This window comes from Camelina sativa, chromosome 20 (genome assembly GCF_030686135.1).
Source record: "Camelina sativa cultivar CO46 ecotype springtype chromosome 20, ASM3068613v1".
NCBI classification, from domain to species: Eukaryota; Viridiplantae; Streptophyta; class Magnoliopsida; order Brassicales; family Brassicaceae; genus Camelina; species Camelina sativa.
Window position 1 is genome coordinate 33,166,032 of NC_141899.1, and position 103,488 is coordinate 33,269,519.

The following is a 103,488-nucleotide window of genomic DNA, read 5'->3' on the forward strand; positions in this document are numbered from 1 at the left end:
ATTTGCTTATTGATGGAGATTATATTCAATGATCTGCTCTGAAAATTTTTGAGTTTAAAAACTCTCAATGATCTGCTTATTGATGGAGATATATTCAATGATCTGCTTATTAATGGAGATATATTTAATGATCTGCTATGAAAATTTTTGAGTATAATACTTTTAATGATCAGCTTAATGATGGAGATTATATTCAATGATCTGCTTAATGATGGAGATTATATTCAATGATCTGCTTAATGATGGAGATATATTCAATTATCTGCTATAAAAAATTTTGAGTTTAAAAACTCTCAATGATCTGCTTATTGATGGAGGTATATTCAATGATCTGCTTATTGATAGAGATATATTCAATGATCTGCTATGAAAATTTTTGAGTTTTTAACTCTCAATGATCTGCTTATTGATGAAGATATATTCAATGATCTGCTATGAAAAATTTTGAGTTTAAAAACTCTCAATGATCTGCTTATTGATTGATATATATTTAATGATCTGCTTATTAATGGAGATATACTCAATGATCTGCTTATTGATGGAGATATATTCAATGATCTGCTTATTAATGGTGATATATTCAATGATCTGCTATGAAATTTTTTCAGTATAATACTTTAATGATCTGCTTATTGATGGAGATATATTCAATGATCTGCTTATTAATGGAGATATATTCAATGATCTGCTATGAAAAATTTTGAGTTTAAAAACACTCAATGATCTGCTTATTGATGGAGATATATTCAATGATCTGCTCATTAATGAAGATATATTCAATGATCTGCTATGAAAAATTTTGAGTTCAAAAATTCTCAGTGATCTGCTTATTGATAGAGATATATTCAATGATCTGCTTATTAATGTAGATATATTTAATGATCTGCTATGAAAAATTTTGAGTTTAAAAACTCTCAATGATCTGCTTATTGATGGATATATATTTAATGATCTGCTTATTAATGGAGATATACTCAATGATCTGCTTATTGATGAAGATATATTAAATGATCTGCTTATTGATGGAGATATATTCAGTGATCTGCTATGAAAAATTTTGAGTTTAAAAACTCTCAATGATCTACTTATTGATGGAGATATATTCAATGATCTGCTTATTAATGGAGATATATTCAATGATTTGCTATGAAAAATGTTGAGTTTAAAAACTCTCAATGATCTGCTTATTGATGGAGATATATTCAATGATCTGCTTATTAATGTAGATATATTCAATGATCTGCTATGAAAATTTTTGAGTTTTAAACTCTCAATGATCTGCTTATTGATGGAGATATATTCAATGATCTGCTATGAAAAATTTTGAGTTTAAAAACTCTCAATGATCTGCTTATTGATGGAGATATATTCAATGATCTGCTTATTGATGGAGATATATTCAGTGATCTGCTATGAAAAATTTTGAGTTTAAAAACTCTCAATGATCTACTTATTGATGGAGATATATTCAATGATCTGCTTATGAATGGAGATATATTCAATGATTTGCTATGAAAAATGTTGAGTTTAAAAACTCTCAATGATCTGCTTATTGATGGAGATATATACAATGATCTGCTTATTAATGTAGATATATTCAATGATCTGCTATGAAAATTTTTGAGTTTTAAACTCTCAATGATCTGCTTATTGATGGAGATATATTCAATGATCTGCTATGAAAAATTTTGAGTTTAAAAACTCTCAATGATCTGCTTATTGATGGAGATATATTCAATGATCTGCTTATTAGTGGAGATATACTCAATGATCTGCTTATTGATGAAGATATATTCAATGATCTGCTTATTGATGGAGATATATTCAGTGATCTGCTATGAAAAATTTTGAGTTTAAAAACTCTCAATGATCTACTTATTGATGGAGATATATTCAATGATCTACTTATTAATGGAGATATATTCAATGATTTGCTATGAAAAATGTTGAGTTTAAAAACTCTCAATGATCTGCTTATTTATGGAGATATATTCAATGATCTGCTTATTAATGTAGATATATTCAATGATCTGCTATGAAAATTTTTGAGTTTTAAACTCTCAATGATCTGCTTATTGATGGAGATGTATTCAATGATCTGCTATGAAAAATTTTGAGTTTAAAAACTCTCAATGATCTGCTTATTGATGGAGATATATTCAATGATCTACTTATTGATGGAGATTATATTCAATGATCTGCTATGAAAATTTTTGAGTTTAAAAACTCTCAATGATCTGCTTATTGATGGAGATATATTCAATGATCTGCTATTAAAAATTTTGAGTTTAAATACTCTCAATGATCTGCTTATTGATGGAGATATATTCAATGATCTGCTTATTAATGGAGATATATTCAATGATCTGCTATGAAAAATTTTGAGTATAATACTTTCAATGATCAGCTTAATGATGGAGATTATATTCAATGATCTGCTTAATGATGGAGATATATTCAATGATCTGCTATAAAAAATTTTGAGTTTAAAAACTCTCAATGATCTGCTTATTGATGGAGATATATTCAGTGATCTGCTTATTGATAGAGATATATTCAATGATCTGCTATGAAAATTTTTGAGTTTTAAACTCTCAATGATCTGCTTATTGATGAAGATATATTCAATGATCTGCTATGAAAAATTTTGAGTTTAAAAACTCTCAATGATCTGCTTATTGATGGATATATATTTAATGATCTGCTTATTAATGGAGATATACTCAATGATCTGCTTATTGATGGAGATATATTCAATGATCTGCTTATTAATGTTGATATATTCAATGATCTGCTATGAAATTTTTTCAGTATAATACTCTCAATGATCTGCTTATTGATGGAGATATATTCAATGATCTGCTTATTAATGGAGATATATTCAATGATCTGCTATGAAAAATTTTGAGTTTAAAATCTCTCAATGATCTGCTTATTGATGGAGATATATTCAATGATCTGCTCATTAATGAAGATATATTCAATGATCTGCTATGAAAAATTTTGAGTTCAAAAACTCTCAGTGATCTGCTTATTGATAGAGATATATTCAATGATCTGCTTATTAATGTAGATATATTCAATGATCTGCTATGAAAATTTTTGAGTTTTAAACTCTCAATGATCTGCTTATTGATGGAGATATATTCAATGATCTGCTATGAAAAATTTTGAGTTTAAAAACTCTCAATGATCTGCTTCTTGATGGAGATATATTCAGTGATCTGCTTATTGATAGAGATATATTCAATGATCTGCTATGAAAATTTTTGAGTTTTAAACTCTCAATGATCTGCTTATTGATGAAGATATATTCAATGATCTGCTATGAAAAATTTTGAGTTTAAAAACTCTCAATGATCTGCTTATTGATGGATATATATTTAATGATCTGCTTATTAATGGAGATATACTCAATGATCTGCTTATTGATGGAGATATATTCAATGATTTGCTTATTGATGGAGATATATTCAATGATCTGCTATGAAAAATTTTGCGTTTAAAAACTCTCAATGATCTGCTTATAGATGGAGATATATTCAATGATCTGCTTATTGATGGAGATTATATTCACTGATCTGCTATAAAAATTTTTGAGTTTAAAAACTCTCAGTGATCTGCTTATTGATGGAGATATATTCAATGATCTGCTTATTGATAGAGATATATTCAATGATCTGCTATGAAAATTTTTGAGTTTTAAACTCTCAATGATCTGCTTATTGATGAAGATATATTCAATGATCTGCTATGAAAAATTTTGAGTTTAAAAACTCTCAATGATCTGCTTATTGATGGATATATATTTAATGATCTGCTTATTAATGGAGATATACTCAATGATCTGCTTATTGATGAAGATATATTAAATGATCTGCTTATTGATGGAGATATATTCAGTGATCTGCTATGAAAAATTTTGAGTTTAAAAACTCTCAATGATCTACTTATTGATGGAGATATATTCAATGATCTGCTTATTAATGGAGATATATTCAATGATTTGCTATGAAAAATGTTGAGTTTAAAAACTCTCAATGATCTGCTTATTGATGGAGATATATTCAATGATCTGCTTATTAATGTAGATATATTCAATGATCTGCTATGAAAATTTTTGAGTTTTAAACTCTCAATGATCTGCTTATTGATGGAGATATATTCAATGATCTGCTATGAAAAATTTTGAGTTTAAAAACTCTCAATGATCTGCTTATTGATGGAGATATATTCAATGATCTGCTTATTAGTGGAGATATACTCAATGATCTGCTTATTGATGAAGATATATTCAATGATCTGTTTATTGATGGAGATATATTCAGTGATCTGCTATGAAAAATTTTGAGTTTAAAAACTCTCAATGATCTGCTTATTGATGGAGATATATTCAATGATCTGCTTATTGATAGAGATATATTCAATGATCTGCTATGAAAATTTTTGAGTTTTAAACTCTCAATGATCTGCTTATTGATGAAGATATATTCAATGATCTGCTATGAATAATTTTGAGTTTAAAAACTCTCAATGATCTGCTTATTGATGGAGATATATTCAATGATCTGCTTATTAGTGGAGATATACTCAATGATCTGCTTATTGATGAAGATATATTCAATGATCTGTTTATTGATGGAGATATATTCAGTGATCTGCTATGAAAAATTTTGAGTTTAAAAACTCTCAATGATCTGCTTATTGATGGAGATATATTCAATGATCTGCTTATTGATAGAGATATATTCAATGATCTGCTATGAAAATTTTTGAGTTTTAAACTCTCAATGATCTGCTTATTGATGAAGATATATTCAATGATCTGCTATGAAAAATTTTGAGTTTAAAAACTCTCAATGATCTGCTTATTGATGGATATATATTTAATGATCTGCTTATTAATGGAGATATACTCAATGATCTGCTTATTGATGAAGATATATTAAATGATCTGCTTATTGATGGAGATATATTCAGTGATCTGCTATGAAAAATTTTGAGTTTAAAAACTCTCAATGATCTACTTATTGATGGAGATATATTCAATGATCTGCTTATTAATGGAGATATATTCAATGATTTGCTATGAAAAATGTTGAGTTTAAAAACTCTCAATGATCTGCTTATTGATGGAGATATATTCAATGATCTGCTTATTAATGTAGATATATTCAATGATCTGCTATGAAAATTTTTGAGTTTTAAACTCTCAATGATCTGCTTATTGATGGAGATATATTCAATGATCTGCTATGAAAAATTTTGAGTTTAAAAACTCTCAATGATCTGCTTATTGATGGAGATATATTCAATGATCTGCTTATTGATGGAGATATATTCAGTGATCTGCTATGAAAAATTTTGAGTTTAAAAACTCTCAATGATCTACTTATTGATGGAGATATATTCAATGATCTGCTTATGAATGGAGATATATTCAATGATTTGCTATGAAAAATGTTGAGTTTAAAAACTCTCAATGATCTGCTTATTGATGGAGATATATTCAATGATCTGCTTATTAATGTAGATATATTCAATGATCTGCTATGAAAATTTTTGAGTTTTAAACTCTCAATGATCTGCTTATTGATGGAGATATATTCAATGATCTGCTATGAAAAATTTTGAGTTTAAAAACTCTCAATGATCTGCTTATTGATGGAGATATATTCAATGATCTGCTTATTAGTGGAGATATACTCAATGATCTGCTTATTGATGAAGATATATTCAATGATCTGCTTATTGATGGAGATATATTCAGTGATCTGCTATGAAAAATTTTGAGTTTAAAAACTCTCAATGATCTACTTATTGATGGAGATATATTCAATGATCTACTTATTAATGGAGATATATTCAATGATTTGCTATGAAAAATGTTGAGTTTAAAAACTCTCAATGATCTGCTTATTTATGGAGATATATTCAATGATCTGCTTATTAATGTAGATATATTCAATGATCTGCTATGAAAATTTTTGAGTTTTAAACTCTCAATGATCTGCTTATTGATGGAGATGTATTCAATGATCTGCTATGAAAAATTTTGAGTTTAAAAACTCTCAATGATCTGCTTATTGATGGAGATATATTCAATGATCTACTTATTGATGGAGATTATATTCAATGATCTGCTATGAAAATTTTTGAGTTTAAAAACTCTCAATGATCTGCTTATTGATGGAGATATATTCAATGATCTGCTATTAAAAATTTTGAGTTTAAATACTCTCAATGATCTGCTTATTGATGGAGATATATTCAATGATCTGCTTATTAATGGAGATATATTCAATGATCTGCTATGAAAAATTTTGAGTATAATACTTTCAATGATCAGCTTAATGATGGAGATTATATTCAATGATCTGCTTAATGATGGAGATATATTCAATGATCTGCTATAAAAAATTTTGAGTTTAAAAACTCTCAATGATCTGCTTATTGATGGAGATATATTCAGTGATCTGCTTATTGATAGAGATATATTCAATGATCTGCTATGAAAATTTTTGAGTTTTAAACTCTCAATGATCTGCTTATTGATGAAGATATATTCAATGATCTGCTATGAAAAATTTTGAGTTTAAAAACTCTCAATGATCTGCTTATTGATGGATATATATTTAATGATCTGCTTATTAATGGAGATATACTCAATGATCTGCTTATTGATGGAGATATATTCAATGATCTGCTTATTAATGTTGATATATTCAATGATCTGCTATGAAATTTTTTCAGTATAATACTCTCAATGATCTGCTTATTGATGGAGATATATTCAATGATATGCTTATTAATGGAGATATATTCAATGATCTGCTATGAAAAATTTTGAGTTTAAAATCTCTCAATGATCTGCTTATTGATGGAGATATATTCAATGATCTGCTCATTAATGAAGATATATTCAATGATCTGCTATGAAAAATTTTGAGTTCAAAAACTCTCAGTGATCTGCTTATTGATAGAGATATATTCAATGATCTGCTTATTAATGTAGATATATTCAATGATCTGCTATGAAATTTTTTGAGTTTTAAACTCTCAATGATCTGCTTATTGATGGAGATATATTCAATGATCTGCTATGAAAAATTTTGAGTTTAAAAACTCTCAATGATCTGCTTCTTGATGGAGATATATTCAATGATCTGCTTATTGATGGAAATTATATTCAATGATCTGCTATGAAAAATTTTGAGTTTAAAAACTCTCAATGATCTGCTTATTGATGGAGATATATTCAATGATCTGCTTATTAGTGGAGATATACTCAATGATCTGCTTATTGATGGAGATATATTCAGTGATCTGCTATGAAAAATTTTGAGTTTAAAAACTCTCAATGATCTACTTATTGATGGAGATATATTCAATGATCTGCTTATTAATGGAGATATATTCAATGATTTGCTATGAAAAATGTTGAGTTTAAAAACTCTCAATGATCTGCTTATTGATGGAGATATATTCAATGATCTGCTTATTAATGTAGATATATTCAATGATCTGCTATGAAAATTTTTGAGTTTTAAACTCTCAATGATCTGCTTATTGATGGAGATATATTCAATGATCTGCTATGAAAAATTTTGAGTTTAAAAACTCTCAATGATCTGCTTATTGATGGAGATATATTCAATGATCTGCTTATTAATGGAGACATATTCAATGATCTGCTATGAAAAATTTTGAGTTTAAAAACTCTCAATGATCTGCTTATTGATGAAGATATATTCAATGATCTGCTTATTGATGGAGATATATTCAATGATCTGCTATGAAATTTTTGAGTTTAAAACTCTCAATGATCTGCTTATTGATGTAGATATATTCAATGATCTGCTTATTAATGGAGACATATTCAATGATCTGCTATGAAAAATTTTGAGTTTAAAAACTCTCAATAATCTGCTTATTGATGAAGATATATTCAATGATCTGCTTATTGATGGAGATATATTCAATGATTTGCTATGAAAAATTTTGAGTTTAAAAACTCTCAGTGATCTGTTTATTGATGGAGATTATGTTCAATGATCTGCTTATTGATGGAGATTATGTTCAATGATCAGCTTAATGATGGAGATTATGTACAATGATCAGCTTAATGATGGAGATTATATTCAATGATCAGCTTAATGATGGAGTTTACATTCAATGATCTGCTTATTGATGGAGATTACATTCAATGATCTACTTATTGATGGAGATTACATTCAGTGATCTGCTTATTGATGGAGATTACATTCATTGATCTGCTTATTGATGGAGATTACATTCAGTGATCTGCTTATTGATGGAGATTACATTCAGTGATCTGCTTATTGTTGGAGATTACATTTAGCGATCTACTTATTGTTGGAGATTACATTCAGCGATCTGCTAATTGATGGAGATTACATTCAGCGATCTGCTTATTGATGGAGATTACATTCAGCGATCTGCTTATTGATGGAGATTACATTCAGCGATCTGCTTATTGATGGAGATTACATTCAGCGATCTGCTTATTGATGGAGATTACATTCAGCGATCTGCTTATTGATGGAGATTACATTCAGCGATCTGCTTATTGATGGAGATTACATTCAGCGATCTGCTTATTGATGGAGATTACATTCAGCGATCTGCTTATTGATGGAGATTACATTCAGCGATCTGCTTATTGATGGAGATTACATTCAATGATCTGCTTATTGATGGAGATTACATTCAGTGATCTGCTTATTGATGGAGATTACATTCAGTGATCTGCTTATTGATGGAGATTACATTTAGTGATCTGCTTATTGTTGGAGATTATATTCAGTGATCTGCTTATTGATGGAGATTATATTCAATGATCTGCTTATTGATGGAGATTATATTCTATGATCTGCTTATCGATGGAGATTATATTCAATGATCTGCTATGAAAATTTTTGAGTTTAAATACTCTTAGGGGAGTGTATTCAAATCATGATTTTGGAGGATTGTGGGTTTTTGTTCAAATCAACTGTTATTCAAATTGAGATTTTAAATTCTCAATTCTTTTCCCAAATCCCTTGTTATTGAAACTGATATTTATGCAAAATCATTTAAAGTCACCTACAATCCTGTGTTATTCAATCAAGTAATTTTAAAAATCATATTAAATCCCCTGTTATTCAAACCAAACAGTGATTTTTAAAAAAATCTTAGACTGTGGATTCTGTGAGATTTTTGTTAAATTTCTAGTCGATAAACAAGGTGAGAAAATCACACCTATAATGCTGGGATTTGAAACAAAATTTTATAAACAAAAAGAATTGCAAAAATAATCATCTCATCAATTTTCTTCTTCTTCTTCTCAAAAGAAAAAGTTGAAAACGAAAAAATTACGCTCATGGTTATCAAACTGTAGTTTCTCTCTTCTTGAATTGTATTATGCAGACTTCGTTTTTTTGCAGATTTGGGAATTTTAGGTTTAGATTTTTTTTTTTTTTTTTTTTGTAAATGCATGTGGGTAGCGATCATGAAATTGTCTTCATAAGATGCTAATTCGATCACAGGATCATTATTTTGTTTAGCAAGAGAAACCAGTTTAGGGTTTGTTCATTGCATCAATACATGTACTTTTCAATTTCAATATTTGCGTTATACTGTTCGGATTGATTATAATATATAGAGAGATGAAGCATTGTTTTTGACTATTACGTACAGGGGTGACTTTTGTGTTTAACAAGTTGAATGTATCTTTGTGTGAGAATCTCTTCAAATCGTCCAAAGTATTTTTAAAATCTCATCAAATTTCATCAAATCACAAAACAAATCCACCAAAATACCTTAAAAACTCACTTAAATCTCCTAAAATCTAAAATATCATAAATCCCACTAAATTCTCCAAAATCATGGTTTGAATACACCCCCCCCCCCCTTAGAGATCTGCTTAATGATGGAGATATAATCAATGATCTGCTTATTAATGAAGATTATATTCAATGTTCTGCTATGAAAAAAATTTGAGTTTAAAAACTCTCAATGATCTACATATTAATGGAGATATATTCAATGATCTGCTTATTGACGGAGGTATATTCAATGATCTGCTATGAAAAATTTTGAGTTTAAAAACTCTCGATGATCTGCTTATTGATGGAGATAATAATGGAGATAAATTCAATGATCTGCTTATTGATGGAGATTATCATTGCCAGGTACGAAGCACTCATCGCTGGGCTCAAACTTGCTAGCGGGATACAAATTAAGCGGATCCGAGCTTTCTGTGACTCTCAACTCGTCGCCAACCACTTTAGTGGAGAATATGATGCTGAAAGCGAACCAATGGCTGCCTACCTCGACGTAGTCAGGGTCCTATTCAAGCGTTTTGACGTGTTTGAACTCATCAAGATCCCCATAGGAGATAACGCTCAAGCCGATGCTCTAGCAGCACTCGCTTCAACATCAGACCCTGATCTTCAACGAGTTATTCCAGTCGAAAGCATCGATACACCAAGTATCAAAGAAGCTCCAGCGGCGATCTGTAATCAGAACCACCTGGAAAACTACGACATCAAGACAGCAGTTCGAACCTCCTTCAGATGATGATAAGAGAGATTGGCTAGTCTAAACGACGGTTGAAAACGAAAGCTGTCCACTATACCTTGATGAAGGAGCACTTACTCTGGTGGACTGCATTGGGAGCCTTGCTATTGTGTCTACACGGCGTCGACACGGAACGAGTCATGATGGAAACTCATGAGGGAGCCGGAGGTAACCATTCCGGAGGATGAGCCTTGGCACTACGAATCAAAGAGCACGGTCACTACTGGCCGACAATGTTTTCCAAATGTGAGAAGTTCGTCGTCAAATTCGAGAAGTGCCAGCGCCAAGCCCCCATCATCCATCAACCAACCGAACTACTACGAGCCACCGTAGCTTTATATCCTTCATGCGTTGGGTGATGGACATTATCGGCCCGCTATCCGCATCAAGACATAAGCGCTACATCCTTGTCCTCACCGACTATTTCACAAAGTGGGTCGAAGCTGAGTCTTATGCCAACATCAAAGCCAAGGGCGTGCAACTATTCGTTTGGAAATTCATCATCTGCCGACATGGGTTACCATACGAAATAATCACCAATCACGGCTAACAGTTCATCTCCCTCCAGTTCGAAGACTTTTGTGCTAAGTGAAGGATGAAACTAAGGATCTCAACGCCGAAATACCCGCAGGGGAATGGACAAGCATAATCAACGAACAAAACCATACTTGACGGCCTGAAGAAGAGAATGGATGCCAAAAAGGCGTGTGGGCCGACGAGCTTGATGGAGTGCTCTGGTCCTACCATACGACCCCACGGCAGGCAACGAACCATACCCTATTTTCCCTAGCCTACGGAATGGAAGCAACGGCTCCCACTGAGGTCGGCAGTTCCAGCCTCCGGCGAAAAATGCTCGTCCAAGACATAACACTCAACATCCAGATGATCATGGATCAACTAGACAAATTGGAAGAATAACGCGAGAAGACACTTCTACGAATTCAGAACTACGACTTGCCGCGGCCAAGTACTACAAAAAGAAGGTTCATAACCGACACTTTGACAGAGGAGACCTCGTCCTCCGGAAAGTCTTCGAAAATACTACCGAGCCAAACGCAGGAAAAATATGAGCTAACTGGGAAAGTCCATATAAGGTGTCCAAGGTCGTCCACCCCAGCGTGTACGAGCTGCTAACAATGAGCGGCGAGCCAGCTCCTTGATCCTGGAATTCATTACTATTCCGATCAACCATGTAATGTGAACTACGAGCGCCTTGATCCTTCCTAATCAGAGAGTACATAGGCAGTCCCGTTTACGGGACACAGTTGCCAGTAATACAATTTTTTTTTGTTATCATCTCAAACTCGGAAAAGAAATACGAACAATTCGTTGTCGTTATCCTGGCCCGATAACGACTTGACTTTCCGACATTTTATCTAAGCCGAGTCGCTACTCGCAGATCAGGGAAAAACAGATCGTCACAAGTCGTACCTAATTAAAAAGAGACATTAGCCGAGTCGCTACTCGAAGTTCAATGATAAGCCGGCTATCACACGTCGCACCTGATTAAACCTGAAAATTCAGCCGAGTAGTAAGGATAAGCCAACCATCACGCGTTGCACCTGAATAGCTGACAGACAAAGGCATAATCAAGAGAAATTGTGTTGAAATTTAACAAGGGTGCAGACCCCTAGTCCGACAATAGTTTGTAAACGTGAGCCGTCCCCATTACGGCACATAGAAAAACTTAACAAAACAAGCAAGCACCGCGGGTAGGACAAATTCAGCCTTCGACCCTTAGGTCAGCATCGGAGGGTTCATCGAACTATAGTATGCCGAGCTTCACCTGCCAGAATTGGCACTCTCTCCGCAACCCTTCCAGCGTGTCCGTCGGAACCTCCGCACCCCTAGCGGCCATCTTCTCGAGATACGAGCAGATTTCTTCGACACGGCTACTCTCACAGAACATATGGTCTATACTTTCCAGCTGAATAATGTAACGACGCATCCTTTCGATACAAGCCCGGCGAGCTGCGATCTCCGCGTGGTCTTCGAAGGGTCTTCTTGTAGGAGGTTCAAGATCACACTCTTTGTGACCAGGAATCTCCGCCTCGGCTAGTAATGCCTCGCTGCAAAAACGCTCTTCCAGCAGCCGATCCTTTCTCCACTTCGAAACAAAGAGCCCATTGCCGATCATATGTTCTAGATAGTCCACGGTCCCGTCTATATGCCAGAATTGGAAATGACGCTCGAACTGGCGGCACGTAGCTATGATATAGGCCCTCAGCCTCTGGATCCACGCATCATACGATCAAATCTCCGCACGAATTACATCATCATCAAAGACGACCTCCTCGACTCGATTTTTGGGAAACCAAAAGTACCTCGCAGCAAGCTGCCCTCAGGCCCTCCTTAGCCACGCCAGCCTCGTTGTTACAGGCATAGGAACGACCTCACCTGTCTAACAAATGAGCTACTCTCTTGAAAGAAAAGAAAGGAGTGAAGTGATGAGATATGAGTAGTTTGGAGGGCTAATTTATAGAATAAAAGGTGCAAATTCCCAGGGCGAGACTGACCAATCAAAGTGACCTTGGAAACCACACCCGTTGAATGATCAACACAAGTTACAAAACCAAGGTATAAAGATAAATCAAGTCTGCTAAAAGACAAAAAAAATATATAACATCTAAACGGCTCAACATCCGCTACAAAACAAAAATTAAAACAAAGGGAGCCGACCCCAGTACGGCACAAGACAGATAACATGGGAACCGACCCAATTTTGGTACAAGATGGATAACATGAGAGCTGACCCCAAAACGGCACAAGATAGATAAACAAGGGAGCTAACCCGGTACAGCAACAGGCAAATCTACGACCCTTGGACAAGACCCGCGACCGGGGAACTTGGTTCGGTAGCCAAACCACCGACTTGCTCAACCCGCTCGTCCCCGTCACCTGTTGCGGTGTTCTCTCGGTCTTTAACCCCATCATCCGCACCAGCGTTCTCCCCCTGCTATCCCTCCTCTTTCCTCCCGACCCAGGGATTCGACCCAACCTACCTCTGGGAGAGGCTTCGCAAAGCAACTGGAGATGTCAAAATCTGCTTCAACGATATAAGGAATAAAAACCTGCTCCACTTCGTCTTTGAGTTGAGCCACCATATTCGAGACACCATCCACCACACCGTTAACCAAGAACAAGATCTCACCATCGACAGCAAGAGTCTAGAGCATACGGACATTCCCCACGACTTGGTTATACTCCAGGAATTTCTGACAGAAGCTTCTGCGCACGAGTCGAGAGTAGGCGATATGCGTTGATCTTACACTAGTAGCCGTACTTGTCCCGACGATCCCTCAACCTACTCGTCTCGGCCTCCAACAAAAGCTTTAACTCGACCGTGCGGATTTAGACTCTTCCAACTTCAAGCGAAGGTCATCCCTTTTGGTAAGCAACCCACTCCGATGGTGCTCGAGCTTGGCAACTTTGTCACTCAATTTCCGATTCGATCGGAGAGCCTCTTCGAGCTGCCCCTCAAGTTGCTTAACGCTATTGACAGACGGGTCCAAACGGGCAGCAGACGCAGCCTCCAGATCATGTACACGATGTTCATTACGAGAGGTCGTACGATTTATCAGCGCTATGAGCTGCACGAACACAAAGCCAACAATAAGACAAAATCACCAATAAGTAGTATATAGCCGAGACCTTCGGTACAAAAAAAACAAACCTCGAAGGAAGCCCTCGCAACGTCAAACATCGCATCCCTTTCCTTCATATGGTCGATCGGGGGGAGGCGTCCCATCCCTTAGTGAATCTTTCGGAACATGTCGGAACAAGCAAGGGAATTGGTAGGCAGAGCACGTGCCGTAGAAGAATGACTGAAGTCATAGCGGAAATCCGCAGTTTTCTGTTTCTTCGCCGAGCTGGGACACGACGAACTTCCGCCATCTTTTCTCTTCTGAGGAATGTTAGCAGTAACAGGAGTACCACTCTTCTTCCCCTCGGGCAGCGTCTCCACCGGACCAATAAGCCGGTTCGGAAGTAGAGATGAAGGCACCACAACTTTTTTTCCCTCACGAGCATCAGCAAGACGAGCATCACCAGGCGCGTCAAAGATTTCTTGGACGAGCCAACCTCTGGAGGCAGCTCGTCTGAACCTTTGCGAGGACGAGGTGGGTCCAACTTCGGAGTCGACGAGGTACCAGCTACCCGGCGGTAGCGAGCAGAAACGTCCGGAATCTCTAGCTCGTCCCCCTCCTTATTGACGAGTTCCTGTTCGACGAGGAGTTGCCTTTCTGCTTGAGGGAGTTTTGCTCTTCTTCGGCTTTGTTCCCGGCCAAATAAAAGGGACTCACAGCTTGTATCGCGTCGATCTCAACTCGAAAGGTGGAAGGATAGGGAAGAAGGCACCTTGGGACAACAGCTGCAAAAAAAGAGTGGAATGAGATCAAGGCAATGTCCAAGAAATCAAAACAAGTTGTATAACAGGATTGGCTAGCACGTCGTATAAAAAGGGGATTGTAGGATCCTCGACAACCCGCATAACCACTTTTAAGAAGAAGTAGGATCCCTCCCAGTTATAAGTCTTTCCTTTTGCCCCTTCGACGAGGAGAGGTTTTCGCGAGCTGACATAGTGAATGTCGTGTTTCTTCTTTCTATCAGTTGCCATCAAGCGAGTGAGCTCTTCGAAATGGTCGACCGTCAGTTGAACACCCCCTTCTTAGCCAAAATCGAAAGACCAACCACATTCCTAAACGTAGCTGGAGCAAATTGGGAAATCGCCGCCTTGCGGTTAGCAAAGTACGTCATCATGAAAGAGGGAAGGGGAAAGGTAACCCGCACTCGGTAAAGATTTTCTCTGAGAGACAGGTAAAACCATCAATAGCATCCCAAGGACAGTGGTTCCATTTAAGAGCAATGATGGCGGGCTGAGCAGAGAGATTTCCAAGTCTCACCGCCCTCAAAGCCGACTCGAGTTAAGAAGAAGATTTGGGAACTTAAGAAAAAAGATGTCTTTTTGCTCCCGGAAGGTCGGCGATTAATGGGAGGGACCCACATTTGATAATCCGGTCCGTCAGAACATCGACATCCTCCAAATCTTCATCGGCGAGGGATGGAACCCTACAGGGGTGACCAGACGAGCTAGGAGTAGTCATGCTGGAAGATACAATTCAATATCGACCTAAGAGCTTAAAACAATTCAATATCCAGACGTAGCATCGATATCTAAGATACAATTCAATATCCAGTTGCATCGACCCAATAGTTGCATCGACCGATGCAACCACAACATCGATCGATGCAACTAAACCTAAAATCGCGATTTAAGCTTCCCGACTTCGTCTTCTTTGCCACTCTCATCAGAAATCGAAACCGAGAGAACACAAGCTTCAATCGACCGTTTCTCACTCGACTCTCGATCAAATCCGACGATTCCAATCCCTAACCTGCTCGATTTTCTCTCCGTTACTTGATCCCATACTCAGTTTTGTGATTCGAGGCAATGGTGAACCCCCGAACGACGAAGAGACCTCGCCGCTCCACTATCGCTGCCGCTCAGCCGAACCTCCACGACTCTCCACCGCCGGCGATCCCTCCTCCAATTCCACTGAGGCCATACCAACCACTTCCAGCTCCTAATGCACCTCTTCAAGCCACATGTCAAGCTCCATGGCCAAGAAGAGAAGGACACCGGATTCCGTCACAGCATGCTTGGGCTGGGCGACCAACTGACGAAGTTAAGAAGCTTGATTACATCAACCGACCGCTACTTGATACTTGGGGAGAGTATGAGACTCTGTTTTACAACGCTTGGCTGAAGGTTGATATCAAGCCAACTCGGTTAGTTAATCCTGCTACTATGCAGAGGCTTGGGATTCATGATGAGGTACTGATACTTCTAAAGAAGATTGGATTAAGGACGATGTGCACTCACTACTATGACTGTTTTCCGGAGCTGGTCCGACAATTTATGGCTTCAGTCCGCCTTCTATTCCAGAACGAGCAGGTCCCGAAAGCTAGTGAAGGAAGGCTGCTTTTCTTCATTAGAGTAGTTTGGTATGAGATTTCTTTACCTGATCTTTGTGACATTTACGGTTTTAGCAGAGAGCCAGAGGAAGTTTCATTTCCAGGACAGTTTGTAGATGTCTCACATCTCTGGTCTTACTTGGTACTGGCGACTATGATTCCCGACGTTCCACTATGACTGATGTGAGGCATCCAATGATCAGGTACATTTTTAGAGCCATAGTGAACACTATTTTGTGTAAGACGGAGTCTACTAAGATGAGAGTGACTGAGTTGTACATGATGGCATATGGGGTTTATGATTTGATTGCTGAGGATGATAGCTGGGTGGATCCTGAGAAGGTCAACTATGGTGCAGTGGTTGCTACCCACTTGATCTCTTTGAAGGTCAAGGCGGGCGTGGGAAGAGAGAGTATGTTGGGAGTTTGCTTACTCCTATTTTTCAGAGACTGCGTATTGCTACTGATACTGTCACCATTTGTACCGAAAGGAGCGTTATCAGTGAGGAGCATTTGAGGAATTCCACTTGGATGAAGAGGGAATAGCTATGGAGCTTTTGTGATGTCGGGAAGGAGGAAGATTAGATTACCACGACCAGACCTCACCACTATTGGAGAGGATGCAGAGCAGTTGCGTTTTCTTCCTGATCCCGCTGATTTTGTTACACCACCGTCTTCCCGACATCAGAGCACTGCTGCTACTGCTGAGCCACCTGCTAACGGTTTTGCTGATGATCACCCTGCTGGGGGTTTTGAGTTTGGTTCTTCATCTGGCACTGCAGCGTTTGATTTTCTTGAGCCACCACAGCCTTCTGCTACTATGAGTCAGGGAGCCTACCAGGAACCAGACATCCACCATGCGTGCCTTCTGGAACTCAGTTTCTCGATTGTCTCGCTGCCATTGCTTTCGTCCCACTAGGCGCAGATCACATTCTCCTCCCTTTGGTGCAGCAAGCGATAGCGATGCTGATGGTGATGCGGATCCTGAGGCTTGATCCTACTTCTGTTTACGGTTTCTTTTATCCTTTTTCTTTTTCACTTTGAGTCATTTTTCTTTTTCCTTGAATCAGTTTGTCATTTGTTTCAGATTTTACTTGTATTGCATTATGAACCATTATCTATCATGTTGCATTTAATGTTTGTGTTTGAGTGATTCTTAACATAGCTGACATCCATGAGAGAAACTCAACTAACATGCAACTAACAGGATTCACCATCGGACTCTACCCGATTTAGCTGTGCATCGATCAATGCAACCTTTGCATCGGTCGACACAGAGGCTAACAATTGGTAACACGAATCTGGTTCTTTAGTTCACTACTTTTTCAATTTGATTTTTCTTTCTTAGTCAATCTCAGGCTTGATGACACTGGGGACAGTGTTGTTTAAGTCTAGGGGAGGCTAGTTACTAACTAATTACTTTTTCTTTCTTAGTTTCAGTTGTGTCAGTCAAAACCATATTTTTGAGTCAAATTTTTCAAAATTTTTCTTTTTGGAATTAGGATCTCTAACAAATGGTTTCTGTTCTTTGGATAATACTCTTATGAATCTTGATTATGCTTGATCTCAAAACTGAAGTTTGGAAAACCTATGTAGCCGCATAATTACTTTTTCTTTCTTAGTTTCAATTGCGTCAGTCAAAACCATATTTTTGAGTCAAATTTTTCAAAATTTTTCTTTTTGGAATTAGGATCTCTAACTAATGGTTCTGTTCTTTGGATAATACTCTTATGAATCTTGATTATGCTTGATCTCAAAACTGAAGTTTGGAAAACCTATGAGCTGTATCAACAATCCCGAAAGCCCTTATTCAAAAGATATCTGATTAAACTAACATTGTCTCAACTTTTATCATGAGTTTAACCGGACTTAATCTCTTACTTTGGGGTTGGAAATCAGGAGACTAGACTTCTTCTTCGGGCCATACAAGACTATGAAATTTCTCAAAGTATGTCTCCCCTAGCCTTGGGCATTCGGGTGACCTGATCGGGTTCGGGTCGGGTATTTCAGATTTTCGGGTATTTCAGATTAAGGGGTCCTAGACCCATTCGGGTATTTCTATTATTCGGGTCAGATTTCGGATAAACACCCATCGGGTTCGGTTCGGATCGGGTATCCGATCTCAATAAACCGATCAATAACCATAAACAGAAAGAGACCAATGTTCAAAATTCAAACCATAATCTCGTTCAAACAACCAAATAACAAGATTGTTAAACAAACATCAAACATCAAAGACCACCATCGATCACACAAACAAGACCACCATTGATCACACAAACAAAATCCATCGATCACAAAAACAAAACCCATCGATCACACATGAAACATGAAGCTAAACTAAAACAGAACCCAATCAAATGATCAAACTAAAACAATACAAGACATGAAGCTAAACTAAAACAGAACCCAATCAAATGATCAAACTAAAACAATACAAGACATTGAAGCGCAAACACAAACAAAACTCATCGATCACAAAAACAAAACCCATCAATCACACATGAAACATGAAGCTAAACTAAAACAGAACCCAATCAACTGATCAAACTAAAACAATACAAGACATTGAAGCTCAAACACAAACAAAACCCATCGATCACAAAAACAAAACCCAGCGATCACACATGAAACATGAAGCTGAACTAAAACAGAACCCAATCAAATGATCAAACTAAAACAATACAAGACATGAAGCTAAACTAAAACATAACCCAATCAAATGATCAAACTAAAACAATACAAGACATGAAGCTAAACTAAAACAGAACCCAATCATGCTTTACTCAACAATACAAGACAAAAACACATAGAATTTCAAATAAATCATGAAGCTAAAACCAATTATGGGTGCAGAACACAGTTCGGATTCAAATGGGAAGAAGGAACAACATTGAGAAAAATTTTATATGCTTAATTTGGAGATTTGCAAATCAATCAATCGAACAAACAAATCCAAGAACCCACAGAAATTGATACAAGATACAACAGAAATTGAAACAGAGTAGAACTCGCAAACAAAAATTATACACGATACAACAAAAACAATCACCTGTGAATGTCTCTGTGAAGTCTCATACGAAGGAGATAAGTAGCAGTTTAGGTTTTCCAGCTTGAAGAATGGGGATTTAATCCGAATAAATAGTGTTTATAGATCGAGTAACGGGAAAACGAACCGGTGGTGAGAGGTAAAAGCAACAAACAAAAGGGTTAGAGAGATAGAGATAATAGGCTATGATCATAGGGTTATATCTGTGGGTTCGTATATCATTGGGTTTTGATCGGATTTATTTTGGATTTCGGATAAAACCCGATCGAGTTTGGGTATCCGAATTTCAGAAATCCTAAATCCATTCGGGTTTTTTCTTCTTTCGGATACGGGTTCGGTTTGGGTTTTTCGGATCGGGTTTGAGGTTTGGGTTTTGGGTCCAGGTATTTTGCCCAGGGCTAGTCTCCCCTCTCTCTTCCCTTCAGTACTTCAAAAAAAAAGATCAGAAAAAAAAAAGAGAAGAGAGGAGAGTAAAAGATGAAATGATTTTGATCAGTTTAGAGGGGTAGGTAATTACCTGTGACCTCATTATTCTACTCTTGAGTCAAATGATCACACAAAGCTTGGAAGCGAGGGTTAGGTAAATTACCGATGACCCCAATATTCGCTTACACCTTTGATTAATAAAAAATATTAATAATAATTTGGGAGAAATCAACTCCTTGGAAGTGAGAAAAGGGAGAGGAAAAGAGATGTATGAAGAATGTCTTGGCCTGAAAAGAGTCCATATGCCATTGATCGATATACCAAGGTAAGAACTCACATGTACTTTCTTTAATTTATGTAATGAGATGACAATGGTGAGACTAGAGATTCCAGAGGATTGTGGGATTTGAGTAAGGAATGTTGATGCTTTTCAATTGACAAAGTATATGAAATAAGTTCTGAGAGTCAAGAACAACCTAAGAAGAATTAATATGAAAAACAACCTAAAAATAATAGATCTAAATGTATATTCTCATATCAATTTATCAGGAAAATCAATTATATTCTCATATCAATTTCTTTTCCTAAGTTATTAATTCTAGGTGATCAATCAAGAATTAATACAAAATAGAAAATAAGCACCAAGTTATATCATGCGGTATTTGAGACCGAACCATGCAACAAATTTAAGCCATGCGGTATTTGAGACCGAACCATGCCAATCACTTAGGGCCATGCGGTATTTGAGACTGAACCATGTCATCTTATTACACTCAAATTTCGTGGTTTTAATATGCATGAAGACAACAATCCTAGAGAGATTTTTTATTATAGTATGAACACATAATCTTAATGTTTTAGAAATTTTCCTTTTGCTAGATAGAATTTCCTTTTATTAACTTTTCCTTTTCTAATTAGGATTAACACAAAAATTTAGGAAATATTTTCTTGTTATAAACCACTTAAGGATGGACTCCATAACCAAGCCCATACACGGTCTAGGTCCTTGAAGCTCATCGGCCATGAGTCTTAGACTAGGTCGGTTTATCATTATGTATTTCCTATTCTGTTTTGGCTTAAGTCCTACACTATATATGTAACCTCAAGTCGTTTATGAATAATAAGAACAAGAGAATTACACCTTCGGATTCTCTAGTTTACAACATGTTATCAGCACGAATTGTTCCAGAGTTCCAGCTGAGTAAAACCCTAAAAACCCTAAACCGCCGCCTCTCTTCTTTTGTTCTTTCTCGAACCCTACTTCCCATACTAGCTCACGATCAACCCCTGTTCGTGACTAGTTCTTGTTCGAGATCAGTTTAAGCAGCCTGTGCTTGTGATCAAAGTTCTATCCAAAAGCAGTTCGAGGTTCGTGGTCCTGTACGTGAATGGTTCAGTTTCTGTTCGTGAGAAGGGCGCCGTTCGTGATCCTGTTCGTGATCGGTTCGTTGTCCAGTACCAGATCGAGGTTTGTGGTTCGTGATCAAGGGAAAATCTGAGGTCTTTAGCTCCCAAATCAAAACCGGTTAACCCCTATTGGTGTTAAGGTAAAATCGGATCCCTTGGACCATATAATCGAACCTAATCCTAAAACTATTGAGCCCTAAAATCTGAAATTGCACAAACCTAACAAAACATTAAAATCTATAATCTCCAAGACCCTAAAATCAGATTTGCTTGATAAGGATTGATTGTTTATTATTGCTTGGTTGTTTGTTGTGTTGCATACATCTTGAGTATTAAAAATCGGATCATGTTAAAGGTGTTTAGAGAATCAATTATTGCATAAATTGTCTCTGCATATTTCGGCTGCATGAATCCTAAAATCGAATTGGATAGACTTATTTTTGGATTGTTAAAATCGAACCTTACATAGAAACAATATTGAATCGATTGTAGCATAAATTATCTCTGTAATTTTTCGGATGCATGAACCATAAACTCGAACACATAGACTTGTTCTAGGTTGTTAAAATTGTTAGGATAACTTCCAAATAATTTTTAGTAATTATCCTAAAACTTAAAAAAATATTTCCTAAAACTTTTCCTAATTAGAATAGAAAATTCAACCTAAGAAAAAGAAACACTTAATAAAAGGAAATTGTCGCATGCTAATATCTATCTAGGTTTGTTGTCTTGCATGCATGATTAAGCCACAAAATTTGAGTGAAAGTGTTGGGCATGGATCAGTCTCATAACTGCATGACCCTATGTGTTTGGCATGGTTTGGTCTCATTACCGCATGTCCTATTAAGTGATTGCATGGATCGGTCTCATAATACCGCATGCTAATGAACGGTTGTATGTTCTGTATTTTGCAGATGGCAAAACTCAACAACCTGTCCTATGTTGCCCTTACTGTCTCTGGAGACAACTACTTACAGTAGGCTTTGGATACTAAGATCTATATGAAATCAAAGGACTTGTGCGAGTGCATTGAGGAAAATTCTGATTGTTCTGAAAAGAGCAAGTACAAGGCGATTATGCATATACGCCATCACCTTGCTGAGAGTCTCAAGAATCAGTACCTCACCATAGAAGATCCTCTTGACCTTTGGACAGAGCTGAAACGCATATACTAACACCAACAGACCGTGCTTCCTACCAAAGGCTCAATTTGATTGAAAATTCCTAAGGATCCAGGACTACAAATCCGTGGATGAGTATAACTCAGAGCTTTTTAGGATTGTCTCACTCCTTAGGTTGTGTGGTACTGAGGTGACCGAGAAAGAGCTGCTAGAGAAGACATTCTCTACTTTTCACTCTAACAACATACTGCTTCAGCAACAGTACCGTGAAAAGGGGTTTAAAACCTATGCAGACCTAATCTCGTGTTTACTGCTAGCTGAGCAAAAAATTGAGCTATTGATGATGAATAGTGCAATGAGACCTCCTGGTACAGCTCCATTACCAGAAGCTCACAAGGTTGACTTAGCAAAAAAAAATCCTCAAGAGCCTAAAGAGCCAAAGGAGACCAAGGAGTCTAACTATGTCCATAGGGACAAGAGTGGCCGTGGCCGTGGAGGAAGTGGACGTGGTGGTCCTTGTCGTGGGACTTACCAAGGTCACAAGTTTGGTGGTCAAGGCCGTGGTAATCGATCAGGTTTCGGCCGTGTTCGAGGTAGGGGCCGCGGGACATTTAAGCCGCAACATAAGACCAAGTCCACTTGCCATAGATGTGGTTTGGAGAACCATTGGATAAAGACTTGCAGAACTCCTAAGCACTTTGTTGACCTCTATCAAGAGAGCTTGAAGAAAATCCAGAGGCTAACCTGGTTCATCTTGATGGTGAAGATTATTTTGACCATGAGAAGGATGATCTATTTGATCATGAGACCTCTGATTGTCTAGGAGAGGATATTTGAACTCAAATGATGTTTTTGGTTTAATTTCTATGTTTTATGTTTTACACTTTGATTGGATTATTTTGTTGGATAATTATTTGGTTTAAATTCAAATGATTTTATTTCTTTCAATTATATATTTGCTTGTTTTAATAAAGTTTAAAACAAAATTATTATCATTATCGAAATGGCTGAGGAAAAGAGTGAACTTGTGGTGGATAGTGGATCCAGCCACACAATCTTGAAGGATAAGAGATACTTTATTAATCTCATAATGAAAAATGCCAATGTTAGTACAATTGCGGGTATAGCAAGCCTTATAGAGGGCTACGGCCAGGCTCATATACTATTACCTAATGGCACACATCTTGAACTAAGTGATGCCTTATATTCACCCAGCTCTAAGAGAAGCTTATTGAGATTTAAGGACATTCGATTGAATGGTTATCATGTTGAAACAAAGGGTGAAGGAAACAAAGAGTTTCTGTATATTATAGAAACTGTTCAACGACATAAGAGGGTCCTAGAAACTATATCTGCACTAGCCACTGGTCTTTACCACGCTAAGATTAACATGATAGAAGCAAACTTGGCAAAGAATAAAATGTTCAATGAACAGTTCACTCTATGGCATGATCGGCTTGGCCATCCGGGTTCTAACATGATGCGTAAGCTTATTATGAATTCAAATGGACACACTCTTAAAGAGAGAAAAGTTATCCCTAATAATCTCACGTGTGTAGCATGTACACAAGGGAAACTCATTATAAGGCCATCACCAATAAATGTAACTAAAGAGATTTTCCACTTAAGACTATATGTCTAGATAGTGCTGGTGAATTTCAATCCCAAGCATTTATTAATTATGGTATGTCCATGGGGGGAAGTGTGGAACACATGTACATACAGAGAATGGATTAGATAAATCCTTCATTAAACGTATTCAATTAATAGCTTGACCATTACTCATGAGGTCGAAGCTTCTTGTGTCGGCTTGGGGACACGCAGTATTACATGCAGTAGAGCTTATACGCGTCAGGCCATCTAGTGAGCATAAATATTCACCATCCCAAGTAGTAACGGGTCATGAGTCAGACATATCCCATCTAAAGATATTCGGGTGTGTCGTTTATGTACCTATTGCTCCACCACAGAGAACTAATATGGGACCTCAGAGGAGGATGGGAATATATGTTGGATATGAGTCTCCCACCATTATTAAGTATCTTGAGCCAACCACAGGAGATTTATTTAAGGCTAGATACGCGGACTGTCAATTTACAGAATCTGAATTTCCTATGTTGGGTGGAGAGACAAGCAAGCTGGTTAAAGAATTAACATGGAATCAAACATCCTTAAATTGGCAAGATCCTCGAACTCTAGCATGTGATGCAGAGGTTCAAAAGATCATTCATTTACAGAAGCTAGCTAATCAATTGCCAGATTCCTTTGCTGACCCAAGGAGAGTAACTAAATCGTACATACCAGCTTGTAATGCACCAGTACGTATTGATGTTCAAAAGGAACACAATAATCAAGTTGCTACAGAGTCTAAGGCACATTTGAAACGTGGTAGACCATTAGGTTCCAAAGATAAGAACCCTCGGAAATCTAAGAAAGGTGCAAAACAGTCCGAGGTTAAGGAAATTACAGACATGGCCGCGGCAAATCCTAAAGTACCGAATGAGGTTTGGGACGCTGAACCTCAAGGACCTGAAGGTATTGATAATGATGAGATCTCAATCAATTATTTCATGTTTGGAATACAATGGAACCGTAAGAATGTCAACATTGATGAAGTATTTGCACTCCCGTCTATGAACCCACATCTATATTAGAGTGCACTCAAAGTAAAGATTGGCTAAAGTGGAAAGAAGCCATTGACGTGGAGTTAAACTCTTTAAAGAAGAGGAATGTGTTTGGTCCGATCTGAAGGACACCATTCGATATAAAGCCAGTTGGACATAAGTGGGTCTTTGTAAGGAAGAAAAATGTGAGTAATAAAATTGTGAGATATAAGGCACGGCTTGTAGCACAAGGAATCTCTCAAAGACCAGGAATAGATTATGAAGAGACATACCCCTGTGATGGATGCAACGATTTTTAGATATCTAATAAGTCTGGCTATAAGAGAAAAACTGGATTTGCGGTTAATGGATGTTGTAACGGCATATTTATAAAGTCCACTGGATAATGAAATTTATATGAGATTACCATAGGGTATTGAGCTCAAAGATAAGAGTGGTTCTCGAGAACAGTACTGCATTAGGCTGAACAAATCCCTTTATGGACTGAAACAAAGTGGTCGAATGTGGTATAATAGATTAAGTGAGTATTTAGCTAAAGAAGGCTATAAGAATGACCCAATCAGTCCATGTATTTTTATAAAGAAGTTTGCAAACAAAGGGTTTGTTATTATAGCAGTGTATGTGGATGATTTAAACATCCTTGGGACCTCTGGTGAAATCGCCCAAACAGTAGAGTATTTAAAGAAAGAATTCGAAATGAAAGACCTAGGTAAAACTAAGTTCTGTTTGGGATTGCAGCTTGAGTACATAAATGATGGAATCCTAGTGCATCAAATGACATATACAGAAAAGGTACTCAAGAGGTTTAATATGGACCAGACTCACCCATTGACCAGCCCAATGGTTGTGAGAAGTCTTGATTTGGATAAAGATCCATTAGGTCCAAAGAAGGACAATGAAGAAGTTCTTGGTCCTGAAGTGTCATACCTCAGTGCTATAGGAGCGTTAATGTTCTTGGCTAGCCACACTAGACCAGACATTTGTTTTGCCGTGAACCTCCTAGCAAGATTTAGTTCTTGTCCGACCCAAAGGCACTGGAACGGTATCAAATATGTGTTGTGTTACCTACGAGGAACATTAGATTTGGGTTTCTATTATAATAACTATAACAAAGAAGGTTTTAGTTGGTTTTGCTGATGCAGGTTATAACAAAGAAAGTTTAGTGTGTTTTGTTGAGGTCGATGACTCAACATATCAGGACGTATTGCGGTATGGTCGAAGACAAGGAGCCAACTGTTATATACGAAGACAATACGGCTTGCATCGCACAACTCAAGGAAGGATACAACAATGGAGATCGGACGAAGCACATCTTACCAAAGTTCTTCTTCACACATGAACTACAAAAGGCCGGAGAAGTTCAAGTGGTACAAGTTCAATCATGCGACAACTCAGCCGATCTCTTCACCAAATCATTGCCGACGACAACATTCAAGAAGCTCACGCACCAGATTGGAATATGGATGCTTGGAACAGGAGAGTAATGTGTGCTGTACTCTTTTTCCTTCACCATGGTTTTGTCCCACTGGGTTTTCCTCGTAAGGTTTTAATGAGGCAGCATCCCCAAGCACATTGTATCGATCCCTTAGCATCGGCATGGTTATGTCATCCAAGGGGGAGTGTTATAAACCACTTAAGGATGGACTCCATAACCAAGCCCATATACGGTCCAGGTCCATGAAGCTCATCGGCCATGAGTCTTAGACTAGGTCGGTTTATCATTATGTATTTCCTATTCTGTTTTGGCTTAAGTCCTACACTATATATATGTAACCTCAAGTCGTTTATGAATAATAAGAACAAGAGAATTACACCTTCGGATTCTCTAGTTTACAACATTACTAGGTTTTTAGGATAATGACTGTAATTAATTTAGAAGTTATCCTAATTTGTGTTTTGATTTTTCATGCAAAACAATTCCGATTTTAAGAGTTCATTATAGGGTTTTGATTTTTAAACAATTGATCAAAGATAATCGGATTTAAAGCTTAGAACAAACAGATTAATATTTTCTTATGGATTTCGAATTTAGATTTTAGTTCTAAGGTTCTCATGCACCAAGCAAACAATCAAATACAACCGAATTTTAATCATATCATAAACAGTTTAATTGCAAGCAATCTAAACAACCCTAAGCATCATAACAACCGGTTTTAAAGTTTTAAAGTTCTGGGGTTTTAGGATTTCAAAGTTCATGAACTTGTTTGTTGATTATTTACTTGTAGTTTTAGGGGTTCTTATAGGATTAATGATCAGATTCGGTACATAGGTTCTAGTAGGTTCGATTGTGATACCTTCCACCGTTTGGGGTTTGACTAGTATTGATCCGGGAGCTAAAGACCTCGGATTTCTCTTTGAACTTGACCACGAACCTCGGACTAGTCTCAGACAAAAGCTTGATCACGAACAGACCACGAACTAGAACCAATCGTCGATCTTAAACAACCACGAACTTGTCACGAACAGGAACCGATCGCCGAGAGTTTAAACGAACAAAGGTTGTGCGGCGGCGGTTTAGGGTTTTAGGGTTTTCTTAGTTGGACTTTAGAACAAGTCGTGCTGATAACGTGTTGTAAACTAGAGAAACTCGAAGGAGGTTTTCTCTTATTCTTATTTCTTATTAACTCAATCGAATGTTACATATATATAGAGATAGATAAACCCTTAGTACAAAACCGACTAGGAATAGGAAAAGATAATGGGTCATCGGCCATAGGCCTTACACACTAAAACATGTAACGGGCCGGTTATGGAAGTCCACTCCAAGTGTTTTACAATATATTTGTGTTTATCATTGTTTTTAAGTTAAATTTCTCGATGTCTTTTCCATTTTTTCCGCGAAATCAGGAGGTTTAAAAATTAAAACCCAAATTAGTCGTTAAGAAAATGTGAGTGTGAACTTGGTTTGAAGTAATCTTGGTAAATTGAAAGCCTAACTGAGATGCAATACGAGGACTAATTGTAGAACTAGCCTAGAGCATGGATAAGCTGAGATGTAGGGTTTCTCAAACCAAGAGCATTTGCACAAGAACAATACTAGGGATGAACTTCTCCATTCACCTTCTTATAAAATAAAAAAAGAAAATCTGTATATATTATTATAAATTTAAAAATTTAAACTGCTTTTTATAAACCCAAACCGGCATATAATTTCATTCTAATTGTAAAATCTAAACTCTAACCATTTCATTTGTAAATCCAAACCGACATATAATTTCGTTCTAATTGTAAAATCTAAATTCTAACCATCTCATTTGTAAACCCAAACCACAACATATAATTTCATTCTAATTGTAAAATCTAAACCCTAACCATCTCATTTGTAAACCCAAACCGACATATAATTTCATTCTAATTTTAAATTCTAAACCCTAACCATATCATTTGTAAACCAAAACCGACATATAATTTCGTTCTAATTATAACATCTAAACCCTAACCACCACACCAACATATAATTTCGTTTTAATTATAAAATCTAAACCCTAACCATATCATTTCTAAACCCAAACCGACATATAATTTTGTTTTAATTGTAAAATCTAAACTATAATCATCCCTACTATTAATCGTAAAGACGTTTATAAAATAAACCTTTGTTTTGTAAGAAATTACAAGGGTATGCCATTGAAAATACAAACAAACAAAATTCGCCAAGGTTAATTTCGTTTATTTAACTACTTAAATTCGGAGACTGTAAGTAAAAGGTGGGGAAAATAGTCATGATTTCTCTCTGCCCTCGTTAGGCGACGTTTCCACATCTCTAGACCTCCGGCAAAAAAAAATTTCTAACTGTTTGTCGGCCGGCGTCGACTTTATTGACGCTGATCGGTGTTCCCCTTTGTTTGTAGTTTCAATTCTCTGTTTTAGTTTATAAAATCCTCAATAATTTGGCCAATGATTTCTCCAAATTCATTGGCTCTTTTGTTTCGATTCTTCATAATTTTCCTCTCCTTTGGGATGAGATTCACTCCGACCATAATCCAACGACGAGTTCTTCGGTGGTGTGTCGATGCCTTTCCGCTGAAGGTTTCTTCATGTGCTTTCCCTTGTTCGTTGATTGAAATTGATCTTCATCGGTATTGCATTTGCTTCGGCATGAAATGCTTTTCGAAAGATGATTCTCAATCCCGGATCTGGGATCCCGGCGACCCAAATGTTGGATTAGATGATGGCGATGATCGATCAAATCTTAGTGGTAAACAACTTCTCCGTCTCTGTTCAGCGGGTATGGGAATCTTACTCTCACTCCTAAAGGTGGGGTCAATGTTCGATGTTGATGGTTTTTCATATTGGTGCTCAACAAACTTTGCTCTATTGATTGGTCTATGTGGATGTGGTGACGTTTTCTTTGGATCCAATGATAGAGTATGGTTCATGTATGATGGAATATGGTTTTTGTGGTCTTGTTTTTTCATCTTGCCAAGATGGATTATTCATCAGATTGCTCAAATCGGAGAAAAACTATTCTGTCTCATGTGCTTAGTGTGTCTGTTGGTGATTTATCGTTATATATGGTGGAACATACTTTTAAGTACGTTTCGGTGGTTTTGGAGATTGAAGTTATCTACAGTAACCATTCATATATGGCCATTGAAGAATATCAACAAAGGAATCAAGATTATGGATCTATCATGGGTGATATTTGCAACCAAAATAACACCATCTCCTAACACAGGAGATGGAAATATTTGTGTGGCTTGCGATGTAACTGATGGATCGCAACCCTTTGATTTTCATAAAAAGGTTTAGTGCTACATAAAAGGAAAGATAGCCTAACAAGAAGATCATAATAGACTGACGAAGACGATGAAAGAAAATAACATATTGATTAATTTGTTAGCGTGTAAGGCTTATCATTGACAGAAGGCAACATATTTTTTCACTCTCTCGTTTATTTCGTTACACTTAAATTTTGGTAGTATAGTATGCGAAGCTTCATTTTGTACGCTCATTGATACATTTGTATTCTCGGTTTCTAATTAATAAAGAATGAAGATGTTAAAAAAAAAAACTACTTAAATTGGGATAAACACGCGGATCCTTTTTATCCAGTTATCTACCCGGTTTCAGTTTTTAATCTCAGCTGTTCAATATTTTCTTGAGCATAAATCTCAACCGTTCATTAGCTACTGGAGAAGGATGCTGATTTTTGTTCTTCGCGCATCAAAAAAAAAAGAAGGTGAAGACGAGAAAGACCACGATAGTATTAGTAGGAGCGATAGTGATTTTGATTTTGGCATAAACAGCGAGTGGACTTAGTATAGTTACGTGTCGGAAATTGAACCAGAGTGGGATTTCAAGAGTAAGGTATGTATTGTTTGTTTGTTTAATCATTGTTATATAGATCTGTCTAACTCACCACTTCGCTTACCGGTCTCAATCACTTCAAAATCCATCTGCTATGGTGAAGCAATTTCATTCGCTTACAACAATAGATTTGTTGGCCTTAATTTGTTGTTTGCTTTATATTTTTCAGATTTAAAACATACAGTTCCCACTTGCAACAATAGATGATAAAATCAGTCTCATAAATCGTCAATGACTCAACCTCAAAAATATGTTTGATTCATGTCCCGATAATTTCTTTATTCTTTTCCAATCTGAATCGATTTGTGTAAGATACTCTTCTGGTGGGTTCTCTGGTTTTTAATGTGTTTTTTCTCTTGGGTTCGTGACAGATAAGAAATCCAATTGAACAATGGGATTCTCACAGAGAACAAACATATTTTTGCCATGTAAGTTAATCGATTTTCCCATTCCTATATTGATTTGAGACTGCACTCTAATACTCTGAAATAGCAACAGCATTTGGATTTGATGTGACAAGTTATAAGGGAAACAGAGAAGATTCATAATTCTCTCACAAGTCTTGGTGATTTTTTCATTGGCCTTGAGTGATTAAGACTATCGGATCCATTGGAAAGTCAAATACGGAGAGGCAATGAAGAAGGATGCTACAGCAGCTGTCAATGTGAGTCCTCTTTAGGTTTATTAGTTATTGGTTTTTGGTTGTGCCTTATATCATCATGAAAATAGACTGTTTAATTCCTGTTGTGTATATACAGGTCCGCTATTTTAAAGATGAGACAAGACAACGCCTACAAAACTTTGCGGTGTATGTGTTCTTGGTAGAGAAAGATATCCTTCTGTTGAGTTGTATTGAGGTGTGTTTCCCTTTTTTCACGTGGCTCATTGCAAATCTTTCTTCTGCAAACTGCTACAAGGTTGAATAATGAGAGCAACAATGTTGCATATTTTGGTGTCAATTCCTAAGAAAAGCTCCATACGATTTAGCCTATTTATAAACGAAAAATACTTAGGTTCACCCCTAGGGATGAACCTTTGTATTCACCCCCTCCCTTCTCAACCAAACACAATGTTCTATTTAATATTTTATTTAAAAATAAATCAAAATTAATATTTAAAAGCAAAACAAATTAAGAAAACAAATTCTGTATACTTTTATTTAAGGAAAGTTAAATATTGACTTGGTTTAGATTTTACAATTAGAACAAAATTATATGTCGGTTTGGGTTTACAAATGAAATGGTTAGGGTTTAGATTTTACAATTAGAACGAAATTATATGTTGGTTTGGGTTTACAAATTAGATGGTTAGGGTTTAGATTTTACAATTAGAATGACATTATATGTCGGTTTGGGTTTACAAATTAGATGGTTAGGGTTTATATTTTACAATTAGAACGAAATTATGTCGGTTTGGGTTTACAAATGAGATGGTTAGGGTTTAGATTTTACAATTAGAACGAAATTATATGTCGGTTTGGGTTTACAAATTAGATGGTTAGGGTTTAGATTTTACAATTAGAACGAAATTATATGTCGGTTTGGGTTTACAAATTAGATGGTTAGTGTTTAGATTTTACAATTAGAATGAAATTATATAACGGTTTGGGTTTACAAATGTGATGGTTAGGGTTTAGATTTTATAATTAGAATGAAATTATATATTGGTTTGGGTTTATAAAAGAGTGGTTTAAGTTTTTAATTTTATGATAATGTACACAGATTTTATTTCCTTATATGATAATGGGGTGAATGAAGAGGTTTACCCCTAGGGGTGAACCCAAGTATTGTCCTTTATAAACTATTGTTATGCTAGTGCTACCACCAATTTCCCTATAATTACTTTCTTAGTCCTCTTCTGATTTTATCCGTTTGTGGTTAATTTATACAACAAACGGTAACTCTTTACTAATCCATTCTAATGCTTTTTAGATTACCAGTTACTCAAAAGAATTGGATGAAATTAAGCACATGACCAAGCAAGAGTTCATTGCCTCCTCAGAATGTAAGTCCAAAAGCAAGAACTTTTCATAATCTAATATTCTAATTAATTGTCTAAATATGTTTCTTTGATAGTAACTAGAGGTCAAAAACCAATATAATACATGAAGAGTAGCGGTATCTCTAAAAGAGCTTCTATATATATCGATGTGTGACAAGGTATCATCAACAAGAACCTTGGCAAGCAAGGATTGGCCGTGTTGCCGAGAATAAAGATCTTTACCTTGAAATCTTTGGTAAGTAAATCATCAAAACTTGGTCTAAAAGATAAGTTAATAACAATGGTTTTTTAACGTTAATTTTGGATTTGATTCCCGTTATGATTTATTGGAATCAGTATCGAGATCAGGAAAGCATACTAGATGTTTCAAAAGCAAATCGAGGCTTCAGGTATGTTAATCAACATGATTTTGTTTGATTTCTTGCCTTTTCTATAAATTGAAATAACAGTATTGAATTTGAGTCTAAACTTTCCAATCTAAACACCAATTTAGGGGTTATATCTAGCAACAGAGTTACAACAACTGTAAGAAAAAAAAATTAGAAACTATAGTATCCATTGAAACTTTACAACCAGTCTCATGCTAATAATCTTTTATCCTTATGTTTCAGGTTCTAGACTTATAATCCTTTGGGTCAAATAATACGAGACGTACCAGCATATGTAAGTTATCTGACCTAATTGAACTTGGTTTTCTTAGTTTCAAATATACTGTTTGTTTTATTTCTAGGTTTTTATATAAACTGAAATTTTTACACCAGTGAAAATGTGGCTGAACTTTCCAATCTACACAATATTAGGATGATGTCAATGGTAGGGTGGAGTCTGAAGGAGAAGACAAGCTTAGATTGAAGTTCACAAAGAGGCCAAAGCTAAGAAACCTTATAGGAAAAACAGTGATGTAGAACTAGAACTTGATTATGTTGTAAATGAGTGTGAGAGGGAGGTATTGTGGGGTTGATGTTGTTAAACACACACACAAAAAAATTTAAGCAAAAGATATTGATAACAAGGACGACGAACATGTGGGGAGAGTAGCCACAAACAGGTATAGAGTGGATATGTGGGGAGAGTAGCCACAAACAGGTATAGAGTGGATAAGAGAGGTGAAAAGTATTATGAGAGTGTATTGTGCTAAGGATTTTATATTACAAAAATTGTATATAATGAGAAGAAAGATGAGAGTAAAGTAGAAGTTCTCACCATTAGCATATTAAAAATTGTAACATCTGTATTTACTAGCTATTATGTTTATACATGTAATTAGGCTAGGTGGATTGCTCGAGTAAACTCCAACCACGAAGATGAACCTAATAGGTGCTTTTAAACTTCAACCACACAGTTATTTTTAAAGTCAAAATAGATCTTAAAAATAAGAATTTAGAAAGAAAAAATAACTGAAAACATTATATAACATTCATACTATTTTCTAAATATTTTTTTACATTTACAGTTACGGTTACAGTGATCGTATGTTACGTTTAAAGTTCAAACCATATTTTGGATAATGTTATTTATAAGTCACGTGGAGATAGTTTTTACCCGTAAAGATCGGATTAGATAAAGGTACCAAAAATTTAAGAGTACACTGTATCCATCCCTTAACAGACGAGTTTGACACGTTTGCCAATTTTATTTGGATCATTTGGTTCAAGAAGTTTTTATTTTTTCGCGGCTTTTTATCTTATTCGATAATTCAAGTTTTTAACGATCGCTAATTCGGTTGACATTCGATCCAGATTTTTCATCATATCAATCCAAAGCTCATGGTAAGACGATTATTAGTTTAAAACATTCATAAACTAATATAGGTTTGTATTATAAATGTTATACCAAATAAATAAATTTATAAATATAATCCCGCATGTACGTATGGATCCATGGTCAATAATTTTCACAACTTAAAATAAAATTCTTCTAAACCATATTTTTTTTTTAAAATTCAGCCCAAATGGAATTATAACTATAAATATGTTGTCTAAATTTCTTAGCAAAAATTTATTAATAACATTATTATATGAGTAATTCTTTAAAAGGAAATGGTAATGGGACATAAAATTTATAACAGGATAGATCGGGACGAGACGGAATGGGATGCGACGGGACGAGATTTAACACCCAGTAACAAAATTACTTTAACATTTTTAACAAACACTGATTGTGCTTGGTTATTATAGATGGATTGCAAAAAATGTATATTTTCCAGCTGATGAAGATGATGATCATATTTATTTTTGCTACGGGTTACAGTATTCTACATATACACCAAAATATTGACAAAACACCATAAAAGAGTGGCAACCTAATTTTTATGGAATATATTGATATTATACAATTAAAATTTACAACCTAAAAATGTTTATTATTTGACTGAATGTATGTTTTATCAGTGTTTTTAAGTAATTTATTTTACTAATTAAGTACATATACTGAAATAGTATAAGTAAACTGAAACGGGTAATTCAAATATTGAAGAACAATATATTGATCAATTTTTTTAAAAAAAAGAGAGACATAAATTTTAGATAAAAGTACAAATCAGAAAATATAGGTAGATAAATTCAATTGTCAAGTTTTCACTAATTTAGATAATGATTGACTATGTGACAGGTAATTAATCATTTTGGAATTGCCACTTTGAAAAATTTGCTATTTTTGAAAATTATAATTTTTGGATACTTTCAACTAACTAAAAAAAAAATATTCAACGGAGAATTCTGCTATCCCGTCTAAATTTCTTACCCAAAATTTTTTAGTAAACATTGTCTACCGAGTAATTATATAAAAGAGAAAAAACATCAGATAAAAACTAATGGATACGGAAAAAGACGAGACTGGATGAGACGAGACAAAATGAAACGGATGAGACAGAACAAGAGGGATGGGTTGGGACGTGAGAGGATGGACAAGATAGGACGTATTTCCCGTTCCAAACTAAACATGACTATGTTTTTTTAATTTACATGAAAATAACGTTTATAAAAAATATTTGTCACGTGTTGTGGCATGGGTTACTACCTAGTCTTATTTGTAAATCTAAACCAACACATAATTTTGTTCTAATTGTAAAATCTAAACCAAACCAATATTTTACTTTCCTTAATTAAAAGTATACATAATTTGTTTCCTTAATTAGTTTTGTTTTTTTAATTTAATTTTGATTTATTTTTAAAATAAAATATTGTATACAAGATTTTGATTGGTTGAAAATGAGGAGGTGAACAAATAGATTCACCCCAATCTAAGTATTTTTATTTGCACAAATAACTCATTTCTTGTGTGTTCTTCACTTGAGGTTCCTAGTGTGAGGTTCCTAGTGAAAGTCGCAACTCTTAATTATCTCGAGCATTCAATTCATCAAAACTGATGAAAAACCAATTCATAGATCTCGATATAGTTTTACTCTTCACAAATTTAAGTTTACGCGACATATACACAAGCTAAAAATTCCTAACACAAAATTAGGTTCCTATTGTGAAAGATGCAAGTTGCAGTTCAGAGGGGAAGTGAATTCAAAGGAGCTGCTTTGACATAAAATAAAACAATAATTCTCTCCAAGGTTCTTGGAAGATTTAGATTCTACCAAACTCATGTCAAAAAAGGTTTTACTACAACAAGAAATTCTTTAAAATCCAACGCTGATAACTTAAAAACAAGCTAGAATCAACAAAACCCTTTAACGATCGATCAAAACACTTTTCTTAACCAGTGATGTTCTGAGACTTGTTGAGAATTACTCCTTCATACTTGACCTGGAACCATTTCATGGCATCATCCTTGGTTACTCTGTGTTGAATACCAACGCGAGCCTTGCATCTTCGGCGACGAGCAACACGGTATCCTGGGCGTTCAAGGACAACGTAAAAGTCCATTCCGTAGATACCGGTGGAAGGATCGTACCTATATACACAAAATTAAACAGATGAGAATAATAGAAACTGGTAAACAGTTCAACTTGTATCAAACCCACACCTAACATTCCACAGAAACCAGTAAAGGGTTAAGTTTTAATCAGATTCAAATCAAAACGAGTAAAACATTCATCTTTTACTAAATCCAAATCTTACATTTAAAGACTAACAATAACTCTTCACTATCAACTTCAAACATACATTTCTACAGAAAGACACATAACGGGCACATTAGTATCCATTCCAAACTTACCATTCCACAAAGGCCAGAGTAAATCAAAGATAAAAACATTCAACAAAAACAAATGAAGTCTTCACCTTACATCATTTGAAACCTATCAATCTGACTAAACTGCACCGAAACCCTAAGTTTGGAGACTAGTTATTCGATGCAACTGAAATACTCATCTACATATAGTACCAAAATCAAATTCAAGGAAACTTTTTACTTTTCCAAAATGAAGAGAAAACTTACTTGATTCCAAGATCAATGTGCTCTTGGATACCGAATCCGAAGCAACCAGTGTCACTGAAGTTCCTCCTAAGAAGCTCATACTCCTTAACCTTTAAACCACTCTCAAGAAGCTGCATAGCCTTCTCCCCTCTGACAGTCACATAGCACGCAATCTTCTCATTACGCCTAATACCAAAAGACCTAACAGTGTACCTTGCTGTTTCACAAAAACCACAACATACATCAGATTCAATAGATAAAACAAATCACAGAAACTTAAATCAGAGAGACTTAGCATTGAACATACCCTTGGAGAAGACAGGGGTTTGACCACTGAGCTGTTCCAACACCTAAACAAAAATGACCAAAACAAACATTTCATAACTTAACTTTACACATTTCCTCACTTGTGTCTAAGACAGTGTAATCAACACTCCATTGATTTAGACCCCATTACAGAGATATGAAATCGTAAAGTATAGATCTTTTTCAATTGGTATTTAGAACGCATTACCTTAGAGGCACGGGTGAGACGATCACCACTCTCACCAACAGAGATGTTGAGAACAAGTTTCTGAACCTTAATGTCCCTCATAGGGTTCGAGAGCTTCTTCTCCGACGCCTGAGAAACAAAAATAAAACCCAAACATAAACACAGTAAACAAAAAAACACATTTTCATTGAATTAATCTACAGAGAATAACGAAAGGAGTTAAAAAAAATACCATTTTTAAGGAGATCAAGGTCGAGCTAAGAGATGAAGCAATGGAAGAGTTGCGGAAACGAAACTGCGTTGAGTGCGAAGTGAGAGGACTTATATGGGTCGGCTACTTAGGGTTTCTTATACTCAGAAATGACGATAATATCCTTTTGAATTTTTCAAAATGATTTAATAAAGGCCAAACTTATAAAGCCCACGATAATAACATAATCTTCAAGCCCCAAGTTATAAGGGTAAACAAACACATTCATTCTCAATTTTCTTTCCCCTTTTCTAACCGGTCTCGAAGATTAACCAACATTTTTTATTTTTGTCAATGAATTCAAGTTTAACAATTTTTATGAAAAAAACTACATTGTGTAAATTGAATTATCGAATTACTTCCTCAAATCTTCTTCAATTTTTAGGAAAAAAAAAAAAAAAGAAAAATTATAAAAAAGAAAAATCTTCAAAACCAGAAAGAAAAAGAAAAAACAATATACAGTTTGATGACATTGACAACAAAACCAGTTTAATACACATTTTGGAGTCTCAACGTGGTCCAGAGAGCTCAATAGCTTCAATAATAAAAGAATGATCTTCATGACCATTACTGTAATTCCTTGAGACGCTTGGACCTCTGGCTTCATACCCTCCTTCACACTGTTCCACTAAACCTTCTAGAACCTTTAACACTTGAGACATCCTTGGTCTTAGATTCGGATGTGGTTGTGTGCAAAGCAGAGCCAATTCCACAACTTCCTCCAACACCAAATCGTCAAACTCTCCCTTTAAATCTCTGTCCACCATCTCTGCAAATCTCTTCTCTGCTTTCAACGTCCTTACCTGAACCAACACACATATCAATACATTTGATTTAAGTTTGGTCCAAATGGGTTCTGTCTATATCAAGGAAAGTTTCTTGCTTTATGAAAATGACTCAATAGGATATAACAGAAAGACTAAATCTTATTTACTTACCCAACTCAATATCATTCCTTTTCGAATTTGACCATTGCCTTGATCAATCATCTTATGACCTGTTATGAGTTCAAGAATTAATACTCCAAATCCAAAGACATCACTTTTCTCTGAGGACTGTCCAGTGGAAAGGTACTCAGGAGCAATGTGTCCAATGGTTCCTCGGACTGCAGTTGTGACATGTGAATCTCTCTGGTCTAAAAGCTTTGCCAGACCAAAATCGCCAACAATTGCTTCAAAGCTCTCATCAAGTAGAATATTTGCAGCTTTGACGTCTCTATGAATAATCTTTGGATTGCATTGCTCATGCAAGTAAACAAGTCCTCGAGCTGCACCGAGTGCAATGCTTATCCTCAGATTCCAATCCAAAGACGGCTTTTCTACATAATTGTCTGAAACATGTCATCTTTTAAGGAACTTTTACGCGTTATACATACCGAAACAATAACAAAACAAGGAATGTTTAAAAATTGAAAACCTCTGAGGCGATCAGCTACACTTCCATTTGGCATGTACGGATACACCAGCATTCTCTCTTCCGGGGTCATACAGAAACCAAAGAGACGTAAAAGGTTACGATGAACAGCTAAGCCAATCATCTCCACTTCGGTTTGAAACTGAACTTCTCCTGTATAGTTAGGATCTTTCAATCTTTTAACCGCCACCACAGTTCCATTTGGGAGATACCCTTTATACACCATCCCGAATCCTCCTTGTCCCAAAATGTTCTTTGGACTAAAATTGCTTGTTGCAGTTTGTATTTCACGAAAACTGAACCTTTTCAGATGCCCGATTTCAAATTCGTAATCTTGCTGCACTAAGAAATCCATAAAAAGGTAATGCAGATTTCAGCAACGTCTACACATTTGTTGTTGTAAATATTAGACTTTGAGAGACTATAGTTATGTGTACCATATGATCTTGAGAGACGTGATCGATGCCAAAGCACCCAGAAGTAGAGAATCATTAGAGAGACGATAAAGGCAACAACAATGCCAAATGCAAATGAAAGCACTAAGCTGTGATGTTTGCTATTATCCTTTGTTGACAAACCGGTCACTGCAGATTAAAAAAAGCTCATGTTAAAAAAATCCACGTTCTACATAAAACAAGCTTATTTTCGCAGAGAATTTTGCAGTTCAACATACCATTCCTCACAGGTGTAGCATCTGAGCAAAGCTCTTGGGAAGCTGGACCACAAAGGAATGCATTTCCTACAATCCTACAACAGAAAACTTTATCAAGAAGCTTTCACATACATTGCAATGGCTAATAATCATGCATCTTTTGCATATCTTACCTATAATCTTTAGCTAATATATTTGGAGTTGGTCCACTTAGATTGTTGAACGATAGATCCCTATTCAGAAACAATAGTGTAAGAAGCTTTATACAAATCAGTAAAATCTCGATAAACTGTAATGTTAGGTAGAGGCCGTGAAGCAAAGACATACAAGAAAGAAAGACCTGAGAGGCCAGCGACTAGGTGAGGGACTTGCCCGGATAAAAGATTCCTGCTAAGCCGCCTATAAGACTTAAAAGGAGACTTGTAAGATGATAAATAACAGTTACAACATTTAACTACTAAACCAAGAATCATTAAAATCAAACTCACAAGTAGTTTAAGTGAGTTAAGAACCCTAACGTAACTGGGATCTCTCCACTAAACCGGTTTCCAGATAGATCAAGCGTTTTAAGCTCAGAGAGCTGGCCTAACTGAGATGGAATTGGACCGGTTAACTGATTATTCTGCAGTAGCCTACAAAAATTACAAGCAAACCATTAGATACAAGTTACAACAACACATTCTTGAATTCCAAGATTGACAAACAAAAATGTTTAAACTCACAATGTATGAAGATGAGTTAATTCCCCAATACTAGTTGATATTGTCCCAGATAACCCTTTACTAGCCATCTCTCTGCATTACAAGATTTCAATAAAACAAATCCAAAATTTGCAACAACAAAAACGTTTCTAAGAGACCTTTCGTAGAACAAGAGATGTGCAATGATTGATACTCACAGGGAAACAACAAAACCTTCAGAGGAGCTGCAACCAACCATGTTCCAAGTACAAGGATCAACCGAGTTTATATCCCAACCAGACAAAACCTCTTTCTCATCTTTCATCTTGTTCTTCACTGACATTAACGCAGCAACTACAAAAAAAAAATTGGAAAAAGTTAAAAACCTTTCATCACAAATCACAATAAAAGAAAGATCTTTGATTCAACCTTCATAGTTAACACCCTTTGGAGATAAAAGACTATCCATGGCAGAAACAGAATCAAGAACAGAGAAGTGATAAACACAGATTCCTAAAAACAGAAACTTTATCACAATCTCCATTTAAGAGTTAAAGTAAAAGAAATCTCAAGGCTTCAATGTTTATCTCTTTCCCCGCAATTAAAATTGTCTGTTTTTTGCCCTTTCGTATAGGGCAGACCATTAAAAATACATTAAAGAACAAGTTTTTTGCATTAATTGAATCGGGAATGAAGACAAATAACTAAAAAAAAAAAAATTGAAGATTTTAGCAAATGGAAGCGGGAAAATCTCGAAGTTGTCAAACGATTGTTCCCTTGTCTTCTGCTCTTAAAGACTTTTTTTGTTTGTTTTAAGTCTGACTTTGACAGTGTCAGTGAGACTTGATCCGCTGTAATCAAACCTATGATAGCAATGGTACAACCGCACACTTGAACCTCATCTGATCAATCAACGGCTTACCATAATAGTACATGTAAGCTTTTTACTCATCAAAACACAACACAAGTCATCCATCATTCTATGACCCTTCACTTATAATTAAACTAGAGATCCATGGTGGTATCACAAAATATAATTGAGATATTTCCACCTAACAATGATTTAGGAAACACAATAAACAAAAAAGGAACTACTAATTACTTAACCTCCAAGAACTAATAAGTACCAAGGAACTGACTACAGAATAACAAGGAAGGGACTAGATTCAGCTTCGAGTGAGACAAAAGGCAAGTATGATTCAATGACCAAGTCCCTTTCTTTTTTGGGGAAGATGAGATCGTAGTATTGAACTTTTGATGATCTTCCTCCTGTGTTCCTATCGATTTGGCGAGTACGGAGGATCCATCTGATCTTGATTCCCCTGAAAGTGTCAAGGAATGCATCGTTCTCTAGCAACAGTAATCCAGTTACTCCATTACGTTTGACTACGCTGAGCCTGTTGGAAGTGGAAAGAGTGATCCTGGTGGCCATATACGCTTGTGCATCATGGAACATCTTGTTAGGTAAGCCTCCTGAACGTTCGTTTATGACAATGGTCGTCATATCGGTTGAAAAAGGTGTGATTGCTTTCTGAACAAGACCCCATATGTAATCATTTAGCTTTTCTTTTGGTAAGAATGAGTTAGCAAGCATAGCACCGCAACAACCAGCCATCACAGCCGTGGCTGCACCCATGAAAAGAGATGACCTTTTCATCTTCACTTCCTGCGCCGCAAAGAACAAGGAAGACAGTGTCGCCGTCACTGTCAAATTAGAACCACAAACCAAACCCCTTAGCAAAGACAGATTAAAAAAATTTCATTTTTATTAGGTTACGTGTGAACTTAATGGGAGAAGAATCTAGTAATTAGGCTAACTACACATCAGAATCAAAGGAAAAAAAGCTGAAAACTTTTAGAGTTCAAGACTTCTTAAAGCTCAAGACTTTGAAAGAATCGAGTGATTAGGCTAATTACCGTTTCGAACCGAGAGCACAGAGGAATTTGAGAAAGGAGGGACTGAGACTGAGATGAGAAGATGGGATGAAACAAGAATCACCTCTCTCGTCGTCTAGCGGCTAGAGCTAGAACACATTTTTACTAGAGACTTGAGAGTGAGAGAGTACTGACTCAGTTCTCTCGTCGTCTCCTTCGGAGAGCCTGTAAAATTCTTTGTTCAGGTGCGGTTCAGATTCGAAAATTTCATATATTGTACCGGGTATGCTTCCATTCGAATTCGTGTTTTCCATAAACACTTTGGTTCGGTTCAATAAGCAAACCGTTCGGTTCGTTAAATTTTTGGCTCAATCCTAAGACGAACTTGGTTTGTTGTTTGTTCTTTGTCCCTCTCCGCCGCTCTCTTGGCCTTGGAGAAATGGTGATCGATATTCATGTTTGAAAAGGTGTTTCCTTTTTCCCTAAATTCACAGTGAAAAGATATGAATTCTCTAAAATCTTTGAGGTACAGTAGTATCAGAGAAGCTTTAACTCAACAAAACCCAATAAAGTCTTCATCTTTATGTCCCTTTTACTTGTATAATCAGAGAAGATGGTTAAAGCCTGTAGATTCAGCGCAGACTAGGTTAGAGAATCGAACGAGAGATCATAGGTTAGACAAACTTGTTGCTCAGATTAGGAAACTGAGCATCGTTCTCGAGATTTCTAAACTCATGTCTTGCAAAAAGCGTGGTCCTTTCGTGTCTTTGCAGCTAATGTCTCGTTGGAAGAATCTGGTTGGTTTGAATGTAAATGTTGGAGCTTTTGTTGGTAAGTATCCTCACGCTTTTGAGATCTTTACACATCCTTTTAGGAAGAATCTGTGTTGTAAAGTTACTGAGAAGTTGAAGGTATTGATTGATGAGGAAGAGGATGTGATTAGAGAGTGTGAGGTTGATGCTGTGAAGAGGATTAAGAAGTTGTTGTTGTTGTCTAGAAACGGTGTCCTTCGTGTACATGCTTTGAGGTTGATTAGAAAGGAATTAGGATTGCCTGAGGATTTTCGTGATTCGATTTTGGCTAAGTATACTTCAGATTTCAGGTTAGTTGATTTGGAGACTTTGGAGTTAGTTGATGGAGATGGAGATGATGAGAAGAGTTTGTGTGTGGCAAAAGTTGAGGAGTGGAGAGAAGTTGAATACAGAGAGAAATGGTTGAGTGAGTTTGAGACTAATTACGCGTTTCCTATTAATCTTCCAACAGGATTCAAGATTGAGAAAGGATTCAGAGAAGAGTTAAAATATTGGCAAAGGGTTCCTTATGTGAAGCCTTACGAGAGAAAAGAGATTTCTCGAGGGTTGGAGAGATTCGAGAAGCGGGTGGTTGCAGTTATCCATGAGCTTCTGAGCTTAACGGTAGAGAAAATGGTTGAAGTCGAAAGATTAGCTCATTTCCGGAAGGATCTTGGTATTGAAGTAAACGTGAGGGAAGTAATCTTGAAGCATCCCGGTGTTTTCTATGTATCCACGAAAGGAAGTACGCAGACTTTGTTTCTAAGAGAAGCTTATAGCAAAGGCTGTTTGATCGAGCCAAATCCTATATACAATGTGCGGAGGAAAATGCTGGATCTTGTCTTGTTGAAGACACGTCATTCGAGGAAGTTGTTGCGAACGGAAGATGAAGCTCGTGAAGAAGAGAAGAGAGATGTTTTGATTGGCTCTTATGAAGATTGGGAAGGAGAGAGAGATGGAGATTGGGTCTTACCAATTCTGGGGAAATGAAGTTTGTGCAAAAGTCTCATTGAGTTCCCAAACTGTATAAGATTGATGTGGTTTGTGAATTAGATAATTTAAGGGAATGTGTAGGAATGGGATGTTTTGATGATGCCTTAAGCTTTTTCAGTGACACGAAGGTGAAGGCTCATAGGCCTAACAGGCTGGTTTACATTGCTGAATACGATGTGCGGTCGTGGTGGGGAATGCGTAGGTGCAGCTAATTACTTGGTTGAGATGACAGAGATGGGTTTGGTTCCAATATCACGGTGCTTGGATATGGCGACTGATGGTTGAAGAAATAGCGGGAAGCATGATTTTGCTATGCGAATAGAGCCGTCGGTAGTCCAGCTTAGAGGAGTTTGATAGGCTAATCTGCGAAAGGCTTTTGAGGTATATCCCAAGCTTTGATACTTGGGATTCTGTACAAATTCAGCTTCCATTGATCTAACCTGGTTCGGTTTGGTTTGGTAATGATAGCCGAATCGTATATTGTAATCAGAAGCTTGTCTAACTGTTGGTTAGGTTATACTTGGGATTGGGGGTTTAGGGTTTAGTTGGTCTCCAGACTAGTTACTTGCTATAAAGATATTACATTTTGCTGTCTCTTGTTATTAGATCAATCTGTCAGATCATTATTAGGTATTGTTCTCTTCGGACAGATAACTATAGATGAATCTACAGAGCTCACACTACCAAATAAACAGTGAAACACTTCAGACAACACAATCTTCTGTATAATATACATTGATTCGTTTGTTCCACATATTACACATTTCACTTTCACCACCACGCTCACTTACGTTTCGTATCATAACATTTCAACAGGCAAATTTTAATCTTCTCACTTCTTAATTAGAGTCCACATAGAAAACACATGGCCAATGACATCGGACACAATGACTAGATAAGGGCACAAAGTAAATGATGAAACTACTCTGCAATTAGCAAAAGATTTTGGCCACGTTGAGAAACAACCATGTATGAAGATCCACCTTTTGCATGGTTATTACTTATTAGTCAGCTTCAAGGAAGTTTTGAGATAGGGATACCTACCTGAAGAGGAAGAAAAAGTTACATTGAATGAAGTGTGTTCCTAAAAGGATCTACAAGACTTAACAATGGTGATATATACATAAAGGATCAGTATATATATCAAAGGTCAAAGGTCAGTAATGTGGTTGTCTTTAACTACCAGCAGGAAGTTGTGGCGTCTTCAAGTCCTACTCTGTTAAAAGAGAACCTGCATCAATAAGATCACAACGTGTCCTTTCCAAGCTGTTTCATAATAGTTAGAACAGAGGTAACAGGCACCACCACATCATCCGTCAAAGCAGAAACCGTCTTCTTCTGATTCTCCATCTAATCCTAATCCCCAACATTATTAAAAGACGAAACTTTGAAAAACAAAACTCCACAGTCCATGAGAAGCTACAAACACCAAAGCTAAAAAAAATCATAAAAGATGGATTAAAAATGTCAATTACATTAGACGGACGTTAATTTGGAATTTGGTTAAACTGATAAATCAATCCGGTTTTCAGTTAAGTTAAACTAGATTTGGATTAAAACCAAATCACAACATATTTCCCATTTATTATTCTAACCAAATCTCAACTTTTCCGGTTTTTTATTTATTTATTATTTTCAATAAATTTCTGGATCATCACATGTTGAATCACAACATATTTCCCATTTATTATACACCACCTTTAATCCATTTCTTATTTCTAAACCGAGCCGAGGCATTTGCATAAGTTACACGGGACTGATAACTTCATGCACCAACATCTACCCATTTCTTATTCATAAACTCAGCATAAGAAGGGTCTTAAACCGAGCCGAGGCATTTGAGAAGACAACACGGGACATAATTTCCCACTCATGCATGCACCACGATCAATCTATTTCTTTCTGATTTAGAGAGACTCATCATTATAAGAGTCCAGTGACTTGATCATGCCCACCATGTTACTACATCAGTCATCTCCTGTAACTAAACTCTAATGTTTAGCCTAATTCACAAAGACTAACAGAATATTATTAGTTTATTATTTGTCTGAGATGCAAAAATTTATCCAAATAGCTAAATTTCTAATCAGGCAATGGATTTTTTTCCAGTGATTGCAAATTCGTTGAGTTACAGAATGAGACTTTGCAGCTTCTAAAGCAAAGCTCTTGTATCATCGACTCCAACCAATTTGGGTGAATTGATAATCATGGAGGATAGAAGAGTATGCGTCAACGGCTATATATATTGCGATCAGGCCTCAAACAAAAACTCCAAGGAAATGTTTTGAACGACTTAAAAAACCCAATAAGGCCCATGAAACTAAGAATAGTATTAAGTTATTAAGTTAAGAATAGTATCACTAAAACTGTACTATTCTCTTGTACTTTTATGATATGCAAGTGTAGTTGCAAATAGCAATAGATATTAAAGTGTTCTTGAACGTTACAACCAGTCCAGTAAAACTAAGAAAGAAAAGTAAAGAGATCAAATAAAATGTTTTGTTTTATTATATTGAAAAGTGGCAAATTTTAACCAAAACAAAGGAAGAAAAGTGAAAAAAGAAGAAAGTCAAGAAGAGAATGAAAGGATGTGAAGATATAGACGTGACGAAACTGCTAAGGATTAAGTACTTTGGTGAATGATAACTGATAAGAATAACATCCACATCGAAATTTGATTTTCTTATAAAGAAGATTATATAAAAATAAAAAGAATATTGAAAGCGGAATAAAGTGGAATCCATAACAAAACAAATAGAAAAATATGAAAGAAAAAATTATGGATCAGAGTCATCGGACAAAACAAAGTGAAGGCAGCCAAGAGAGTTTTGAGGCATAAATATCAGGAGAGTATATAATATATAGTGTTTGACGTATAGTTTGTATTACTATCGTAACTCTGATTTTAATTTAGTACGTAGTGTGAAATATATCATAGACTTGGCAAAAAAAAAACATTTTAAATTGCAGTTATAATATAAATGATTCTTTAAAAAAAATAAAGTCTAAATAAACAAAATTACACCATATTATCATCGAGTGAGTCTTATTCGCTAAATCTTCTGATTATAATTATTCGAATACAATACTTGGACTAAAATTTGGTATGCATATCGTAGAAAAGACAAGCAAAAACAACCAATAAGTTCTCACCAGCTTCTCAGCATTATCTTCTTACCAATACTTTCCCACCTTACCCACTTTGTTTTGTCTTCCCTTATATAACATTTTTCTCCTCAATATTCTATCACGTGGTGTACGGCTCAAACTTAACAAATCATTGAATAGAATGTCTAGACAAATCGATAACATATACTTCTATAAATGTTAGTTCTTGAATACGAGATTTAGATATTAGCTTGGATAATTTGTTTTTGGTAATGGCAAGAATATTATTGTATCTCAAGCTCTGATTTGATTCGGAATATATGACTAACGTGTCAACGCTAAACTCTAATTTCATTGAGATGACAACTAACGTGTCAATGCCAAACTCTAAAGATATTACAAGGCTTTGTTGAATCAAACATTATAAGACTAGATATAACGACAACCTCCAAAATGTTCATGTAAATTTGGATGTGATCAAATATAAATTTCAGTTAACCTTTTTTATCAAATAAAAATTGTATTAGGTAACAAAATTTTGCCAAATTTTGAAAATATTTTTCTATAATTTCAAAAAAAGAAAAAAAATACAAAGTACCTTGACACAAGCGCATGTATCTTAATCTCACACACCTCACACCTCACACCCGAATCTAATACTCACATGATTTATCTTAAACCCAACTTTTTTTTTTCCTAATTCAACGCGAAACAGTACGTATGTCTTTAAGAAGACCCAAGACTTGTTGCATTGTTGGTCGCTTCCCCGGTGAGTCTGCCGTGCAAAAGTAACCAATCCGAAGACTCTCGACCATTTCATTAACCGATTCTCCAACCGCTAACCGCAATCTCGAGTCAAGAGCTTCTTCTCCTCTTCTCTCCTTAACCAAACGTCTAACTGATTTAACATTCTCATCCCTCCCTTGCTTCCCGGTTAACAGCTCAAACAAGATCACCCCGAAACTATACACATCGAGTTCTACGTTGTTGTTACTATGATCATCGCCCGTTTTGGCGATGTTGTTGATACCAAAATCCGAGATTCGCGGCTCTAGGGTTTCGGTTAAGAGGATGTTGGTAGCGACCAAGTGTCCATGAGTAGTACCAACGTGATGAAGATAGGCTAAACCACGTGCAACTCCAATGGCGATACGGTGACGTATTAGCCAGTTTGTTTTCTCCGGGGATGAATCTCCAACGTGACTCTCCCATGTATCGGCGCTCCAATCTTCCACGTTGGTTTCTCCCGCTGGGAGCTCGTGAAGCCATCGGTGAAGATCTCCGTTAGCCATAAACTCATATAATATAAGCTTCTCTTTTCCTAAAAATATTAAACCACAATTTTAGGTACGAACAGATAAACTTAATACTGAAACAATAATAATATTTTTCTAACAGAAATTGAAAAATTAATGTTGCATTTTCAAGTTTAACCATACTAACAAAATTCGATAAAAATGTAAATTCTAGCTAGTTAAATTAACAAAGTGGTGCTAGACGTGTTAATGCAAATAACAGTTTAATTCACCATTTAAAACAGAGTAAATACTTAATACTATTGCAAAACAAACATATTATGGTGGTGATTGGTGAACATAGTAAATAAGGTCAGAAAGAGAACATATTTAGCTTATAGGAGAAAAGATTATGTTGAAACCCGACAAGCTATATATATAAACCTCTACGAGTCCCAAAGCAAGGATGTGACTTGTCTGCACACTTTTTAAAGTCAGTCCACTAACAAAAACACCAAATGAAACAACCCTAAAAACAAGTCATTGGAAGAATCTATCAGACTATCACATACACACATTACTTTCTTTTTTTTTGCTCTGGAGAAACTTTTTGGAGTAATTATACATTTTTACGCTAAGGTCACGAAAATTCATAAAATCTAGTAATCATGGCACAAAAAACATATTAGATTTTTTTGTACGTGACGTAACATCATTACACACACAACTGACATTTTTTCGTCTGTACAATATACTACTGTACCTGCTACTAATGAATACGACACCGTTCAGCATTTATTGCCTCATTAATGTGTTTATCCAAAAACCCGTGAAAGTAGAGACAAAAATTCATTAAATGACGTCTACGCCTCGATCTTTTATAATAATAATTTTAATTTAATCCACGAAAAAATGTTTATAGAATAAAATAGTCAAAACCTAGTTTTCACTCTCAATATATTTGGTTCTAAATGAGCTTATTCCACTAATTAAATTAGCGAAATATTACCTGATTTATTGTTTATCTTTTTATTTTGGACAGTAAAAGTCAGCTACTTCATATTTTTTTCCTTGAAATATATTTTATTTGTGAGATTTCTTAGCGTTAATTACTTTGTTTAGTAACATAGATTTTTTTTTTAATAAGGAAAAATACTAGAGTGAATAACTCAATATACTAACATAGTTAAAAAAGGGAAATACTTTGTTACATTACATATACAGTAAATACTAAATACTATATATATACTATCCAAAATTCCAAAGTTATACTGCATTTGTGAGATTTCTTAGCGTTAATAGCTTTATTTTAGTTACACAGTTTTTTTTTTAATAAGGAAAAATACTAGAGTGAATAACTCAATATACTTACATAGTTAAAAAAGGGAAATACTTTGTTACATTACATATACAGTAAATACGATATACTATATAGTATATACTATCCAAAGTTATACTGCATGTATTTGCTACTTGGTCGAATCAAAACATGTCCTATATATATCAGGGTTTTAAAGTTAATTTCTAAACCTTATGTCACAAATTAATAAGAAACTAAAAATATCAAGAAAGATTAGTTTAGTACCTGCGATGCAATAACCGGAGAGTGTCAACAGATTTGGATGCTTAAGCCGAGTAAGAGCTTCAAACGCAGTAACGGCGTCGTTTTGGTCAACGTCTCGGATCTTTTCAAGCACTTTGATTGCCACGTGGAGATCTCCTGGTAAAACGGCACGGTAAAGTGGACCACAAGTGCCGTCAGATATCACGGACTCCGTTCCGAAATGTGACGTGGCAACAATCAGATCCTTGAAAGTCAGATTCATCAACGGCTTAGATGCCATCACAACCGGAGCCGCCGTTGGTTCTTTTATATCAGCGACCCAAGACGAACCGGACTCCGTTCCGAATTCGAACGGTCCAGATTTCTCCATCTTGTAATCCAACTGTGCTGGATTCGAAATCGCCCATCTCGATTTCGTACTCGCCGATTTTAATCTACGGCGGATTAAAATTATAGCCACCGCGAATATTAGGATTACCAAAGCTCCTAACGAAGACGACAAGCCGATCAGCAAAGGCGTGTGCTTATGAAAACGGTGCGTTTTGACGGTTTGATGACGTGGCGGAAGCGGAGGAATCCGGTGAGTGAGACGGTGGAGACGGTGGTGATTAGGGATTTTGGAGTCGTTGAATACGAAACTGCCGGCGTGTGAAAAAGCCGATTTGCCGAATTTTCTGTATTTGTCAAACCCGACCGAACCGGAAAACCGGTTTGTGGATAAATTTAAGAACCGGAGATGGTTGAGATTCGGAAAATCGACCGGGAACGAACCGTTCATTGAATTTTGCGATAAATCCAAGTAACTCAATGATTTTAAACCTGAAATCGGTTTAACACTGCCGTTGATTTTACATCTTGAGATATCGAGATGCTGTAAACCGGAGAGAGAAGCTAAACCAAGAGGCAAAACACCGAGACTGTTACGAGAGAGATCGAGAACTGTAAGATTAGTAAATCCGGTTAAGTTAACCGCGTTTGTAAACCGATTGAACGAGAGATTCAACTCTTTGACCGAAGAAGCCGAACCATTGACCGGAATCACTCGTATAGAACCACCAAACCGGTTCCGAGAGAGATTAACGGAGACGAGACCCGGTTTAGACCAGAGCCAAGTGGGAATAGAACCATGGAGAGAGTTGTTGGATAAATCAAGAACACGTAAGCGCGTGAGGTTACGCAAAGGGTTCCAAGAAACGGTGCCGTTTAGGTTTCTCGACGGAAGAACGACTCGAGTGATGACGGCGGAGCAGTTAGAGGAGGAGAACCAAGAAGAGTTGAAGCCAGAGACGTAACGGAAAACTCTTGTTAGTTGACGGATGTCTGTGCTATTAGGACAAGAAGCTGTGGAGGAGTTTGATGAGTGTGAGAAAGAGACCAAACATAAGAGAAGAAACAACCTTAGAAACATGTTTTAGTTTGTTGTTGATGGTTGTTTTTCCATGGAAGATAAAGAAATGGTGAAGAGAGAAAGAGAGAGGGTTTAGTAGTTGCAGTATGTGAGAGGAGCTGGTGAGGTTTATCAGAATAGACAGAGAGAGGGAGAGGGAGATACATACAAATGATAATTTGCTATCGATGACGTGGATTATGATGCAGAAATAAAAGTCAAATTTTATAACCTAGCAAATAAATATTACTACTAAATAGTCTAAACAGCTTAATAAAAGTTTTTCAGGATGTATATTCAAGTTATTAAGAACATGTGGTAACCGGACGACTCAAATAGTAGCCGAATAAAATAATTTTATTTTTGTGTATCGACGTTAAAGAAGTGTTTACTGAGATATTCACGGGTATTCTTTTTTGGATTAGAGGATTCTGTAATCATATATGTTTATAATCATCATTGTCTTTATAAGGTACTTTTTTCTTTTGCTTTTGTAAAAAGCGAAAGTTAGACTAAAGTTTATATAGGAAATAAATAATTTGTTTTATATGAATATCATTGAATAAACTTCTCTTTTAGAACTATTTGCATCAACAAACAAGTGTATATATATACATCTTCAAATTATGTCAGATTAAAGTTAATGAATCAACTAATTTTAGTGATTCGGATAACTGATAATTGTGTTTAGAAAATAGAAACTTTTATTCATCTTTCACTTTTTTCAAAAGAAAAGAGAGGCAAAGAAAAAAAAGTACCTCGTAAAGATAATGATGATAAGTACATGATTGGTATCCTATAAATCTAAAGATAAATCATGCATTTCATTTTTTTTTTTCCAATCATGTACATATATAGGTATACTTCAAAAACGGAATAAAGGATAAGCAATAAATTGGATTTTAAGTGTAGGTAAATACGAAACACGTAGATTAAGAGTTTGAAATCGGTGCACACTGACCTTGTCTTTGTGTTTAATTAACTGGATATTTTCGTTGATTTTTCAGTGCAATTTGATTTGAGATAGACAAGGAACGTGTTGGATACTCTAGTCAGGACTCACGTCAACCATAAAAAAACAAGTAAAGAATATATTTGTTATTCGAATTGTTGTCAACTATTTTTGAGATAAACAATTATTCACGAAATTGCAACATATTAAACAAGAAATTGTATAAACAAAATAACACTTGTATTGTAGAAACTAAAATCCTTAATTAGGAAGGAGTCTTTCCTATATAGGGTTGCATGTGATATATTAAAGTGCCATATTAATATATGCAACAATTTGCGTATTTGTTAATCTGCAGTATGTATAGTTCTGTTGTTGTTGTTTATGGGTTTGAAACTCAAGTGAAGTAAGCAAAGGGGTATGGTTGGTGCGATGACTTTGTGTGGTAGTTTGATGCAGATGATGATATATAGTAACGTGGACCCTATCTTTTAACAAATTAAAAATCTATTTTCATTCGATGTTTGTATCCTAGGTGTTGTAATTTAATATATATAGGAGTATCCAACATTGTCAAAAAAAATATATAGGAGTATATATCCAATAATTTTTAAAAGTACTAATAAAAAAACATGTTTCAAGAATTTACAATTCTCTTGTTTGCCTTTGTAATAAATGTTTCTATTTATTACTATCGGTTATTTGTTGATGAGTTTGGTTGGAAGTAAATAATGGTGTAGTTGACATCAGAAGTAAAAGTTTAAATAAAAACAACTGTGTACTTTTTGAATAACTCCACTGTTTGATCTAACATTTCGGTTATTGAATTATCAAATTTTACATTCAACTTGTTTCGAGAGAAAGCTGTAACTGTGATTTCTTTTCTTTTGTGAATTCATTAACAACGTAAAGTTCGTTTGATTTATAATTGTGAATATATCGCTGTCCAAAACATTCCCATGAGAAACCACAAAAAAAATCAAAGTTGTTTTGAATTATATGAGTTTAATATTAGTGTTGTTACTATTTCAAATTTTCAAAGATTTGCAAGTTTTATGACTTTAAGAAATGTCCGCCGAAGAGAAGACTATAGTTTAATGTTTTAGTGGACGTCATTTAGTGTATAAATATACGGTACAGGGTACATGTACCAATGAGATCGGTTGGATCGGGTTATGTGTAACAGTGTAAGCATATTTTTATTCAAGACATTATATTTATTGTTTGTAATATATAATCCAGAGTTTAAACTTAATGTCCTGTCCAGAATATGCAAAGAAACCGGTTTTGAGAAAATGAGAAAGCTATGCAATTCTTTAAATAATCGTTAACAATACCCAAAAAAACACAAAACCCTATTAAACTAAATTTTGTAGATTGGTGGAGGACTTAATTAAGTCCTTATGTTTAGTTACTTAATGATATAAGAGTTTTGTCAAACTATATATTTAAATGCACGCGGTTGATTGTGCTTGTTGTAGCTGTCTTAGAAAAACATATAGTAACCCCCATATTCCTTGTTTTATATTTCGTTGTGATTGTGTTATGACATTGGTGTTGACAAAACATGGTCTTTTTGCGTTAGAACTCCTAAAACAAAGATTACCACCTCAAGAAATTATGTATTAATCACATAAAATATCATGATGACTAAACAATGAACTCAAACCCATTAATATAAGACTTGACTTGCTCCTCTTTTACATATTGCAACAAAAATGTTTGTGGAAACACGAAGGGCCATTTCTATGTTATGGTGGTAGGGCTAAATTTTCAAAAATGTAATTTCACTTATATATAAACGGTTTTATTTCAGATCGATTCTATTTTTGTTTTCGATTAGTAAAGTATTAAACTTCCTGAAAATTCTTTGAGTGAGTCTCCTCTTCTTCACTGTTAAAGTATCAGAATGTAAAAAATATTTAGTGTGAAAAAGGTATTGAGTAATGTGCTGCATATGGTTTATATTAAAATAACCTTCAGAAGAGCAACAACTAAAACTCATAAATTGAAGAAAGAATGACATTGGGAAATTCCAAACAAATCCACTAAATCCCAAGACAAAAAGATCCATAGAATGCCAACTAATATTCCACAAAGTGTCTAACACATTCACATTCTCCTTGAGCAACCCAACCTAAAAGTTAATCCACATTCTTTATTGGAAAAAAGATGGCTAACTACACAAAATATTGGAGAATGGATGGTCACACATACCAAGTATAATATTGTATTCTCAACTACACGAAGTATATGTATTGCATGACCACATGCATGAACTATATGACGTTATGTGGTCAACACCATAGACATACAATCTGGTACACCGGTCGAATAATTCCGGCTAAAACCAACGTTGACTCTGGCGTTGACCAACATTGACAAAAAAAAATTGTATTTTAATTTTTTTCTATAGAAAAACAAAATAATAAATTACTATATTAAATTATTTATGAATTTTCATGATTAGAAAACATTCTATTCAATATCTAAATATCTTAGGTATCTCTAATGTATTTATTCTTATAATTAATTAATTTTTTTTAAAGCTAAAATAATAGTTAAATAAAAATAATTAATAATTATTTTCAAGATATTAATAGATTTTATCTTGATTTTAGGATATGTTTGCAAAAGGATATAGAATAAGAGGATTTTTGCAAATGCCCTTATGTTATATATTGAAAATAATTATGTATCATTATATTTTATCTATTAAAAGTAAATAGTGTTAATTTTTTTGTTATTATTTACATGTTATTAGGAGTATGTAAATTTTTTTTATACCAAAGAGTATCTAAAATTTTGTATACTCTTTACCATGCAAATTTTAAAGCAAAGAGTCATATACTCAAATCTTTTGCATATTATTTTCTAATGAAAATAGTTGAATTTGATTTTATTGATTCTTGTAGTATTTAAAATTTTAAATAATATGATGATCAGAGATTTATATATATATAATCATTAATAATTACATATGTTATATATATATATATATATTTCTTGAAAATAATTATTAATAATTTTATTTAACTATTAGTTTAGCTTCAAAAATAAAAGTAACTAATTATAAGAATGAATACATTAAAGATATAGAAATAATTAGATATTGAATAGAATGTGTTTTCTAATCATGAAAACCCATATATAATTTAATATAATAATTTATGATTTTGTTTTTTAATAGAAAATATTAAAATACAATTTTTTTTGGTCAATGTTAGTCAACGCCGGAGTTAATGTCGGTCTTTACCGGAATCATTCGATCGGTGTACCGGATTGTATGTCTATGGTGTTGACCACATAACGTCATATAGTTCATGCATGTGGTCATGCAATACATATACTTCGTGTAGTTGATGATACAATATTATACTTGGCATGTGTGACCATGCATTCTCCAATATTTCAGGTAGCTAACCATTTTTTTTCCTTCTTTATTTTATCATTTTTAACCACTCATCCCAACATGGTTGGTCCATGTGCGATCTTTGTTCTATTTTATTGTAACATGGGCTGGTTATTCTTATGTTTGGAGCTTTTGACCAGAGGTTGTGATTTGATCATTTGTATCAGCTTTTAGTATTCGCTAGGTTGCTAGGGTAAAACCAATCAAGTTTTGAAATAGTGTTACCTGATTAAGGTGTAGAAGTATAATTTAACATTTTCTCCGATAGCGAAACAACCCCAAAACCACAATTTTGTAATAGATAAATTGTTTTAGACAGAGAACTTTTAGGCCGAAATCAATCATTTTGGACTTAGAGGCCCATTATAAACAATAAATTCCAGCCCAATAGACTGATCCATGATTGTGCATTAACCTAAATCTCTCTCCTCTATATTAGTGCAAGCCCAAATATCAAAACGTGATCCATTTTTTTCTGTTTAGAAATTTTATAATTCTCCATAGATGAAAGTTTATACTTTGTTCATCAAAAAATAAATATTGAAAATGTTATAAAACTGCATTAGAAACAAGAGTAATATTAGTAGATAGCACAAATATGGAGTAAAATAAAGAAAATACCGTAACAACATTTTTTTATAGGAAAATATCATAAGGTTCAATACCGTAACAACATTTTTTTATAGGAAAATATCATAAGGTTCACGTTTTTTTAGAGTAAGAAAACATAATCACTTTTTTTTTTTGTTTTAGTGTTAGATAGAAAGAGTGAAAGATTTGGTGAGATTTTTAAAAATAGCATGAAATATTTATATTTTTCATATTATATTGAACTAAATAGCATTTAATTGTAAATCCAAACCGACATATAATCTTGTTTTAATTGTAAAATCTAACCCTAACCATCTCATTTGTGAACCCAAACCGACATATAATTTCGTTTTAATTGTAAAATCTAAACCCTAACCATCTTATTTGTGAACCCAAACCGAAATATAATTTCGTTCTAATTGTAAAATCTAAATATCGTTTAATTGTAAACCCAAACCGACATATAATCTCGTTTTAATTGTAAAACCTAAACCCTAACCATCTCATTTGTGAACCCAAACCGAAATATAATTTCGTTCTAATTGTAAAATCTAAATATCGTTTAATTGTAAACCCAAACCGACATATAATCTCGTTTTAATTGTAAATCTAAACCTTAACCATCTCATTTGTGAACCCAAACCGACATATAATTTCGTTCTAATTGTAAAATCTAAATTCTAACCATCTCATTTGTGAACCCAAACCAACATATATTTTCGTTCTAATTGTAAAATCTAAACCCTAACCATCTCATTTGTGAACCCAAACCGATATATAATTTCATTATAATTGTAAAATCTAAACTCTAACCATTTCATTTGTGAACCCAAACCGACATATAATTTCGTTCTAAAAAAATGACATAATATTGAAACAAATAACATGTAATATATGTAATGGGTATAAGAATAATTGTATATGAAGAGAGAGAATACACTCTGACAAGTACTTTACAATTGTGGTATTTTCTTAATTATGTTATGTTTTTATGCTATCTAGTGCATATTACCTAGAAACAACTACACAGAGTTTTTTTTTTGTGGGGAAATACATAGGAAAAAATGTTAACATGATAATTTGTCAAAAAAGAAAAGAATTGATTAGTTTGACAAAAAATTATAAAAATAATTGATCTATAAATCTCACGAAACACACCTGTCGAATAAGGTTAATTTACCAACTACAAGTGCGAACCATGAGGTGGTGGGCTAGTGGTTGTAGCCTTGGTGGAATAGTCGCCCTGTTGGTCTAGGCCAGAGATTGATTCTCCCCAAACGCATGAATTATTCAGCTTTATCCTTTGGTCACATGGGTATGGGCCCATTGCTTACGGCTCATTTGCATAACCGGGGAACCCTACCCATGGGATGCCTTTCTTCCAGATAAATTAGTCTCGGATCTCTCCATAGGTTTGGAGATTTCCTCTCTGAGTTAAAAAAAAAAAAAAAAAACTACAAGTGCGGCCTGATACGTGCACGTTATTATCAAAATGTACGGTCCAACAAACCTTGATTTAAATTTGTATAGTACTCTTAATTATTACTTTTTTAGATGAGTTGGGTAATCTATCAAATCCAGCAATTAGTTCAATTTCACGACAAGTGTAAACTTTTCATTGTTGTCACTTTGCTTATATTTAAATCTTGACCGACCATTTATGTTATGTTGACTTACACATCCCCAACGAACTTGCCTTAATAATCTCATGCCTTTGACTTACATTTTGGTTTTCTAATAAAAAATCAATTAATATAAATTCTAAATTGAGCTGACTAATGACATTATTCGTTATTTTTCAAAATTTATCATTCTATCCAAAATATATTGTGAATGTGAATGGTATATAACCAGGGGAATCATATTTTTTTAAAACATACATACCATCTATTATCAGTGTTGAGTTTTCTAATTGGCTTTTTTTTTTTTTTAATTAGGTGATGATACTTCAGTTTTGGAATTAGCCATGTGTTAGAATTAAGCCATTAAGTACCTGTCTACTGATAATTACCAACATAATTAGCCACTTCATTATTTGAGGTGCTTCACATTGCTAAATATAATAGAATATTATCAACGAATCTTCACCGTACAATTATCACATCTAATGGTTATATTTACTCACAGCTGTTGTTGATTCGTTTTGAGAAAATGAGTAGGCAAAACACACGTAGAAGGTAGAAACACGAGAACCCCGTTAAAATGATAATGACATCTACGATTTGTAATTGAATGAATATTCTATAACGCCAAGATGTGATCATTTTCGTTTTTTACTTCTTTTTGGAAAAGTACTCAGTGGTAGTTGCAATGCATCTGCGTTTTTAAGTCTAAGATTCGAGTCTTGATGCTTGGAAATGCTCTAGTCCTCGATTCAAGATGATTACGTTACGATTCGAAAACTCAAAACCTCCTCGTAAACTTTTTTTTTTCATTGTAATACAAACCAATAAATTATGAATTCTTGTCATATTTACTAAATCCAAAGTTATGATTAAAAAATAAAATCTTCTATCCAATCATCGGTCCTTGTGATTTTTCTAACATGGTAGAGTATTAGCAATTAAAGCAAAAAACTAAGACAGTTGACCAGAAGCCAATATGCTATATATAAGCGTCGGTGTACATCACCAAAAGTGAGATTTATTTTGTATACTAATTCTTTGATCAGAAATTTGTGTATACCATTTCTGAAACAAATTCCAAATTTACACAAAATACAAATCCTATTTCTGGAAAGCAAAAAAAAACCCTAAAAACAGAACAGATACAGAGAGAGAGAGAGAGGAAGAAGAGAAGAGAGAAGAGAGAAACGAGAAAGAGAGATAGAGAGATCGTCTTCTTCTTACAACCACACAAGAACCAGACAAAACAAAAGGTGACAAATCTTCAAACTTACGATTCTGATCTCAAAAATCTAAATATTTTTCACCATTTCACGAAGATCTATCCGTTTCAATGGCGGATTTGCTTAGAAAAGTGAAATCGATGAAGAAGAAACAGGATCAGAGTAGTCAACAAGCTATGATCCTAGGCAAATACGAAATGGGTAGGCTTCTTGGCCATGGAACCTTCGCTAAAGTTTATCTCGCAAGAAACGCTCAAACTGGAGAAAGCGTAGCGATCAAGGTAATCGACAAAGAGAAAGTTCTCAAATCCGGTTTAATCGCTCACATCAAACGCGAGATCTCGATCTTGCGCCGTGTTCGTCATCCAAACATCGTTCAGTTATTCGAAGTCATGGCGACCAAATCCAAGATCTATTTCGTAATGGAGTACGTCAGAGGAGGTGAATTGTTCAACAAGGTAGCTAAAGGTAGGTTAAAAGAAGATATCGCACGTAAATATTTCCAGCAGTTGATCTCAGCCGTGTCGTTTTGTCACTTCCGTGGTGTTTATCATCGAGATTTGAAACCGGAGAATCTTCTTTTAGACGAAAACGGAAACCTAAAAGTCTCTGATTTTGGTCTTAGTGCTGTTTCTGACCAGATTCGTCAAGACGGGCTTTTTCATACGTTTTGTGGTACGCCTGCTTACGTGGCGCCGGAGGTTCTTGCTCGGAAAGGCTACGACGGAGCTAAGGTTGATATTTGGTCTTGTGGAGTGATCTTGTTTGTGTTGATGGCCGGGTTTCTCCCTTTTCATGATCGGAATGTTATGGCTATGTATAAGAAGATTTATAGAGGAGACTTTAGGTGTCCTAAATGGTTTCCGGTTGAGATTAACCGGTTGTTGATTAGGATGTTGGAGACTAAACCGGATAGACGGTTTACAATGCCGGAGATTATGGAGACTAGTTGGTTCAAGAAAGGGTTTAAGCATATTAAGTTTTATGTTGAAGATGATCATAAGCTTTGTAATGTTGATGATGATGATGATATTGAATCGATTGAATCGGTTTCGGGGAGGTCTTCTACGGTTTCTGAACCGGAAGACTTGGAGTCTTTTGATGGGAGGAGGAGAGGGGTTTCAATGCCTAGACCGGCTAGTTTGAATGCTTTTGATATCATTTCGTTTTCGCCAGGTTTTGATCTTTCCGGTTTGTTTGAAGATGATGGTGAAGGCTCTAGGTTTGTCTCTGGAGCTCCTGTGGCTACGATCATATCAAAGTTGGAGGAAATTGCCAAGATTGTGAGTTTTACGGTGCGAAAGAAGGATTGTAAAGTGAGTCTTGAAGGTTCAAGAGAAGGAAGTACGAAAGGTCCATTGTCAATTGCTGCTGAGATATTTGAGTTAACTCCAGCTTTGGTTGTTGTTGAAGTTAAGAAGAAAGGAGGTGACAAAATGGAGTATGATGAGTTTTGTAACAAGGAACTCAAACCGAAATTGCAGAATTTATCTTCGGAAAATGGCGAATTGGTTTCTTGTTCGCGTTCTTTGCCAGATTTTTTACTTTCTGATACTGAGTAGGAAGGTGAAAAATGAAATTTTTGTTTTTGATTTAGATTTGTGAATTATATGAGTTAAAGGGGTTGTTATGTTCTTGTTCTTTGAATGGTGTGTGAGAGGCATTAGACTTTAGACCTAAAGAGAGTGGTGAGAGATGAATCATCATTTATCATTTTATTGATATGTAGAAAGGGAGAGGGAATACACAAATTGATTAAACAAGTTTGTTATTTTGTGTTTGATCTTGTTACATTTTTTTTGGTTGTTGTTGGCTATAATCTGTTTCCGCATTCCGCATAAGTTTGATCACAGTCTGTACTGTATATTGATATCAATTCAAAAAATAACAGATTAGGAGCTCAAACTGTTTAGTAGAGTTTACAAAAAAAAAACAAAACCTTGAGACTCTAAACAAATGTGTCGCAAAAGCTGGCCATACAAAGAGGATGCTGTAAAATTCACCAACTCTAAACAGAAAGAGGTTAGTGGCTAATATCTGGCTCCTAGGATAGGTGCCACACCACTAGCTAATTCAAAATTGTGTTGTTCTTTCAAATATGTTAAATTCTAGTGGAGCACCTCTAACAATATATTTTGTTGTTTTTTTCTGTCACTTTCCTCTAGTCTTCTTTAAAAATCTTTGTGTAAATAAAAAGAACAACAATCTAAGATATATGAAATGTGATGATGATTACCAATCTCACTTTTTGACATAAAAAAAATTAATAACAATAAACCAAGAAAATAGTAAGATGAAAAAACACTTTCAAACAATCTGCTCATTGCTGATGCTATTGGTGTAGTTGTTGTTGTTGTTTCCTTGCCATTTCCAAACAATATCTTTCAAAGAAGGCTTGAGCTCACGATCACAAAACTCATTATACTCCATTGTATCACCTCCACTTTTCTTAAACTCAACCATATGAAAACTCTTTGTCACTTCAAATATCTCAACATCAATCGCAAGTTGTCCTTTTCTGCCTTCTTTCTTATCTTCCATCTTCACTCCTACATTGCTCTTCGTCAGATTGAATCTCTCACTACTTGTTGCTATCTCCTCGAATTTTGACACTATTTCTTTTGCTTCTTTCTTTGTTGTAAACTTTGACTCTGATCTCCCTTCTTTCTCAAACAAACCCGAGAGATCAAATCCTTGAGACAACGAAGAGATTAGGTCAAATGCGTTGTAACACATCGGCTGTACCGAGAACGCTGCATGGACATCGCTGATCAGCGAGTCGATCTGATGACTATCAGGAGATTTAGGCGTTTCCATCTTTTTGAAACCCTTTTGAAACCAAGAATTCTCCATGATTTTGTCGATCTTGATTCTTGAATTAGGGTTAGGATCAAGAATCCGAGACAACAACTTCTTTACCTCGGGTGGAAACCAATTCGGACATTTGAATTCACCTTTTGTGATTTTGCGGTACATTTCCACAAGATTTTGCTCGTGAAACGGAAGAAATCCAGCTAATAACACATACAACACAACCCCACAAGACCAAACATCGGCTTTAGCTCCATCATAACCTTTCTTGCCGATCACTTCAGGTGCCACGTAAGCAGGTGTTCCACATGCCGTATGAAGCAAGCCATCTTGTTGCTTCGACGCTCTCAACGCGCTAAGCCCAAAATCAGATATTTTCAAATCGCCATGTTCGTCTAGAAGAAGATTCTCTGGTTTGAGATCACGGTGGTAAACTCCGCGGCTATGACAATAATCGATTGCTCCTATCAATTGCTGGAAATATTTTCGAGCAGTGTCTTCTTTAAGTTTTCCTTTAGAGACTTTATCAAAAAGCTCACCTCCTTTAACGTACTCCATAGCGAAATATATCTTCGTCTTGCTCGCCATGACTTCGTGGAGGAAGACAACGTTTGGGTGACGAAGGAGACGCATCACTGAGATTTCTCGTTTGATTTGATCGATTAATCCAACTTTCACAATTTTATGTTTGTCGATGACCTTGATCGCTACGCTTTCTCCTGTTTTCATGTTGCGTGCGTGGTATACTTTTGCGAATGTACCTTGACCTAGAAGACGACCTAATTCATATTTTCGCATCAAGACGATACCGTTTTTATCCATTGTCTGACGGCTTTTTTAGTGAACAAAGGAACTTGATGAAAATTAAAGCAGAGGATGAGCTATTGAATAATTTCGTCTTGAAATCTTTTTTCCATGGCTAAGAAGAGAAAGATCTCAAATTGTGGAAGTGTTCGAGAGGAGAAAAATACTTCATTTTGAATTGTTTTGTTTTTCGTTTTTCTTGGGTCTAAATCTTGCATATATTAAAATAGTAATGCTAAAAACAAATTCAGAAGGAAAAGATCTTAGATTCTTGTGGTCGTGGTGATGCTTCGAGTAGGCTCTCCTAAATATAGTGGATGCTATTTGTAGATACGGAATATCCCAGATTTTTATTTTATTTTTGTATATTATAGATTTTTTGAATTAATAATATATATGGACTTCAGTGGTTGTCCATAAATTTTAAGATGATCTAAGTTGAGAGTTGCGCATAAAAATATCATTATTTGAAATAACTAAGTGGAGGAGGAATCTTGGAGTTGCAAATACATATTGAATCTTATTTTAAGGTTTAGAGCTTGGTGAGGTTTTAATGATTTAAGGTTTAGATAGTATGATATAAGTTTACATTTGAATTTTCTAAACTAAAACTCTTATTGTTTTTTCTTGTTAAAGAACTAGAACTCTTATTTTTACCAGAGCAGTCTATCATACAGTCATGTAAGTTTTGGTGTTGCTAAACAGAGGATGCATTCAGTGAAAAGAAAACTCATTTTTTCATAATGGAAAGCTATATTTCAATTAAAATCCTACTATTTTCAAGATTTTACGAAGAAGTGTATGAAAGGTGTGTTTTGTTTCAACAAAAAAATAAATATTCACATGATGAGCCAAAAGTCTACTTACTCAAAAATAAAAAAAAAAGTATACTCCAACAATTATTTTCGGAAATTTTCCAAACACACAAAATAAAATGAAGGATAAAATACAAAAATCCAATGCAATCTTGGATAAAAATCTCGTAGCTGATTTGTCGAGACGAGACCATGTTGCTGCCACGTAAACACACAAATCTCAGTTCATCTAACTTTTTGTCATCGGTGTGGCCCATTTCATCAGAAGTTGTTACTTCTACATGCATCGAATATTATTTATCTCTTATCGTCACGTGAATTAATTCTAAAATTAATTACTCATCTATTTTTAACTCAAAAATTTATTTAAAATGTCAAAATGTATCTTATAAATTATTAACTAATTTTCTTAAAAACTACAATCTCGTAACGAAACAATATTTTTTTTATATAATAATTAATTTTCTTAAAAGCTACCATCTCATAACGAAACAATAATTTTTTATTATATAAAGTTAGGTTTTGAAAGTTAGTCATTAATAAAATCTTGATACGTGTCAAATTATCAATTTCAAATTTTGACATTTGTAAAAGTTAATATTTAATAGGAGAAATTTGATTACAACAAAAAATAAAATATTTTGTTTTAAAATATATTAATAATGTAAAAAGATAATTATCAAAAATTTCATAATTTATAGAATAATACAAAGTTTTTAAAAATAATTATAAGGAGATTATATATATGTATATTTCATAAAATTTAAAAGTAAAATATTATTTATTTATTTTTAATTTTAAGTTATTAATTCTAAAAAAATAGAAAAAATGATTAAAGAAAATATACATTTAATTATTAATTCTAAATTTTTTAAATACTCACTTTTATATAAACATAGATTGTCTCATATTTAAATAATATATTCAAAAACACTGCTTTCAACTTTGTTTAATTGGGCAATTATTTTTAATGGGAAAATAAATTTTACTTATTTTTTTAGATTAAAATTTTCTCCTACTTTCTTCTTTTTCAGTTGGGAATATATAAGATTAATATGTTGACCCGAAAAAAATTCATAATGGCGTCTTCTTTTCCTAATACTATATTATAAAATTTATTGTAGTATTATTAGATTGTTTTATTTAATTTCTATTTTCATCTTTGAATTATTTGGAGTTCATATATTACCTTGCTTATAATTTTTTATTGTTTCTTTAATTATGTCAAATTTTTTTTTTTTTATTTCTCAACTTTGATTGGTTGGTCACAAACCCTTTTCTTTTTTTCAAACATAATTGTTATCATTATTCATTCAATCTCAAAAAAAGATAACGAGTACAAGCTCATCAACCTAATGGATAGAGAAAATATGCTAATCAAAAACACAAGCTTACAACAAACATAGATAGATAGATTGGAAAAACATAAATCGTTGTTGATAGATCTATAGGAACTTAACGACTGTGAAATCCTAGTTTACGGAAATGTTTAAAAGAATTAATTAAGCCATTTATGTCACCAAAATGTACTTATTTTTCGGTCAAGGGTCCTTAGAGAACTTCGTGATGAGTGACCTTCCTGGAAGTGATTGTCGGAACTGTGCGAGTGAGGACAAAACATAGAAAAAGATCATTTGATGATTTTTAAGATCGGTATAAACAAGTTTTTAAAGCCTCCCAGACGTAACAAACCGGCCATCGAATATGGATGGGTCCACAGACTGTGAATAGATATAGGACCCACTTAGAAAGGTGGGTCCATGGACTGAGAGTGGACATGGGCTCACTAAGTAAGGTGGCGGTTGAGGCGTTACAGAGACGGAGGCAATATCATGATGTGTCAAAGACCCTTCCACGAATACATTGAGAAATTTAACATTAGTTACTATCAAAAGATTTTGTGACGTTAGAAAAAGGTTTTTACTTTCATTGGTTGTCGGAGGCTCGGAGCAGCAAAAAGACGTGAACATGTTCTCTCCAAACAGGAGGAGGACACAGCCGAGATTCTTTGTATGGTGGAGAAGGTTGGACACAAGGTTATTTTCCCAAGGGAGGAAGATGGAGGAAGTTGGACGCAAAGTTATTTTCATAAGGGAGGAAGGTGGAGCCAATGTTCTCTCCATGGTGGAAGAGGTTGGATGCAAGGTTCTCTCCATAAGGGATGAGGGCGGAGCCAAAGTTTTCTCCATGGTGGTCATACATTATTGTGATGATACATCATTGATTAGTATATTATGTAATATATTTATTCAAAATATTTTTTGAACCAACAATTTTAGTAATTAAAAAACTATGCAGAAGTAAAAGTAAAATAGTTGACTTAATGTGTTCATATAGTCATTTCTAGGTGGTAATAAAGAATATATTTGTAACATAGAGTATATTTAGGTGTAAAAAAATACACATTTAATAGTAACATACATAAAAGATTTGTAAGGCACCATCACACCAGAGATATATTAATAACATACAATATATTTTAATATATTTTTGTTAAATTAATTTAAATTTATAAAATTTTAAATCCGCACATCGGACGGATCCTCATCTAATTACTATATATAAGACTATTATATTCAAAATATATTTCTTTATTAAAAGAAAAACAAAATATCTATCTGTTTCTTATACGTAAAAAAACAAAACTTAAGTACTTTTTTTTTTTTTTTTTCAACCAAACTATAATAATTAAAATAAAACTACCAGATTGGTTGCCCAAACAGGAGGATACGAGTTTACAAACGTAGATTCTGAAGGTAGAGATCGTGAGGAGCGAGCTAGGCAATCGGCTCTGACGTTGGCATCACGTGGAATCTTGGTGAGGGAAAAGGAGGGATAGGAACTCCGAAGTAGAGAGAAATCCTCCAACATAGTAGAAAAAGCCGGCCAATCTTCCGGCTTCTGCACCATTGCCAACAACTCTACACTATCCGTCTCGAAAGCTTGACAATCTACTCCAGCCACCAGTAAAGACTCCATAGCCCAGATCAGCGCTTGTAGTTCTGCATGTAATGGAGATATACTCCGATAATGACTCCGTGCACCCAACAAGATCGTTGTAAGCTCTCCACTGCAACACCACCAACCCAAACCCTGGAAGGGGTCTGTACCTTTCCATGAACCATCAATTTGGCATAGGAGAGAGGATGCCCTATCCTCCACAAAAGTCGGAGGTTCCAGATAATTCGCTGAGTAAGACTTGGCCTCCTCCCACAATAATTTATCAGTAGCTGCTTGATTCAAAATCTCAAGAGGCTCTACCTCAAAACCCTGGAAAACCTTTTTATTCCTATCTTTCCAAATTGACCAAATAATCCAAGGTAGTTGAATGCCTATATCCGAGACCCCGGATTGCGAAGACGCCCGCCAAAAAATAAAGTCTAAATTCGCATAAATCGATGTGTATGGAAAACCCCCTGGGTCCATCCGGACAGAGGACAACTCCCAAACGCCTCGAGACCTTGGACACTCAAAGAGCGCATGATTTATAGTTTCCACTCCAGAATTGCATCTCTTACACATGGTATCACAACTTAAGTACTTATATAAACCAACGTAACACATTACACATTGCTATACGTTAAGAGTTCAGAAATAAAAAACGTAACTTATATAAAACAGTTATATATCCTTAAAATATGTATGACATAGACTATAGTATCTATACTATTAAAGCAAAAGTACTCACTAGACTCAAATCGGAGCATGACTTTTATTTAGTACGTTTCATTAAAAATGATTAGAGAATCGCTTAATTATATTAAATTGCCCTATAGTTTTGATTTCCCTAAATGATGTTTATACCCATAGGGCGAAAACATAATTACGACCAGATTGACACGTGGATCCCGTATGACCCAACAATAGAAGACTTCAAAACACGCGGATCCGTTAGTAGCCCGAAATGACACTATTCGGATCGTGTATGTTGTTTGATTCAAGAATAGTTATTCCCGTCACTAAACAAAGTTATAATAGTTAATCCTGTCACCAAACAAAGTGAGTTTATTACGCATACACTCTTATAATTTTTTTAATGATTTAAATTAAAACCATATTTTTTTAATTTCCAAATCTTACTAAATTGTTTAATTTCCGAGATTGATTTTAACTGCTAATCTTTTAGTATACTTTTTTAAAAGGAATATTCATCTTTTCAGTTATAACGAATCAAGAAAGTAAAATATATTTTTGCTGAGATTTGATACTGCTAATCTTTTAGTATAATATTTTTAAAGGAACTAGATTTTAACCCGTGGTACACCGCTTGCATATAATTTTTATTATTATTTATATTTTATATTGTATTTATTTGTTAAATATTGGATGTTTTGTAAATAGAAGAATAACCTAATTTTCTGGCCGTTTGTGCGGCTAAATTTTTATATTAATTTTTTAACCCACAATATACTTAATGACCATTTGTTTGTTATATTTAGTTTGTTTTGTTTAGTGTTTGAGATTCTATTTTTAATTTTTAATTATTATAACAAAAAATAAGGAATCTAAATACATCATAAATCATTTATACGCTATAATTAAGTCACATTTTTCTTAATGATTAAATTATTTTACACAATCTTAGTTAAATCAACTTGATTTTATATGTCAAATATTCTAATACTAGAATCGGACCCGCACTACAGTGCGGGGGATTGTTTATTAGTATATATATGATATTAATAGATTAAAATATCCTATATTTTCATTTTTAGTTTTTTTACAGTCAATTACAATAAATCATATATTTGTGTAATGAGTTTGATAAAAGAATTGTAGGGAAAAAAAAGAGTAAATGGTAATAAAATTAGTTTTGATAAAATAAATATTAAAAAGTTTAGAAAAGTACTAACAACACAAAAAATAGATAATTCAATTTGATCATTTTAGTAGTAGAAAATAGGAATCTACATAAAATATTATAAAATATTCCGTTTGTAAAAGTTACACTAATATGTATAATGTGATGAACCATAAGAATAATTTATCATTTACCCAAAAATGTTAGTCTAATTTATAATTTACTCAAATTTAGCAAAACAGTTTATCATTTACTCAAATTTATCAAATTTGAAATTTAGCAAAACATTAAAGCCAAAAATTTATCATTGACTCTTTTTAAAAATATTAAAATCATATTTCTTGAACTGAAAACAAATTAAATAAATAAAATCCTGAACTACTAATTAATCCCACTATTTTCATTATATCATAATTATCTATTATTTTGTGTTTTTAGAATTTTCTAACTCTGGTTTTTTTTTTTTATGTTAATGAGTTTTGCTTAGGATATATCTTTACAGGTTTCTTCTTTAGATTCTCTTGGAAACGGGTAAAAAATAAAAGTATTAATATAGTTCATATATTAAGTCAAATTATTTACAAAAATGTAAAATAGTTCATAGATTAAGTTAAATTATGTATATACCAGATTCACATAACAACAATATAGTAATTTGATAATTTTTGTAATGCTTCATTCATATGTCCTGAATACAATTAAAAATATTAATCAAATTCATAATTGAGTTTGATAGTCGTAATCAACATCATAATTAGAAAATATTAAATAAAATTTTGTACATACCCGTATCACATAAGAACATATGAGTTTGATAGATTCACAATGATTTTTAGGGGTGAGCGTTCGGTTTTTCGGTTTGGTTTAGGTTCGGTTTTTTCGGTTTACGGTTTTTTTGGTTTTATAAAAATGGAACCATAAAGAAACCATATATAATTCGGTTTGGTTACGGTTAGGTTTTTCCGGTTTATGGTTTTTTCGGTTTCATAAAAAATGGAACCATATAAAAACCATATGTATCACAGTTCGGTTCGGTTTCGGTTTGGTTCCGGTTTTTAATGGTTATTTTATACTTTTAAAAAATAGATAGTTGATACATAACTAAAAATAAACATAAAAGTAAAACCTAAACATAAAAAAAAAAAAATAGAATCCAAATTTAGTTTTGTAATTCGATAGATTACTAAGAGATCAATAACTATAAGCCCAATAAAGAAAAAAAAATATTGATATTGTTATACAATTTAAAGTTATAAGTTGGAGAAACTAATTATATCTAATTTATCCTAAATTTTTTTAAAAAACCAAAAAGACTATTCAGTTTTACGGTTTTTAACCAGACCAAACCTAAACCAAATGCTTAACTAAAATGAAAACCAAACGGATTTTTAGACTTAACCATAACCAAACCAAACCTATTATTTCGGTTTGGTTCGGTTCGGTTTTTTGGATTTCGGTTTTTTTGCCCACCCCTAATGATTTTGATGTTCCAGTAAAATTAAAATTAAAAAAATTAACATATATCATATTGGATAAAAATACATGAATATAGTAAATAAAATCATAAATAAATAAAAACATCAGAAAAATTATTGTTCAAATTGATAGAGATATGTGATAATCTTTGAAATCTAAGCGTATATGGTTGCTAAACTGTATTTATTGGTTGTTTCCAAATTGAACAATAATTTTGCATAAATTATACTAATGTTACAAACGTTTTCTGGTTTTTAGGCAACTCAAATTTGATAGAGATATGTGAAAAACTCATAACATCTTTCCGTATTTTTTTCTAAATTATCATTAGTATTTTTAGTATACATATTAAGAATGATAACAAAATTGATAGATAATATTTATGTAATTATAAACATGTCATTAATTCTCATTAGTATTTTCGTTTTTGTATAGTTATATAATTTAAAATTTATTTTTCAGATTTTTATAATTATTTAATTGGATTATCATTATTTATGAATTATATTAAATTGGATTCTAATTTCGGAAGTATATACTAATATATAATGAAAATTAAATTAGTTTACATATATAAGAGATTGAGATCTTACTGATTGATAGTCCGATTTAATATCAATAAATTTAAAATAAACATTAATTATGTATGTTTGTTAGTTTCCTAAATTGTAGGAAAATATATATTATCTTAACTATTATGGTTTATTTCTGGGAGAATTTTTTGATGTTTACATTTATGATTTATTTTATGATTTATTTTTTAAAAAACCCGATAACCCATTTATAACATTGCGGATCTTTTTTACCCGAATCCGACTCCCTTAATTTCGGGTTATTTTGTGAAATTGACCCGACCCGGAAGCATTTTTGTACTTCTCTTTTACTTATATAGGGATTAATAGTGTTGACAAATAATAAAATGAGGGTTTAACCCGTGTTAGCATAAATTTAATGATATTTTATTAATTCCATCATGTTCTCTTTATAACTCATCTACTACATAACCATATAATATAGTTTTTTAAACTTTTTAAATTTTCTATATTCATAATATTTTAAAATTTTAATACGTTTATATATCTATTAATTATAATATTTAAATAAATATGAATCGATGTTTTTCTTACATTAAGAATCAAAGCTCACAGATTTTGGAAAACAAAAAGAGAATCAAATTGTTGTTTTCTTTGTTGCAAAGGATTCAAAGATGGAATATTCTTCAAAACATATAGAAAGTGTGGTTAAATATATCATAGTTTCTATTTCCATATTGATTGCTGTAATTTTTTTTTACATATTCGTAATATTTTAAAATTATAATAAGTTTATATATATATATTAATTATAATATTTAAATAAATATGAATCGATGTTCTTCTTACGTTAAGAATCAAAGCTCACAGATTTTGGAAAACAAAAAGAGAATCAAATTGTTGTTTTCTTTGTTGCAAATGATTCAAAGATGGAATATTCTTCAAAACATATAGAAAGTGTGGTTAAATATATCATTTAATTAACCCAGTTACAAAAGATTGGCATCTGCCTATTTTTGAGGAGTTTTTTGATCCGGTGGATATATCACTTATTCGGAGTATACCGATTAGTAAAACTTATCAACCGGATAGATTATTATGGCATTTTACTAAGTCAGGGAAGTATTCGGTCAAATCAGGATATCAGTTTGCTCGGGAATTAATCACGGATGTTGAGTATGGGCCGAAATGTATGTCCCTACGGGCTCAGTCGTGGAAATTAGATGTACCCCCGAAGATTCAACACTTCTTCTGGCAGATTGCCTCGGGTACTCTACCTGTGTTAGAACGGCTTGCGTATCGGGGTGTCCGATGTGATGCTTTGTGTAAGCAATGTGCATCTGCAGTGGAGACTATAAACCATGCGCTTTTTGAGTGCCCTCGATCGCGATGTATTTGGGAGTTGTCCCTTGTGTTGTTAGACACGGGAGGCTTTCCTTATGCCTCGATTTATGCGAATTTGGACTTCATATTCTGGCGGGCGTCTTTAGAATCTGGGGTTTCAGATATAGCTCTTCGTCTTCCATGGATTGTATGGTCAATTTGGAAAGATAGGAATAAAAAGGTTTTACAGGGTACCGAATTAGAGCCAATTGATATTTTGAATCAAGCGGTTAATGATAAATTATTGTGGGAGGAGGCCAAATCTTATTCAGTGAGATATCTGTATCCTCCGCCTTTATTAGAGGACAGGGGTTCCTTTTCCCGTTGTCAGGTCGATGGTTCTTGGAAAGGTACGAACCCTTTTCAGGGTCTGGGTTGGTGGTGTTGTAGTGGAGAAGATTCAACGCTTCATTTGGGAGCACGGAATCACAGGAGAGGCCTTACTCCCTTACATTCGGAATTACAAGCACTGATCTGGGCTATGGAGTCTTTACTGGCGGCTGGAGTTGATTGTCAGGCTTTTGAGACGCACTGTGCAGAACTAGTTGCGATGGTGCAGACGCCGGAGGATTGGCCTGCTTTTTCGAATCTGTTGGAGGATTTTTCATTGCTCCGATCTTCTTTCCCTTCTTTCACCCTAGCCAGAATCCCACGAGACTTAAATGCGAGGGCTGATTGTCTTGCTCGGTCTTCAAGAACTTTAATTTCTGAATCTATTTTTGTAAACTCTTTTCCTCTGGTTTGGGCTACCAATCTTGGAGTTCTCTTTTAATTTTATTAATGTTTGGTTGAACAAAAAAAATATATATATCATAGTTTCTGTTTCCATATTGATTGCTGTAATTTTTTTAAGTTGGTGGAATGTTTAGGAACCAAAATCTGGAATAATGCTATTTTTGGAAATTTTTTAGGGATTAACTTTGTAAATAAGTACAAATAAAAAGGTAGAACCCAAAATGTACTTCAAAAATGTATATATAGATATTTATCTTTCAGTTATAACAAATCAAGAAAGTAAATAAATTTTCGCTGAGATTTGATATATCATATCTTAACTTCTAAATGATAACCTAAAAATATACCTAATCTCACTATAAATATATTGATAGTTAACTATTGAAATATTATACTAAATCAGCACTACATTTTTTTATTATTATACAAAATGATGACTCTCTCCCTTTTTTTCACTTCCTTGAAAGATCTGAAACCATACAAAAATGCTTGGCGTATTCAAGTTAAAATTCTCCATAGTTGGAGAATGAATTATGCTAAAGTTGGTGAATCAATCGAATTGATTTTGGCTGATGAAACTGTATGTTTATTAAATATAAATTTTTTATTCAGATATTTTTTGATTAAATTCTATTGATTCTAACTGTTTTTTTTTTTGTTATATAGGGTAGAGCTTCTGTGAGAAAAGATCATATGAAGAAGTTTGAAACTGATTTGGAACCTGGAACTTGGAAAATTATAACAATTTTTGGTTTGAGTCTGTGTATAGGCTAAGATTAGTACCAGATATGGTACCACAATTGTTCTTTCTGATAATGTATTTAATGATCACTATCTATCATTCACATCGTTTGATAGTATTCTTGCTGAAAATCTTAACAAAAATCTGCTGCTAGGTAATTTATAAATACATATAAAGTTTTTCTACTTTGTAATATATAAAAATTCTGTTTAACACGTTTATATTATTTAATTTACAGATGTTATTGATTAAATAGTGAATTTTGGTGGAATCGAGGAAATCACAAGCCATAACAACATTACCAAGAAAAAAACCGAGTTTGAGATAAGAGATAATATATTTTCCAATATTGTGGAAGGACTATTCTCTTACATAATTTATATCCAATATTATGGTGTGCCTTTTTCTGTAAAAAAATACAATCTGCAAAGTACTTATGCAATCCAAATTTCTAATTTATTGTATAACCCCAGATATCTAATAAATAAAAACTATATAAAAACAACGTTAAAAAAGTTGAAATACCAAAATCACACTACAAAAATAAAAACTACAAAAACAAATTACTAACAATACGAAATTATGTAGGACGGATTCTCTCCTAGTCAAGATTATAACTCCTGTTATTAGGCAATTTTAATATTTTACACGTGTCTATAGCATCTCTAAAATAATAAAGACTACTTCACTTCCTCTCCACGTGCATCAGCTTCGGCGTCAACCATACAATCACGACGGCGACGATCTCTCATAGTTCCCCACTCATGCATAGAAAGGTGAAGTTTCTTCCCGGCTAGTAAGAAATCCGCTGCTTGCAAAGGCGATAGAATCTCGACGATCTTCGCTAAGGTATCTACCCTCAGCGTATCGGCTTCGGTTAATAAACGGGCCATAGCTTCTTCTTGCTTGTCGAGAGCTTGATCCACAACCATGTTATGTTCTCCCACGTGCTCCATCTCGTAAGCCACGGTGGCGATGGGAATATCCGCCGCGTCTTCTTGTAGGCTTGAGATTTTCTTGGTCATCTTCTCTTCTTCATCTATAATTTTTACATGCAACACATTGATTTTTGCTAGCTGCTCCGCACTAAGATCGCTAAGTGATGCGCCTCCACCACCACCTGTCAAACCAAACGCGAAAGAAACCAAACGTGTATTAATATAAAACCACAACAAGAAAAAAAACTACAGATCCAAACCAAATTCTTATTTTAAATCGCACCGATTTTTATATAAAATCCTTAATTACAATCTATTGTTCTCAAACAATATATATGAACCTAATTAATAGTAAAGATTCTTCAACTCGGTCCAGAAATCAGATTGAACCCAACCAATCTAACCGAACCAAAAAATAATTTCCTTCTTCAAATTTTTATTCAAGAAAAAAAGAAAAATCGAATCAAAACCAAAAAACCAAACCAAAAATAGTCTTTCTTTTATATATTTCTTATTATTCCTCAAAAAGGAAGGAAAAAAATCGAAAACGTCCGAACCGTTACCTGAAGAATCGTAGCCGTCGATGTTGGGGAGGAACTGAGTCACACGGATCTCAGTTTGTGAGCCACACAAAGCATAAACGAGCCTAAAGAAAGAAGATGGTCGGCAACCACCCATCCAAATTAGAGCGTTCTCTAATGGAGTGTTCCACGACGGTGCATAGTAGTTCGAGCTACACCTGTGGCGGTGAGCAAGATTAGATCTTTTTCCGGCGTAATCTTTGAAATCTCCGATGATCATTTCCGTTAACTCACGGAGCTTTTTATCATGATCTTTATCGCTGTCAGATTGTCGTTGAGCTAAGAGTTGTTTGAGGTCAGGGATGCGTTGAGATTGCAAACTCATCCACTCCAGATAACAACGTTCTTGAGCTTGTTCGATGTTCTTTGATGAAGATCCCATTTTTTTTCTTTCTGATATAATATGATGAATATTTTGGTTAGTGGTATGATTTTTTTTGTTTTTTTTCGGATGTTTGTGTTTTATGTATCTCGGTTCCATTTCGTTGGGTTTATATACTGTTAAAAGTTTAATGGACCAGAACCATCTTTTATTCTTTGATTAATAATTATCTAAAAAAAAATCATAAAATATAATATTGATGGGTAAAATGTCGAATCCGGTTTAAATGATCCATAATTATAACTGAAATATATTAAGCCATTTTTAAACAATATATGTATATATATATATATATATATATACTAGATCAGATTCGTGTATTAATGCGAATATAAAAAAATATGTAAAAATTTAAGTTATATTCTATATATACATATATTTTTAAACCAAATTTATAGTTTACGCATTCTATTTTTCACTATAATTTTGTTATATATTATTACATCATAATAAAATTAGATTTTAATTTTATGTACTCAATCCCAATAAATAGTATTTACAATTTTCAAATAAGAAAAATATATGCATTGTATCAAAGTTATATCTAATTTAATATTAACAAAAAAATTACTGAAACATAATTCTCAAAGAAAAAACTGAATACTAACATTATCTCATAATTAGAAAAATAACAATATCAAAACTTTATAGATATTTATTAATTTTCCTCAAATTTTTATGAATTTAAAGATAAATTTACTTCCAAGAAATATATATATATGCATAATATGTAAATATATGCTCTAATTTACGTAAATATTTTTTTAAAAGTTTGATTAATATAGTTAATATAGTTCATAAAAAATTGCACATAGCTTTAATAATATAAGGAAGTTTTATGGTGGTGTATTTGAAAAAACTATAACAACAGTTTATTTTTTATATAATGGTGAATATCTAAAACCCTATTTCTTTTACAATTAATAATTGATAGTATAATTTTATTTAATTATTTTTCTTATATAATTAGTAATTTAAAATTAGGAAGATTATTTTTTATATATACATATAAGAATTATCTTTTTATATTTATGAAAATTGTTTAAATGTTTAAAATCTTTATAATTATCTTATTAATTTTAAAATTTGTTGAAACAAAATTTTTGTATAACACATGACAAAATTTCTAATCGTTAAAATTGACACGTGTCATGATTATGTGAATTACTTTTAAAATCAAACTTTATATAATAAGATAAGATATTTCAAACTAAATAAAACCACAATAAACTGAACCTACGAAAATAAAATTAATATCTTTTACTTCTAATAGATAATAGATATATTTAGCTAAACGCTCAATTGTTGAAATTGAAACACAAGTTTTGGCTGACATAAAAAAAAAAAAAAAAGAAAAAAAAACACAAGTTTTTGAACAAGTAAACTTAACCGCGCGAACCGAATAATGATTGGTTTAAATTGTTTAAATATAAAAACATTGACAACACAAAAGTCGAAAATGAACTTGGACAAAAAACGTTTAATACGTACACCTTTTGTTTACGTTTAATTGTTTAAATGAACTAATTAGTATTACTGAAAGTTGGAAGATTATACGTGCTTTGCGGGGAATCGTGAAGAAAACAATGCATGCATGCATTACGTGGAAGGCTAATAGAGAGTGCAACTTGTCGTTCCAAATTAGTCAATTTGCCATTAATTTTGTGCAAATTATTGTTCTTCATTTATCTTGAAAAAGAAAAGTGAAAACCATTTCATCTAAGTAACGGAAGCCGACACACTCATTCTATTTCTAGAAAGGGATGTACGTATTAGGTTGAGTAAATGTATGATTCGAAGTTTTAAATATAATACTTACACGAGAAGATATGATTCAAAATTCAGGAATCAGAAATTTAGAATGATGTCAAATGTTATGTTCCATGTGGCAACTTTACCTCTTTAAAGAGGGAAGTAATTAACCTAGTAATAGTGAATAGATAATATACTCCATTTACACGTAGAGTTTGTAATAGTGAATAGATAATATAGTTCACATGCATCAAATGAAAGCGGCAGAAAAAAAAAGAGTAAACTATTGGAAAGGTGGATATCAGTTTCGAAATGAAATATAAAATGTTTCGTATAAAACTAAACAACAAAATTTATCCATTGTACAGTTACAGTATACCTATGTACTAGGAAACCTTTAAGAACGAAAAAGAATGCATCTCAAAAATCACGAGGTCAAGTCTTGCTTGCACTCTTGCTATAAAAAACTATATATAGATTAATTTACGTGTTAAAAATAAAAGAAAACTTTGGACAAGCGGTCCAACAATTATACTTGATTATCTGAAAAAATGATAAACACCAAAGATTAATATCGTTACCACTTACCTGCGATATAATTGGTTCTATTTATAACTGTGAATTTAGACACGTATGAGGATAGTTTGACACATGGCAGGCGACTCTCTTCGTGTAACGTGCTTAATAAATAACTGCGTCATAGTTGTCGTTTTTCAGATGTTTCTGTACGCTCAGGTTATTGAACATATGACTAACAGTATCTTTCATTATTCTATTATTGGGTTTTTGCATTATATACGTCAGTGGAAAAAACAAATATCAATCAGTTTTTAAATCTTGTAAAGAGGAAGAGGTGTAAACCTTTGGCTAACACCGACACATGTAATGAGGAGACAAACTAAAAAAGTTACATTTTAGAAAAACGCCTAGCTAGTGCATCTAGTATTGTTTCTTCTCTTGCCTAAAAGGGTTCGAGTTCTCCTTCGTAAATGTAATTAAGTTCGTTTTAAGATGAAGATCGACGCAATGTACACAAAACAGTTTTGTCTAAGAAGATGTCAATGTAAAATCTGATTTTAAGGTAATATTTTGTTAATTCTTCGTTCTTCAACTGTTATTGATCACAAATTAGTCTCTTACGTTATTATAACAAAAGATCATTAGCTATATATATATATAGAAGACAATAAAAAAAAATTAGTAAAAAACTCATATAATAGGTTAGTAAAAGAAGCCGAAGTTAATAGTTTACAAACAGCATTTCACCACAAAAGACGTAGAATTATACGTAATATATAGGTATATGTATGATAGTATACAACAATTATACAAGCACATCGTTATATTATCTGGATTTCAAGTACACTATCAAAACAAACCAAGAAAACAAATTTAATAGAAAGAATTAAGAAAAAGAAAGAGAAAAACTTTTTTTTTGGGGTAACATTTACGAAGGACGACGTTTACAGTTAACAGAGAGAGAGAGAAGCTTGTGAACCTCGGACAGTGACTCGAAAGAGAGAGGAGGAGGAGAGATATCGTTTTTCTTCATGGTTTTTATCTATGTAGCTTCAGAGGATAAGATCTCAAGCTCTGCCCACCAAAGAGGAGAGAGTCTTGGTGTTGCTTGTTCTTGAGAAATCTTTATTACTTCTTTCAATTGTTCAACCACATCGTTCATTTTTGGTCTTTGGCTTTCATCAATTCTAAGACAATGTCGTACCACGTCACATATAGCTTCAAGTTCTTCTTCTTTAAATGTTGTCAGCGTAGGATCAATCATATCTCTCAAGTTATCATTCTCTAGATACTTTGATGCCTGTGAGAAGAAAAAAAAAAACATATATAAAAATGTTACATTATATTAGTAATGCGAATTTAAGAAATATTGAGATTTGATTTTGATCTTTGAGTCTTTTTTACCCATTTTGTTATTGATCCTTCTTCATCTGAATCTGAGAGCTTTCCAGAGATAATCTCAAGCATTAATACTCCAAAGCTATACACATTAGTCTCCGGTTCAGATAATAATGGCAATGACGATTGGTCTAAATCACCACTCATCGGCTTTCTCGGTTTACTCCCGGTTTGTCCACTGAAAGGAACCTCTCCGACCTGCAAAAATGAAGTACATTAGTTTACCATTGGGTTTGATTAAGAATCAATAACACCATTGAAACAGTTTGCTTGTTAAGCAAGAAAGAAAAAATCACTTAAAACTGTTTTCTTGTAAAGCAAGAAAGCAAGAACCTTTGCTGCATAATCGTCAGTTAAGTAGATTGCTGATGAGACAAGTTTCGTGTGTGCGATAGGTGGATTAAGCTCGTGCATATATTGCAGACAGTAAGCAGTTCCCATTATAATCCTCATCCTTGCGCCCCAATCAAGATGCTCCATTTCCTTATCTGAACAAGAAGATAAAGATTGGTTGGTGATAATTATAATAAGCCAAACAAGATCTTCAAGTAGAGCCAGATTTAGATGTGTATTACCGTGCAAATGTTCGTAAAGAGTTCCATTTGGAGCATATTCGAAAACCATCATCCTATTAAAAGGTTCATCTTCTTCGCAATATCCAATTAGATTCACAAAGTTCTTATGGTTGACTCTTGACATTGTATCAATCTGCAAATTTAAGCTCTCAGTCAAGATTCCCAGTAAAAAAAAAGCTGAGAAAAACCTCTGCATATCTTAAAATTACCCTTCTGCGGTAAGTCATTTCCATAGCTCTTGTCCATTCTTTAGTTTCCAAAATCGCGGTTGAAGCGACCGCAATCTCAACACCACTTGACAAAGTTCCTTTGTAGACAGTGTAACCATCAAATGCTTCAATGATATTACTGAAATCTTCACAAGCTGTTTCTAGTTCAGACCGGTTTAGCTTAGGTACACCTGAAAACATTTGACCACATTTAAGTTAAACCGAAAAAACAGAGCAAATATTGATTTTGTTTTAACAACTTTTTTTACCGGTGACAAAAGCTTTCTGTAACTGTCCACTTAAACCAGTCTTCCATGGACCTATACTCTTCACAGCTCTTTTACGACAGAAGAATATAACAGCTACTATTATCATCACCGCTACAAAAGCAGCAACACCAATGATAACATACAACCAAACGTCCTTAAACCCTTTCGATTTCTCTTCAAAGTTCCTCGGTGGATCAGTAGAGAATGTGTTGTTGGTGGAAGGAGGAAGAGGAGAAGGAGGAGGGACCAACGGAGGTATTCTCTTCTTTGCATTAGCTAATGCGGGAAAAGACCCACTGCTTCGAGGAAACACTAAGGTTACAACCTCAGGAGAAGGACTAGGAGCATCAGGCGCTGGCATTGCCGCTAAATTACTTGTTCCTTCGAGTAACTCGCGTCTTTTGAAGGTACTAGTTTCATTCTCTAAATAACCTGAAACAAGATAAAAAAAAAAAAGATTTAGTTTCATTGTGATGTTTCAATATGCAGAAGTTTCAGTCATCCTTTAGCCTTACTTGGGCGATTATTCGATACATAGTTGTTCCCATGAGATTGTCTACGCACCCTGAAGAGACATAAACATAGACAATTAGTAACATTTGAGGAACAGAACATACAAAGTAAACCAAAAGGATTAAAGGAAATGCTTACATGTAATGCCTTGAAGTTGCTTTGATCCGCAATATGATAGCCTTCGCCTTGTTTGTTCTTATTAGACTTCTCCTTGAAACACTGTTAAAGTTTTAGTCAATTCAAAGCAAATATTTATGTCTCCACATCAACAAGCAATATGACTAAAAAAAGTTTGGTTACCAGTATCCAAGTTTTCTATTTACACAGTCGAGGACATCAGGGGAAAGCGAAGACAGCTCTCGATCCTTGTTCAACTGGACTTTATATAGCGATTGAAGTCTCAGGAACTTTATGGTCATAAAACCCGCAAATTTGTTACCAGAAAGCAACCTGAAGAATCCACCAAGAAACAGAACATTATTGTTTACCAACACAATTGATTTGGTTTTTCAATCAAAAACATTACAATTTATATTAAACTCACAAGTTTTCTGGTGTCAACACTTTGTTTAGCTCGGATGGAACTACTCCGCTTAACTTGTTATCTCTCAAATCCAACAACTCTAATTTTGCAAAAGTTGCAAACTCCTTTGGAATATCACCAGAGAGATTGTTCTTGGATAGTATTCTACAAAATAAAGTAAGTTCTTGAATCTTCAAGAAACAGAGCAAAATAGCAGAGGTTAGTAAAAAAAAAAATCCTTACAGAGATCTTAATTCACTCAATTGGCTTAGCTCAGGAGCTAATGTTCCTCCCAAAGAACAACCAGTAAGGTTCCTACAAAACAAAACCAAAAATCTCATCAGACATTAACAACAAGAGAATGACAAAGAAAATGAATAAAACAAAAACATTACTCACAGCATCTGCACTTTATTGTCGACACAAGTTACACCAAACCAAGAACAGAAATGGTCAAGATCAGAAACATTCCAATTCGCAAGAGTTCCATGAGGATCAGAATCAACTCTTGCCCGGAATTTCAACAATACAAACCCTACATTGATACACAGAAATAACTCACAAACATTTAATTCAAAAAGAACACAAATGATTTGAGAAATAAATAAAACTTGTATATACCTTCAGATTCGAGGGACAAGGAGGAACGAGATTGAAGGGTAATGATCAAGAACATGAAGCAAGAGAATTGGAACCCGATTGGATTCCATCGACAACCCATTTTAGGTGTATACACCAATGCTATACAAAATCGCCAGATTTTTTTTTCCTAAAATGAAAGAATGAAAAAAAAAAAATAATACAAATTTTACAGAATCGTTGAATACTCAGGGTCTCTCATTGTTTTTCCAGTTTTGCAAAATCACAAAACCCTAAAAAATGTTGATGACCTAAAGAGTCAACAACTCGTTTTTTTTTTTCTCTTCTTCTCGTTAATCCTGGAAAAAAAAAACACCAACAAGAAACAAACAAAACTTTATCAACAAATATAAAACAATATATTTTTCGAAGAAAAAAAAAAGAGAGAATACGAATAACCCTCTTGAAGAAGCAATGAGAAGAATACATAACATGGAACCCACCCCAAAATATAAAAATGAAGAACATTGCAATGAAAATTACCTTAAAGGAAAAAACTTCTTCACCAAGAATTGGGTAGGGTTTGAGAAATGAAAATTAAAAAAAAAAAAAAGGTCCTCAGAAAATAGAAAAAAAAAAACTAAAAAAGTAAACAGAATTTTTGTTTAAAAAACGAATATATTGGATTTAAAATGTTTTTATTTCTTGTTGAACTTGCCCTTGTTTTTGCAGGAAGATGAAGATGATGATGATGATGATGATGATGATGATCTCAGAGTTTTCTCTCTTCGACCATCTTTGGTCTCTCCAGGGCCAAAGGGTGGTGGGTTCTCTCTCCTTCCTCTCTCTTTCCTTTTTCTTCCTCTCTCTCTGAATCTTCTTTTTTTTTCCTATTTTTTAATTCTTTTTTCAACAATTTTCCCCCACAAAACTGTCTTTGTTTTTTTTTTGTAAGACCCTTATTAACTTCATTTAGATTTTCCATAATTTTAGAAATGTTGTATTCGCATAACCAAACTATAATTAATTAAAAATAAACTAGAGATTATTTCATTTTCTTGGTCTTTTTTTTCTTTTCTTTTCCTCTTCCCTTGTTTAATAATGTATCGGACATACTATAATATATGGCGCGAAAATTTAGTCAAAAATAAATTAAGAAGTAGTTTTAAATTAAAGTTGACTTAGAGACTACATGCCAACTCTGCTCATAAGGGCCGTTCGATAGTACTTAGTGTTGATGATCAATGGTCCAGTGTTTAGTGACGTGGCGAATATAATAAGCGAAGTTACATGGGATGATTAGTTATCAACTCATGTGCTATGTAGTACATGTCACCCACTACTGTATATGTACTTTAATTAATTTTTAATTTCGGTAGTCAAACCTTAATTATTTTTACTCGATGTAATGATTCAATTTTTATTGGAAATCTACTACATAGTAATGAGTTATTCGTTGGAAAATTGTGAAAACGCACATTTGTGGCTAAGTCTACTTACGTATATAATCGACTTCGTGTTTGTATGAGCATAAAGTAAATAAAGCATAAACTTTATTAATGGGGTTTGATTTTTCCTGCATTCTTGGGATCTAGTCTAGAACAAATCTACTAGAATAAGATAGTAATTACAACTGCATATGATACAAGTACTACTACGCCTATCATTATTTTCTAAATGAATAAACCATCAAAAGATCTCTCTATCTTGTTGATGGGGCAACACCACACATCTTGTGTACATTTCTCGAAATTACATTGAAGCGCACGAGTCTTCATGAAGTGCCTTTTTGCTATTTATATCAATTGCAAAACCCCTAGGATTGACAACTTTCCTATTATACAATACAAAGGAATTGAGAGATTAACAATTACAGAACCCCTAGGGTTGACAATTGTCCTATTATACAACAAATAGGAAAGTTTCTCTTCATGATCCCATCTTGAATCTTCCATTCAAGATGTTCATCCAACTCAGCAGCGGCCACTTGGCTTATCCAAGCCGACCCCAAGCTTCTGTACTCAAACTCTTCAATTCAGCTTCTTGTACTACTTCCTGTATTATTCTTGGAACTAGTACAAGCACTGCTTTAGACATTTGATACCATCTCCGTTGTATCTGACCCTCTTGGCTTGTCCAAGTTGTCCCCAAACTTCTGTATTTCAACTCTTTAAAGTAGTCACACTGTTCGGATTCATGTATAATTTCATGTACTACCTCTTTTACTACCTTGGAACTTCACATATGTTCTTACCACAACTGTGTCAAGTAGTGTCTCAACAACTTTGTTAGTTCTGCTCGTGATCTTTACATCATCTATGAGACATTTGTGATGATTCTATCTTGTTGTCTTATATACCACTGTAGTTGTATAGCATCCTGATTTAGTAGCAATTCCATAACATGTTTGAGACAGCTTATAAAACTCAGTCAACACATACACCTTCAAATTGGAATCGCCAAATGAAATTGCTTCATTTAGTATGATGATTAAATTTATTTTTCTGAAATTGTTGGTAAGTAGGTGGGCTTTTTTTTATTAAGAATCATAACGTGAATCTGATATGATATACTCATAGTTGGGCCTTAACCTCAATAGAAACCTACAATTTCACCTTTTTGGTTAGAATGTATGATATCAAATACACTCCTTGTTCTCAAAATCTTTCCATAGCTTCCATTACTTCCCGACTAACCGCTATGTTCACCCTATCCATCTCCATTAATAACTAATCATTTGAAAAAAATCAATCATGTGATTAATTTTCGTATAATCTATAAAACAAATATTCAAAGAAATTCATTCCAAATGTTTGAACCAATACAATTTTTTCATACCAGATGTTTGCATGTATACAAGTTTGCATTCCAAATGTAAATTCGACAATACCATAATCATAATAATGACAAAGGCAGCACAAAAACTATACAATTAAATTTTATTGTACCCGAAAACGAATCTCAGCATAGAAAAGAAGATTCCGGTTTTAGGATTTGGCTTAACGAGAGGGATGAACGATAATGAGGTCCTGCACAATTGCACATAATCCAGATCTAAAAGAAAGATTCTTTGGAAATTCTTTATAATTACGTCCGAGTAATACATACCTCTGAGTAGCGAACATGATCATGGTGTTTATACGATCTTTTCACAATCGTTTCCCATTTTATAGACTGAGAATTAGTCTTTTCCTCCATCTTCTTCCTGAAACGGGCGGCTTGACCGGATACGACGGAGGAGGCGGCAGAGCTTCTTGGAACTGTCCGGCAAAGCCATGACTCCGAAGGAGTTTTAGGCAATGGAGGTTGAGGAATAGAGATATTTTGTGCCCTGCATTTGTTTATGTTGCTCCTTCTTTTTACTTCTTCCACAAGAAACCTAATTTCATGTCTCTGATTCTGATCAGTTGTTCTTTGCAACCTCGAAAGATTCCCCTGAATTCGGAGTGTTTCGCCAGCTTTCGGTAGAGAAATTTTGGAAATATCTTTAGAAAATCTTGGTGTTGCATAGAGTTCTTGAGACTCACTCATAACCTTGTTCGATTTCAAGATTCTTGGCGATGTTGATTTGGTTTTGTAAACAGAATCTAGTGGTTTCGGGTTTATGATATTCCCCGATTTTACCCCAATATCCTGACATGTCTTGATCCGAGAGAGAACCGGGTTAAGAACATCCATTGAGTTCTTGGAACAGAGCCACGGCGAGAACCCTAACTGAGCTTTCTTGGGATCTTTTGAGTAAACTGTTGCATTATGATCATCAACATCATCATCATCGTTGTCAATGTTCATATCTTGATTAATTGCCATGGAGACTCTCTGCAGGGCAAGGTTCTGTTTCTTCTTCCTCTCCTCTTTAACGCGAGAAGCTTCTTTCTTCTCTTTCATGGCGATTGCTTCCGCAGCTAGTAAAAATCTCGACATGATGAGATCACGGTACTCAAGAATGACGTCATCATCTCTTGATACATTACTCGATCTGTCTCCATCTCCATTATTCTCGAACTCACTGACTCCATTCGAACTGCAATTAGCAGAGAAACTTGCTGCTGAAGAAACCATCTCCAAGGATTTGATTAGGTCTAATTCTTCGATTACTGTATGCTGATCTTTTGGCTTTCCAGGTGTTTGTTCCCATGTAAATGGAACTGAAGATGGTTCCATTACATGATCGAAACTCCGGTCTTGTAATAACCGAATCAGACTTTCATGCTCTGTTTCATGACACGAATCTTTGACTTTTCTCCTTCTCGTCGTCGTCGTCTTCGTCTCGGTGTTTTCTGATTCGCTTGGATCCTCTGGTTTAGTCGGAATCCGCCTCACGGATAGGAATGGAGCATCAAAATCTAGTTTTTTCTCCTCCATTGTAGATTCGGAATACTCTTTAACGAAAAAAGAGCCCTTTATAGAAAGTGTCAAGAATCAAGAATGTGTAAAATAAAATAAAGAAAAGAATCATGAGAGTTAGTGATGTGTCTGCTCTGCTAGATACTATTATTAGAGAAACAAAACTATTTAATAGTAGAAAGAAAAGGCAAAACATTTTTAAATGTATTGTATCGGCTATAAAGAGGACTGAAAAATAATAAATGTGGGGAGAGTTAGTCAATAAATTAAAATAAATAAATGTGGGGAGAGTTAGTCAATAAATATAAATTAAGTGTCTCTATGGTTACACTATTCAATACTCCATCCGTATTACAAAAAATTGCAAATCTAGAGTTTTATATTTCTTTTGTAGAGAATATATAATTTCAATATAATTATTATATTTAATTTTCTAATTTGCCTTTAAAACAAAATTATTTTGATTGAATTTAAGTAATTAACCACTTATTAAAAACATATATATATATATATATATATATATATTTAATTTGTGCAAAATGTATCAAAATAACGTAGTTTACTAAAAACAGAAGAAGTAAAATGTAAAATTTATGAAAATAAAATATAATGATAAGAAATTGTGATATATCGAATGTTTGGGGGTGATGGTTTAATTCTATTTTGATTGATAAAAAATGGTTCTATTAAAAATTAATAGTATAAAGATAATATATAGTATTTGAACTAAAAAGTTAAAAATAAGATTATAAATAAGAAAACTATAAACTAATTTAGTTATATACTATTTGATAAACATCTTCGTTCTTGAAATAAGATAACTTTCGGTAAGATCAATCCAACGTTTGTTGTTGGACTATTATATGGTCTTGTGATTCTCGTGAACAACTCCATTAACAAATACTATTAATTAAGAAATTGTTGGTTGAAATTTGAAACATATTGGATTTGACAATTCGTTTTATAGTAAACGACATTTTCGATCATATTCCAAAACAAATGTATGTTATGCTAAGATGTTCTAAATAAAATAACAGAACAATGATTCTGATTTGTGACACTGCGTATAATTACGGCATAACAAAGGATATATTTAAATTTGTATGCGATAAAATTCAATAATATTTTTCAGAATGAAATTATTGTACGATTGAATAAATTAATTTCTGACAAAAGCATAGAGGTTATTGGTTTGAACGGTGTTTGGAACGAAACCATATAACCTGATTTGGTCTTGGATCTGAGGAGATGTATGAATTTCGGTTTAGAACTTTTTAGTTTTTCAAAAGAAAATACTTGTATGATTCAATAAATTTGTGGAATGGCAGAATATTAGAAAAAAGTAAATACATATACACTTAAGAAATTAAGAATAATTTGAATTTTGTATATTTAAATACTTTTGACGTATTATATAAATATATTAGAAACATATTAAAAACTGAAAAGTTTGTGATACACTTTAAGTATTATTAGAAAGAACTGATATTTTTCATTTGTAAACAATTGTTTTTCATTTTAAAATAGAAACTAGAATATGATCCGTGCTAGATCACAAGTTAAAATTCTTTTCTTTTGTTTATTTGGTAATTTTTATTTAACACATCGTATATGTGATTATTTTATTTATTTTAAAAGGTTTTTTTTTGGATGGAATATTATGGCATGAAATCATATACTGAATATGACTTATGAAAATAACATATATTCTGTAAGATATATTCTAGTATATCTAGATTTTGACCAGCGGTATAACACGGATTAAGTTGTGTGATAAAAAATTAATTTTTGTTTGTAAATTTTATTTGATTTGTTTAGTGTTTAAAATTATATATTGTATTTTGATTGTTTGTTCTGTGACTTAAACTATAGTACAATGCTTTGACCAAAAAAAAACTATAGTATAACACATATTAATTTTAGGACCAAATATGTAATATATGTTTGTCAAAATCATCGTGACCGAGAAAGTCTACCAAACAACATTATTCCAAACTTCAATTTAATCCGAGAAATCATATTTTTGAAATTTTAACCCGTGCTCTAGCCAAAAATCATATTTATTATTTTTTTAATATTCTAGTGACATATTATTGATCCGTGCTATAACAAATCAAATTAAAGTGTTTATAAAATTTTAACTTTTTTGATCAATCATATATTTATGATATTCTTAAAAATATCAAATTAAACTATTTTTAAAAACTCCAAATTAAATTATTTTAAAAGTTTATTATAGTATATAAAACTATATAATTCAACAAAAGATATATATGAAATGAATTTAAATATTCAAATTTTGACCCATTACTTAGTCAAAATTTTCTGATAAAGTGAGATAAGATTTTATGTTTTAGTATAATCGGAAATCACTTGTAATCTACGGAAGAGTGATTAATTTATGAGATTTTTTTTCTATATATGGTTAGTTAAATATTATTTGAGATTTTATTTCATTTTTTTGGAATATCCTTTTTAAAAGGATCATAATCCTAAATCTATATAACCTATCAAATAATTAATCCATATAACCTATCAAATAATTAATCTTAGTTATAACCTATATTAATATTATATAGTCTACCAATTTGAAGTCGTGTACTTCCATTTTATTAAAAAGGGATTATTGTATAGATAATATAAAAAATATATGTCCTGCTACTTGTCATAAAATAAGCCACTAAAATATCACTTATGTATTTAATATTTTGTATTTTAAAGCAAAAACTCAGATATACCTTTTTAATAACATTTCACATTTATCCTGTTAATAAAATCTTTGAGCATTCGAGTTAAAAATTGCCACTCTACCGTTTCTAGGTTTTGGGATTAAATATATAAAACAAATATAAATAGAGATATTTCTTAATTTCATATTATCACCAATCATGTAACTTTTATTTGTGAAAATTTGTGATTACGAAATTGAAGAACAAAACAAAAACTTTGTGAAACTTTGCACAAATAACATATATTTTTTAGAGAATATGCAGTAGATACCATTGAAACCAAAGTAATTAAGAAAGTACCATTGATGTGACGTTGCTTTCTCTCCCTTCATCTACAATTACTTTTATAATTATTACATATATTACATATTATTTGTTTAAATATCATGTCATTTTTTTTAATTCACATAAATAACATTTTTTTTTAACAACAAAATAACATTTTCTCTTTTACTCCTCTTTTATTTCTTCTTTCATGCCAATCACTTGGAAACAAATAATTTTTTTTTCTCTCTCTCTTTTTTTCTTTCTCACTCTCTCTCTTCTCTCATATCCGCTCATGTTAGAACTTTTGTTATTTTCTTTTGGAACATGTTATTTTTTTTGAATTACAAGTAATATTTAGAAATTTTCTCTTTTTAACCTGTTACTTTTTCTTTTTCGTGTAATACACTATTTTTTATATGTTAAATGCTATTTAATTTTATATAACATGTAAAATATAAATATTACATGTTATTTTTCACTCTTATTTAACTCTAAAACAAAATAGGTAATTATATATTTTTACTCTACTAAAACCTTGAGCCCATTGGCCTTTTCCTATAATTTTTTTGTGGTATTTTGTTTATTTATCTCTATATTTATAGTATTCACTAATATTACCTTATTTTTATGTATAAAATTTCCAGTTCTAGATATTTTGTGTTACTTGCCGTAACGTTTTTTTTTTTTTTCATTTTGAGTTTATGGATCGGACGACAAGTAATAATGAAAAAATTAAACACAACAATTTAGTCGGTCACAGGGGACTGTATTAATTTTGTCGGATCCAGAAATAACATTGCGTAATGTTTGGGAACCGACTGAAAATGCTAGTAAATGATAATTCAGTTTCACCCCTTTTTTTTTCCCAATCAAATTTCTTTATCCAAAATTTCATAAAATATTATAGTCCAACTTTCTTATTTTATACTTCTTCTATTTCACAAAAAATATTATTTTAGAGTTTTATTTTTATTTCGCAAAGAGTATCATTTTATATTTTTAATGCATTAGTTTATATTTTCAATGCATTTTTATATTATATTTTTTAGTTTTATCTTTAATTTATGACTAAATTAATCCATTAAATATTTATTAAATAAGGATATATATGTATATTTTAATATTTTTTAATTTATGAGAAATATATCAAAATGACACTTTTTGTAAAACAGAAGAAATAGAAGTTAATTACTGTACTTACATTTTCATGTATGTCAGACCAATATAATAATATCCAAAAATTTCAGAATATATGAAAGTCATTTTCATTCTTGATTAAATAGATAGACCAACTCATAATAAGTAATGTAAACACATGTTTCGTCATTTTCTGGGCCACGCAACGTTTTTGATAATTCTTTTAGCTCCCTTGATTAATGTCACGCCATGCTATATCTTTATTCATCTCAAATCATGTCCAATCATTGTTGATTTCATTTACTTTTCGTTTTCATTTTCTTTTGGTGACATAATATTTCGTCCATTCAAATAACATTACATGCATGCAGTTTTCATAGTGTAGAGATAAATCATTTTATTTCGTTATTTGTTGTTTCTTTCTTGGGCACTATTTTAAAGGTATAGCAAATCGAAACAGTAACTTGTATAGTCTATCTTAAGTTCTTAACATCATGAAGATATATTGGCAAAGAAAAAGATCATCAGTACTTTTTGCTTTCTTATTAAAAGTTAAAAATATTCCTATGTCAAGGAAAAAAGAAAAATACCAAAAAAGATGCAATGCGTACCTTCGTGTAATGAATAATGTGGACCTTGGCTGCATCGAAACAAGGTGAAGAGGATAACCATTATTTTTACTTTTTTGCTAGTAGATACTACGAACAAATTATTAGCATTGTCATTTATTCGAATTTATTAACTAGTACCAAACTCTTCAAAGTGTATGTAAATGTTCATTAAATTCACCAGCGGCAATTTTGTTTCTTATGAAGAAAAAAAGGACTAACGTTTTAATGGAGTATTTTAAATGAATAAATGTATATATATATATAAATATAAAGTATATACTAAAATGGAAAGAAAGTTATGTATAACAAGCTTCTTTTTCGATTACATCATGTTTTAACATTTTAAAATAATTAATAATCGATTTATAATGGTTTCAAACTTCTAAGGGATAATTAAACAGCTTGCTCGCCGTTAAAAAAAAAGGTGATAATGTTTAGAAACAGTCGATAATGTTGCATGGAAACTCTTTTTGAGGTGCGTTTCCCGTTTCCGAAACGTTTCGGAAATGGAAACTCGTGGAAACTCGGAAACAAGCCATAGAAACACGATTCCTAAAAATCTCTGTTTGGAAACACGATGAAAACTCCGTTTCTGTTTTAGAAACACGACGGAAACTCTTTTTTTTTTTAATTTCAAAATTTGATAAATAAATAATTTGAAAATATAAGAATTCATGATACATATAATGATAAAAAATATAATATAATTAGTAGCTTAAAATTTAAAATCCCTAAATATATGGCGATGCTAGTAAAAATATTTGATTTTGAACATTTTTTTACAGTTTTACTTTTAACTAAACTATTTAATATTTAGGTTTTGAATTTGTGTTGTTTCAGATTTTTTTAATATGGTTTTTATGTTTGGGGATTTATTATATATATATATATGTATATATATAAATATATATAAATACGTTTCCTATACAAATAGGAACAACACAAATTCATATATATTATATAGGAAACGTATTTATATATATTTATATATGTATATATTTATATATTTATACATATATATTTATATATGTATATAGGAATTAGGAAACCTATTATATAGGAAACGTATTTATATATGTTTTGTATATATGTATAACACAAATTCATTTGTAGAAGGCACCGTCACATCCGGGATCGAGTCTCGGATCCTACGAATGTAGGAATTTGGCTAATGGGCCAGCCAGTTGTGGCCCAATGGTTGACAAAAAAAAAAGTTAACGTTACCTCCAAGCTTATAATATACTAGTTCACAACACATATATTATTATTATTAATGTTAATATTATTATGTATGATTGATTCGAAATTCTGATTTTTTTTTCTTTTTAATGAAATTTTGAATGTTAAAAAAACACACAATTTATGATTGGAAAAATCCTAGTAAATTTATCATAAATAAATTCTAACAAATTTATTTTCATGTCAGATTTCTTATAATGAGAAAACTAGTAGAGAAAAAAAAATTTGCCAGGAATTTTACCACATAACTGTGAAAAATTAGATTATTGATTAAAAGAATATTTTTAATGTTGAACGCGCGTGTTTACCAATTCGAATGTCCCTTTTCACTGCACAATTGATATTGGTTTGTTGTTATCTTCTCGTAATTTTTTGGTTTTTTGTGAAGAAATCTTTTGCCACAAATTTGTGAAAAAGATTAACGAGTTACCATAACAGGTCACTGCAATAATTTCAGGAAAAAAAAAAAACGAATCACAGCAATACCCTTCAAATTTGCGGGAGTTTAATTTCTAGCAAATCTGTGTCCTTATAGTTAGATATATCATATATATAAACAAAAAATCTCATGATTTCATGTATGCGTATTATATCGACCTAGGTTGCATGGAAACGGAAACGGATACGCGGAAACGAAACGTTTCGGAAACGGGAAACGATTTTTTTTCAAAAATTAGGTAATGGACTTATATTTATATATATATATATATGTATATATATATATAATTAGGTAATGGACTTATATAAATACGTTTCCTATAGGATCCGAGACTCGATCCCGGGTGTGATGGTGCCTTCTACAAATGGACTTATCTCCTGCCACTAAACTAAAGTCACTTCACGAGGTAACAAGATGTTTATTATGAGAAAAATCAAAAGAGAAAAAATCTAGAGAGATGAGTGTATGTAGTTTAGAGATAAGGTAGAGAAAAACTTAGAGAAAATAGTAAGACTTCTCACTACTCATTATCTTGTACATAATTTATATTTATAATGGGAGGAGACAAAGAAAAGTATAGAGAGGTTGGTGACAAGTGGTGAACAAGTGTTACATGCAATGCATGAATGAAAACACTTGTTGTGATGGATTGCATGAGGAGGGACACTTGTGGTGATGTATACTCACACTAATTTAATAATACTCCCCCTTGAGTATCCATCACCAGTGATGAGTTACACACTGCCTCATTAAAAACCTCATCATGAAAAAACCCAGTGGGATAAAAACCATGACAAGGGAAAAAGAGTACAATAGTGTAAACTCTCCCTCGAAAAAACTTCACAGATCTCATAGATGTTGCATTCCAATACTATGAATATGCTTTCTGAATGTTGAAGTAAGAAGTGCCTTTGTATACAAATCTGCTGCATTGTCACTTGAGTGGATATATTGGATATCAACTTCCTTCTTTTTCTCGAGTTATATATGAGAAAAATCTTGGAGGTATATGCTTTATTCTGTCGCTCTTGATGTAACATTCCTTGATTTGGGCGACACAAGCAGCATTGTCTTCAAATAGTGTTGTTGGCTCTTTACTGTGACTATTCCACTCGATTCTTGTATGTGGTTAGTCATTGATCTGAGCCATACACATACCCTCGATGCTTCATGAAGAGCAATTATTTCTGCATGATTTGAGGAAGTGGCGACCAAAGTCTGTTTCTGTGAGCGCCATGAGATTGCACTTCCTCCAATTGTGAAAACATATCCAGTTTGGGATCGAGATTTATGTGGATCTGATAAATATCCTACATCTGCAAAACCAACTAGACCAACCGAAGAGTTTCTAGGATAGAATAATCCCAAGTCAATCCTACCTTGAAGATAACGGAGAATATGTTTTATCCCATTCCAATGCCTGCGGGTAGGGGATGAGTTGTATCTTGCAAGTAGATTCGTAGCAAATGTAATATCTGGCCTAGTGCAGTTTGCAAGGTACATGAGTCCACCGATAGCACTCATATAAGGTACTTCGGGACCAAGTATTTTCTCGTTATTTTCACAATGTCTGAATGGATCACTATCGACATTCAGAGATCTATTGACCATTGGAGTACTCAAAGGATTCGCTTTATACATATTAAAACGCTTTAAAATCTCTTGATCCCATATTCCACCAAAAAAATCACAACATATGCGAGTTCAAGACCTAATTTACCCTGTCTCTAAGAAATGAGATCAAGAAAAGATACGGCAAACCATACCTTACCACAAGGATGAAATCTGCTCAGACCAAGTAAGCTAGATGCCCCAGACCACTACCTCTGGCTACCTACAAAATCAGGCAAGTACACTGCCAAGTCAGGCTATTATGAGGCATCGAAAGAAGAAAAGCACCAACCCGTATCAGATGCGACTCTAAGAAAATTTAATTGGCTCAAAGATGTGTGGAATATCCGATGCTCCCCAAAAGTAAAATTTCTCCTCTGGAAAGTGTTAACAATGCCCTTCCAGTAGGGAGCAATCTTCAGGATAGGAACATCAACCCGAAAGCTTTTTTACCCCACTGCAATGAACAAGAATCATGCCTTCATTTATTCTTCCACTGTCCTTTCGCCAAACAAGTGTGGAGCCTAGCACCCCTCAAACATCCCCCAAGCTCAGATCTATTCACCAACATGCGGCAAGGTTTTGAAGCAACTAATAAGATGATATGCTTACTTCCGACGAGAATATGTCAAGGAACCCTCTCACTGTGGATACTGTGGGCTTTATGGGTCACCAGGAACAAAAAGATCTTCGAACAAAAGATGATAAGTGGCCCGGAAACCCTAATCGCAGCCATACAACAAGCAAGAGAGTGGTTAGCAGCACAAGAATCGTCATTACAGACTCCTAAACCTAATCAGATCCACACAAATCCGGTAATCAGATCAAACACGATCTAATGTTTCTCCGACACAGCTTGGTGAGAAGAATCGCTTGAAGCCGGATTGTGATGGATCTTTTTTGATTGTCTGTCGAATTCGGAGAAACAGGGCAAAGCAGTGGCACAAAACGTGAGCACCCCTCTATTGGCAGAAGCCTTGGCTCTACTCTTTTCTCTCCAGCAAGCCCTCGACCTGAGACAGAATTTTGTCTTTTCAAGATCTTTTATTTCAAACTCTTTTTCGTATGGATTCTTGCATCATCAATCTCCTTTTGAGTTCCAATTATATTCAGATCATCAACATATACATCAATGATCACAAATTTCGATGGAGATTTCTTTATAAAGACGCATGGGCATATTTCATTATTAACATTAGGGCTGGGCATTCGGGTTACCCGTTTGGGTTCGGGTATTACCCGTTCGGGTTCGGGTTAATGGGTAATGGAAAATAGAACCCATTCGGGTATTTTACTATGTTTGGGTTCGGTTCGGTTCGGGTAGTACCGGGTTCGGGTTGGTTTGGGTTACAATTTTCAGAACCCAATTAGTACCCGAACTACCGGGTACCCGAAAAAATATAATTAAAATTAATAAAATTTAAATAAATTTAGTTAAAGTTTAACTTATGTGACAATATATTTTAGATATTTTGATTATTTTTGATATTTAGGTATAAAACTAAATGAAATATTCAAAATTATAATCATAACTTTAGGGTAATTGCATTATATTAATGATAAATATTATAAATATGTTTATATATTCGGGTTTATTGGGTACCCAAACGGGTATCGGGTATTACCCGACCCTAACCCGAACCCACGGGTATTAGAAAATAGAACCCAATAGGGTTTTATAGGCAAACCCGAACCCAACCCGAACCCGGTTTTTCGGGTCGGGTTCCGGGTTGGGTATTCGGGTACGGTTTTTATGCCCATGCCTAATTAACATACCATTTTTTCAATAGGTATTCGCTTAAGCGATTATACCACATGCACCCAGGTTGTTTTCATCTTTAAAGTGATCGCTGTAATTTGATCGCACAAATTTCATTAGACTTAGAGTCTAATGCCTCAGGAATCTTAAATCCTTCTAGGATTTTTATGTATATATCATGATCCAATGATCCATATATATATGCTATCACTACATCCATAAGGTACATTTCTAAATTCTTAAAAGCCGTTAGACTCATTAAGTACCTGAATGTAATTGCATCCATGACTGGAGAATATGTTTCTTCATAATCAACTCTAGGTCTTTGAGAAAAACTTTGTGCAACAAGTTGGGCTTTATATCGTGTGATTTCATCTTTCCCATTTTTTTTCGCACAAATACCCACTTGCAACCAACAAGTTTTACATCTTTGGATGCAGTGACAAGAGGTCTAAAGACATTTCTTTTATTGAGGGAGAGCAACTCAAGTTGCATATCCTTTTTCCATATCTCTCAATCAGGCCTATGTTGGCATTCTGATACAGACCTTGGATCTGGATCATCTTTTTCATGATCGATCTCTTTAGATTTTGAAAAAGAGAATATTTCATTATCATCATCGATTTTATCTCTATACCATAATATTTATTTTGGGCATAGTTAATAGAAATCTCATATTTTTCTGTATCATACTGAGGACTTTTCTCTTTATTCGGTTCTTCTTGAACCTTTTTATCTCCCATTTTCTTTTTCTTTCGGAGATTTTTTTATCTTTAGAGCTCATTGGCCTCCCCCGTTTCAATTGAACCTTACGTTCATTAGCTTTGCTTCCATCGAATTTCTCTCTAGGAATTTCAACTCTTGATGGTGCATTTGCAGCGGGATATATGACTTTGTCACCCTTTTTGTATCTATGAACGCATCTGGTAATTGATTTGCCAAATTTTGTAAATGTACAATTTTCTGAACTTCCAGTTCACGTTGATTTGTAGGGGGATCAAGATTTATCAAAGATGGTGTATACCATGTAATATCTTTTGAGACTTGTTTAATTCCTCCCTCTAACTCTGGAAATTTATCTTTATTAAAATGGCAATCGGCAAAACATACCGTAAACATATCACCAGTTTGCGGTTCAAGATATCGAATTATACTCGGTGATGCATAACCGACATATATATCCAATCTACTTTGTGGCCCCATTTTTGTTCTTTGCGGTGGGGCTATAGGAACATAATCCGCACATCCAAAAATATGGAGATAGGATATGTTTGGCTCTTAGCCAGATGTTAATTGTAAAAGGGAATATTTTTATATGCGCTTGGTCGTATTTGGACCAATGCCGCAGCATGATCCCATATAGAAATTGAGAGTTTTGTTCTCAATATTAATAATCTAGCAATGAGTTGTAGCCGTTTAATCAAAGATTCAGCCATGCCATTTTGTGTATGAACATGAGGAACCGGATGTTAAAGATCGATTCCTATTGATATATAATAGTCATTGCAAGCTTGTGAAGTGAATTCACCAGCGTTATCAAGTATGACTTTCTTTATGGCATAATCAGGGAATTAAGCTTTCAACATGATTATTTGGGCAATGAATTTTGCAAAAGCCGTGTTTCGTGTTGTCAATAGACACACATTTGACCATTTACTAGATACGTCAATCATTACCATAAAACAATGAAACGGCACGCATGAAGGGTGGATAGATCCACATATATCACCATGTATTCTCTCTAAGAATAATGGTGATTCATTCCCAATTTTGGCTGGCGATGATCATTAGAATTTTGATTTTCCTTGAGAACATGCATCACATGAAAACTCGTCAGATCTAAAAATATTTTGGTTTTTTAATGGATGACCATTACAATTTTACACAATTTTTTGCATCATGACTGAACCAGGATGTCCAAGTCTTTCATGCCATGTCTTAAATGTACGAGTAAACTTAGAGTTATGCACATTTATTTATTTTTGCGCAATATACTTTAGAGAATAACATTGGCAATTCTTCCAATATATGTTTCTCCTCAGATGTTATGCAAAGATATTCAGTGCCTTTCTTATTCAAAGTCTCTATATGATATTCATTTCTTCGGATATCTCTAAAACTAATCAAGTTTCTATGAGACTTAGGGCAATATAATGCATCAATTTCAAATTTTGTCCCCTTTGGAATTGAAAATTTGGCTTTTTCAGAGTCTATAATAATATTTGCATTACCATATATAGTACTCACGATTTTAGCGGAGTCTTTTATATTGAGAGAGGAGAAATATTTTTTCTCTTTAAGTATTGAGTGCGTTGTAGCACTGTTTGCTAGAAAAATATTTCTATCCTTAATCTCAAAATTTGACATTTTCTGAGATAAAATATTATAAAATAATAGAAAGTCTTACAAAAAGGCTTATTATATATTACAATAAAACTATTATTCCAAAAGACATATATTAAAACATAAAGTACATATCAAATTATGACATATCGACCTTATTCGCATGCAGTGGCGGACCCAGGGAAAAAATTTACCCAGGTCAATAATTTTTTTTGAAAGCAGTTCAATATATAAACACACAAAAAGAGACTATTGGTGTAGTATAGGAGTATTGAACCTGGGATTGGGGGTGTCAAACTACTAAAGAAAACCTACTTTGCTACAAGAATTTCAGTACTTCATAAGGAAAAAAACTTTATTTCAATATTTTACCATGTCACTTGACCTCCCTAACTACTATGTAGGTCTGCCGTTGTTCGCATGATTTTTTGTTTTCATGATCAACAAGAAAATCTGCTATATCAAGATGGGTTTCATCGTTTAGGCCATGGAAAGAAGGTCCAGCTTCATCAGAGATGAGGTTGGTCTCTGATATGCTCAAATTAACCCTAGAGCTACTCTCTCAAATTAAGAGGTCAATGCAGTACTTAGGGGTCGAATTCCACAAGGACTCAAGTCTACACAATAAATTGTAGAGTTTTTCAATTATGCTAAACAAATTGAATTGAATTAAAATAAAAGCAATGCAAAATATTAAATAAAACTTGTTGTAAATTCAGAAGATCAAAAAGCTAAGCCTAGGGAATTTCTCAGGAAATTATGAAATATTAAATCAATCAATAAATTAGGATTCAAACAATTAAGAACATATCTAGAACTCTAAACACTTTTGTAAATTAAATCAGTTCTCACTGCAAATAATATCTAAATTTAAAACCAGAAAATCCAAATCTCTTTGTAAAATTCTAGGTTAAAAATCAGCAATAAAATTAGGTTTAGATTGCTCACAAAATTATTAAATCAAATCTCTTTGCAAGAAATAATTTTGCTCATCAAAAGGTTTTATCAGGAAAATCAATTATATTCTCATATCAATTTATTTTCCTAGGGTATTAATTCTAGATGGCCAATCAAGGATTAATATGAAGAACAACCTAAGATGAAGATCTAGATAGATAAAAAATCCTAAATAAACAGATCTAATAATTCATAAAATCCCTGTGAAAAACCCTAAACCTAACAAGCAAATTACTCAGACATAATCAATGAAGAACAAGACATAATTCTGAATAATAAGCAATAGAGATTAAAAAGAGTAAGAAGGAGTTTATAAATTCTTCTCTACAAAGCAGATCTCTCTCCAATAGCTCTCAAAAATCTCTCAGGATTGCAGGAAAAATAGAACTTGATAGAATACAACTTAAGGGTTTTGAAAACCTAAAAACTATATATATATGTCCTAAAACACGTTAGGGACTAGTCTTGCAAATATGGAAAACTTCGGGCAATTTGTAAAACTTCCAAATTTGGCTCTTTTCTCGTTGGCAACAAGGGTGTCGATTGATGCTCTCTAGTGTCGATCAATGCCCTCTCTCATATTCGACTCCAAGCTGATTTCCTCCAGATTATTGCTCCAAAATGATCCAAACTGCTCCACTTTGTTCCTTTCATGCTAAAAACCTGTAAAGACTCAAAAACAATCTAGAAACAAATGAAAAGACACTAAAAGACTCCTTATATCATGGTAAAAAACCACAAAAACCATGATATATCAACTCCCCCAGACTTAGCCTTTGCTTGCCCTCGAGCAAAACATAAACTTAGACCTGTGAAAGAAGTTTGAAAACAGGGAACTCACTCAATTGCATGATGATTCTTATTCACACTCTTCATTTACCTGACTCAAGAACTTACTTCTTATACTCAACCATGATTAGCATCAACATTCCTTACTCAAATCCCATAATCCTTTGGAATCTCTGAAATCTCCATTGTCATCTCATTAGTCAATATTAAAGCATAAATAAGGTGAATTCTTACCTTGGGTGTATTGATCAGTGGCATGTGGACTCTCTTCAGGCCAAGACATTCTTCTTACATCTCCTTTCCTCTCTCTTTTATCACTTCTTTTTATTTTTCTTTTCTTATTTTTTTCTAATCAAAGGTGTAAGCGAATACCGGGGTCATCGGTAATTTACCTACCCCTCGCTTCCAAGCTTTGTGTGATCATTTGACTCAAGAGTAGAATAATGAGGTCACTGGTAATTTACCTACCTCTCTAAACTGATCAAAATCATCTCATCTTTTATTCTCTTTTTTTTTCTGATCTTTTTTTTTTTGTTTAAAGAACTGAAGGGAAGAGAGAGGGGAGACATACTTTGAAAAATTGCATTGTCTTGTATGGCCTGAAGAAGAAGTCTAGTCCACTGATTTCCAACCCCAAAGTAAGAGATTAAGTCCGGTTAAAATCCTGATAAAGGTTGAGACAACGTTAGATCAATCAGATATCCATTGAATAAGGGCTTTCAGGATTGTTGATAAGGCTCATAGTCTTTCTAAACTTCAGTTCTGAGATCAAGCATAAACAAATAATCATTAGAGTGTTAGCCAAATAAGAGAAATCATTAATCAAGATCATAATTCCCAAAGACAAAAAGAAAAATTTTGAAAAATTTGACTCAAACTTTATGGTTTTGACTGACACAACTGAAACTCAAAAACAGAAAACATAGTTAGTAACTAACCTCCCCCAGACTTAAACAACACTGTCCCCAGTGTTATCAAGTAAGAGGAAAGCAAGAATAAAAATAAAATAAATAAAAATCAAAATCAAAAGAAAAAGAAAAACCTACCAGTGGGTTGCCTCCCACTAAGCGCTTGTTTTCAGTCATTAGCTTGACTGTGTTGGAGCTCAGGAACCTGGTGGATCAGAACGTGGCTGTGAATGCCTCTTCATCCAAGGTGGTGTATAAGCTGTAGGTGCATGAGGTCTGCCAAGGATGTTAGGAACAGGACCAGGGCGGGATTTAGGTATGGGAGGTTTTCTTTTCTGTCCTGCAAAATCATCAACAGAAGAAACAAGCACTCTACGATAATCTCGAGGCTTGGTTAACTGTAAAACAGTTTTTGTAGCTTTGAAGGTCTTATTGATGATAGGAGGAAGTTTAGGAGAAGAAGATGCATTCCTTGGCCTCACCTAAGGGCTCTGAAGTGTGGAATGATGACTCTTCTGTTTGGGAACAGGTTTCTGACTTGGAGCATTTGTTTTGGACAAGCTTTGTCGCGGACGTGGAGGGGTGTCGATCGACACCCTCTTGGTGGCATCGATCGACACTGAGCCTGATGCTCGTGTTGCAGAAACTTTTTCAACAGAAAAAGTCTGTCCATCAATAGTAGGAGCTCTCCTCAGTTTATCCATCTCAAAACTCATACTCAAACCATCCACATTCAGTGCTATGTGTCCCTTCTTCACATCAATGATGGCACCAGCTGTAGCCAAGAAAGATCTTCCTAAGATGAGAGGATCTTTAGGCTCTTGATCATACTTCAGCACCACAAAGTCAGTGGGAATCATGAAGTTGCCAACCTTAACTGGAATATCCTCTAAAACACCTTCAGGAGTTCTTCGGGAGCGATCAGCCAAGATAAGAGAAATCTGAGTTGGCTTGAATTCTGTCATCCCAAGTCTCACAGCAACAGAATGTGGCATCAAGTTGATGCTAGAGCCAAGGTCACAAAGTGAGTGAGAAAACCTTCCTGCTGAGATAGAGCAATCAAGAACAAAGCTTCCAGGATCTGGTAACTTCTTAGCAGTCCTACATTGAATGATTGCACTCACTTCCTTAGAGACAACCACCTCCTGCTTCTTCTCCTTCTTCCTCTGTGAAGGCTGGTTTAACAGAATTGCACTGACATCCTTAGTAAGCAGTGCTCCTTCTTCAGGGCTCAAACCATTGGATACCATTCTCTTTACATAGCGTTTTAGTGGTGGTGAAAGCTTCACTGCATCAATCAATGGCATCTCAATCATCACCTTGTCCATCATTGCCTTGCATCTAGCTTCCTCCATCTCCTGCTTAGACTTTCTTGGCTTGGGAAAAGGAACCTTAGGCTTGTAGACCCTTTCAGCAGCTGGAACCTGAGATTTCGCAGCTTTTAGTTCCGTCTGAGATGAGTGTCGATCGATACCTAGGTGGTGTCGATCGACACCATCATCTGAAACTGAGAATTTTGTCGATTTTTCACCCAGCTCGGCAGAAGCAATTTCAACAGCATCTTCATCCCTCACAGATATGGCATTGCAAGCATGTCTGGGGTTTGACTCAGTTCTTGCTGGAAGATAATTCTCTTGCCGTTTTACAGACCCAGCAGTCTGTGCAACTTGAACCTCCAGCTCCTTAACATGAACATTTAATGCTTCTATCTTCCCATTCAGCTCAGTGTAGACATTGTCAATCTTTCCATTGAATATCACTGTCAGATTCTCTTGTCCTTGTAGAAGCTGCTCAAGCATGGCCTCCATTCTACTCTCTGAAGAATTCTTAGGAGGTGGAGACTGATAAGATGAGTTCCCATATGTCCTTGTATAGCCATTGTTCTGTTGTTGCTGCTAATACTCTGGCTTGGAAGTGTAGCCTGAAGAGTTCCCACTGTAAGGCCTATTGCCTTGCTGAGTTCCAAACCGCTGTCCCTGATTCCCATACACATAGTTCACATCCTCCTCTTGGTGTCCTTGATCAGGTTCTGGCTCATATGTCTCAACCTCAGCAGAAAAATGAACAGATTTCTTACCCATAAGGAGATTATGCACTGAATCCAGCTTAGCATTAACAGAAGCTAACTGGTTTGAATCAAATCCTCCATGCAATCTCTTCCTTTCAGCATCTGCTCTCTTAGTACTATTGCTAGCAGCTAAATTCTCAATCAAAACTTCAGCATCTTCTGGAAATCTTGTCTTGAAGTTCCCATGACTTGCAGCATCCAAAGCTAACTGATACTTCCAGTCACACCCTCTGAAGAAGATACTCAACAGTTGTACCCTTGAAAAACCATGGTGTGGACAATCCCTCTGATAAGCTTTGAATCTCACCCAAGCTGCCTTGAAAGCTTCATCTGGTCTTTGCTTGAAAGTGGATAGCTTGACTCTCAACTCATCTGACATTGCATCATCATAGAAATGGTTTAGGAAAGCCACTTTAACTTGTTGCCAAGATGTCAAAGATCCAGCTGGCAACTGCTTCAACCACTGAGATGCCTCTCCTGCAAGTGAGTATGGGAAGAGCTTGCAGAATATGAAGTCCTCAGTCACTCCATTAGCCTTGATACTGGTCACAAGATCCTCAAAATGCTCAATATGGTCCAGAGGCTTCTCATTGGGCAAAGCAGAGAAAGGTCTCTGCCCAACTAGTTGAAAGTACGCAGGTTTCAACTCAAAATCATTCCTCTGAAAAGGGGGAGGAACAATAGCAGACCGGTTCTCATACACCAGATCAGCCCTATTGTAGTCAGCAATGGTCCTGATCAAGTCCCGGTTTTGCTCATGTCGTCGAACGGGGTTCTGTACGTGGTTGGCAGCTCCACGCACGTCTGCAGGTGGGTGTCGATTGATGCCACCTGGTTGGTGTCGAT

The 103,488-nt window shown here is 34.0% G+C and overlaps 11 protein-coding genes and 2 pseudogenes across 64 annotated transcripts; 4 read left to right on the plus strand and 9 right to left on the minus strand.

Moving 5' to 3' along the window:
- The first annotated feature begins 30,283 nt into the window (after window positions 1-30,283).
- On the plus strand, window positions 30,284-33,680 carry LOC104771814 (uncharacterized). 48 transcript variants are annotated; one of them, XR_015593796.1, is made up of 10 exons: window positions 30,314-30,490; window positions 30,660-30,753; window positions 30,862-30,918; window positions 30,989-31,154; window positions 31,249-31,347; window positions 32,422-32,494; window positions 32,566-32,726; window positions 32,828-32,880; window positions 33,103-33,154; window positions 33,292-33,680. XR_015593796.1 is itself a non-coding variant. In XM_087506233.1 (10 exons), the coding sequence occupies exons 4-9, from the start codon at window positions 31,125-31,127 to the stop codon at window positions 33,107-33,109; spliced, it is 339 nt and encodes a 112-aa protein (XP_087362359.1). In that variant the 5' UTR covers window positions 30,314-30,490; window positions 30,660-30,753; window positions 30,862-30,918; window positions 30,989-31,124; the 3' UTR covers window positions 33,110-33,154; window positions 33,253-33,680. The 48 variants fall into 48 exon arrangements, 25 of the variants coding, with proteins under 25 accessions (XP_087362358.1, XP_010494717.1, XP_087362355.1 ...); XR_015593798.1 differs by having other exon boundaries at window positions 31,011-31,154; XR_015593810.1 differs by having other exon boundaries at window positions 30,660-30,742; window positions 30,983-31,154; window positions 33,253-33,680.
- A 2,318-nt stretch (window positions 33,681-35,998) lies between these two features.
- Window positions 35,999-37,777, minus strand: LOC104771816 (large ribosomal subunit protein uL5z). The gene is made up of 5 exons (XM_010496422.3): window positions 37,582-37,777; window positions 37,371-37,478; window positions 37,164-37,206; window positions 36,878-37,073; window positions 35,999-36,391 (listed from the first exon to the last, which is right to left on the minus strand). Exons 1-5 carry the CDS (start codon window positions 37,582-37,584, stop codon window positions 36,193-36,195), a joined length of 549 nt encoding a protein of 182 aa, XP_010494724.1. The 5' UTR covers window positions 37,585-37,777; the 3' UTR covers window positions 35,999-36,192.
- A 155-nt stretch (window positions 37,778-37,932) lies between these two features.
- Window positions 37,933-41,130, minus strand: LOC104771817 (protein CLAVATA3 INSENSITIVE RECEPTOR KINASE 4-like). 5 transcript variants are annotated; one of them, XM_010496424.3, is made up of 11 exons: window positions 40,774-41,130; window positions 40,563-40,698; window positions 40,387-40,458; window positions 40,153-40,296; window positions 39,992-40,063; window positions 39,838-39,897; window positions 39,686-39,759; window positions 39,450-39,596; window positions 39,016-39,354; window positions 38,538-38,917; window positions 37,933-38,402 (listed from the first exon to the last, which is right to left on the minus strand). In XM_010496424.3, exons 1-11 carry the CDS (start codon window positions 40,886-40,888, stop codon window positions 38,109-38,111), a joined length of 1,833 nt encoding a protein of 610 aa, XP_010494726.1. In that variant the 5' UTR covers window positions 40,889-41,130; the 3' UTR covers window positions 37,933-38,108. The 5 variants fall into 5 exon arrangements, with proteins under 5 accessions (XP_010494726.1, XP_010494725.1, XP_087360471.1 ...); XM_010496423.3 differs by having other exon boundaries at window positions 38,538-38,929; XM_087504345.1 differs by having other exon boundaries at window positions 40,005-40,063; window positions 40,774-40,922.
- Window positions 41,131-41,482: 352 nt separating this feature from the next.
- On the minus strand, window positions 41,483-42,001 carry LOC104771818 (AAA-ATPase At3g50940-like). Its single transcript, XM_010496425.3, has one exon. It carries the CDS (start codon window positions 41,999-42,001, stop codon window positions 41,483-41,485), a length of 519 nt encoding a protein of 172 aa, XP_010494727.1.
- LOC104771819 (protein ROOT PRIMORDIUM DEFECTIVE 1-like) lies at window positions 41,501-44,695 on the plus strand. Its single transcript, XM_010496427.3, has one exon. The coding sequence runs from the start codon at window positions 42,723-42,725 to the stop codon at window positions 43,998-44,000; it is 1,278 nt and encodes a 425-aa protein (XP_010494729.2). The 5' UTR covers window positions 41,501-42,722; the 3' UTR covers window positions 44,001-44,695.
- A 2,962-nt stretch (window positions 44,696-47,657) lies between these two features.
- LOC104771822 (calmodulin-binding receptor kinase CaMRLK) lies at window positions 47,658-51,738 on the minus strand. The gene is made up of 2 exons (XM_087504347.1): window positions 49,932-51,738; window positions 47,658-48,432 (listed from the first exon to the last, which is right to left on the minus strand). The coding sequence occupies exons 1-2, from the start codon at window positions 51,316-51,318 to the stop codon at window positions 47,813-47,815; spliced, it is 2,007 nt and encodes a 668-aa protein (XP_087360473.1). The 5' UTR covers window positions 51,319-51,738; the 3' UTR covers window positions 47,658-47,812.
- A 7,127-nt stretch (window positions 51,739-58,865) lies between these two features.
- Window positions 58,866-60,871, plus strand: LOC104771823 (CBL-interacting serine/threonine-protein kinase 19 pseudogene; annotated as a pseudogene). The gene has a single exon (XR_015592118.1). The product of XR_015592118.1 is annotated as a CBL-interacting serine/threonine-protein kinase 19 pseudogene (transcript).
- Window positions 60,872-61,314: 443 nt separating this feature from the next.
- Window positions 61,315-62,953, minus strand: LOC104771824 (CBL-interacting serine/threonine-protein kinase 20 pseudogene; annotated as a pseudogene). The gene has a single exon (XR_015594002.1). The product of XR_015594002.1 is annotated as a CBL-interacting serine/threonine-protein kinase 20 pseudogene (transcript).
- A 1,896-nt stretch (window positions 62,954-64,849) lies between these two features.
- LOC147919784 (uncharacterized) lies at window positions 64,850-67,052 on the minus strand. The gene is made up of 2 exons (XM_087504103.1): window positions 66,270-67,052; window positions 64,850-64,882 (listed from the first exon to the last, which is right to left on the minus strand). The coding sequence occupies exons 1-2, from the start codon at window positions 67,050-67,052 to the stop codon at window positions 64,850-64,852; spliced, it is 816 nt and encodes a 271-aa protein (XP_087360229.1).
- A 4,480-nt stretch (window positions 67,053-71,532) lies between these two features.
- LOC147919785 (uncharacterized) lies at window positions 71,533-72,495 on the plus strand. The gene has a single exon (XM_087504104.1). The coding sequence runs from the start codon at window positions 71,533-71,535 to the stop codon at window positions 72,493-72,495; it is 963 nt and encodes a 320-aa protein (XP_087360230.1).
- Window positions 72,496-73,637: 1,142 nt separating this feature from the next.
- Window positions 73,638-75,198, minus strand: LOC104771825 (protein DELAY OF GERMINATION 1-like). The gene is made up of 2 exons (XM_010496433.3): window positions 74,702-75,198; window positions 73,638-74,320 (listed from the first exon to the last, which is right to left on the minus strand). Exons 1-2 carry the CDS (start codon window positions 75,099-75,101, stop codon window positions 73,881-73,883), a joined length of 840 nt encoding a protein of 279 aa, XP_010494735.1. The 5' UTR covers window positions 75,102-75,198; the 3' UTR covers window positions 73,638-73,880.
- Window positions 75,199-78,113: 2,915 nt separating this feature from the next.
- LOC104771826 (protein MALE DISCOVERER 1) lies at window positions 78,114-82,374 on the minus strand. The gene is made up of 14 exons (XM_010496434.3): window positions 81,982-82,374; window positions 81,481-81,797; window positions 81,259-81,394; window positions 81,103-81,174; window positions 80,881-81,024; window positions 80,637-80,786; window positions 80,475-80,555; window positions 80,339-80,388; window positions 79,824-80,255; window positions 79,555-79,745; window positions 79,346-79,478; window positions 79,104-79,258; window positions 78,777-78,968; window positions 78,114-78,672 (listed from the first exon to the last, which is right to left on the minus strand). Exons 2-14 carry the CDS (start codon window positions 81,578-81,580, stop codon window positions 78,415-78,417), a joined length of 2,094 nt encoding a protein of 697 aa, XP_010494736.1. The 5' UTR covers window positions 81,581-81,797; window positions 81,982-82,374; the 3' UTR covers window positions 78,114-78,414.
- A 1,851-nt stretch (window positions 82,375-84,225) lies between these two features.
- LOC104771827 (uncharacterized) lies at window positions 84,226-85,979 on the minus strand. Its single transcript, XM_010496436.2, has 2 exons — window positions 84,547-85,979; window positions 84,226-84,467 (listed from the first exon to the last, which is right to left on the minus strand). Exons 1-2 carry the CDS (start codon window positions 85,801-85,803, stop codon window positions 84,438-84,440), a joined length of 1,287 nt encoding a protein of 428 aa, XP_010494738.1. The 5' UTR covers window positions 85,804-85,979; the 3' UTR covers window positions 84,226-84,437.
- Between the last annotated feature and the right edge of the window lie 17,509 nt (window positions 85,980-103,488).

Excerpts from the sequence above, each read along its gene's own strand:
- LOC104771814 (XM_087506232.1), top strand. The coding sequence starts at position 31,125 with ATGAAGAAGGATGCTACAGCAGCTGTCAAT. Across the intron at positions 31,348-32,421 it reads TTCTGTTGAGTTGTATTGAG|ATTACCAGTTACTCAAAAGA; the intron begins GTGTGTTTCCCT and ends AATGCTTTTTAG. Across the intron at positions 32,727-32,827 it reads TCTTTACCTTGAAATCTTTG|TATCGAGATCAGGAAAGCAT; the intron begins GTAAGTAAATCA and ends TATTGGAATCAG.
- LOC104771816 (XM_010496422.3), bottom strand. Across the intron at positions 37,074-37,163 it reads AACCCCTGTCTTCTCCAAGG|CAAGGTACACTGTTAGGTCT; the intron begins GTATGTTCAATG and ends TTTGTGAAACAG. Across the intron at positions 36,392-36,877 it reads CACATTGATCTTGGAATCAA|GTACGATCCTTCCACCGGTA; the intron begins GTAAGTTTTCTC and ends TTGTGTATATAG.
- LOC104771817 (XM_010496423.3), bottom strand. The coding sequence starts at position 40,888 with ATGGAGATTGTGATAAAGTTTCTGTTTTTAGGAATCTGTGTTTATCAC. Across the intron at positions 40,297-40,386 it reads TTAACTCATCTTCATACATT|GCTACTGCAGAATAATCAGT; the intron begins GTGAGTTTAAAC and ends TAATTTTTGTAG. Across the intron at positions 39,760-39,837 it reads ATATTAGCTAAAGATTATAG|GATTGTAGGAAATGCATTCC; the intron begins GTAAGATATGCA and ends TTTCTGTTGTAG.
- LOC104771818 (XM_010496425.3), bottom strand. The coding sequence starts at position 42,001 with ATGAAAAGGTCATCTCTTTTCATGGGTGCAGCCACGGCTGTGATGGCT.
- LOC104771819 (XM_010496427.3), top strand. The coding sequence starts at position 42,723 with ATGAATTCTCTAAAATCTTTGAGGTACAGTAGTATCAGAGAAGCTTTA.
- LOC104771822 (XM_087504347.1), bottom strand. The coding sequence starts at position 51,318 with ATGTTTCTAAGGTTGTTTCTTCTCTTATGTTTGGTCTCTTTCTCACAC. Across the intron at positions 48,433-49,931 it reads CTCCGGTTATTGCATCGCAG|GAAAAGAGAAGCTTATATTA; the intron begins GTACTAAACTAA and ends TAATATTTTTAG.
- LOC147919784 (XM_087504103.1), bottom strand. The coding sequence starts at position 67,052 with ATGTGTAAGAGATGCAATTCTGGAGTGGAAACTATAAATCATGCGCTC. Across the intron at positions 64,883-66,269 it reads TACCTTCAGAATCTACGTTT|GTTGATGAGCTTGTACTCGT; the intron begins GTAAACTCGTAT and ends TCTATCCATTAG.
- LOC147919785 (XM_087504104.1), top strand. The coding sequence starts at position 71,533 with ATGTCCCTACGGGCTCAGTCGTGGAAATTAGATGTACCCCCGAAGATT.
- LOC104771825 (XM_010496433.3), bottom strand. The coding sequence starts at position 75,101 with ATGGGATCTTCATCAAAGAACATCGAACAAGCTCAAGAACGTTGTTAT. Across the intron at positions 74,321-74,701 it reads CGACGGCTACGATTCTTCAG|GTGGTGGTGGAGGCGCATCA; the intron begins GTAACGGTTCGG and ends TTGGTTTGACAG.
- LOC104771826 (XM_010496434.3), bottom strand. The coding sequence starts at position 81,580 with ATGGGTTGTCGATGGAATCCAATCGGGTTCCAATTCTCTTGCTTCATG. Across the intron at positions 80,256-80,338 it reads TGTATCGAATAATCGCCCAA|GTTATTTAGAGAATGAAACT; the intron begins GTAAGGCTAAAG and ends ATCTTGTTTCAG. Across the intron at positions 78,969-79,103 it reads CTGACGATTATGCAGCAAAG|GTCGGAGAGGTTCCTTTCAG; the intron begins GTTCTTGCTTTC and ends TCATTTTTGCAG.
- LOC104771827 (XM_010496436.2), bottom strand. The coding sequence starts at position 85,803 with ATGGAGGAGAAAAAACTAGATTTTGATGCTCCATTCCTATCCGTGAGG. Across the intron at positions 84,468-84,546 it reads ATCATGTTCGCTACTCAGAG|GACCTCATTATCGTTCATCC; the intron begins GTATGTATTACT and ends GCAATTGTGCAG.